This window comes from Toxoplasma gondii, chromosome XII, assembly GCF_000006565.2.
Source record: "Toxoplasma gondii ME49 chromosome XII, whole genome shotgun sequence".
NCBI classification, from domain to species: domain Eukaryota; phylum Apicomplexa; class Conoidasida; order Eucoccidiorida; family Sarcocystidae; genus Toxoplasma; species Toxoplasma gondii.
The window spans coordinates 2,409,604-2,544,297 of record NC_031480.1 but is presented as its reverse complement, the minus strand read 5'-3'; the positions used below and the strand labels follow the sequence as shown (position 1 = coordinate 2,544,297).

Sequence of the window (134,694 nt, the reverse complement as noted above, 5' to 3'; positions counted from 1 at the left end):
CGTTCGTTTCGTCGATCTTTCGACGAATGAGAGTCGCATGTATATACAGCCGAGAAAGAGTTCTTGCATGCAGAGGGAAAGCGAGGAATTCCTTTCTCTGGCGCGCGATGCTTCCGGTGTCTCTCCGGATCCATGGGTACGCAAAACAATGTGTGTTCATGTCTATGTCCTTATGGGCATGTAGGCGTGGATCGGGGGAAGCACAGTGAGTCACCTGTTGCTTGGGTGTTCCCGCAGGCAGTATTCACTCTCTCTTCCTTGTTATCTGCTTCGTCGTCTTCGGCGCACAAGACCTCTTCTCTCTTCCTCTCTCGGCCCCTCCTACTCCTCTTTCTCCCCTTCGTGCTCTCCTTCCTCACCTGCATGCTCGACAGGAAATCAGTGCTCGCACCCGAATCCCAGCGAGGAGCCAGGACTTTCTGCGATCTTGGAGACCAGCCGAGACAGCGACTCTGAGACCGCAGAGAGCAGCGAAGAAGAAGAGGCTGATATCGCTTCGTCAGAGACCTCCTTGTCCCCTCCTAGGTCTAGCGAAGAACCACGCAGAATCGGCGACTCTCCACCGTCGCGTGCTCTGGCTTTCACAGTTACAGCGAGTGTTCTCCTTCCTTCCGTTTCTGTCGCGAAGGCGGCTCAGTTGTCTCTGCGTCGTCCTCTCGGCGAGGAGTCGAGGGATGCCCGCCTGCACTCCGTCCCCGACAGGCGACCCTCGCGCACCAGTGTCTGTACGCCTGCGGAGGAAGACGCGAGGTGGCGGGGGGAGAAGCGAACCGCCAGAGCCTCGAGGGAAGGAGACAAAGAGAAAGGAACAGAGCTCGAGGCCTGTTGTTCCAGACCTTCTGCTTCCGAGAAACCGCGCGCATGCACGAAGCTCTATGTCGCAGGCACGGGAGCACTGTTTGGATTCTTGTGGATGGCGGACCTTCATGAGGACGGTGGCGGCGCCAACGGAGCGGAAGGGGAGACGAAAGAGGCTGCAAAAGATGCTAAAGAAAGCGGAGAGGGCAAACGAGAAGAACTGGGCCGAGAGAGAGACACAGACGAGCCCCGGCGAAGGAGTCTGGAAACCGCAAACACCACGCAAAGCCGAGAGGTAACCGAGACAGAGAAGAGTGCCGGAGGCGAAGCACGGAGACAGCTAGAAGTGAGAAAGCTGTTTCTCACTCCCGCCCAGAATTTGTTGGGTCTTTTCACTAAGGAGGCCCGTGGCACATTTCAAAGAAAACAGGAGAAAGAAGGACGTCGCCGACGAAACAGGGAAATCTCAGGCGGAGTCTCTGAGTCACGATCTGCAGGCGCGACGAGCAAGCCCCCGTCGCCTTCGGGTGTATGTGAAAATGACGGAGACTCTCGCGAGGGTGTGGAGACGCCGGAGCAGGTTGGCAGTGCTTCGGTGAATAACGGTAAGAAGGCGTCCCGGAGAGGAGGTAGGAATTCTGTCCAGGCGCGAACAGAAGAGGAATTTGAAGACGCGCCTGTTGTTTCTGTTCTGGAAAAAGTTCTAGAACAAGACCTGCTTCTCCTTGGCATCAGCGACGGCCGTATTGGCATCGTCCACCTCGCTTTCCACCAGATTTGCTTCGTGGTGAGTCGATTGGAGCTGCAGTTAAAACGGGAGTTTGAACTCCTCAATTCCGAGCTTGCGCGCCGGTTTTCACCTTTGTCCTTGACAACGGTCACTGCTGTTCGTCGTCCCTGTCGAGGCTCTGTCTCCTGACTTTTACTCAGGTTTTTGGCTGCGGCAGATGCTCAAAAGAGCCCGAGTGCCTTCTGCCTTGTGATATCGTTCCCTTGCTTGCGCAGACAAGCCAAAAACGTTTTACCTGTTGCCTGTTCCAGCTCTCGCGTGCCTGTGTAGAAGCGCACGAAAGCTGTTTTCTCACTTGATTCGACACCGCTCTGCTCGAGCTTCCGCTCCACTTCTCCTTCCCTCAGATCCCCGCATTCGACTGTCACTACGGCGCTGTGAAGACGCTCGCGGCTGCTCCCCTCCAGCCCCCGCCGGCCGCGTACGAGGCGGCAGTCGCCCGCGCACGCGCGACAGGTGTACGTACAGCTGAAGCTGGGCAGCTTGCTGCGGTCGCGGCGGAGAAAGCCGCGTTCGCCGCCTCGCGTACAGAGCCGATGAAGCGGCTGGAGTTTCCAGAGGCCGAGATGGCAGCGGTGAATGCCGACGAGGTGCGAGACGAAGCAGGCGAGGCCGCCCGCCGTTCGCAGCGAGCTGTAGATACACTCGACACACGGGTGGCCGTCGTGAAAGCCTTCGAGGCCGAGCTGCTTCTCCTCGCAGGGTCTCGCGGAGGCACGTGGGCGAAGTTTATTGTCAACGCAGAAGCGCTTGCATGTGCAGCGGCGGCGGAGTTCGACAAGCTGAGGGAGAAGGTCAGGGAGAAGAGCGAGGAAAGGCGAAGGCGCAAAGCAGAGAGAGAGGAGAAGGAGAGGACATTCGCGCGGCAAGCAGCTGAAGAATATGGGGAGGATCAGGAAGATCGGCATGCAATCGCAGAACAGAGAGGCATAGAGAAGGACGCAGGCAACAAGGAGAGAGATGCGCTGGCGGAAGACTCGAAGAACAACAGACCAGGAGAGACGCGCAAGTAGGGTGACAGCAGTGAGGCGCAAAACAGGAAGCAGTCCTGGGGGTCCCCCAGATGCTTTGTTTACTGTTTGCTAAGTTTTCCATTCGCTCCTTTATGTTGACGAAACTTGTTCCAGGAATGAGTTTCGAGTGTGTCGCTTACCGTTTTTTCTTCAGCCTCTCAGCAGACCTCTCTGTTAGTTGGTGCGTAGACGCGATCCTCTTTCCCCGGGAGCTTTGCTCGGCGTCGCAGGCCGCCGCATTCCAGCGCGAAGGTGACGAAGAAGATGTGTGTCGCGCCCACAGAGCGCCGACCGCAGAGACCGTGATTCGAGGCGCGGAGACGCTCTCAGAGGGAAGAGCCGAACTGGAGGAACACCGGGGGAAAGGCATCGCCTCAGAGCAGGCTCTGAATTTGGGGGAGCGAGATGCATTTTCCGTTAAGGAGGAAGTTAGACAACCTGCCGCACTGCGCCCAAGTGAAGAGACACCGCACAGGGTCCCGGACGCCCATGCAGGGCCTCGGCGTCCTCCAGGGGGTTCCTTTGCCTCTCCGGCTTCTGCGCTGCTGCCTGAGTCGCCTTCGACAATCGAGGGAGAGGAAAAAGTCTCTTCGTTCCCTGCCGCTGTCTCCTCGGCGGCTGTCGCGTATGTGGCCAAAGCGGAGATCGCAGCTCAGGAGGCTCTCGCGAAAGCAGAAGAAGAAGAGAGGGAGAGGCGACGAAAGGTGCAAGAACAAGCAGAGGCTGCAGATAAATGGAGAGACATAACCGAGGCCAAGGGACTGTCCGTACAGGTGAGGCAGGTAACTCAAGAAATGTCATCGCTCGAGCGAGAGGGAGGAAGAAAGAGAAACAGAGAGATAAAGAGACAAAAAAAAGATGATGCGGATTGAATACGCAGCCACAGAGACTTCGTGACCGTGCACAGATGACAGTGACGGATTCACATGTTAGGGTCGGGCTTCTGTTCTTGGACGACTGAAGGTTTTGAGGGAGAATACGAGTCGCTCTTTCTTTCTTAGTCCTTTCAAAGCCATGCAGTCTGCGTACCGTGCGACTGGTGTATGTACAGGTGCAGGGGGGATCATGCACATGCATGTAAACATCAACATTAGGTCTCAGGTTCAAGCGCATTCACAGTGCCTCGGAGCGTCTGCGTTTTCGGGGACTTGCCTGATCTCCGGTTGCTCGCGGCTAAAGGCCTTCTCCTCCGCGACGCCTATCGTTTTGTATGCTGATGCGAACTCTGACTTCCCATACTTGCATATATATATATATATATATACTATGCACACATATATGTAAATATATACATATACCTACATATACATGTATATAAGTATATATTTAAATGTATTTACGTATATCAGTTTTGGTGCACTGATTGAGTGGGTGGAGCTCTGTGAAAGCGTAGGAAGAAACAATCAGAGTTTCTCAGTGGCATGACAAGAGCGGAGAAATCGCCGCATGACAAGACGATCTTTTCATAACCGTCATATTGTTGGCTGCGTTCCGCTTCGCAGCAACTCGAGGCTCACTTGCGACAGGCGAGACTCCTGCGAGAGGCAGAGCAGAAGAAGGCACAAATGAAGGCGAGGATCGGCGAGCTCCGGAGGCAATACGCTGTACGTACACCCGCCTCAGCTCCTCGCTTGAGCCGAGATTCACCCATCCACTGCCTTTTGTGTTCAAAACGCCCCAGTTTATTTTGTGATGTGGCAAGCAGTGCACGTTTCTTCTAGACCTATATTTGTATTTTGAATTCGGGCAAATTTGCATATGCCTGTACATATACATGTTGATATACACACGTGAATTCGTATGTATACATAGAGGCAGAGAGACGCTGTATTTTTGGAGAGAGGGAGAGACATATTTGCGCGTATATATACATACATATATATATATATATGTAGATGTAGGTAACTCCACGGATAACTCTATTGACGCGTGTGTCTATGTGGAGATGTCTGCCTGGGGGAAATTTAGTTACCTCACCTGTCTGGCGTCGCGATCAAGTGTTGCGTTCCTGCTGACATTACCTGAAGACAGCGAGGATGCCCAGGCACTGTACAGACACCTGAACGACTGTGGAATGCTGATGGCGTGCAAGGCGCTGCGGGAGAGAATGAAAAGCCTTCCATCTTCTGCCGAGGGAGATGAAGAATCAATGCTCGCAGATCCCGCGTTCCTAAAGGCTTACAAGGAGGAACTTTCGAAGGCGATCGAAGCCGAGAGGGAAAAAGGAAATGCGCAGCTCAAGGTCGCAGCAATCGGTCTCAGAAAACTCGTTGTACGCTCCGCACAGAAACAGAAAATGCGAAACATTCCACCACATGCACTTCCCACTAAGCACTGTAACACACCTATATATATATATATATAGAGAGAGAGAGAGAGAGAGAGAGGAGGAGACATATATAGATGACCCATGAGGCTGTGGATGTACACAGTTAAAACGTATACTTGCTTATGATCATATTTATGACATAGAGACACAGGCACGCCAACATGTTCATATACGCATATATATATATATATATATATATATATATATATATATAAACAGACAGATAGAGAGGTGTTGGTATTCGTGTGTAGCTACACCTTTGGAGTGGGAGCGTACAAGGTGGAAACAGTATCTCCAAGCTTTTGCTGTGTGGAGCGTAAGCAGCATGCGTCGCCCTATAGTAGGTCTTCATATGCATGCAGTTCTTTGTCAACCTATATATATATATATATATATATATATATATATATATTTATGTATAACGACTTGTATAGATCTACGCATGCATATTAATGCGAGGGTATGTATAGACACGGCAACTCAAGGTGCACTTCCATATGGCATATATTTATTTGCATGCATGTAGATAGCTTTATGTTCAAGACGAGACTTTTCTTTCTTCAATTCGCGCAGTTCGTTTGGGATTCGCTTTCTCTTTCCGTCTCCTGTTTTACTTAGACGCGATTTACTGCAAACCTCAGTGGGACGAAGGTGGAGTCCTTTCTCAGCCCTACGACTCTTCGGACTCTGCCGTGTCTCCAACAAAGGCCGTTCTCTCTGGTAGCGAAAGCGAAGAAATGGAAAGGAGGATCACTACCGCAGAAATCAGGCAACAAAGCAAACGAGCACGCAATGTACCGAGAGAGTGCAACACAGAGGCACTCAGATCGATCACACTATGCGTCTCTTGGGTATCCAAGCAGTCAGCCGTCGCCTTGGTGTCTTCATTCAGAATTGCTTTGGGCTCTGTGCCTCGCATGTTTGGGGTCTTTCTGCAATTTCGGTTTTTTTAAGATGCAAGACCTCGTCTCGGCCTTTCTCGCTTCTCTCCCTTCCTTCTCCCTGTCATTCCTGCGTTCCCCTTTTCCTCCCGTGAATCATCTGGACGTTTCGCGAGTTCCTCCGTTCTTCTCTGCGTTCGTTCTTCCTGATATCTTTTTTGCTGTTCCTGGTTCTCTTGGACTGATGTTGCGTAGCCTCCAGAACCGCCTGGCGTTTTCCCTTTTCTTACTTTCGTCTTCTCTTGCTTCGTCCTCACTTTTTCGGTGTTTCCTCCTTTTCTTGTCTCTTCTCTCACTTCTGCTTCTCTTCCTCTTGTTTCTTTCCTCTTTCCTCCTCTAGTCGTTTGTGTCTGACTTCTCCTCCATGTTTTCCATTCTTCCTCCCCTCGTTCTCCTGCGTTGTCTTTTCTTCCTTCGGCTCTTCCCCCTTCTTCTCTTCTTCTTGGTATCCTCCTTATCTTAGTCACAGGGAATCCGTTTTCCTTGTTTCTTCCTCTGGTTCCGTCTCTGCCTCCTGTCGCTTTCTCTCCGATTGACTCTGGCTCTCGTTCGCTTCTTCGCCGACGTCTTGTGTTGTTGCTGCCGCAATGAAAGTAGCTTCTGTATCTTTACACCTCGGTCGAGACACGCAGTGAGCTTGGTAGACACAAAGGCTTTTACCAGCGTCTCCAGACCTACGCAAGCGACAAAACGGCCGTCGCCTTCTTCTTGCGACTCTCCACGAATAGGCCGATCGGATTCTTGCCGGCCTGACACCTTGTGACCGTTCGTCGTGCCGCAGCACAATCTAGCTGTACCCTGGGGAACTTCATAATCTGGAGAAACCTGATGTTTAGTCGATTCTCTTTGAGCAGTCACGACCCCGTTCATCGGGACGCCCTGCCAGCGAAATGGCACTTGAATGCGGCAAAAAATGGCGGGCACTCAAGCACCCTTCTAGCAACCATCCGACCGCATGTGGAGACATCTCTCAACATCGTAGGATGTTGACATTCACCGCAGTCGCTGGTTGTACCACGTAGTGCACTGTCCTGTCCGACTCGGATTCTCTCAGGAATATTCAGACGCTCTTCCATCGCCTCACGAAACCGCTCAGGCGTCTCGAAGCTCGCCAAGCCCAAGCGAAGCTCCTCCTGCCTTGGAGGGTGGAGTTACGACCAGAGCAGAAGTCCCCTTTAGAGCGACAAAGCCTGCTGAAACCAACAACTCGAGTCTCCCAGCCATGCGTCCCAACGAAGGAACGCGAAAAAAAGCGCTCAAAGAAACTAGGACAACTGTGTCACACGACCGTGACAACGATGCCGACGGTCAGCTTTTCTCCCATATAGCCCTGCCTCTCTTTCGTCCTAAAATATCCAAGTATAGATGCATACTCGGCTGTATGCTTGCACTGTGTATATCTATCTATCAATCTATATCTATATCTATATATATATATATATATATAACTCTCTCTCTCTCTCTATATATATATATAGGCATGTTAGTAGGATAAGTTGTGTCTTCTGCGTCATGGCCTGGGGTGCAATACTTAACTGTGAACGCGCTTTGGCTTTAGGGCGCTGGGGTTTCCACCACTCCCTGCCTATTTCTGTAAAGTGTATGGCGCTTCACCAGCATTTTCGAGACAGCTGAGGTTTGCGCGTGGAGCCTTATTCGTGTGGGGTCGCGCGAGAAACCTGTTCGACTGAACGCGTCACGTTCAGCAGGTCGGAGGCGACGCTGTCTCCGAGAGACGCCTGTGTCCACACTTGGGCGTTCACTTTCTCCGCAGGGGAGCAGCCGTCTTCCTTCCTGGCCGAGGCGACTTCGGCTGTGCGACGCTCAATGGTTTCCGAAGAAACGCGGATATCGCTGCGAGCACAGGTGCAGCAGCAAACGGTCCTGCTTCTGCAGGCGCGCCTCGCAGGCCGCTTGGGTCCTGGGGACGGAAGAGCCGAGCGCCTGCATGCAAATCCACCCTGCGAGCAGTCCACAGGTGTGCGCATGCCCCTAGGGGGGGTGAAGCTGATGGAGCCTCAGACGCGACCGGAGACCCCCGCTCGGCGCGAAGACGCTTCGGAATTGCCCAATCCGCTGAGCGCCGAGGCCGCCAGTCTCAAGGGACGAACAGTTGAGAACACAGTGCCGGACGAACGCAGAGAGAAGTCAGAAACGCGAACCAGCGAAGAAACAAGAATCGCGGAGCACGCAGCCGAGGAAAGCCACGGTGCGTTTCAGAAGCGCCAGCGAAAAACAATCCCTCTCAGCTCCTCCTAGTAAACCGCGAAATCCTACACAGGCAATCGCACAAACAGTACAGAAAGGAAAAACACACCTCTTCTCTCAACACCTCCATGAACATCCTTATGCATGCATTCATATGCATATTGATTTATACACGAATACACAAATACGTGTATATATATATATATATATATATATAGGTAAATATGCACTTGTGTCATGTGTGACTCTGCGTACAAGTAAGTGAGCGCGTAGGTCCCGATGTAGGTGGAAGAGAGAGTCGCAGGTAACAGATGGAAAACGCACTTGTGGATGTCGGTTTCTCTCCCGTTTATCATTCCGAAGCTCTAGCGGTGTCGCCTGCGATTCATCTCTCGCCTCTGAGTATTGACGAAGTCAGCGTGGGTGTGTGTCTCTTGTCTTGCTCCTTCGCTGTCTCGTAGAAACCGCGCCAGATCGCCTATGCTGTTCCCCGCTCTTCCATATTTCTATCGTATTCCGGTTTATAATCTTTCTAGGACCTTCCTTGACCTCCCATCCAGTTGCGCCTCTGTGGGTCTTGATGTCTGAGGCTTGCTTTCTCTCCTGAGGTCTCTGCTGATCGCCAACCGTTCTCTCTCTCTCCTTCGAGGCTTCTCACGTTCCGGCTACTTCTCACCTTTGGCTGTCTGTCCAGCTGCAGCTCGGGAGGGGCGCAGGGCCGAGCGGCAGAGAGAGCGCGAGCGGCTCTTGGCCGCGAAGCCAGACGCGAGTTACGAGGACCCAACGGATCGACGAAGAATTGCGGAAGCCAGCGCCACCTTGGGAGTCCAGAGATTTAAAACTGACGACACATTCGCTGTTGAAAGCATGTGCGAACTACGAATCAACCTCACGGTCCTTCTGATTTATTCGCAGATTCCATGCAGGAACTCTACACACACACTCCTATCAGCATATGTCAACATCTACTTAATCTCGGCCGATATCCATATCCAATGAAGCTAGGACGCACATTCCCATGAATACACTGATTCTGGCAAGCAGACCTATGCATATATATATATATATATATATATATATATATTAATGTATATATTTATATCTATATATATATATATATATATATAATGTATATATATATATATGTATATCTATATTAATGTATATATATATATATATATATATATATATATATATATATCTATATATATATATATTAATGTATATATGTATATATATTAATGTATACACTTATATATATATATATATATATATATATATTAACGTATATATTTATATATATATATATATATATATATATATATAAATATTAATGTATATATTTATATATATATATATATTAATGTATATACTTATATATATATATATATAAATGTATATATATATATATATATACACTTATACATATATATGCATATATATACATATTCCTGTTACGGGATTCACATCGAGTCCCGAAAGTGTTGGTGTCGCTTTGTCACTTTCGATCTTCAGCATCTGCTTCAGTTACGAACGACCCCCTCCCTCTGGGGTTTCCTTGTCTCCCTCTTATTCTCGTTTGCTTGGTACCTTTCTCGTTTTCTATCCTGCTTCCTAAGTTTTTCACCTGATCTCTCCGTTTCTCCTTCTCCCCTTTTCTCTCTCTATCTCTACCTCCCTTTCCTTCTCTTTTCCTCTTCATTCTCTCCTTTTCTTATTCGCTCTCTCCTTCTCCCCTTCTCTCCACCTATTTCAATTTTTCCCTCTTTACCGTTTGTCTCTCAATTCCTCTCTTCACCCCTACTTCTCTATTTCTCTTTTCACTTCTTCTTCTACATGCCTCCTTTTCGCTGCTTCGCTCTTCCTCTTGTCGTCTCCCTCTTTTCCTCTCTTGTGGCCGTCTTCTCTCTTACTTCCTTTTTCCTTCGATCTTCCTCTCTTCACCTCTTCCTCTCTCTTTCTGTCTCTTTCTCTCTTCTTCTCTTCTTCACTCTTTCTCTCTCCCAGAGCCGCCCCTGGATATTCGCCTTCCTCTACCTCGCGCCCATGCTTCCTCTTCTGCGTTTCACTCCTGTCTTTGTTGCTCTGCCGCTGGCGTTGCAGGGTGACAGCAGGCACGAAGAGAGAGGAAATTCGTCGGCTACTTCGTTTTGTTCAAGAACGCGTGATGAGATTCAACATGCAAGTCTATTCGCTGGCGCGTCTCCGAGACGAGGTGAGGGAGCGCCTGAGCGCTGGGGTGTACGTACTCTGTGCCAGTTTACGGGAACTGCATGCGGCCGAGGCAGAGAAGGCAAAGCTGGGCAGGCGCAGAGAAGGCGGAGGCGAGACTGACGAGTGCAGCCCAGAAACTGCGGAGAAAGAGCCGGAAGAGACTGAGAGTCGATCACGCATCCTCAGAGTTGGAGAGTATGTTCTCGCGACTGTTGAGACGCTCTTGGGGGCGACCAGCGGCGGCGGAGATGAACAGTCGAGGAAGGCTGAGTTGGCTGAGAAACGCCAGAGCGAGAAGGCGGAAGAGCCCAAAGACGACGATCTGAGCCTGGCATTCCCAGAGTGCACGATGACGCGCCTGACCAAAGAGGACCTTCTGTAAGTTCACGGAGAAGCAAAGGGTAAAATACGACGGCGGCCAACGTGCGAAACGCGCAGCAAAGTCCTAGAGTAACGCGCAGCTCTGAGAACAGAGAGACAGAAGCGGGAAGGGTCGACACACGGCATGACGGTTCGGGATATGACGAAAGTTGAAACAACGGAGATTGTAGAGGTAGAAGCAGAGGCGCCACAGAAAAAATATGGTTAGGGACAGGAATGTGGAGACAATGGAAGGAAGTGTGAAACACGAGGAGAACGGTATGAAGCAGAAATAGACAGAGAGATAAGAAGTAGACAGATTGGTAGATCAACATTCATATACACATGAATGTACAAAGAAGTATAGGGTGGTATTGAGTTTCACAGTTGCACGGATCTAATTCATTCACTCATATTTACAAGTATACCGAAATAAATAAGCAAGTATATATATATATATATATAGATAGATATAGATAGATAGATATGGATATGTTGGCTTAGCCATATATACATGCATGCATGTACGGGGAAGGGGTAGACTGAACATCCGGAGAAACGGAGTTGGCGTACGAGGGCGGAACAACAAAAAGGACAAATGATCAGTGTAGGGACGCTCAAGACGCTTCCGCAGGGATGGAAGCGTTTGATGAAACACGAGGGAGAAAAGGCTTTTGTGATGTTTCTACAAGCAACAGGAAAGGGAGAAGGCATAGATTTGGGGAAAGGAAGAAAGGAGCATAACGGAGAAGCACAAGGAGGCAAGGCCATTAGACAGTGAAAGAGAAAAGAGTCAGACGATGAACTGATTGGCAGCTTGACTGGATGCTCAGCAGCTTGTTTCTGTTATTTCAGTGTATCCTTCTCTCTCCTCTCTCCTTCTCTCTCCTCTCGCCTTCTGGTTGCTTCTTTCTGTATTCCGCCTCGTTCTCTCTGGCTTGAGTCCCTGTTTTTGCTGCTATTGTGCGCTCTCTGCCTCATTGTTCATATCCACTTCTCTGCCCCTGCTTCTGCTGCTTCTGCTGCTTCTGCTTCTCCCCACTGTTTCCTCTCTCTCTCTTATTCTCGGCTTTTTGGTCTTCTGTTTCACGCTGTTCTTCTCTGTCTCGCTTGCTCTTTGTTCTCCCCGTTGTCGTTTACTATCTTACGCTTTGTTCGTCGCTTCCTCTCTCACTCACTGCCCTTCTCTTTCTTTCGTATCCTCATACCCTTTGGTCCCCTGTTTCTCTCACGTTCTTGTCTTCCCTGTGTCTCCCGCGCACTCTCCGTTATATCTTCTTTGTCTCCTATTCTTTCTGTTTTCTCTCCCACTGCTTTCTCTTTTCGTTTTCGTTCTCCTTCCCAGACTGTTCCTTCGCAAGCAGCGTCCGTCCAGTCGCTGGGGAGGTTCGTCCGTCGCAGCGTCTGCTTCGCCTCCGGCAGCTGTGCGCGCAGAGTGGAAAGCAGACGACCTCCCCGCCCTCGTGGAAACGCTTCTTTCGGAAGGCGAAACAGTGACATTTCCTGGCCTGAAGGCTCTTCTAAGCGACCTCTACAGTAGCCGTCGATATGGCTTGCCGACCCGAGCAGGAGAGCAGCAATCGTCGGACCCCAGAAGACCTGCAGAGGAAATCCTAATCCCTGAAGTATCATCCGACCTTGCCAACGCAGGCGCGTCGTCTCGTTGGGGGTAAGACGGACAAGGCAAAGTAGAAATAAGTATCCTCTGGGAAACCTTTGAATCACCCGCGTCGTCAGGTTTCTGTGGCTCTGTATATCAAGCAAAGAAACGAGGTGAACCGTCGTTTTCAGCGACTGAAAACCTTTTGAATTGCCTGGATATGTGCTTCTGCTTCATCCGTCGACACGTAGCCGCACGTGCAGCTCCGAGTGAAGCTTCGAGCAGAAACTGAAATGTTTCGTATCACCGTCTGAGGCTTAGGACAGCGTCGAAGTCGCGTTGCATTGAGGACCTGTTCCGTAGAATTCCAGGGCAGAGCACACGAGAGGGAATCGACTGCTCACCTGTAGGGATACAGCCCGTGGAGCGTTTAGCTGGTTTGACTGCCGGAAGTCCTTTGATAACGGGGCTGAAGATTTTCGTGAAAGACAGAAAGTCGGAGTAGTGTCTTCGGCTTGCTCCTCCGCAGAGTCCTTCTCATGCCAGGAAGGCTCTCAGCTCCTTCGTTCACTTCGTCAGTGCAGCAATACACAGAGGGAAGCGAAGGACGGGAGACGAAGAAGAATAGAGGGGAGAAGGAAGAAGTACGCGACACGAGAAAAAAGAAAAAAATGGTCAGAAAAGAGAAGAAAACGAGAGCAGCCAGGGGAGGAAGAGAGAACTGAGAAAGAAAGAAACAAAAAAAGGAAATAGCGACCGACGCGGACATGCGGAGAAAACTCGACTCTGATTGTCCGGCCGCCAGCAGAGTTAACAGGCGCCAGCGCGAGTATGAAAATTCGAAAGGCGGAGGCAAAGAAAAGGTTTCTTCTCCAAGAGCGAAATGCGAACTGTGTTCCACTTTCGACCGACTCCCTTTCGTCTCGGTAGCCTGCTCTTTTCTCGCCTTGTCTTTGTCATGCGGCACCGATGTTGACACCGAGGCGAAAACAAAGCGTTCTTTCTTTCCGCAGGCGGGCAGGAAGGAGGGAGCACCGTGCGAGGCCGCTCACTCAAACGGAGGCCGAAGAGCTGCGTTTGCTGTTGGGCGAAGCGCAGAGAAGGTCAGAATCACACCGAGAAGAGGCGAGCTCGAAGCGCGGAAGAAGCGCGGCCTTCGCACGCGGCATGAGGAATGATCTGACGAAGGAGGAACTCACGGCGGCTTGCTTGCGATTCCAGAGCGCGGCGAGACGCTCCCAACCAACAGAGACTCGGAGCGACGCACTGGCGCTTCAGATTCGGCACCTGCTGGAGAGAGTAAGATAGTCCAAAGAGAAGCGACAGAAGCAGAGACAGACAAGCCACCATGGAGCGGGAGAAGGGAGCGCAGCACGGAGCATGGGGCAGAAACCGAAGAGGCAGAAGAACAGGAAAGCACAGCAAATGCAGAGGAAGAAACAGAAGAGGAGAAAAACTGAAGACGAAGAACCGATGGTGTGGGGCCAGTGTTGTCACAGGCTCCAGCGAAGGCAGGGAGGAAAGTCAGGTGAACCTCAAGGAGGGAAGGCGGAAACCAGAGAACCTAGGAACCGGGAGGAAGCCCAGAGGCTGTCTAAGGATCAGAGAAGCGTGCAAGTTTCAAGAACCGTTCGTGACGCTTTCAAAACTTGGAACGTTTTCCTCCGTTTACTCGCTCACCAAACAAAAACGGAAAACACCGAAGAAGCCACAACACTTGGAGCGACAGAGAAAGCAGAGGAAACAACATGCACAGAACGAAAACGCTCGAGAGACGAACCGACGACCGACAAGGCTCTCCCTTCCGTAACGAGGGAAAACAGACATGAATGCGTGTACATGCTTAGCCCCATCTATACGGCGATAAAGACACAGATCACTGACGTGAGGTAGATAGATACAGAGAGAAACCGCGAAAGAAAATGCAGCGATAGAGAGACGCTAATACGTGTAAGTATATATATATATATATATATATATATATATATATATGCGTATATATGTATATGGGGAGAGAGAGGGTGGCAGAGAGAGGAGGATCGAAAAAAGGGAAACAGAGCGAGAGTGAGAGCTGCAGAGACAGATGGAGCAAGACAGGTGTATACAGATATATTCGTTTCGAGAGAGAGAACGATACACAGTGGTAGGTACATAGATAAGTAGAGAGAGAGATGAGCACCTTCTTCAGCGTGGGTGACCCAGGGCAAGCCACCCCTGGAGAAGGAAGGAATGAAGTTGTCGATCCATCACGAGCGTCAGAAATGCCGTTTTCTTCGCTACGTTTTGCCGACGTTCAGATGTGCACAGAATTGGTGGAGTTCGACGAGAAGCTTTCTCGTTTGCACGCAGAACGAGGCGGCCTCTTGGAGCTCTCGAAGCTCGCAGATTTGCAGCACCTTGTACGCCTCTTTTCTTTTTTCATTCAGTGGAAGAAGAAGGACGAGGCTGTAAATGCCGAGACTCGCTATTCTTTAACGTCCTACTTTTCCCCAAAGTTCCGTCGCGTCGTCTCGTCTCTGCTGTCTTTTTCTTGTCTTGCAAAACGCATCATGACCGCTGGTCTTCGCTGAGGCAGTGGCTTGCAGTTCTTCTTCTTATCTCTTTCGTTTGATCATATGGTTCGATATGTCGCGTTCCTTTTCGCCATTTTCCACGTTTCTTCTCCCGTCCTCTCTCTCCTCTGTATCTTTGCTTTTCTCTCCATTTGATTCCTGTTATCCCTCTGCATCCCTCACGTTTGCCATCTCTTTCCGTTCTTCACATTCTCGGGTGTTCGCGTTCGGCGTTTCTCTCATTTCGTCACTTCCCTGTCCACTCTTTCTCTCTCTGTATCTCCCTTGTTTCTCTTCCTTATTTCTCTCTCTTTCTCTCCTTCCCCCCTCGCGTTCTCTTCGCTACGTCTCCCAGCCTCTTTCCTTCCTTCCTCTCGTTCTCAGTTTCGCTTTCTCCCAGCCTCTTTCCTTCCTTCCTCTCGTTCTCAGTTTCGCTTTCTCCCAGCCCCTTTCCTTCCTTCCTCTCATTCTCAGTTTCTCTTTCTCCCAGCCTCTTTCCTTCCTTCCTCTCGTTCCTCTCGTTCCCTTCGCTCTTTCTCTCAGGCTCTGTCCTTCCTTCCTCTCGTTCTCCACTTATCTTCTCCCAGACTCTCTCTTTTTCATTCTGTGTGCCTCGCCGGCTTTCCGTCTCTCTCTGAGCGCTTCTCGCTGTCCACGCACTGCCTCTTCTGTTTAGGTGTTCCTCGACGAACTCGCTCTGTTGGATCTGATGGAAGAAGAAGACAATCGTCTTCAGGAGAAACTTCGAGACGAAAACCGCGACCTGGAGGCAGTGCGGCGGCGACTCGCCTGGATAGACGAAGAAGTCCTCGAAAAGCAGGGAGCCCTCGCCGAATGCTCTGTGAGTCTGGGATGCGAAAGTGTAGCTTTTGTGTAACTTTTCTTCTCCAGTTTCGTCCCTTGCGATCCGCAGGCGTCTGCGCGTCTGCACGCGAGCCTAAGCATGGAAGCAGCATCCCCAATAAGTCAGAGGATGGCTCACGGTATGCTGTTCCCCTCGTGACCGCGCTCAGCAGCTTCTCCGTCCCTCTTCTCTGCTCAGCTGTGAACGAAGCCAGTGCCAAGAGCTGCAGCCTGAAGAGCCTTGCGGCGCTGCCATGTATGGACATGTATTGAGTGTGAACGCTCACCACTGACGCGTGGACACCCGATGTCCAGGATCTGCGGTGTTCTCTTTTACAAAGTTCGCGTCCTCTGTGGCGGCTTGTGGTCTCTTACGAGACGAAAAGGAATACGCACCGTGTATCGCTACGCTCCCTACAAGACAGAAAAGGAATGCATGCTCTCGTCCGTTTCCGTAGAAAAACCAGGACATGGTCCAAAAAAAGTTCTTCTTCTCGGACAGAGACTGTGAGTGCTCGCCAGCTGGGTCTCTAGGAGGCGACAGGCGAAATGCGAGACCTCGCGTTCCACATCGCTTTGGTGTCTGCAACTTTTGAGGTCTCTCAAATGCACTGGCACAGACCAAGCTCTCTTCTCAAGCGAGCTCTGCGCCAAGAGAGACGCAGCGCTGGTGGGCGAGGAAGCGCTCTGTGCCTCGAACTAGGACGTCCGCATGCGTCTTCATTGAACCTTTTCGAGCAAAGTGTCTCTCCAGCTCCCCGGTACACACTGCTCAACAGGTTACGCAAGCAGCAAAGTCCAGTGGCGTCCCTATACTGGAGCTCGTTTCCCTGCAGCGTGCAGTTCCGACGCCGAACGCAAAATGGACAGACGGGGATGTGCCGGGACTGTTTTGCTTGGACAGGCGACAGACGAAGTGATAAAACAGCAACTCGCGGACCTGCTCGGTCCCAAGAATTCCTTCACCCCCCAACTCCTGCAGCTCTTCAACCGAAAGGTACGCCGAGAAAAGAGACAGAAGAGGCAATCTTTCCGAGGGAACCTGGAGGAAGGCGAAACGGAAGCAGAGAGAGGGAGATTAGAGAAGAAGGAGACAGACACTTCCAGGGGCAAACGAAGCAGAGGGAACTTGCAGACAAAGAGGAGACGGAGAAGAGGGAGGTCCGGAAAGACATGTCCGGCACAGATAGGGGACTTCGAAAAAAGAAAAAGGAATTCGAGAGACAGAGCCACACATTGGAATAGAGAGAGACGTCAGCGGAAGCGGAACAAAGGACGAAAAGGACTCACAGAGAGAGACAAGAGGAGAGACACAGATACGGAAAGAGACACATATAGACAGCGAGGAAAGATGAAGCAGAGCGCACAGAGACGCAGAGGACTCGAGGTCGGAGCTGACATGCAGAATGGAAGGGACTCGACGACAAGCAGACGAGAACTCTAAAGTTGTGCCGGGAGGGCTCCTGCAGGCACAGCGAAGGAAAACGAAGCACTCAGATCCGAAAAGAAGTTCAGAGCAGAGAGAGAAGAAGGAGATACAGTGAGAGACGCTGAGAGAGGAGAACGAAAGGATCCAGGCTGCATCGCAGCTGAGCGATCTCACAGGACTACCCAAGGAGTTCGTGACCAGACAAACACCATCCAAACAGCCTTCATGACGCACACAGGCTTCTCTCTGGGATCCAGTGGCATTCACGAAGCTCCCCACTTTTCGTGTGTCTTCTGAACTGTGTTTCCGTCTCAACGGTTTTCTTTCTTTGTCTCAAACTCGCCTTCTCGAACCCCCAAGCCGCTCCTTTCTTTGCGTGCGTCTCCAAGGTCAAGAAGGCGAGACGTCCGGTGGCAGCCAGCGTTGAGGAGGACGAAGAGGAAGACGAAGACTTTCGACAACTCGGTGAGGAGAGCATGCGAGGAGCCGCTTACTATTGATGTCTCTCTCTCTGGCCGCGAGTGCTCCAACAGCGAACAGAGAACTAAAACCGCGTCTCCAACGTGTGTAACTCTCACCGTTCGACGAAGTCTTATCGCTAGCTGACCTGGGGAAAAATCGAAACAGTTCGATTTCACCAACCGGTGGGGAACCGCATTTCCTCAATATCCCGAACAGTAGATCTTCACTCAGCAATGACACGGAAACCTCCCATCCTACACCGGACCCCTTCAGCCACTCATATATATATATATATAAGTATATATAGATAGAGATATATATGTACAGAGAGAGAAGCAGATATGCATGTGAGAGAATCACATGGGTGTCCGTGGTGATAGAAGCCTCAGGGTTTGGCTCACTTGACGAAAATGGTCCTTTCCTTTTCCCTGGCTTGCACGCAGCCGTGAGATTGCCCATGTTTTCCAGTTTCCGCGGAAAAAATGGTTGTGAGAACTCTTCTACCACACCCGGGACTCGTCGCCATCCGGACAGGAATATTTAGAGGGTGTCTCCACTAGGTCTTGTGTGGCCAGAACTCGATTTCCGCGCTCTTGGTTTTGTTCATTCTCTCTCGCGTGTGTGTCTCTGGTAGCATTTCTGTCTTGAGCGTGGAAGCGAAGTATTGGTAACGGTGAGACGCACTTGAATAGCCTAACAGCCAAGAAGAACAAGTTGCGCCTCGTGACTCTAGGCCCTATGCTTGTTTCCAGATGACGAAGACGAAGACGACGATGACGACGATCTCGAGGAAGACGCAGCCCCTCCCGGATGCGACATGCAACTCTACGAAAATGTGCTTGAGCTGAGGTTCGTGGGCGTCTCTCGGAGATATTTTTCTCTACAGCAAACACTCGCTATGGGTGACACCGAAGACAGCGGGTGTCGACTTAAACTTCGTTATCTTCTGTTTTCATAAGAGTCTATTTCTGTTTCCTTTTTCCGCGCCGCATGCCTCTGCCTCCTTCGTGTATCCTCTGCTTCGTCTGTATCCTCTGCCGTTGCTTTTCGTCGAGGTCTTCCTTTCCGCTTTACTTCTCTTTCCTCTGCTTCCCCCTTTCTTCACTTCTCTCTCTTCCTCCACGTTTCTCCCCTTACTTCGTGGTCCTCCTCTGCTACTTCTTCTTGCTTCTTCTACTTCTCTGGCTTTCATTCAGTTTCGCGACCTTTCTTCTTCCTTGCGCTCCGCTTCCGTTGGCTGGGACCTGCTCAGCGCGTCGAGCGCCACTCTCTCTTTTCCTGCCGGACCTCGAGAGGGTCTGATCTTTCTCTGTGTTGTTGTGTCTCCTTTTGCATTGCAATCGTGTTTTGACAAGTTTCGCTGCTCAATCTCTGGCGCATGCGCATCCTGTTTGTGCTACGCGGTTTTTCGTTTTGGTGCATGCACTCTTCCTAGGGATATAAAACTCGAGACTGAGATGAAGGCGACGGCGCTGAAGAAGGAGTTTGAAGAGCTGAAGAAGGTGAGGCGCGTTCGCGCTCGCGGCACACTCTCCCCGCCTCCCTTATCTCGGTACAATCACATGGGAATGGACTGATGTTGAGAGAGATGGCACTACCAAGGAGACTCGTCGATGAGCGCCGAAAGTTACTCGTTCGCGTTTCAGGTTACTTGTGCCATCTATTTGGAGAACGGAGTCTGGTAGAACTTCCGAAAGTGATTGATACGCAAATTCACCGGCACCGATTAATCTAGAGAGGCACCGACAGTTGTTCGGCGTAAAACGCACTACTCCAGTTATTCAGCAGGGTCCAGGTAGCGGCTACCCCACTGCTGATAGTGCCTCGAAAAGCATAAACAGTTTTCTCGCGCTCTGTTACGAGACTCGACTGATTCGTCGCAACACTGCACAGATAGCAGAGCTCGATTCACACTCCACAATTCTGGACTGCCCCCCTGAATTGCCAGGCCAACCAACAGCCGCTATGTCTTTTTGAGTCACGAGTCCTTCTCTCTTCTCCAGAGAAGACGGGGGCCGATTCTAGCAGCACGGTAATCTCGAGAGGTGAGCCTCTATCGAGGCTCACTCGTTGCAGAGGCAGTGTTGGCGGCAGTGTCGCCCTGTAACGAAACGTAGCCACTGATCAACGCCTCACTCACTCGCTTTTCGTTCTCCCCTTTCCGGCGTCTCTCATCTGTCGCGGGTCTCTTGGACTCTCTCTGTTTCTGTTGCCTCTCGGACTGCTGTTTCCTCTTCCCGTGCGTTCGGCTCTTCGTCTCTTCGCGGACGCAGGAGCAGGTGAAACAGACGGGGCTGGAGAAAGTGCATGCAGAGCGGGTGCAACAAACGCAGAAAGATATCCAAAAATACCAGAGAGAAAAACAACAGCGAGCGAATCAAATTCGACAGATCGTCCCCGTGACTGCCTCTCAGGTACGCACGCACCGGCTCCGAACGTCCGCAGGCGCGCCTTGTTGGGCGCGCGAAATCGGAAATAAAGTGACATCACAGCAAAACAAATAAGGATGGAAGGAAACAAAAGGGCAGTAGTTCAAGGAGGGTCGCAGTGACCTCTTAGTTTCTCCACAGTATTCTCATTCACAAATGCTGTGACACCACATACACTCTTTCCCCCCAACATCGGCATCTCTCTGTACGTCGATAAACATATACGCAGATGTACGCGCAAATGTTCATATACGGATGTACGCACCTGAACATATATATATATATATATATATATCTGTGCGTCAAGGTTAAGAGATGTACAGAGCATTCGACATAGGTATACATGTGTATGGGCATAAATGCATATACAAGTGTGCGCGTAGATGTGCATATGTTAAACAGTGTTTGCACATGAATATAGACCCATATATGTACCGTTGTATCTCGATATACAAATGTACAAGACTGCAAGCATTTGCATACAAGTGGAGATCCTTGCGTGTCTTATCCTCCCTTCGACGTTGGGCATGTCCACTTGCAGTCTCCGAATGCTTACACGCGTCTGCGACCTGGAGGAGATACAGCGACTTTAAAACGCCCACGAGATTCCAGTTGTTCCACGAAGCTGGATCCACACGCATTCATCGTTCTGTGTCTGAGAAACCGAGACGGCGATGACGCGTTCGCTTTTTCGGGACACAAAACTCTTCACTTTCCTGTCCTTTTGCTGCATCCATCCCCCTGCCCCACGGAGGAGCCGGAAAGTTCTCTCTTTCACTTTCTCAACTTTTTTCACCCGCTGTCTCTGCCAGATCCAGTGTCTGTACACCGAAGACTTGCCTGAGCAGGAAGACATGACTCCACCTGCTATCCGGCTTCCGGCTGACTTGAAAAACGAAGTTGTTTTCACTCGGTCTGCATTCGCCAGGCTCCGCCAAAGGTGAGCGCCAAGGCAACATGAAGACGAGCAAAAAAAGGGGAGGCCACAGAAATCGGTTCGGTATTTTCGTCGTTGCAAATCGACGTCGACGTCCTTCGATCTGGTTTATCTATGCACAGCTCAACGGTTAGATGCCTGTCCGTGTGACCTGAACCTTCAAAAGGAGTTTGCGTCCCCTTTGCGTCCCCCGGGAGAGTTGGATCAGGATATATAGACGACTGTCTGTCTATGTGTGCGTGCATGCATCTACATCTCTATAAAACTGTATGTGAAAGTTATTGCAGCCAGCCTTGGAACATTTGTGTGGGTACGTTTCGCACCTACGAGCCGTTCGCGGCGGAGCTTCAGGAGTGGGGTCCTTTTCTACTTCTCTCTTTGTGTCTCCATACGTCCTGCAGGATCAAAGACCTACGCGTTGAAACAGAAGCTGCGCGCGCGGAGTATCGTGACCTCACTCGCAGCTTTGCGGTCTCTCAGCGAGAAAAGAAGCAGGTGACGTCTACGACAGGCTTCCACGTTGGGTTTCCTCCTACAGATTTGCCCTTCACTGGTTTCTCCGTGTAAATGAATCTTCTTTTTCACACCCTTCGCAGAACGCATGCGCATGCATATATCTACGCAAAAGTATACATCTGCACGGACACACGTATACACATGTGGGTACGTTCTTCCAAAGAGATGAAGATCTGCCTTCGTCCTGCCTTCGCGGTCCACGTCTTACGGCGGAACCAGCATATCGTTTCTCACGTTGCAGATCTCGGTTTCGCCTATAAAACGTCTGCATGGAGGGAGGCGCATAGAAGCCTGCTGTACACCTGGCATAGGCCGACTTTCTTTGTCGCCGATGTCTCACTGCAGTGTCGACTCTGTTGATACCTTTGAGTTTATAATATGTCATTTCCTACTTAGTAGTGTGGTGACTCCATTCCGCTGCTTCCATCTGGGTCAGTCCCCAGAGTCGAGAACGTATGCTGTCTAGTCGTTCAACGTAGTGGAGCTTCGTCGTGTATGTTAAGTTCATCACATAGGTTTCATTGTTGCAGGCACTACTTCATCGACATGTTGATGATGTAAATCCTGACAACTCAAAACTGCATGCATGTCCCAAGTTGATTTGCATGCCTTTCTAGTGTGGGCTTTGACCTCTCTCCTGCTTAGTCAAAGCAAGTGATCGTTTCCGTCATGCCTTCCAGTCGCTACTCCACATTCTCTCCTTTCTCTTTCTGCTTTCTCTCGACAGACCATGAAAGTGATTGAACAGCTAAAGCAGAAATTCGAAAATGTGCAACTTCTTCGATTCGGCGCGGGCGTTTCCCTGGAACAACTGGAGAGGGCCGCCGCCGCAGTAGCAGCAGAGAAGGAACAAAAACTGAACAGAGAAAGTATGGAAGACAAAGGCCCCGCCACTCTTGAGGCACAGGTGCGGGTCCCGTCGTAAAAACAAGAAAAAAGAAGAGAAAAAGAGGAAACATAGCCTGACACACCAGTTGCATGCATCGAACGGATTCGAAATACAGGGGGGAAGCGTTTTAGGCTTTACGCCAACGTTCTAACCGCAAGTTATCAGCAAGAGGGGAAACGCACAGCACAGAAGCTAAACCGAGGAGGAGCAGCTCCCTTGTTTTTCCATATGTGAATTTACACGGAGTCTCTAGAGGAGTTGGTTATTTGTAGACTTATTCCTCTGCGGACGCTTCTGTGGAGAGCAAGAAAAAAGTCATGTTACAAAGAAAAAGAACTGTGACTAGTTGGGCGTTTCGTAGAGTGACAAGCTGTGCTGTCCATTTATCGTGAACATCGGTATCGCCTGTTCGAGAGATCCGACGCGGGAGACAGCACCAGAGAACGAACGGTTTTTTGTAGGCGCGATTGGTTCTTGTCAGACTTGTCGACTCTCAGGTTATCGCTGAGAAGCGAAAAACAATCGAAGAACTCTCTTCAACGCGAGCAGCTCTTCTTCAACAGAATACAAAACTGCTGAAAACTGTGGCTAGCCTGAAAGCATCCGACATCCTTCTCCGCCAATCTCTCGACAATGGGGGCGGCACAACAGCCACCGCCGTACGACTCGAATTAACGATGCGCATTCAGACTTCTATGAATATTTATAAATGGACACAGGTTCATCTACTGCCAGAGAGTTAAGTAGTTGCATATATATATATATATATATATATATATATATATATATATATATACGTTTGAAAACGTGCTCTTTCACAGTTAAACATACAACTAGCTATACACGCACAAACGTATACACCCTTACAGATGTACACAGATATACATGTCTGTGTTATGCTTGAACAGTTACCAAGCGTAGTTTTGTAAGCGTCGCTGCACTCACACGATCTTCTGCAGCAACAGGAAACTTTATGCGTGACTTTAGCAGTGCCATATGAAGAGAATTATGCATCACCCAACATGCATCTGCACGCATGCTAATAGAGAGTTCCCGCTTGTGGTGTCCATGGCTCCCTGTTCTCCCTCTCCTCTATGTTTCGTGGCTTCTGCTGGAACGGCTCTTAAACTGCATGAGCGTTTGCAACCTCTCCACATCAGCGTCTTCTCAAGGGCAGTTGTCGTCGCTTTCAAGGTTCCCAGTCCTTTGCTGGCTACTTGGTTTCGAGGTTCCCCGCATGGTCTAGTCAAGATTTATTTTGGGTGCATGCAGCTGAATAAAGACGGCCTCACCGACGTGCACAGAGCCCGAAAAGCGGCGAAGCTGAAGGAGGTTCTGAAGCTGCAGGTTAAGGAAATTGAAACATTGAAAAAGGAAATCGGTCTCTTCAAACTGAAAGGTACAAATAATAGGCAGATGCTGGCCAGCGAGAATTCGCGTGGAAAAACTGGCAGCACAGTCCAACAGTAATTTAACTCACAAGCCTATTTATATACAAACATATGCGTATGTACAAGTAGAGTGAGGCACCTGATCTGGGGCGGGATACCCAGGTATGTATATTGGTGTACGAATGTGAATGTAAAAAATGTATCTAAACGTATATATATATATATATATATATATAATATATATATATGTATATATATATATATGTATATATATATATATATATATATTTGGTGTCTCTGCCATGGCGTGTGTTGTGGCATTCCTCTAGCTGCTTGTTCTGTACTGCTGTGCGTCTATGCTACGTTGTGATGGACAAAGTTTAAATGTCGAGATCTCTTCGAACATGAGAAAAATCAGGTCTCCCTACGGCGCCTCTCAGAACCTTCTGTTTGCGCCTAGGAGCCCACATCGATCCTACGGTGCTGTATGGACAGAGGCAGCCGTATTTCAATCGCGTTCGCTGTGAAGGAGGGGAAGACAACGACGAGGCTAAATCCAAGTAGGAGCATTGTCTCTTGTGGGAGGACCGGGTGTTGCGCGAAAAGGTGCAGCCGAGAACGAACCGATATGGCAAGCGCAGGGCTTGGAAACCACGTACGACATTGAGGGAGCGAATGAACGACAAAACTTGTTAGTTTTCGCGATCCAGAGGAACAGGCAAAGCAGCGAAGATGACCGTCAGTGCTTCAGCCCCCAGAAACTGGCTACCAGAAGCTTCAGTACTCAAGAATATGTCGCGTGCACACTGTCTAGCGCAGCAAGCATCAGCGCGATCCGCTCCGGAGGAAAATATCGATACGATGAAAGGCGAGCATGCAGCTTCTTTTGTCTCGCACACTCAATTGACACGGGCGCCGACAACTCGTTCCCACTCTCCAGCGTTATCCATCCTCTCCGATGTCCTCTACAAGTGTGCGCTTCAGGCGTCTGCTACACAATATAGAATTTCACAGACGAGGCCATTCGCGTGCATGCACCGAACGCCGCTGCATGCAATACGACTCTTGGCTTTTCCAGGAACGAAGCACCGCTGCTGAACCATCTCCAGCCACACACTGCGAACCGATTACTGTGAAAAATCTGTCTGACTTAAACGCCACTTTGCCGTGTCTAGCGACTCAAACTAGAAAGCCTCTACGTTGACTTCTGCTGCTCCGCCGGCCTGTGATGTCCCCTCTACTTAGTGAAGGGGGTAACGTTGTGTTTTGTACATTTGGGCTATCATCTTTACCGCTCGTCCGCTGGCGTTTCCTATGCTGCTCGAAGCATGAATCTCAGAGAGTAATTCTAGGTTAACAACGGATGAGATCTACGTCTCAAACACGCAGAATACGGCAGACGCTGTTGTAGCATGCACCGTGTGCATTTTCCATCCGCCGCCTCCTTCTCTGTTTAGATGATGTGGATGATGAACGCTACAAAATGCACAGGACACTTTGAACGTACGTGTGAACTCTGGACAGTGGTAAGGAAATGCCAGCTAGCGGAAACACCGCATCATATTGATCAGGGTATCGATTCCACAACATACACATGTGTACACATAGACATGCACGCATGTCCATAAGAAACAACGGACTTTCCATCTTCGTGCTTCACTCTTCCTCTGGCGTCTCTTGAGACACTGGCTACCGATATATCACTTATTAGCTGACTATAAACATGTTCGCCGAAGTTGTTCCCCGGAGCCTCGCGTAAGCCACATCCGTGACCAGGATTCCTTTAAGGAAGAGAGCTGGAAAGCGGCTTGTCGCGCACATAGTTAGAAATGCCAAAGGCGCATGCAACAAAACCGTTTCTCAACTGGATTCGGAACGAAGAAATGAGAAGCGGAAGGCGACCAGAGGCCGCAAAGCCAAGCGGGGTTCGCGGTGCACACACGAGGGGCGTACACTTCAAAAAGGAATCGATGGACAGATGCGGATTTGCGCACCGGACATGGAAATGCATTTGACGAAAAATAATGCAGAAAGGTCGTGGTCAAATCTCTGCTCTAGTGAAGCGCCCCCAAACGTATGTTCGTGAGACAAATTTGTAGGCGTTCCACAACGGGGAAGCAGACCAGAGCAGTCACCTTGTCTACACGGAGCTGGCCAGCTACGAAAAGGCCGCACATATGCATGCAGGTGCCCTACCTACACTGCATGATCTCAAATAAAGGCCGACGCCTGCGTACATCTACGACGATCAGGTTAGAACAACAGACACCGAGTGACCGCCTACACACACAACCTTGACGCTTCACACTACAGCGCACCACGCGCGGATGCTTCCGAAAACGAGCCAATGCACCACAGAGGCTTTGCCGAAATGAGGTGTGGAAGCAGCATGGCGACTCAGTTTGTGTGGATCATGGATGCCAAAGTAAGGGACAAACAGTGAGAAGACAATGCGTCTACCGCGTGCATGCAAACAAACCACTCACATTCGTCAAACGCACTTGTAGGCACACAAACATTTGCCTGCGTACGCCTGTGTCAGATGTACAACATGAGATCTAAAGAGCACCACCGATACGTCTGCATATCGTCCTTTTTCTCCAGGTCAGCGAGACAACGCAGGCGATGTCAACAGCGGTCTACAACGGCCATAGCGATCCATATCTACGCATACGAATACTCATTTATATATACATATATACATACTTAGATGTAAGCACGCCTGTGTATCTGCAGTGCATCGAAGCGATGACACAATTGGGAAGTCGAGTTTTTGGACACAGAGAAACAAGCCCCTATACGCTCTAAGCAAACTGACGCTTGCGGCACAAGAAAGAGGTGAAAAAAAGAGGCAAACCGAGCTGCATGCATAAATAGGCCAAACGCATGCGGCGCCACGTGTGGACCACAGTGGCCTCGGCTTCGTAAATATGGCGTCTCCAGACGTTTGCTAGAACATACTGACGCATGCATTTCTGCATGTATGCCGTTTGCACACACACATTCGTCTCACGAAAGTCACAAAGGAGAAAGGTCATTGTGGGCACCGGAACTGACACGGCAGAACGCCCCAATCCGCATGCAACCCTTATGTGGAGCCTGCAACGCTTCAAGAGGCATCCAGTTGTCCGCATGCACCTACGATCAAATTAGCGAAAGGCTTCGAACATGCCTGGCGTCTCAGTCTCACTCAAGGCATGGAACATTCACGAATTCGCGACATGGGAAGGCGGAAACCTGGAGTCGAGAAAATCTCGTGTGGCTTGCCGGCTGAAAAAATCCGCCTCAAGAAAAATGTGGAGGCGTCTAAGGCTGCTCTTAGCAGCAGCCTGGCATGAGTGGCCATGCATGCGCGTCTGCGTCTCCCTGTTTCTCCCTCGTCTGTTTTTTTTCGCAACCACTGGTCGCCTCATCCTCTGGGAATCCTCATTCTACATTTCCTCCTTCCTCACAAAGAGACTCCACACCTCGTCTGCGCTCCCTCTTCTCTCCACCGTGCTTACCCTCTCCGCAACTTTGCATCTTGCCCCTGGCAGCACCCTTACTCTTCATGGATCCCTCTGGCCTCGCCTCACACGGGAGGTCCTCCCTGCTTCCGTCTTCAATCACAAGCTGTATGAAGATCGTTGGATCGACCTGTCGCGAAACCACCTGTCAACTCATGAACTGCGGTAGGCCAGTCTCAGACTCTCCTGTGCATGCTGTGGAAGCACAGGCCTACGTCGCTGACAACTTGGGGATCGCGTCGCTCCAGAGAAAGAAAGAGGAAGCACACGTACCTTCGCACAAGCCTGCGTCCGCGGAATTTGGGTACCTGTTTATCCACGGTCATCTGTGTGCAAGACCCACGGATGTGAGTCGATGAGAAGGAACGGGATACATCTCCCCCTCTGGTGAAACCGAGGCTCCGAGGCCTCTCCAAGGGTCGCGCAGAAAGCGAGCCTTGTTCACACCGCAAAAGGGGAAGGTGCTCGACTGTACCGAATGCGTGCATGCAAGGCAACAAACAAAGCTTTCCAAGAATACACTTGCTGTCCATCTCACAAACAGCACGGGAGCGCGACATCCATTGTCCCGCTCCGTGTAGAGGTCGGGCCGAAGTCGACGCGATTCATCCAAAAAGTTTCTAAATGTACATGGGCGCATGCGTATGCGCATGCATCAGCTCCCGGTCAGCGTGTCTCCGCCGACGTCTCCGGCGAAGCCACTGCGCTTGATCCTGCCAAGAGCAGCGGCGTGGAAACCTGGAAACTGGAGAATACTCCACGCTCACCTCACTGTCTCCACTTCTTCTCGCGTTGGAAGCTCTTTAGATTTCCCTCAACACGGAGGTTTCCGTTGAATCTCGAAACCCAACGAAATTAAGGTCCTTCCTTCCCCTCGTGCGTTACGTTCTCGGCGCACCACACGGACTTGTCTCCCGTCTCGCCTTTCCTTCTTCAGGGCCATCGTCCTCCTGAGGTTTAACAAACTTGTACAAACCATAGAAGGTCGACCGTCTCTGTTCTCGATTTCCAGCAGGTTCCGCGGTTGTCACCTGGACTCCTTCCTCGTGGGGAAGCGCGCTTTGGGTTTGACCGTCCTGTGTTGTGTCCCTGGGCAGGTCCTTCGGTTTCGTCTGTTCGGACGCCTGACTTTCTCCCGTGCAAGCAGCGTCTTTGTTCCGCTTCTCGCGCTTCTTTCTACGCTGTTTCTGCCGACGCTCTTTGCCCTTTTTCCGTGGCGGCGGCCGTGCAGACCAGTCGCTCTCTCGGCCCGCGTCGCAGAGGCCGCCGGCTTCGACGATCCCCACTGCTTCGTCAAGAGCTGCATTTGGCTTTTCAAACGCACTCTTTTCCTTGAATTCTCGCTCGCGAGACTTCAGCAGCCGAATCAGTCTGCGGCGAGGCATGCGCAGATTCATGCTCTCAAGCGCCGTCGGCGCTTCCCCACCGCCGCCGCGATCCACTGCATGCACGACGTGATCTCGAAGAAATGCTTGCTGCCGCCGAGAGTAATACGCCGGAGGCACCGGAGATATCTCTCCAAATTCACACCTGAACAATGAAACAAGAACCAGTCCACGCATAGGTTACACATCATCATTACCCAACGATTCTACGTGCATATATATATATATATATTTACGGGTGTGAACCACTGAAACACTGAGTGATACAAACGACAGAGAACAGGAATATGGAAGAAAAACGATGAAGGATAGCAGAGAATCCCACAAAAGTCCATTATCGATCCTTTTTGTGCACGACAGAGAGGGAAATGGATCTGAGATCGATGTTGGCGTCTGTTTGCATTTGCGGAGTCTTTTTTCCTTGAAAAAAAGACATTTTACACGCACGCCACTGCCCCCACAGTTTCCGGTTGCCGCCTGGATCCTTGAGAAGACATCTTGAATTTCAGTGCTCTCCCTTTCCCCGCTCTCGCAGGCCCCGTGAAGCCACACAGGGCAGAACTTCATACAGACAAAAGGAAAGACATTTCCACGGAAAATTCGCTGCATGCACAGAGAACTTGCGGTCCGCAGACACACACACAGAGGGTAGGATAGATGTGCAAGCACGAGACCCACAGAACGTTATTTACGTTGCATTGTGAACGAAGTTAAACGAAGTTGCTAGTAGGAACTGGAATTCTACCGCTTTGTATTTAGCTGGAGGGGGTGCTTGAGTCCCGAAACTTGCCGGTTCCTTCTTCAACAGGCAACTCGTTTTAGGCTGATGTGGAGAGGCAAACAGGACAGAAAGGTCGAGAAAAGGGCACAACAGACACGCAGAAATGCAGATGCAGAAACCTCACTTGGCGGAGCTCTTGAGGCGCTTATAGACTGTGTGGCCATAGCGTCTCCAGTCATAAGGCGTGAGGAAATCAATGATTCCCAAGTAGTAAATTTCAGTCATGTCCGCATTCATCACCTTGACTCCGAAGCCGCTGTCTGGGGAAGGCGGCGACATGAAGGCTGTTCTGCATGCAAAGGCACCGCAGGCTCCACAAAAAGCAAAGACGGGTGAAGAGCGCGGTCTTCTATTGACGAGAATTTCGCCACAGAAACAGAGGCGAAGAAGCGGAAAAAGCGAAGAGGTGAAACACCAGACGCCGGGCCAGAGACTGAACAATACAAAAGAAGAGAGAGAGAAGACAGAGAAGAATGAGAAGTGAAAGATGGAAGAGAAGGAAAAAAGGAAGACGAGAACAGAGAGAAGATCAAGGAGTAGGAAGAGAAGAAGAAGCACGAGAAAAAAATGATGGAGAAGAAGCAGAAACAGAAGAATCAAGAGAAGATAAAGTCGGAGAAAAAGGAGTTGGAGAAGAAAGAGAAAAAAAAGGGAGAGAAAGAGAAGAGGAAGGAAAATAAGAGTGAGAAGAAGAAACATGACGCGACACCAAGGCGGACAAACGCAGAATCACCAGTCGTCGGGGCATGCGCCAGAAGAGACAGAGTGGAGGGTAAACGACTTGAGGCTAATTCCTCGACAGACATGGGGGCGCAAACAAAACAGTGTTTTGCTTGATTGAAGTACGACATTCCACGCTTATAAAGATAGAGACAAGTCACAGGCAGGGCGTAAACGGGTGCGAAGATACATGACAACGTTTACGCTGAATGTCGTCGCCGAAGAATCTGTTTGCCGTGGAACTCTACAGATGCGTGTGTGTTTCCTGTGGATCGGTGGAATGGCGTGACTCCACAGAGTGGTGCTTCCTGGCTTCTTATCCGAAGTCGCATTCAAACAAACATCTCCGCAAATATATATATATATATATATATATATATATATATGCATTCATGAATGGACTGGGGTACACATATTGATCTCTACACCTTTGTCGATATATACGTTCCTGCAGGTACATGCGTGCTGTGTTTTGGAATGTCGAATCGACGTCTGCACTTTCTCGACATACCCCATCCAGCTTTTTTCGAGGAAGGTGTATGCAGTGCTTGTGTGGGGCAAGCTGGACGTTGCAGGGGATGGCGCGCGATGTCTTTCCCTGTGTTTGCCGTCTGCCTGAGTGGCCAGTCCGAGCTCTTCTTCGGCGTCTCCCTTCTGGGCTCGTCCAGACGAATCCACCTCTGGCCATGACGCTGGCTGCGACAGGGACATAACGGTGTCGATCTCGGTGAGAGTTTCGCCGTCTTTCGCTTTCCTCTCTCGCTCGAACTCTCCGTCGGCGTCGGTCCGGAAAGCGTCTCCACTTTCTCCCGAGGCCAGGCACCTCATCGTCACCCGCCGGGTGCCCCCAGGAGCCGGCGGCGGACAGGGCATCGAGACATGAGCGCAGTAGCACCGCGGAGTCGAACAGGAAGAGCTCGTCGCCTCTGCGGCCTGTCTCTGCTGTAGGGAACGAGCAAGCTCTGCAGACGCGTCCGCGTCTCTGTCGTCCTCGCGTTCAACTCCCCCTTTTTCCGCGAGAGCAGAGGTCGACGTTCCAAGCCGAGACGAATAGAGAGAAGCCGGAGGGTCTGCCCCATGGCTGGCTGCCTCTTGCAGACAACAGGGCCGAGTGTCAAGAAGAGAAGCTGCTGAGCGGAGTCCAGACGAAACGGAAGCAGAGGAAGGGAGAGGAGCCGGGTGCGACTCGCGCGATGTAAGGCAAGAGGCCAGATGCGCGACAGGCTGTGGACGGCCGTCCTTTCCTGCGTCCGAAAAGAGCAGTTCTTCCTCCTCGACCTCGGGATGTCGACTGGTGTCGTCGCCTGCGTCATTGACGAGGTCTTCTTCCTCGGAATCTTCTGACCGCTGTAAGCCGTCCGCAGAGCTAAACGGCGAGGCGAGAGCCATGGACAAATGCACCGCAGAAGGTGCATTCGTTGCGGGATTCTGAGAAACCGCGGAATCTGCGGTCTCACCTCCTGCCAAACGATCTCGAGGAATCGCCGAAGTCAGAGGCGTAATCGACACAGGCTCCGACGCCAGCGGCTGAGAAGAATGTTCACTCAGAATCGACGGAGAGGGTCCCGAGAGACTCACGCTGTGCAGAAACAGATACAAAAATGCTTTCCGGGGAGGTCACAAAACGGAGAAGAGAAGTGTACTTCCGATGGGCGAAGATAGAATCCTTTTGCATCAAGGAAAGGGAAGTACAGGAAACGCAAGAGGCGTGCAAATAGAAAAAAAGGAGCAGTGAAAAGGGCGCTTGGACTTAAGAAAGCCGCATGCAAGACAAGTTGAGGAGACGCACTTGCAAGATGCACGCTCACGTTTCCCAGGAAAAAGAGAAACCAGCGAGAACAGTAACGTTCCTAATGCATGCGCTAGGTGGCAACAAACCATCAAACGATGTTGTCTGAGGATCGCAGACAGCGCTTGTCCTCGAGTATAAAACCACGCATACCCAGAAATTTGACCTCATGCCCACCATCATATAACATAGATAGATACAGATCAACACAGACAGATACATGTACATATATAGACAAATGCATATATATATATATATATATATATATATATGCAGAAGCAGATATGCATGTATATATGGAGCAGTGTATGAAAGAGTCAGGCGAAGGGGGTATCTCTTGGATGCATAGACTTCGGCATGAACAAGGGAAGAAACGACATGCATGCATCTGACTATACATAGAACCACATAAAACGGTACGTATAAACACACGAAGGAAACTGTAAACAGAAATGTATTTGTAAAAACATACAAAAATGTACGTGGAACAGAGTGGGACGTACGAGCGTTGCTGCATTTTGGTGTATTGGCGGAGAGGCCCAAGGGAGGTTCTTGTCGCCGACAGAGGCGTCGTCATTCCCTGGGCATCGATCCCTGAGACAGCTTCCGACCCAGATGGACTGAGAATGCTCTGTTTGCTGAATGAGAACAAACAAGACTTTGAAAACGTCTAAAAATGAACTACTAACATATATATATATATATATATATATATATATATATATATAGATGTATATATAGATGCGTTTGCATAGACATTTCAACGACCAGACATAGGAGAATATGTATAGAAAGACAGAGAGACAGAAAGAAAGACGAATATTGATATAAAGATACAGATAGATAGAGACAGATGGACAGAGAGATCAGTCGATGAAGACAAGGAGATAAAGGTCGACATATAAATATGTACACAGCTACATATACGGAAATTTAAGGATGAAAGAGGTTGGGGAGCAGGACAAAGAACGACAACTTCCACTTGTTTTCCGTTGTGATGAGTTACACTCCAGAACAAGCCACGCAGTTGACGTCCCGTCTGCAGAGTGCGGTTTTCTCTTTGCAGCGCATGCAAAAGGGCAGCATTGTTTCTAGCGAGGACTAGACTCGGCGCCATTCTGTGACTTGTTCGCCTGGTCCTCTCTCTCTTTGTAGCGCGGGAGAACAGAAAAGACTCGACGCTGGGAAACTCCAACTATGAACGCCGAATCGTTTTGGCATTATAGAACAGATATGCGGCACAGCTACAAACAGACCTCTTCGCTTGCCTGTGGGGACGATATGGAATGGAGACAGGACTTTTTTTAGGTTTGTGATGACTATAGCACCCCCTAAATTCATTTGTCCTCATGGTAGTACATATGTGAGGAAGGCAGTGGCTAGAGTAAGTAGATATAAAATGAAACCAGACATCGAAGCGGTAGACAAATAACTATAACTCCAGTTATAAAATCCTCGAGTCATGTGAATTAAAATACACAAGAAGACGAAGGAGGCTGTCGAAGCAGTGTGGATAATGATCCACGTTACAGTCTATCTCTAAATTGTATAACGGCCGTAAGGTACGCCGGAGATAACAGGCCAGACAGCATTGGGAGTTCTGATCCTCGATTTTGTATCAGTACCTCCATGACGGCTCATTACTCCCTTGGTATTGAACAAGATTCAGTTAGGAACGATAGTTCACCTTCAGATGTAATACGCGAGCTGGTTTAAGAACGTTTGGAGACAGTTTGTTACCTATCTTTTTTCTACCATTTAAAGTTGTATAAATGTATACAGCAAAAGTACACTGTTCACGCTCATGGACTCAGTGTCCAGGACTACCTGGCACACACGCCCCCCTTTTCCCCCTACCCACACAGGAGGAGGGCCGCCACCAATGCATGCAGCGGATGCGGCTTCGGAGAGAAGGAGGAAAACTCGGAACGGTTTTTTGGTGGCTCACCATCTGTGGACGCCGACGAGAAGCGAGTAGTCGAAGACTGAAATCGTCTCCAAGAACTCACAGTCTAGGCGGTGGGCGCGGAGAATCGTCTGAGCTTCCTCGTCTCTCATGTTCAGGTGTCTGTTGGCTTCTAGCCAATCTACGGGCAGGAAGAAAGGAAAAAAAGGACTCCAACTCGGGCAAAACACACAAGCGTGGAAAGCCAACGAAGAGGGGACAACAGGAACCCCCCATGTTTGCCCGCGCGATGAAAATCAACGTCAAGCGAGAACGCCAGCTCGCGAAAACAAACCTGTGGACCGGAACAGCCGCCGCCCCAGCACCGCACGACAACAAGTCAACCGCTTCTGGGGAACGCATGCAAACGCGATGTAACACCGTCTCCTTCACATGCGGTAGAAAGGGTATGCTACATCGGTGTTTATGTCTGAATTTGGTACTAGTCATGAGAGAACTCGAGATCATTCCTTCTGAGAGACTCTCGGACACAGTTGGAGCCTTGCGAGGGTCGACAGATTGACGTTCTCTGTGATTCTGCCCCAGTGGAAGAGAAAGGCACTTGACAAAGAACGCATGGTGCGAAACAATCGGAAGGGGAGACAAGACAATCTCAAGGCCGGAGACGGAGCGCCCACCGAAGTTGAAACGTGAGTCGCGAGAAGAGAGCAGCGATGCATGCACAGGATAGACGACTTCTTTGCGTCGAGACCTTACCAACATCTTTCTTTACGCGGTCGTGTGGCTTCGCGCGGCGGCTCACGGTGCTGCCTTTCAAGTCGTAGGCCTCGTGTAGACCCAGGTAGGGATCGAAGGCAGTGCCTGAAGCAGACGAGGGAGAAGGCACAGGGTGCATGCACCATAAAGCGCCGCCGCAAGAAAAGGGAACACAGGCTTCCGCGATGTCTTCACAGACACTGGGTCTGAACGCCGGTGGGTAGCAGCCTCCGAAGAAGCGAGAGAGAAAAAGAGACAGAAAAAAGCGAGGGAGAGACAGAAAACAGCGAGGGAGAGGCAGAAAAAAGCGAGGGAGAGACAGAGAGGGAGAAGAAGACAGAGAAGAAGCGAGGGCAACAAGAAGAAAGAGGGGGCAGAACACGAGGGAAGAGGAGAGAGAAAAGACGAAAGACAGAGCAAATGAAGAGTGGGAAGAAGAAGAAGGAGAAAGAGGGAGAAGCTGAAAGAGGGAAGAAGGGAGAGACACACAAGGGAGGCAGAAAAGGCAACTGGAGACACTGGAAAGAGAGAGCGCAGGAGACAGCAAGGAAGAGTGAGGGGAGATGAACTGTTTCTTGTGGCACGGAGAATGACGACATGCAGGCGGTATCGAGGATCAAACGCGTCTGGGCATAAAACAAGAAGAGAGACAAGCGATTCGCAAACATGCCTGCGGGAAGTATTCACACGGCAGGCAAGGGGCAGGGAGTCGAACGAAAGAAGACCAGCAATGGCCGCCCAAGAGCAACGCAGCCAAAGAGGAGATCCTAACAACAAACGCAGATGGACAGACCCGAATGCCCAGCGTTCTTACCAATCACAGCAAAGTAGGCACACGTCACACTCTGCTTCTTCGCATCGTCGCGGACGGCGTAGGTCCCCGACTTGGCATGCCTGAAGGAAAAACAGAAACGCGGACAGTCCCATGAAACGACAGACCTCGACAGCACCTCATACGCGCCTCCCTCACTGCGACGCGTTCAGGTTGCTTCTCTCTGTTTTGTTCTCTCTTTTTCTTCTTGCCCTTCTTTCTCAATCTTCTCTCTTCCCCCCTCTGTTTGCTCGATCGTTTTTCTCTCTGCGTGTATTCTCTCGTTCTTCGTCTGTTTCTCTCGTCTCCTCTTTCGTTCTTCCCAGCGTCTCCGTGGCATTCACATCAGCAGCCTTCTCCAACCGTCGCTGCGCTCTCCAGCTGCTTCTTCCAAGCCGCCTTGGTCGGGAGCAAGAATTTCCGCTGTTCTACGGGAAGCTCGCGAAGGAGCAGCAAAAAGAGAATTCCGCATGATGCGCGCGACACCCGCCACTGCCCTCGAGGAGTGGACATCTTCAGCTACAGTCCTCTGCAGACTGGCACCCCCCGGTCGCGTTCCACGTCGACTTTCTCCAGCGCAGTTCGACGTCGCGACCTCGGAGAAACGGTTCCCTCTACAAGGGTGCTGCCGATTTTGTTTCTCGCCTCTGGAAAACCTTTCCAGCTGCGAAGCGTCTTTCTCACTTTAAAGCCTTGTGCGAATCAGATTTCTTTTTCGCTCCCTTGCCGAAAGGAAGGCGTCCGCGGAGTCCATCGCTGTCGCTCTTCGCCTTGGTTTTCTCGTCGCCTGGGTCCTCTCCGCCTCCACCTTCAGTCCCGGCTGGGTGCCATCCCCCCTTCTCCTGGTCTGCGGACCTGCCTTTTTTCGGAGGAGATCGCGAGCGCAGGTCCTCCCCCGTCGGCTGCTCCTCTCGCGGCCTGTATCGTACACTTCGAGGAATCGTGAAGGCGTAGCCGGAGGAGGACTGCTCTCCATTCGCCTGTTCAGAGGGCACAGGCCGCAACGACGTCCTCACCGTGTTGCGCAAGTGCCTCAGAGAGCCTTTCTCGACCTTCTTCGCATCTCTCTCCGCCCTGCCGGCAGTTGGCGCTGCCGCCTCCTCTTCGTGAAACTCGGCGCCTCCCGCCGAGGTTCGACGCGACCTCGGCGACGATTCGCAGTGCCCTGCAGACGAGTCGGTCGTCGCCTCTCGACACCCGCGTCCTGCCGTCCGCGCCTCGGATCCGAACGCTTCTCTCGCCTCCCCGCCGACAGGCAGCGTCTCTGCATGCGCCGGCGACTCTTCTCCCGGGCATAGTCGGGAAGGTCCTTCACGCTCTCGCTCCGACAGCTGCACTCCTGACCGCGCCGAGGCCTCGCCCAAGCCGTGCGCGATCCCGCCAAGTCCCCAGTTGGTTTCCGATTGCATGTCTTCGTCTTCGAGGTTGTACCGCTTGTAAATCTCCACGCGATGCAAGCCGAAGAGCCGCGTTAGCAGAGAATTTGGATTGGACAGCAGGTGATCGACGTATGCCGGAAGAATCCTGAGAAAGACGCGAGGAAGACGAAGCGCCGGTGGGAAGCAGAGAACAGCGGCGACCTTTCCCGAAAACATGCAGCGAGAGCGAGCAGCAACGCAACTCGACGTACGCTTCGGCAGAGAGAGACAGACAGAGAGAAAAACCACGAACAAGGCGAACCACGATGCATGCACCCGCATCCAAAAACGCCTGCAGAAACGAATCATCCTACGCACGAAAACCAAAGGTGCCACAACGGCCGTCGTATTCAGCCATATATCCAGTTTTGTCGACAACTCGACTGTCATAATGACATATATATATATATATATACATAGATAGATATATAGGTAGGTAGATAGATAGATAGATATACAGATAGATATAGATATATAGATAGATAGAAGGATACATTTTTTTTATTTATTTGAGAGAGTGTGTTCTGGTGTATGTACGTGAAGAAGTAGATCCATGTGATGATAGGACGATAACGATGTGAACCGACGGTGCGCCACTTAGGGACGGCGCAGAGACAGATTCGCGTAGCGAAACGGAGGAACAGAGAGAACCTCGCTGAAACCGCGGCTGTTCCCGTCGTTTGTATAAATTACGTAGCGCTTGTCCACATGGTTGTGAACTGAGGAGCTGCATCGAAGTGTCGCGTTTTCTGTTTAACATGCAGACGGACTGCCTTCTGCATCTTCAAGAGAACTGACTTGAGCATTTGTTTGACCTCTCTCAAACCGATGGTTTTGATGAGGTATTTTCCGTCGTGCGAAAAGAGAAAAAATTGGCCGCTCTTGCTGTTGCTCTCGAACTCGATGAACGAAAAATCTGTGCGACACATGCTGCTGCGATAATCCTGCAAAAAAACAAAGTTTAACGGGATAAACGTCGCCTCATATTGCTGACCGGCAAGACGCACCCCAAAGCATCTCTCTCTTTGTATGCGTGGGCCTCCGTCGATACAAATTTCTGTATATCCCTCAACTGAAATCTCCAAGCCATATTCACGTACACATGTATGATTTAAACCACTTGTTTACATATATATATATATATATACATATATACATATATATGGAGTGTATTTTTGCATGCAGACACACATGCAAGACCGGCTTTAAGTGTGTAGAAAGACAGGTAGACGCTGTTCTGGAGCGAAGAATATGGTGACGTTTCTGCCGCATGCGTCCTAAATCTACATGGTTTTTTGAGAAAGGCCTGCTTGTGAAAAACGTCATGTATAGAAACGCTCTTTCACGACGGTCTCCACTTTATCCGCACACACAGGCAAACCTCTCTAGGTACAGAAACGAGCAGACGATGACAAATCGACGGAGAAAGAACGCAACTCATGCAGCGTTATATTTTGGTGTCTTCTTCCTCACGAGAGAAGGAAACCTCAAGGACGCGTAAGCGTTTTGCATCAGAATGCGTGCGAGTTTTTGACAGGTCCCTTAGGGCCTTACCAGCCACTGCGTTTCGCGTATTTGAGTGAACGTTTTCCTGTAAACGGCTAGCGAATTCGATACAACAATAAGCGAGAGAGCTCGTCTTCCCTCCTCCCGGAATCTCGCCTCTGAGAAGCGTTCACTTTTTTCTCACCTGTTCAGTGACTCCAGCGAGCTCTCGAGCACACTCGAAGGTATCGGGGGCGAGGTCCTCAAAGACGCAGAAGAAAGGCCGAGGCAGTTGGGGGTAGCAGCAAAAGTGGAACTGTCGGACGGGAAGAAGCAGAGGTTCGTCCAGCAGGAACTCCAGCTGAGAGAAGAAAGAGGAGAAATCCAAGACTGAAGGCGTTTTCTACACCACCCAGCTCGCAGAAAACGCAGGAAAGCACGAACGCGAGCAAAAACGACACCCGAGGCGGCCAATATCGGATCGTAGGAAGCCAACAGTGAGGCATGGCGTCTGAGACGCTGAGCGCGGGGAACCGCCTTGCTGTTGACACGGAGAAAGAGCTTCGGTGAGCGAGGACGAGCCAGTGAGGGAAAAAAGAGAACGTGAAAAGGAAACATTTGTTTTTTCTTCCTCACATCGACTGAACTTCCAAGCTTGTGGCGCAGCATCACCAGGCAAGCACTCAGCTCGCCGCTCATTTGCAGACCCAGCATCATTGCAAAGGTCAACGCATAGAACGGACTGTCCTCTCGGACTGCATTGCCTCCCACCTGCAACAAACAGACAAAAGTACATACACGCATTCATATGTCCAGAGATGTATACAGACTTACACACAATCTTTCATAAACACTCATATATATATATATATATATATAACTATTTCCATATATCTATATCTATCTATATCTATCTACATCTATATCTATCTATATCTATATACACATATATATATATATATATGTACACTTATCTGCAACACCTTCCATGCCTGCACATACACGCATCCACCTTGTCTCCATGTAGATCCACTGGAACGTCTCTGCGGTCAGATCTGTCTGTGAGACTCGTTTTTCCACGATCTATCACGATCTGCTCTTCTTTGTTTCGCTGAGGGAGTCGGCGACTTCTGCACGTTCGCTGCCGTCTCCAAGCTTGTGCTCTTCTCCAACTGAGAAACGCCGTTTGCTTTATTGAAACCACACAACCCCAGACGGCCTTGAACTTACATCGGGGGTGCCTCCTTCGTCTCGGTTGCCTCGGCTGCGAGGAAGGACATTCTGAGTAATGGCGTTTCTTTTCACCAGACGCAATCCTATGGGTATGTTCGCACGAGACGACGCCGCCTTCGAAGATAAATTGATCAGAGCAAAGTCCTCGAGGGCCTCTGCCGCCTGACCCACAGGCGAGAGACGCGTCGGCGAACTGCACAGGTGCGGCAAAGAGGCCCTCGAAGGCGACGGACCTCGGCGTCCCGAAGGCGAGACGCCCGTAGGCGACGAAAAAAATCCCGAAGGGGATATGGCCGTAGGACGGGAGAGATCGCGGCGCGACGCTGAGGCGGAGACTGAGGACGAGGCGGAAGAGGACGAGGCGGAAGAGGACGAGGCGGAGGCTGAGGAGGCGGAGGAGGCGGAGGAGGTCGACAGCATGTTTTTCAAGGTGTCATTTCGGTTGGAGACATTGAAAGAGGTTTGCTCCTGGAACCGGGTCGTGCCTAGGGTGTGGGGTCCAGACAGCGAGGAGCACGACCTTTCGGCGTTGCTTCTCGTTTTGTCTCCAGCGGCTCGGTCGGCTTCATCCGCGCGTTGGAGGGTGGACGTGGTTGAAGCCCTCGAGGCGCTCGAGACGGAAACGGATGAGGACATAGGTCGCACAAGAGAAACGTGCATGCGCTTCCTCGACTCGTTCCGACTGCAGAAAGCCGCTACGTCGCAACCTTCGCTACGCCCGCTAGGGTGGGACGCGGCACCCTTGAGGACAGAGGCGGGCGCTTCACCTTCCCTGGTCTCGCGTTTGTCTCTGCGGTCGTCGCGCGTCCCCTTCCTGCTTTCTTTCTCGTCCCTATCGGTGGTGAAACGTTTGCTGCGGAAGTCCTCTTTTTCTCGCCGGTCTGCGGACGGAGGCAGTGAGGACAGAGAGTCTGCAGAGAGCCTCGAGCACGAAGGCAAAGTCGAGACGTCTCGCACACGGTGGCAAGAGGCCTCGCGCGAATCGACTTCCGAGCGACTGTGCAGAATCACACCATCCGCGTGAGTGCATGCGCGAGAAGAGGAGGCGAAGCCGCAGGGCAACCCCGTCGCCGTCTCCAATTCTCCTCGCAAACGCCACAGCTTGTCCATCACCACGTTCTGAACAATAACGTTGGGGTCGTGGATGTCCCGAAGAATGTCCGGCTGAAGGGCAACGAGGAACATCGCATGACGACTTGCTCGAAAAAACGACCGGGGACGACAGGAGCAGCCACACAGACACACGCTGAATGCATGCAGAGGACATGCAGACGACATGGAGAGACGCCCACAACGGCAACTAAGAAGCGTTTCTTCAGGACGCGGCTCTGTCAAACAGGTTCCTCAATTCGGCAACTCAGAGTCGGATGTGATGTGGAAATGGGAGGCGAGCGTGCAGCGGATCGAGCACAGAAGAGACGAAGCGGAGTAAAGCTGGGGTTGTGCACACAAAACGTGAGGTCGAACAGTGCGAGAAGAAGGTCGACAATGAAGGTCGTGGACTTGGTCAGCGACTCCGAGAGGAACGCGTTGGATCGTTGTATGTCATCCTTCAAGATCCTTTCTAGCATGTTCTCCGAAAGAGCTTAATCACTTTTAGCTCACAAGGATGCGTGCGACGAAGTCCGTCCAGGGGGGGAGCAGCTGCTGGACGAGAAGGCCCATGCATGTTCTGAGGAAGACAATTCTCGCAGCTTCCATTTCACGGCCGTCCGAGCCGGTAAGAAGAACTTTGATACTCGCAGAGCACTTCGCCACCTCGTCGACTTGCCTGCGAGTTGCCCCGTCTCGCCTGTGGCAGACGAGTCCCGACGGTCTCTCCTCCTCGCGTCCTCTCTCGCGCCTCCCTGCTGCGCCGCCTGCCAGGCTCTGCCCGTCACTCTTCATGTCGCCTTCTGGTCGGCCTGTCTGCTCCCTGTCTCTCGCGCTCTTCTCCAGCGCTTTCCGCGCCGGGGACGCCTCACAGTTCTCATCGATCACCGAGAGACCCGCAGTGCCCTTGTCTCCGGCGTCTCCTGCGGGGTCTCTGTCCAGCAGGCCAGGCTCAGAGGACAGGTTGGAGCTCTCGAAATTGTGCAGGTAGCGGTGGTAGGACGAGAGGAACAGATGCTTGTTGGTGTCTCCGGCTGCGCTTGCGCCAGACAGAGACAAGTTCGGCGGAAGAAGCGCAGGCGAGATCAACCCCGCCGGTTGCAAAACCAACAGGCAAGGATCCACCAGGCGATGCGTGAACTCGAGACGCCGAGGCTGCACAGAAAAAGTATTTGCGTATAGTTGTATATATGCAGATATGAGGAAGGAAATGAACGTGTGATTTGACGTTCTGACTACGGCGATCCTCAATGGCCGCAGGCAGCATAGGGCGAGTCGACATGCAGGTCGAGGAAGAGGGGAAGGATGCGAGTGACTCTCTTGCAGAAGACGGAGGAGGCGAAGAATGCGGCGAAAGACAGGGACGCGTGAGGAGAACCGACGGGTCGTAGAAGAAACATGAGAGCGAAAGAGGCACTTGCACGAAGCAGATCCAGGAGTGCGAGTCAAGGGAAGCCGAAGAAGACGAGCAAGATGAGCACCGCGGGATGAACGGAACGCAGCAAGGGGACTGACCTTGGGAATGAACTTCCACGAGTAAAACAGGCTGTGAAGGACGTCGAGCAGAAGCAGCTGGTCGCCAGAAACAAACCCAAAGGGGCTGGCTTTCAGGACCGTTCTGAAGCAGGAAGAAAATCGGCGCGATTCGAATAAAACTTTACGGTGGAACTCTCTCAGCGAGCCATCAAAAAACAAACAGCGCCACACAGACACGCACGCATGCACTCCACAGCAAACAAGAAGAAACTCGCACGACCTCTGCACGAACAGACACCGGAGTATCGCAGGAAACGAGCCAGCGAAGCAAATCAAGAAAAAAAGCTGCCGAAAAAAACATACGAAACAATTCAACCTGAAGGCATAACAACTCGTATGCAACCCAGATGGATCTGTATAGAAATATACGTAGTTTGCTCTGTGTCGGTCAGATTGACGTCTTGAGTAAAGGAAGAACAGACTCGACGGGCAATTACTGAGACCGGCGGAACTAGGTTGGACGAGAAAAAATGCGAGTGGCGTGCTGGGCTGTTTGTCATCAGCCACAGCCGCTCCCCGTAGTCGATTACAAAACAAATTCATTCTCTTCCAACAGAATCAAATGACGAACTCCACCCTACTCACTCGCTGGGAGACTTGTACCCCAGCGCGGTCAGAATGCGCCCGATGCGAATCTCCTCCAAGTGTCTGAAAATCCCAAGAAAATCCAGAGGAAAAAATAAAGGAAACGGCGACAGAAGAGAAGCAGAAGTCGTTAACGCATACGTGTATGCACGTATCCATATATATATATACATACATATATATATATATATATACATATGTGTAAGTAACGCGGTACAGCAAGGCACTTGCATATGAAGCAAAGAAGAATTTTGGAGGAGAACGCAAGAGATGTACAAATGCAGATAGCCGAAGGCATGTCTACGTCGTGGCACCAAGAAAGTCCAGAACACAGCGACTGTCCCAGCCTCTTCTGAAGCATGAAATAAGACCCCCAGGCTCACAGAGAATGTATATGAGTATATCTCCATTTCCATAGAGATGTGAAGATTCTGTTTCATGAGGGGCGCCGCTGTCTCTTTACAGATACTCTAGAGTGCAAAAGAGAGGAGAGCGTTGCGTACAGGTAAAACGAGAGAAGAACAAGAGGATCCGAGAGAGCCCAAAGCAGCGTCTTCTGTGGCGGTTCCCTCAACAGGAAAGTCGGTTCACCTGAAACAGGGGCGCACAGACAGATAGCAGGCTACTACGCATATGCTTCCAGAAAGGAAGTTTTGAAATGGCAAGATACAACGATACACATTTCGAACAAACAGGATGCAATGTTGGATCTAAATCTGTTGTGCGCAAGCTCGACCGCGTCACAGGTTCTGAGAAAAATCTCGACGTTTCTATCAATCGCGACGCTCACGAAATCGACTTTTCCGTATTCCGTGCGACAAAGCATGGCAGAGAAAACTCTAGAAATACGCCTCCTAATCACGGGAGGAGGAGCAACAACGCTCCAGACACCCACACGCAGGCAAAATGGCGAACGAGGCAAGCCGTGCCATCTACCAAAACTGTTCTTCATAACTAATAAATAAATATATATACATGCATAACATGTGCATTCGATTGTCAAAAACAGCTGCATGGCTTTGTTGCGAAACTGTTCTCAAAGGCCCTGTGTCGCCCTCGCGGCAGCCGCCCACCTGCATGTCAGCTAAAAATGCAAAAAGAAGATCTTCGGCTTACCGAGAGTCTTACCACTCTCAGTCACCCCGAAGCACTTACTGGCCTTTCCTTGAAGGAATTTTAGAACTTCCCCGACGTCTTTAACGTAGAATCCTGCGACTTTCTCGCCCGCAGCGCCTGGCGCAGATGCGCGAGATCTCGGGAGACAAAACGACAAGAGAGACTCCCTCCCACCCGAGCCTCGACGTTTCCCGCAGCAGGGCACCTTGCCTCTGGCGTGACTGCTGGGTGGGGAGTTCCCTGACTCTGAGGCATTGGCTCGGCTGTCGGTCCTTCTACCGTTCCCCAAGGCCGAGCAGACTTTGTTCCGAGTCTGCCGGTGATCTGACGAGATGCGGATCACTCTCCGGACCGAGCGATTCCCTTTGGATTCTTCACCGTTCACGTCTGCGCAACTGTCGCCAATGTTTGGAGTTACATCCTGGCAAACGCACCCGTTCTGGTCGTCACCTTTCGGATCCTCGCCTGTGTTAGGTTTGTCCCCATGTTCGCTAGGTTTTTGATCTTGTTCGCTTGCGTCCTCTTTCCGTTCGTCGGGGGAAGGCTTCGGAGTCTGCGTATCGTGCCCTTCGAGGAAAGTTCCGTCTGTTTTCCTCGAGGCCGTCCGGTTTCCCCCAGAGAGGTGCTTTGTCACGGACGAGGCACCGGGGCTGTCGTAGTCTGCCTCATGCCCCCGGTGAAAATCGTCGCTCGCCTCTTGAAAATACCCGGCGTCAACAGCCACTCCATTTCTGTCCATGGAGAGCCGGATCGACGGCTGAGGCTGGCGAGAGGCGGACTCGACGGCAGCCATGCCAAAAACCGACTGAGGCTGAGCGGGGAGAAGCTGAAAGTGGAGTCGGACGTTTGCCGAAGATTACCCTGAGTATCGCTGTAGCATTAACGCATGGTGTTCATTTGTTTCTGCTTCGAGGCGCCGCCGGAATCGTCTGGGGTGTGCTTCAAGAAGCAGCAAGAACGGCAGGCCGATTCCGGGATCACCAGCCACACGGCCGCGGAGGCGTCGCATCTGAAAGAAAAACGGGGAGCCGTCGAGCGGAAGGCAAGGTCGAATGGGAAGGGGAAACTAGGCGCTTCGAGTAAGCGCAAAGTAACGGGGGAAAAAACGAAGAAAAACGATTCGTGGATGGAAACGTCTGGCTTGGCTTACATACGCCTGTCTGCAGCGGTTCACCTGCCGGACACCATAACCCTCGAGTGACAGTCGTCAGGAAAAAAAGAAAAAGGCGGGTGACACGCAAGAAAAAGTTGGGAACGACAAAAACAATCTGGAACGAACGACGTTCTGTACTCAGACAGATACACAGCCGTTTCTTGCACGTTTCTTGCAGCGCAAGTGCCTCGCGCCGAGCTGAGCTGCGACGGAATCACATTTAGATAAACAAGCCGGAAGGGAAAGGCAAAGATCCTCTATCGTCTTCCGAAAATGAGAAGTACAGTAAAGTAGCAGTTGCGGCCGTAGACGTACAAGAACTTGCCTCAAATAAAACACGTAAACAGCAGCAGCCGAGTCACGACGCGATGAGGTTAGATGGCAAGCTGCGGACCCTCGGACCTGCCAACACGAGTGCTAACTGAACAGCGAAAAGCACTCGAAGACGGAGAAAAATGAGGGATAAAAGAGGGCACGTCGCACTACACAAAATGTACTCATTTGGATAGTTAACGAACAGTTGGCTACTACGAAATTCTCCCTCTGCCCTCTTAAAATCTTGAAAAACGTACACACTTGGGACATTTACGCGCTCAACGCATGCGGAAAAACGACGGCGAGCGACGGCTTGGCGGGGCACCATTTTTTACAATGCAAGAACTTGCAAGAGTCCGGCAGAATTCTTTCGCCACGTAAACGAACAACTGCAGAGAAAAACAAGCAGCGAATGCGGGAACGTGGTAGGAGAAAACGGATGAGGTCAAGCAACCGAAACACGCTACACGGAAAACTGTCGCGTAGACGGCCAGCTCATCTGCAAATCCGGCTGGCGCGAGCTGAGAAAAATGCCTGCGCTGATTTACGTCGGGTTTCACGAGAAAGGCAGGGAACTGAGAGCAATAATCGAAGTCGGAGTGTGAAATCGCGCAGCTGCCGAACCGAAAACCCAGGGTCAAAAAAACGATCATGCGCACAAAGTGTCTGCAGAGACCACTGACGACTACCAAGGCGCGTTCACGAAACAGGGAAAGCTGTAGTCAATCCCCGCCACCATAAAAGTGCATGAAACAGATAACTGAAAAGGGTTTTGTTTCGTTCAAAATCGTCGTTGCCCGTTTGCCTGGCGGAACTGTCCTTCATGATGGACTCGTGCGTTAACGGCAGTCCTAAGAGAGAGAGAGTGTCCGCTAGAAAAACGAAAGGTCTGAGAACCTGGCTCCTTGTGGGAGGGACGAATGGAGGAAACCGACTAACTGGAAATGCGACGGCGGTACAGCAGTAAAGAAGTGTGCACACAAGACTCGGCAGGCTATCTAAATCAGCGAGCAGACTTGCCTACAAGCAGCGAGGTGTAAAAAAAAACAGCAACGGGCAATGTGGGTGTAGCCGTGACCCGTCGTCTGTCTAGTACATGAGTGTGGCAAGTGGTGAGGTATCCGCTCATCGTGAGGCAAAGAAATGGTACCACGACTTATAGCGCAAGCAAGCAAGTCTGAGAATATATCAAATGGGACACTAAATCGCTCCGGTTCTTCTTGGTTGAATACAGAGTGTTACCGGGAAAAACACAGAATATTCATCAACACAGGGAAGAAATAGACAACAATTCTATGACAACCATGTTTGCATGTACCACCTTTTGATGAAATACGAATGTCATTTTCTCTGATGTGAAGGCTGAAAGGGCGGGTTCCGAACAGACTGCAAATCGTGGCCAAGTATGTTCGCTGTCCAACAGAATTAGTGAAGCGCCCTTATGCATAGCTGATAAACAATTTAAGCACAAGGCCTGTGGGCACTCGTAGTTCAGTAACCTGACAATGCATGGATCCACTGAGCTAAAAGCCGTAATGATGCCTAGTTGCTGGACACTCAGTTGGATTTCTTGTTCCCCTAGTTTCGCGTGTTTTCCATGCTGCCAGCGAAAAACGTTAGTGTGTGCCAGCTTTGAAAAGGAGCCTGTGGAACGATAAATATCTGTGAAAAAAGCAGGATGTGAATTGAAAAATAAATCATCCATCAGTGCAATATGGCAACCTCAAACCTCTCACGCGACTTCCTCCGCTTTCAACTCTCCAGTTGTGTAGACTGTCTGCCCGCAGTTCTAGTAAAAAACTGGAACACATTCGCATGCGTGACCACCGGGACGGCCAAATCCTGTACGTGTCCGCATCCCGTATGGAAGATGACGAAAAATAAACAACTACGATGACTACAGAAAAACCTAAGTATAGAATAGTTATCGGCCAACGACCGGCTTCACATCTAAGTACTTGCCAGCAACAGACAAGCCCACCGCCTCGGACTGAGCAGTCACGTGTGTTCACCTTCCCCGTTGTTTTATCAAAACGCTCTTTTGCCTACTGGTTCTATACTACGATGTTCACTTCGAGCTTGTCCCAAAAGCCGGGAACCGCGGAAGTCCCCATATCCCATGTGGCTGAATAGTTGCTTGTACTTTAGACACCGGTAAGTTTCGACGTTTGGCTTGGACTTCACCGGACGCGTAGCTCTTTCGAAATCCGATTTCTGGTGAGACAGTCGTGTAGAGGGTTTTGACACTATTTTCTTTCGTATTCTTGATCGGTTGCAACTGGTAACCAGAAATAGATCTTCTCTGGAATGCTGACACTCTTCCGAGCCCGGGGCTCCGCGGAATTCTGCCTCGGCCAATGTCTTTCGGTGATCGCCAAAAACTGGTGGCATCTAACCACACGAGAACATTCGCTGTTTGGCACGTGCCGGCTCGCACATCAACGCTAAGCTGTATGAATTTACTGAGAATGTTCTTCTGTATTCGCTCCTTCAGATCTCCAGTGTTGTTCAGCGTTGTGTCTCGCATACAAGCGGGACCGGTGGTGATTATGTCTCTAACGTGGAACCACAGAAAAAATCCGTATAAGAGTTCAGTCAAACCTGAGGCACTGGGTCTATGTATTGCACTGGAAAAGCATTACTGAACCCGTCGATTCTTTCACGTAGAACTGGTCACTCTACTCAGCGCAAGCTGGTCTGCGAATGGTACGGAGCGTTCTAAGCAAATACTCTGTTTGTTTTTGGAGACCTTCTCCCAAACCGACAGCCTCATCGTGAATCTCCCGCCAGTTTGGCTGGGCACGCATTGAGCCACCAACTCTGCTGCTGCCAGCAACGCGTTCTGACCCCCATGAAACGGGAGAGGGTGATTGGGATCCTGAGACCACAAACGCACCAAGCGACCTAGACACACCGATGAAAAGACTTAATTTCCAAAGAGCGGTTGAGGGCCAGTCCATCACATTTCGTCTGTGTAGGCATACGCATAAAGATATGTTTTACTTTTATCGATTCAGGCCCAGTGCTACCCGCAACTAGAAGTTATGGGAGGCTGTGCTAACTCATGGCAGCCTGGCGCCACGAGTCTATTCTCTTCTCGACATGCATGTGCGACCGTACAGCTATCTACATCTACGTACATAGACAGACCTCAACATTCGCCTACTCTCATTATAACCGAGAGAAGACTGCGAGCAACTCACGATATGTGTGGACACCCGAACGGACACAAAACCACTTTTGATTACCATCTCTGCTCGTGTTTAAGGAAGTTTCGTCTTCAGAGGCAGGAGCAGCTCCCACACCCGCGACTCCACGCCTGTCGGTTGTACAGGCATCTCCTTGAAAGCTGGCTTTCTGTCCACGTTTCCGTAAGTGCGTATGCGTGCCCTCTGGCCCGCATGTCCGCGGGGATTTGCCCTTTTTTCCACTCAGACGCCTCCCGTCTGTCTCTCCAACAAATTCCGCGGTGGGAGACATGTGCTCCTCAGCGTCTGTCCGTTCAGTTGCAAAGGCCGCCTGTCGGTCGCGCCTCGCCTCTCGAGGAAATCGCGTGCCAAACACAAACGACTGTTTGTTGTACGGACATCCCGATGTATCCTGCAAACACCCATAACACGAACCCCGTCGGACGAAAACACAGAAGGTTTGAAATATGATGGTCTTCTCCACGGGCGCTTGAACACTGACATGTCTATAAACTTTGCCACAGAGATATGTATGTACATTGCCGAATCCGAGTGTGACAGCCTGGATGTACAAGCTACAGGACTACCTCTCCGCGAGTGAACAAGGCCCTTGTCAAATGTGAAAGGCTAACATTCCTGCAACCGCGGGCGTGGACACCCGTTTTTGCACGCATCTCCGCTGAGACAGAGATGAATAGCATACAACGTCTACGCGACGCATGCTTGCGACTTTGAGGATTCTCCAGACGAAGACAACCACGGTCTTCGCACGAGGTTCGTATCGTACCTTGTATGCCTTGCCGTCTGGGCCTGCGTCTGAAGGTGGGGAGGCTGTCCACACTCCGCGGCGCTGAAGAATCGTTTCCTCGACTGTATCTTTGAGAATAAAAATTTCCACGTGGACGTCACGCAGTGCGCCCATTCGGTGCGCCCTCGATATCACCTGTAGATGCAAGAACAGCAGGCGATATACATCACGCGAGACCTGCGAATCGAGTCTCCCCTTTGATTTGCACATCCCCAAATGGTCTTTTCTCCTCTTGCGCGGTCACAAGAAAACCACTTTGTGGTGACGTTGCACGAGACGAAACTGACACCTCTTGTCAACTGCACAATCAGCGCCTGCGCTTTTCCAGGGCGTGCTGTGGAGGTTGGCCTTTAGCCTTTCATGTATGTCCATACATGCGGAGACACACGGCCACTGAGGCTCTCGTGTGCCGTCCCTCTTGACTCGGATCACGAATCCCGGAAAAGGTCAGCGAATCCAAGGCCAAGAGCAAAGTGAAACTACGCTCCCTTTGAGTCGTGAATTGATGACGGATGAACACACTGTAAGCAAAGTTCGACTTTCACTATTCCTAAAGATTCAAAGAACAGCAAAAGACTCACAAGCTGCTGATTTGGAGTGGAACAACTTGTAACACCGTCTGCCATGCTGAAGGCAACATGATTTCTCCTTTTACCTGCTGCTCCACATTTGGATCTGTTGGAGGATCTGGCAGAAGGACATGGGATGCACAACTCAGGTCAAGGCCATGAGCGCCAAGCTGTGTGGAGAGGAGAAGGACCATCGTTTCGGTGTCTTGTTGAAAGCTCTTGAGGGCCTCTACTCGATTTGTTTTGTCCTGCATCTGGAGAAGGGAACGGAGCAGCAGCACACGAAATGACGCCGAGGCCCCCGTACCGCGTTTCATCGCCGCATTTTCGTTTTGGGCAAGTGCACGTCGATCCCCCGAAACTCGTGATACGATGGCATTTAATTCATCAAGGAGGCCACTGTGACGCAGTATCAAAGGGGGGCGCAGTAGAAACAAGATGTAGCGCCTTTTGTGTTGACAAGCCGCAGCCTCAACGCTTCTTCCGTGGTTCTCTTCCCCATCCGCCGCCCACCCGCCAGTGAAAGCGTCTTTGATTTCCGTGAAGACCGAGGTACACATTAGATGGTCTCCGCGTCTCATCGGGCTGTAGTAATGCTAACAGGGAAAAGCGTCCAGGGTAATGTTTGAATCTCGTGCAGTTGAAGTACCGTTTATGTCGCTACGTCTACTGAGCACGTTTCCTTGCTGCAGATAGTTTTCCACTGACATGCGAAAGACACAGAGGGCAGCGACAACCGGCATGAAGGGAAAGAGAGACGAACTGAGCCGACTGCAGTACTGGAAGAAGAGGAGACGACAGCAGGGAGAGGAAGACAGCGAGTATCGACGAGGTGTCAACTGGGAACAGATCTTGCGTGCGCCGGAGTTTCCACGCGAGAACTGAGAAAACCGACAACTACGGAGCACAGACAAAGGAAATTCACCTTCTCGTAAAAGTGACAGCATTTCACGCTGTGTTTCTCCAGGAAGCAGCCGAGGAGGAAAAGGTTCTCCCACAGAGACGACGCGACAATGATCTTTGGACAGCGCTTGATTAGGCGATCTGTGCCTCGCAGTGATGCAGCTGTCTCATCTCGCCCTCGTTTCTTCAGAATGCCTCTGTTGCCGAAGCCAGCCTCCGATTGTTCTCCTTGTCCGTTTCGCGTCCCCGCGACAGACGGCGAAGAAGAAACAGGAAGCGATCCGCACATCGCCTTCACCTGAGTCGCGCAAGAAGCTTCCGAGGAGAGCAGCGAGTTCGGATTTGTATGAACCTCGACACCTCTAGGCTCGCTCGCCGCAGCTGCTTCAGGCTTTCCTCGACCGCACGTCTTTCTCTCTTTTGCCGCCTTTTTTCCTGTCCACGTATCGATCGCTGCCCCTCCTCCAAGCTCTGCCTTCGGAGATGCAAACCGAGCACGACCATCTGAAGAAGAGGACGAAGATAACGACGAAGAGGAAGGAGATAAGGAAGAAGAGGAAGATGAGGAAGAATACAGAGATGCATCGGCGAAGCAGACCTTCTTCTTGGGGGTCGCGAGAGGACCCCCGTCGCTTTCGTCGCAGGTGTCATTGTTTGGAAACCTATATTTCTCGCTCAGCTGTTCCTGGCTGTTCATGTCCAGAGACGACAATCCCGGAAAGGCGCCAGCAGCCTGGGAAGCCCCATCGATTGCCGGTCTCTGTCGCGGCTCCAAGAGGCTCTCTGGAATGTTATTTTGAGCAAAGTCTCCCGAGTAGATGATGTGGAGGATGCGCCGAACCACGAGGGCGTTCTTGCTCGAGCTGAAGAATATCGCGTCTTCTTCGTCAATTTCTGCGTCGTCAAACTCCTCTAAAATCTCCCGAGTTGAAATGCCTCCTGAAAGCAGAAGGCTCAGCAACGTCGCTTCTCGCCGAGCAGCCAAGGCTGCGCCCCGAGGCCCGCATGCCGTTCGCCAGGTGCCTTCGTTTCCTGAAGACGATGGAAACGTAGACGAGGCGAAGCTCTCAGACCTCGACCTCTGACTCGAGACGCACTCTCCCAAAGCACGGAACGAAGAAGGATGTGCAAAGGCGCTGGTGATGGGAGAGAAGGTGGAGGAAAAGGAAAGCGACGAAAGGCTAGCAGGCGTCCGCCAGGACAAGTGACCTTTTCTCGGAGAGGAGTGTGGAGCACGAGAGGCCGAAGGCGAAGTCCCAGGCCGCCGATTCGAGAACGGAGACAGAACGTTCTTTGTCTCGCCTCCATCGTCCTTCTCATTGAAATCGTAGGCAAACGCATCCTCCACGTCGACATATCGAGGATAGGTAAGTCTTCCACCTTGGTCTCCCTTGTCTCCTTGTCTCACACCCGCCTCACTCCTCCCTTCGCTGCCTCCCGCGCTCGCGATCACCCCCAGCCCCCCAAGAGCCCCACGCGTAAAGCGCGCGCTGTTCATCCTCGGATCGTGCGTCAGCGTCGGCGCCGCTGCCGAGGAGACACCGGGAGTGGCGACGTCCGATTTGCATGAGCAAGACAAAGGAGATACTTTTGGAGTCGCGATGGCCGCCAAAGAGCCGCCAAACACGACCGCATGCCCCCCGCGACCTGAGTTCGTTTTCTCACTGCCCCCCACGATCTCTGGGGTTGGCCTCAGTCTTGGAGTCCCCTGGGGACTCCCAGCCTCGGCGCAGCTGGCCGTCGACGCGCTCGGAGAGAAGTCATCTTTCCCGAGAAAGGCAAACGCGTCGTCTCTCAACTGTCGCGAATGCTCATCCTGAGGGAACCACCGGCGGACGATTCGCAGTGTTTCTGCTGACGCTCGAAACGTACGTTTTTCCTTGACTTTCTCGACTAACCGCGGAGCCAGAGTCGATCCAGGCAAATGCGCAGGAAGAAGGTTGGGGAGGCCTCCTTCGTCTCTCGGCCCGCTCGCCACCTCACTCAAACGCGTCTGTCCTCTCTGGTCCGCCCGGCGCCTCGCTGCGGTGTCCAGAGCGTTCTTGCTCGGTCGCTCTTCAGATGTATCCTCCGGACAAACCCCCGCCGACCTCGCATGCGAAGCAGCAAAGACAGCCTCAGCTCCCTGAGGGGACAGAGGCCCCCCGACAGCGCCGACGCACGCCCGGTAGGTTTCCACTTCCATCACGAGTGTCTCTCCGTCGTCTCGTCGACTCGCGTTTAGCTCGTCAGACTGCATGCATCCAGAGAACAACCCCCCAGCTCCCCTCGGACTCCCGCGGCTGCCGCCCAAACCACGGTCGGGAACGTCCTCTCGGTTCCCACCCTCCTGTCGATCTCGCCGAGCCGACTGCTGATTCCGGAAGATGAGCGATCGCCTGTCTAACTCCGCGTTTGCTCGCGCGCCTCGCGTCACCTTGAAGGGCCAGTCGAACGTGGTGTTGTGCTCCACTGGAGGCTGCAGCCGGTCAAAGAAATCTGCATTAATCGGTGCATGCGGCCAGCAAAGCGGGCAGTGGCGCAACGGCGGTCGACGGCACAGCTGAGAAAAACAGGGAATGACACAGGTGACATAGAACCACGTAGAACCACAGTTTCGCGACCAAGGTACTTTGCAGGAGCTGCTGGATGTTTGGGGCCGCAGAGGAGCTCGGTGGCTTCTGGCATGGACTTTGTCTACTCAGCAAAAGCGAGACACAGAGGAATGAACTCGAATCCAGAAAGTGACTCTGAAAAGGGACTCTGAGCAGAAAATGCGAGAGAAACAGAATGACAGCTCAGGCGTCGGTGGACTCTGCGAGGAATCGAAGGAAATGCGAAGCGGGGAAGAACGGCAGCACCGCGGGAGACACGAAGAAACAGCAGACTCCGTCAACTCATAAGAACGTCAATCAGGTTGTTTCTATGAGTTCAAGCAAACGTAGAGCGATTAATTTAAAAATGTATAAGAAATGGACATGTGTAAAACGCAAGGCATCTGATCAGGGTGTGATCTCTTGTTCGAGTCCAGGGTGGCCAGGAAAAAGGACCTTGTTCATAGAGAGGGTCTTGACTGGGAAACTCGAGGCCGATGCTACCTGACCAGGCGAGATTGCATGCGGAGGCGTGTGGAGACAAAGCAAGCGAGGAAACCGAGTCGGCGACTCCAGCAAAGAAATTGGAACAGTGAGAAACAAGGAAGTCGACTGCACCTGGCAAGGGTGGCAGGCCGGTAAACGCAAGCGAAGAAAGGCACTCATTCGCGGGAGGGGAGAAGGGCATTTCAGTATGTCTTTTCAGAGGCGTGAGAGGGAAGGGAGTTTGACCTGAGAAATGGAGAAGGTAGAGACGCTTCGAGATCCAAACCACTTACGTTGTCTGAGAAAATCTGCGGGAACAAGCACTCTGTGCAAAGCAAGTGGAGAGAAGGACAAGGAACGAGAAGTGGAAAGCGAATCGCCTGACGGCACATGTCGCATGTTGCGTACGTTCTCTCCACTTTGTTCAGACGAAGATAAACCTGTGAAAGAAACACAGAAACAACACAGCGTCTTGGAAGCTCCCTTGCGTACAAATGTACACAGAAAGACAATGGTGCATATGTACGTGTACTCGTTATTTCACATTCTACCGATTTACGTATCTGTGTATGTAGTCATATATGTGTGTCTCTCAATACATGGAAGCGACCAAAAGGAGAGGTGAGTGCTGCTGGCTCTAAAGGTCTGGTTGCCGACGACAATAACGGCTGCGGAAATGAGAAGAACATGCGAAAGAGACAGGTGGTTTCCCAGTCTGCCTTGATTGTCAATTCCAGCGTTTAGACCTCTGGAACGTTTCTGCTTGCGGACACAAACGCATCTCACCTCGACTACATAGGCGATCCTCTCGAACTGGAACTTGTACGGGAACTCGTTGTGGTAGACTGCATGCTTGTTGGCGAGCATCTCAACGGCCTCGTCGACCCACTTGGTCAGAATGTGGAGGTGAGACTCCGACTGAATTGTGCAGCTGAACCGCAGATTCCAAAGAGAAGTTGACGCCTGGGCTCGCTGGCTTGGATGGAGAAGAGAATCCTAAAGACAAGCACAACAAACTATGCAGGGGGAAGAAGAGAATTCCAGACGAAAACGAGACAAACGGTCCACAGAGGAAGAAGAGGCTTTCAGGCACAGGAAGACAAAGGACATATAGAGGAAGAAGCGAGTTCTGGGTATAGACACAACACAGACGGCTCATGGATCGGTAGAGCAACAGGACCCGTGTAGACGTGGAGTGTGTCACTGGTCGCACATGCATGCGCAGGCGCGGAATTACGCATGCACGCGAAACTGTCTGCATGGCGCGAACGAGGAGAAGGAAGCATGCGCGCGCGCGAAGTTGCGGGAAAATCCATGCATCGGAACTGTTACGAGTAAGGATCTATGAGAAAGAGATCTACACTTGTTTCTGTCCAGATAATGAGGCATCTCCCAAACAAAGGCGCAACTGTTCCGAAGCCATCTGCGTTACACACAGACCAACAGACAGGGCGATTTGAAACACAGACCGCTACATATATATATATATATGCATATATCTAGAGGCACATATACTACCATGAGAATATACATATACACACATGCGTATAGATGTATGATGTTTTGAAACACAAGGTGAGCTGATCGTTTTACTCCGCTTTTGGAAGCGGCAGATTATACCCAGAGACCTGCATGTGCAAGTGCCGCCGTCGCCAAGTCATTCTGCGATATTTCATTCTGCGTGGTTACCTTGTTTTTCCTTGAGTAGTAGGTGCAGAAGAGATTTCTTTGCATGAGCTGGACAAGGTCGTTGTACGTCGTTCTCTCTTTCGCGGATGGCTCGATTCGATATATGGTTGGGCCTCGCAACGCGGGCAGACGCTGGCACTGTTCTTTGCTATGCCGGACGAGGCAAGTATTGAGAAGCAGCGCAAGTTGAAACAGTGCAGAGGCTTCTCCTCTCTCCAACAAAGGCCGGCAAATCGCAGCTTTCAGCGGGCTGGTTTTAGTCGCCGATACACCTTCACATAAAAACAGAGACGTCACACGGACAACAACATGCACATGTAAAAATAATTCAGATTCCTCAATACCAGTCAACCGGTTCGTAGCACCTCTTCATATCTTACCTGAATGGTATTTTCCAGCATATGCGGTGTTAAACGTGATTGCATCCAAAACCGGTTTCGATGTACATACACATTATATATATATATATATATATTATATTATATATGAACTATGTATGTATATACACAAGGTCACAAAAACAGCCAAAGTCACATGATAGAGTGTGCTCGTATGTACAGATATTCCTGAAGGAGCTTCGTAGTCATTACAATCAAAGCGTGTGTGCCTGCATGTGTACAAATGTATTTGTAGGACCTTGGATGGGATCAGGCGCTGTACATGGTGGCATGTGCATCGACTGCCTCTGTTGCGGCGCATCTCAAGACGCCCTGTTCTGCATGGAAAGAGAGGTATACGGATCTATAGCTGTTCAAACGAGGGGGGCAAGCATCGAAGACAAACGCACTGTCAACTAAGTCTGTTCACTTTGCGTACCACAATGACGATATGGCAGAGCAAAGGGATGTCGCAAGAATTCCAACAGAGCCGTTAGTCCTGTCAAGCTGTGACGCAGCGACTGGCGACTCGTCGGTGTGCCTGTGAGCACCCATCTGAGAAAAGCGCAGCGCGCGAGGCAAAAGGTACAACGGCGTCGCAAATGCGAGTTGAAGACGCGCGAACTCACACAGCAAAGACCAACACTCCGCACATGCAAAAACGGAGTTTCTTTCTCGTCCGTCTGCGAGAGGAGAAGCTAAACTCGTCATCCTCATCCGGCGCCAAAAATGGATAAAGAAGCGCATGCACACGTTTCTACATATATATATATATATATATATTTGATAATTACGTGGTCATCCACTTACACGATTACCACATGCATACAGATGAATACAGACGGAGATAGATACATGGATTTCATCATCACCTGTCTGCAAGAGACGAATATATGAATACCTACATATGCACGGATATATATAAATATATATATATATATATATATGTATATATTTCATCGCCACGAGTTTGCCCGAGGAGACGTCAAAGGTGTAAAGTTTTTTCACGGACAGGACGCACACCCGTCGAGGAGGTGAAATCTCAGCTCTTGGTACCGCCCACCATCCCGCGCGTGCAGTTCCGAAACTCACCTTTTGTCGGCGACAATCATCCGGCAAAGCTGGACGTACTGAGCTGTGCACCTGGAGAGGCTGTGGCCTTCGTCGACGACGAGTCGCTGCCAGTGAATCGACAGAAGGGGGCTTCTGGATCTGCAGAATCTTTCGCCGACATGCCCTTTGCTGAGTCCGGCGCCAGCACCTACTTCGTGTAAAAGCCGCGCAAGGAGCGCCCCCGAGGCGGCCGGAGCGTCGTCGCCAAACGCCTCCGTTTCGCCTCTCCTGTCCTGCGAAAGAAACGGACTCCCGGACGATCGGCTGTCTGCGTGAACCGAGAAACGAGGCGTTCCCGCCACGTCTCTCCCCCACATCGCCTCCTCGACTTCCTGCGGGGTCGCCAGTCGTCTGGACTGCTTCGGCAGTTGGAGGACTTTTCCGCTGGTCTGAGCGAGCCGGGGATCGGTGTCAGTTCTTCGCTTCTTCGACCCCGAGAGCGACCTCTCTGGCGCCTGGCCTTGCGCCCAGACAGACGCAAGACAGCGCTGAAACTCGGCCGTCAAAAAATGTTGAGAGCAAATCACGAGGTGACAGGAAGCGAGCTCTGCACGCGTCGGCAGCGGGACTGCATGCGCGCGGTCACGACGCTCTAGCACGAGGACCTGCGAAAACATGCAGCAGGCAGATTGTCGAAACGGACTCTTCGCGGATGCACCTCGCTCTACACTGATGTCGCACGCTGAATCCACGCAAGTCGTCGCGAATCCGATCAACAGCCATGTCCGAACCCAGGCGAATCATGCTCGGAACTGCCGGGGAGTCAAACCACTTTCCCAGACGTCGCGAGACTCAGCTTCCAGAGATGCCCAAACGTTTACAGTGGCCAAGCTGACAGTGGAGAAGTTCTAGACTGTCCTACGAGGCACCAACGTTGTTTCACATCGGTTCTGCTCGAGGCGTAACGTAAAAGGGGTCATGCGCCCACTCGTACAGACACCGAGAGAGCAGTTTCAACAAAGGCACAAGTGATGAGGAGAGGGTGAAAACAGTTCATCTCGCGCTCTCTTGAAGAAGCCCTCCACAGAGTGAATGGGGAGACAGGCGCCTGCATTCGCGACGAGTTTCAGCTAAGGAAACCCAACAGGCGCCTGAGGTCTCCAGCGATGGGAGAAACAAACAACAAGCGCCGAAGAACACACACGAGAAGAAAAAACGGGAACGCAAGAAAGAGACAAAAACGCCTCAACGGAAATGTTCGAGAGAACTCGGTAAAGCAGGCGCAAGAACTTTGGGAGGAACGGCTTCGCGCGACCGATATTAAGCAGACGTCTCAGGGATCGAGCTATGAACTGCAACGGATTCTGGTTCTCGTCGTTTCAGCGTTTCAACGCTTTCCTTTCAGCAGCCGCTTGTGGAGAAGACGCAAGAGGGGAAGTGACGCGGCCGGGTGAATGAGGCTGAAAGTGGTGGACTTCACAGTGTCCTACGACTTGAAGGAGCTTCCACACTAGCTACGTTCTAGGCGTTTGCAGGCACCTATATTGGAGCCGCCTACCTTCAGCCTGTCCACGTCGTTGCAGTGCGACCAGGAAAACCATTTCTTCACTTCCGAACTCCAGTGGTTGACGAGGGGAGTTGGACAGACAAGGAGAGTCCCGTGAGAAAGAAGAAACTCTGGTGGCTTCTGGGAAGGGATATCTTGAGGTCGTGTGACAGGGAGAAGCCTGAACAGTTCGATGTCTTGCTTCGAGAAGAAGTCTTTCGTATCGCAAGCCAGGTCTTCCCTCCTCTTCTGTTTCTTGCCTCCCCCCCGTCCGTCCAGTAATCTTTCGCCTTCTGTCGCTCTCCTGACGTATTGGGAGTCTTTGCACTTTCCTTCCTCGTGTCTGCTCCCTTCGGCCTCGGCCGCCCTCTCTTCTCCATGCTCGGCGCATGGGGAACATGTCGTCGGATCCGCGGAAGACTGAGACGTCCCCGAGGCATGCGTTTCGATCCCGCCTGCGTCTCGAGTGTCTTCTCCCTCGAGGTTAAGCGCCATCACAGTTCCGCCGCCCTGCTGTCTCCTCAGAGTTTCGCCTTCGTCAGCGCCTCTCACAGTCGTTCTGCCGGAGGGCTCCTCGACCTGTTCTTGTCTTTCAACAACATGCGCTTCTTCTTCGGTGCCCTCCTCGTCGATCCTCCTCTCACGAGAGGGTGGGGAAGCCAGATTCGCATGCAGACGCCTCGCGCGCTCATCGGTCGCGATCTGGTCGCTCACCTCTCTGTTGACCAGAGACCTGAGAAGCGCGTTGGGGTCCCCGTGTCGAGTTGACAGTGTCTGAACAGCGTGGACGTTTGACAGAAGAAACCCAGGTAGACAGAGATAGCACGGAGGAATGAGGAAGAACAGAGGGAACAAGCAGAAGCAAATCGAGTGACGAAACAGAGCGGAAACAAGGATAAGTAATCGCATGCAGGAGCAAAGAGAAGATGCGGAGATCAGGCACGTGCGACAGTTACAAAGTGGTAGTTGTCCAGAGCATCTGAAATGAACGTTTTTCGAAGACCCAAGACAAGCGTAACCTTCTCACAAGAGGAGTCCAGCGGCAGTATGTCCCTCTACTCCAGCACCGCACAAGCCCCTTACACGTGACTGTGAATTTCCTAGAGCAGGAAGGCACGGGCAGAAACATAAATGTTCATGAACTAGACATGCAGCTTCGAGGGTGATAAGGGTGCGGTTACACGTTTTTTATAGTCTCTCCTTGTACAACCACTATCCACTGATGTACATATATATATATATATATATATATATATATTCGTGTAGATGTACGCAAATATATATGATTGTGGAGAGGCATGCGTCAACGTCTGCATCCTTGTTCATGGAGCTTTTTATGTCATATCCTATAGAGCCAGCGAAACACGAAAAAGTGAAGTGTGTAGAAATAAGAGGGTAAGCCGCTTCGAGAGGGATCTCACAGCGGGGGTTCTCCCCAGCCTCCCTGATAGTTTTCTTACACTCGACAGCTGGTGATAGATCCTCTTCATTTTCTGCATCAATTTCTCTGCCTGCTGTGAGGACTCATGAAGATCTGCTTCGGAAAGCAGTTGTCGAGACGCGAGCTGTGTAGCCACATCCCGGATGCATGCAGTCTGTCGAAATGTCTCTGCGCCGGGATCAGTCCCGTCCAGAGTTAACTCGCGAAGCTCGCTGGGAAGCGACTCTGCCGGAGGCTGAAAAAACACGACGCAACTCTCGATCCCACAAGCACAGTTCGTTCTACCGTACCTACAAACACCCCAACATATGCATATACTTAGATACATATATATTTACATATATATTTACATATATATATATATATATATATTTACATATATATATATATATTTACATATATATATATATATATATTTACATATATATATATATATATTTGTATATATTTACATATATATATATATATGTATATATGCCTATGCCCTTTGATATACGTGTTGATGCACAGGGAGGAATCAGGTTCCTGCACGTGACTGTGGCGCCTGGGAGATACCGCAGACGCAAGGAGAAGTCCAAGCAGATATGGCTGGGTTGAGATCTTTCCAGAAAGACCAGCGCTCCTTGTTTCCACGCGAGGCGGATCGGGGACGATGAAACGCACAAGGACACTCGCAGTTTCTTTTTGGATTCCAAGCCTGCGGCTCGTTCCTTTCGCGGTTTTCAGTTGCCGCAGTCTTGAGCCTCGAAGTATGTCAAGCAACGCGGTGTATACAGAGTCTCCTCGAAGACCATACACTTGCACACAAGCTGAACTCTGACCTCTCAAACGCACCAGTGAATAGCCGACCAAGAACTTGGTCCGACCGAACCGGCTGAGCGGCTTTTCCTCGCCGAGGGAGCCAGACGAATGTCGAGATAATGAAGGACAAGAGCCTCCACTCCCCTTCGGGAGGTCGAGGAAAGCGACAGATCCGTCGGCGGGAGACACTCCGGCTTCGGCCTCGGAAAGAAGCGGATTCAGCTGTGGGTAGGAAAAAGCGCTCCTGACGCCTGAGACAGCATGCGAGAAGCACAAAGCGAAACGAATCTTGAAATTCCTCTGTAGAGGATCTTGGCTTTGTGGTTGAAAACAAACAGATTGTTATTCACTATCCCAGGCACTTCAAAATCAAAGACGCATGACAAACGTCTTACATGTTTTCGAAGGTCATGGGGATCCCGGCGAAAGATGCAAAACCTTTCTCTTACCTTGTTCTCTGAAATACGAGTTGATTTCGTTGGCCGCAAACTTCCACACGTAGCACTGGCTGTCCGTCTCTGCATCGTCGAGCCCCTGCGTCTTCTCTCTCTTTTGTCCTCTCTTGTCCCTTTTCTCTGTCGGCCAATTCGAATTTCTATCCTTCTCCTTATCTTCGTCATTACTATCTCCTCCACTCCTGTCTCCTTCCTTTCCGTCCAATTCATTTTCGTCTCCTCCGCCGTTGTCTCCTTTACCGCTGTCTCTTTCATCTCTGTCTTCTGCAGCGTCGTCTGCTTCCGGTCTCTCGCGGGGTCTCTGCGAAGGCTGTCGCCGGCCTGCATGCAGTCGAGCTAGATAGCCAGCCATCCACTCCTTGACAGGGCGCGCGACTGTCGGCAGGCGCCCCATGCTCTTGACCATGACGGAGAGCATCGCGAGCGTCTTTCCCAATCCCGGATCGTCGCAGAACAAACCTCCACCACCTCTCGTTCCTTGCGTCCATCCCCGAATGGAAACGAGAGACTGTGTGTCTCCGCCCAGGGAAGGAGACAACGGAGACACCTCGGACGAAGACGAGAAAGAAGAGCCAGAAGCGGAAGACGGCACCGAAACAGAGTAGGCAGATGACGATGACAACGAAAAAGAGGAAGAGGTGGATGAGGCAAAGGAAGAAGGAACAGATGCTCTGTGAGTTTTTGCATTCCTGTGCTTGCGGCTGAATCCGATTGCACAGAGGCGGGTGTCCGAGTTGAAGTAGAGAGAGAAAGCTCCAGTGTCTGTCTGCGGAAGTGCGAAATGAGGCGGGAGAAAATAGAATCCCTCCGATCCTCGGTCCGCTTCTTCTTCCCTCTCGGCCAGCCTTGACGCTGGAAACGCCGCAGAGAAATCTGCTTTTTCTGACGCGTAATGCGTCGTCTTTTCGCCCGTGCATGCATCTGAAGCGTGCGAGGGGAACGACGAGAACTCTGCAGAAGACGAGGCCTCAGGGGCACCAAGGTGTGGTTTCCAGTCTTGAAATTCCGATGGATGAGGAGCGGCTAAGCACGCCAACGACGCGGTTTCACTCAGAAGAAGTCGATACGAATAGCCAGCCAGAGCGCCGGGTGTCTCTTTGTCCGCCTTCTCCTCCAAACAGAGCTCGACTGGTTCGCCAGTCTCAGCGGGTGTTCTCTCTCGTGCGTCGTCGCTTTTCACCCGTCCACTTTTCTCGTCTTTGTCATACGCGTCCTTCCCCTTTAACGCCTCATCTGCTCCTGCCGACCTTCGACGCTCAACGCCTTTCTCACCGGTCCTGCTCTCGCCCCGCAACTCTACATGTCCTGCATTGACGCTGTGCCTCGAGGCACTTGTGGTCGTTTCTGTTCTTGCAGACTCGCATCGCTCTTCCACGCTGTCTTGGCCTGCATGCATGTAGCCTGCAGCGCCGCGGGACGTATCGCTGTCCTGTGAGTTCGCTGCATCCGCGCGCCGAGAGACGTCTCCCCATGCAGCCGCTTGCCGGGGTCCCGCAGAGCCAGTTAACCACGCATGGTGAGGCAGCTGAAGCTCTGTCCACTTGGCCAAGAATTTGAGAGCGTCATCTGCTAGCCGGCACTCGCCGGAGAGGACATCTCTCTGTTCGATGCTCTCTCTCTCTTCATCTCGTCGATCGCGATCTTCTCCCGCCTCGAAATCTGCCTGACTTCCGGGGGGGCTCTCTGCCGCTGGCACGCTGGCTACACACGCCGGAGACGCGGCGGAACGGTCCGCATGCAGGTGTCTCGGGCGTTTTGCGGGATGCATGCAGAAACAGAACGGCGGCGCCTGCGCGGCGACCCGCCGCTCCCGGTGTCGCAGCCAGAGAAGGCCGTGGGTCTGGTGCGTGAACAGACCTCCGAGAAAAAGATTTCTGCTTTCTTCTCGCGCGAGCGTCGCCTCGGGATCTGGGGCCTTTGAGGGGGGCAAATCCAGCAAATGCGGGGGGGCAGAGGCTGCAGCCATGCTCTCTCGCGGAGGTTGCGCGTAAGGATGCAGAAAGCAGTCGCCCACCATCAGCTGGAGACCGGGAACAACTGGCTCCGCCAGCAGGAAATGGCTGCGGTTCGTCGTCCCGAACGCGGCGAGAGAAGCTGGATCCAGAAACGCCAGCAGCATGTGCAACGCCTCATGCGTCAGCCTGCAAATGCCACACTTACAGCGAAACAGAGAGGCGGACGAAGCCCCAGAGGTTTTCTCTTGCTGTCGCGTATCTCTTGTGGGGAAGGTCGAGTTCGCATTTTTCGTGAGGGAGGACGCGAGGAAGTGCAGCAGCGAATGCGGCGGAGGTTCGTCGACCTGTAGCCGCCAAGCGCTTTCAGAGACAAGGTCGTACGCGGACTGAAGCGACAGAGAAGCTGGAGGACTGGGGAAGTGCCTGCTGCACATCAGACCCCCACACGACGCGACCAGACGCGCTCCCTTCTCTCCCCCCTCGCGCCCAGCGGCAAAGACGGTTCTCACAAATCCAGCATACACTTCCCATTCGTCTCCGCGAGTCGCCCCGAGAACAGCAAGAGGCGAAGAAGCAGACGACAAAGACGAAGCAGACGAAGAAGACGAAGAAGACGACAAAGACGAAGAAGGTGGCATTGTCTGCGCTGAAGAGGAAGCAAAGACAGGTTTGAGAGGAAGGCGAAGGCGACTTAAGGTCCGGAGAGGGAGAAGGTGTTGAAGAAGAAAGATTTCGGAGGCGGAGGCGAGGAACTCGTTCGGAGCGAACTGCGACGCCGCGTTTGTTCTCTTCATGAGAAAGGGACTGCATCCATCGACACAAATCAGAAACACAAACGGGATAGTTCCCAGACTCTCCCCTCTGCGCGACCTCTTGACACACACACACACTGTTTCGCGGACCTACATGCAGCGGTGCACAGACGAGGAAACACACAGTCGCGAAGTATGTTTCTGGTTTCTGCACGGCGAAAGACAGAGTCTCACTGACCCCCTTCTTTCTCGTCCAACAAGCGCAGGAGCACTGCCTGCGAAGAACCAAATTCAAGACCGTAATAGCCGGGAACGGCCCGAGATCACGCGAGGAATACGGATGGCAAGCCTGAGCGTGGACTACTGAATACGAAGAACGAAGAGCTTCACAAGCAAGCACCCGCGAGGATAACGCAAAAGCATGCTGCGACGTTTTGCACGGAAGGCAGAGTTGGGGGGGCAAATACCAGGACAGGACAAATCTCCTTCAGGAGCGGCAAAATGAAACGGCCTCCCACATGCAAGCAATTATGTGTGGTTTTCAAAGTAGGGAAACCGAGGCTGGCATAGCCTTTTTTCCACATGCACTCGTGCAAACATAGGCGCCGACAGAACCACCGCCCACCCCAGGAATGGATGCCCATGTTCGAACTCCACAAGAATCTCACACACACACACGTATGTCTACATACAGACAGAGGCAGCGAGCGCTAGACAAATATTTCTGGAGTCAGGGCGGAGTCCAGGAGCGGGTGCAGGTGGTTTCAAAACGAACCTGATATTGATCCATACGGAGAAAATCAGTTGAACTGTCTCTGTGCGTTTCGCTGTCGTCTGCGATGCCGTCCCTGTCGCGTCCTCTCTTTGTCCTTGCGACGAGCTGCGTTTTTCTTCCTCATCCCTGCTCCACCACGCGGCCTCGAGTCTCGCCTCCCAGGCCGCATTCGTCGCGCCACAGAGAGACAGGAGAACGTCGAAGCACGTCCGGTCTCCAGGTGTCTCTTCTTCTTCGCTGTCTCTCGCTCCCGGCGACGAGGACCGTGAAACAGAACGAGGAGGCTGGGGAGAGTGAGAACGCCCACCTGACGAGACAGCTGTTCCGTTGGCTTGGGAGGAGCTGCTCTGCTCTCCTTCGCGTTTCAGCCGATACCCCAGCCAAATGCAACCTTCTGTGCGGTCTTCTGAGGATGTGGGTGGAGCAACAAAGTCAATCTTTGCGTTTTTTAGGTGGCTTCGCGACACCGCGAGAGGTAGACATCCCACAGGAAGCCAGAGACTCGCTGGGAGGCGCCAAACGCGAGACACAGAAGAGACCGAGTGCTCACTTAGGTCCACCGACGCCCTGGCGCGTCTGCGGAGCCGCTCTGATCCCCGTAGCATCTTCACAAGCACACACGTCTAGGGGAAAACGAAAAGGAGAGATTTTAGGAGACCCAAATGCACAGAGAAGTTTGCACGCGTGTGTATGTATACGCTTCCCCTTGGCGAGTTTGGGGAAGGAACTGCTCAGCGCTGCGGCCGCATACACATTTTCTCTAAAGTCAACGGTTTCGGATTATACGAGAAAGGGGAATCCATCACTGAAAGTTCTCTGGACTTCCACGAACTGAGATGCATACGGTCTCAAGGCATCAACGGGGTCTCCTGTGTCCCGGTATTATCAGCGAGTTCGGCGGCCTGATGCAGAGTACGCAGTTGGCGAAGCCTTCAACGGGATTACGGAAAGGCGTCGCGAGCGAGAAGGTTGACTTGTCAGTGGCTGTTTAAGAGAGGGAACAAGAAGAAGGACGGGGAAAGAAGACGAAAGTAGGGTACGCAAAAAGGAAATCGCGGAAACGGGCGCCGAGAAGCAGCAACCAGCAATGCACGCTATTCAGCGTCCCAAGTAGCGGACGAGTGGACTTTGAACAGTCAGAGAAAACACGACGGATCCCTTCGCTGAAGTTCTCGAAACCTGAAAGAACGGCAGAAACGCACATCCGCGTTTGCCTTCAACTTTGTTTTCAGTTACAGTGTCGTCCAGAACGACTCATGGCTGTTCCGGTGGGTGGTCACAGCATAAGGCGATGTCTAAAATGAGATAATTCCTCAGGAGAATGAAGAGCGCTGTTACCACAGAAAGAACTTTCAGGATGAACGGCTCTCTAACCTCCTTCCTACTGGCGAAGATCCAGAGAAAAAGGAAAGGAGATCAGAAAGACTGAACACGAGCATGTCACGCAGAGCAGCACATCCTTGCGTCCAGCCGACTGTGCAAATATCGAGGGAACATGCGAAAGAAACGAGCCTCTATGGACAGGGAAACGTCGCGAGAAAGAGAGGGGTTGCTTTGTGAAAAAGAAAAGGAGGCGAAATGGATTCTTCTGCCGGGAAAATCGGGAGAAGTTGCCCTCAAAGAGAAGAAAGGAGCGAGACACACACGAACCGCGAATTGAGAGACTGCCGCCTGACCGCGGGGATGTCTCCTTAGGAAAACATAGGAAAGCACCGGAGTGAGGATATGTGCCCTCTTTCGAGAAGGAAGAAAGCGATCTCTCGAAGGAAACACATAACAAGTGGCAGAATCGCGTGAGCAAGAAAGAGAAACTTCAGTCGGGAAACTCCGGCTCACTGACCGCTTTGCTCACAGACAGTCCCGCAAGTCGATGGCTTGCAGGTTTCGCGAGAGCGGTCGCCGTGAAACGCGAATCTCGGTGTTGAGACCCAATTCCTCAAACGCACAAAGTGACGGCAGAAATTCAGAACGGAACCTGCGTGGAAGAACGCTGCAGATCTACACAGCTGAACTCATCCGTTGTCTTTCCAGAGGCCCGCGTCCACCTAGCGCTACAGGACGAAAAACGCCGATATGTGAGATCTGTGATACCATGAAAAGGCAAAGCAAGCAACGGGGTCCCACTTTCTGATTTGTGTGTAAAAGGAAAGCTGTATGGTCAGAAGATGGTATCGGGAGACGAGAGAGCAGCAGACAAACGAGGGGACGAAGAGATGGATGCAATCCCTCGTTTTCAAACGCGATCGGGACACACATCGGTCGAAAAAAGGCAAGAGTTTCCCCCATTGTACAAGGGGGTTTCCGAGGTTTATAAGGACCTGGCATCCACGTTCGTGCGGTGCACCTCTATACAAATGCTTGCAGAAAGATGCAAAGCTCGTAGAGAGTCGACCGTTTCATTGAGATGTTTCCAATAGAGCTGCTGAAGAGGCAAAGGCGAGTTGGCGTGTTTTGCTAGGATCGACACTCTGTGGGAAAGACACCCGTGAAGGTTGGCGTTTTTGATCTAGCCATGGGGATCTCTCCCTTGTAACCAACACACAAATGTTGGAACCTCAGTCCCTAAAACCTGTCGGTCGGATGCGACAAAGTTACCTCCCGTGTTTGTTGAATATGATCACTTACTTCAAATTGGCAAAAACTACCTTCTTGGATGTACACAGAGGGTTTTAGCCAATGTGAATGGTTACCATCACCACAGATACATCCAAAGGCTTTCCGGTTCAACTCCGGGGATTCTAGAAAACGAGAACATTCATTTCAGCCCAATTATGTCAAAGTACCTGTGTCTTGTTAAGCAGTGGAGCACTGAGGTCTAGTGTGTTTGTGACGATTCAAGTGTTTCTCGCGGATGAGTTAAGGGTGGTGCTCCAGAGGATCGGATAAAAAGGAGAACAACACTCTGTCAGAGGGAGGGGCAATGTCTGCTGTTGTGATTCGCACCGAAAGAAAGTCGAAAATTGCGTAGCTAAAATCGCTTCCTAAATGACTTGTATCATGCACCTGCGAAAGTGACCCTTACGTGTTTAAACCGAGACAGAGTGCAACAGGCGGCGAGATTTATTTCTGCAGAAGCTTTCTCTTCAATCTACAGCCGACAAGCAAAGCTGGTGCGTCTACGTGATATCGTTATGGAAGGTGCGATCCATGACCGGGTTTAGATTGTGCAAGAAGCAGTTTGGTCTGGTGTGGTGGTGGATACATCAATGAGGATATGGGCGGTACAGCAGTCAAGAGAAAGGATATGAAGCTCCGGAGTGCTGGAGCAACTCTTCAAAAAACTTTCTCAGGGTAGGCGTCGGTGTATGGCGGCGTACACAGCAGATCCGGGTGCCGCTATTTTCGTATGCGAAGTCATCCGCGAAAAATAACGGGTAAAACTGCGAATAGTGACCTGAGATGCTTCCCACGTTGAGCCACTTGGCAGGAACCGACGTCTGAGATCTCAAAGATCTGCTTCATTGGCCTACTAGTCCATATCCATGTACGTAAGAAGATCCCTCCTTATCCGACAGTGCGCGGCGACGCCGCAAGTCAGCCGTTTTCCTTGAGGCCCCCCAGTAATTCACAAAGGTCGCAGAGCAATACTCGTTTTTGCGTCTGCACTCAATAGACCTACCTAAGCCAGAGCGCGCCATTACTCATGTAACCAAAGTGGTATCTACATACACGTAGATACACACTCGTGTGTGATTTCCGCTCTGTTCCCATCTTCGATCTTTGGGTTGCTCCGTGGCGGTTAGTTTCGTTGTGTGGAACGTTGAGGCAAGGTATGGGATCCGTGAGTCTGTGTTATGAGTATCGCGAGCGAAAACTCAGTAACGTCCAGCACTGTTTTTCCGTAAACAAAATATTTTCTGTGTTGCCACAGAATTTTAGCGCGCCAAAGACAAGTGAAGCCCAGCTGGTGCTCCGCTCCAGATATAAGCCGTAGATGTCTCTATCCTTGGATCTTCAGTCATGCATGTGCATTCTAGTGGACTGCTTCTGGCGCTTGCCGTGCTGGCTGTATCTGCCCCTCATAGATTTCGCGGAAAACTCGAGAAAATGCCCATTTCTTCTGGTACAGCGTCCTCGGTCCCAGTGTGCAGCGGCGAAAGGAGAGTGTGCGTGACCCGGCCTGCACTGCATCCTCTTTTTCCAGTCAGTTCAGAAGAGACGGCAACTTCCCCGACATCGCCGCGTCCGGAGTTTCTCGGTGGTCTGCTGTGTCCGTTCCCGTTTTCGTCCACAATTTCACGCCCGTGAACGTGCGTCACTCTGTGTGTGCTGGGTGTACGCGGCGAGGTGGTAGGGTACGTGAGTCGCGTTTCGGCTGTGTGAGTGTCCCAGACTCCACTCGCGTTTTTGCTCTACTGACACGCGTTTTCCGGATTCGCCGTGAACAGGGAGCAGCTGTGGCGTTGCCTCAGTCAGAATGGGCGTTTTGTTTTCAACTGGGCGGTTCTAATTCGAGGCTCAGAATCCGCACCGCCCTTGTTTTTCCGCGTTCCTTTTTCCCCTGAGGCAGCGTGCCGCGCTGAACCCCCGGCCTGTCGTTTCCGGAAGGTGGTGTGGAAAAAAAAGCTGACCAAAAGACCGCAAAAAACGCGCAACTCGAGTTCTGCTTCACCCTTATTTGTTGGATTTCCCTCGCTGAATGATAACGAGGCGTCAGACGGACCGGCAGCAGCCGCTCTCGGTCTTAAAATGCAGGGTGCCAGTGTGGCGGTGCGATCCCCGTGTTTTCCGTTGTTTCTCTTTTTCGGGCAAGCTTCCACGCAAACTGCCCAGTGAAAATCCCCAGCATAATTCACTCTTGAGAGTTAGTTGGGCGTTCCGCCGCTCTTTGTAGACAGACCGGCTGTAGGCATCTGTCACTCGCGACCCGCGAGGTCCTGGGCACGCTGAGAAGTCTGTGGTGGTTTCTCTACGGGAAAAACGCCGAGTCCTTTTCTTTTGTTGTCTTTCTTGTCTTTCTCGCGAGCCACGTTCCAAGCGAATGTGTGTAGTTCGCTGGCTTTTCCCGATCTGTTGGTTTCGTCTCAACAGTGCCGGGAGTCCTCGCCCTGTCTGCGCCCAGGCTGCTGTCTCGTCGTCAGGATAAAGACCTTCTCTGGTGCACTGTCTTCTCCGCAGTTCCTCTCGCGTTCTTCTCAGTTTCCTTTGCTTCCTCTGTTGACTTCTGTGTCCACGCACCCTGTCTCGGAAGAAGAACTGGACTCCTCACCTGCTCTCTCGGGGCAGTCCTCTTTGTGCGTTCGTCTCGGCTCTCGCCAGTCCAGTTCGGCGTTACTTCGCTCCCTCTGTGGCAGTGCGTTCGCCGCGGAGAGCTGAAGAAACCCATCTGTGGTTTCGCTTTCCCGACTGCGGGGGCTAGTGGAGAGTGGCACTGTCGCTCTTCCTCTCGTTTCTGGACCTCTTTTCAATGTAAAAAAGTGCGATTCGTTGTCGTATCTCCGGTACTTGCCCTCTGCCCTCTGCTTCTCGCCGCCGCTCCTCGTGCTCTCTCTCTGCAGTGCATCTCGGGATCTGCAGACGGCCGCCAAGAGAAGCCGTTCCGCCCCTTCGGTTTCTTTGCTCTGGTGGGTGTTGAAACAACGCGAAAATGGGGAACTGCGCATGCCCGCGAAGCCTCATAGGCGACACCAGCGACGAGGTCATCTTTGGCCAGGTGAGCAGACCTCCCATTCTCAGAGAAAAAAGGTTGCATGCAGAGGACGCTGCTGTGGAACGCGGGGGAGGGGGGGGGGAAACTGGAGGAGAATCTGCGCGAGAGAGGTCTGCCGCTCTCTGCGCAAGAGGCGAGGGAACGCCCTGTCGAGCCGAGTCAAGCACGGCGAACCAGGTCTCTGTAAAGGCTATAAAAGAGCAAGACTTGGTTCGTAAATTCCTGAAACCTCACATGTCTTCGGCAAAACAATTCCGTAGTCGAGGTCTTTGAAGAGACGCACCGATGCGCTCGCTATTTCCCGTCTTCTTCTCTGTCAAGGGGTCTCCCTATCTCAACGACCCACATGCACAAACGTTAATGTATATATGTATTTGTGTCATGTATTCTCGTGACCCGTTTGTTCGGTTTGTCCACTGCTTTCCGGAGACACACGAACGCGTAGGGGAATTGTTTTGTGAGAGGCCAGCAAAATGTCTTCGTCAGTTCGTGGACGAGATTCGATACGCACCAACCTGCACGGCTTCCTCATGAACAGTTTCCGTGCAAGTGTGGGGCTAAAGTGTCAGAGGAACGTCTGCAGGTAACCGACACAGGGTCACCTGTGTACTTCTGTCCGCATATGTTGAAACTGCAAGCTGGCAATGCACAAATCTTCACGTCTGTTGTCCGTGCATGCATGCAGACATGCAGATACACCTACGTGTACGTGTACACATAAATATATATATATATATATATATAAATATATACGCCTATGTATACATACATATGGATTCAAGCGTGTGTGGACTCCTGGTTTGTGGGTCTGGGTGCGAATTTCCCCGAGATTGATCACACACATGTTTACTATTTGCTTGCTATTCGAAGCTTGTCCGTTTAGAAAGTGGAGAAAAGGATACTTCTCGTCTCGGTGCAAGTATTGTTGTCAGGATGGAAAACGCCAAGGCTTTGGAGGCAAGATAGGAAGTCGCGAGAAACGCGAAGTGACTTTCGAGAACGGCGCTGTCTACAACGGAGAGTGGACGGTAGGGTGCCTGCCAACAGCCAAGTTTCTCTTTTGTGAATCCCGTTCCCCTCTTCGTGAAGATCCACTCCCGCACATGTCCTTCAAGAAACAACACAACAGAAAGGGAATACGTGTGATCACACGCGAGCGGTGCCCAACTCAGTAAAGGTATATATACAAATAGATATATGTATATATGTATATTTGTTTATGTAGATATGTGTATGTGTGCATGCGGAAGTGTATGGTGTGCTTGTTCCTTCTTGTTTAGATACGTGCGAAGGTTAAAGGCGAGACCTGTAGTTGTCTCAGATTTTTTAGGGGAGGCGTCTAGACGCTGATTAATAGAGAGGGTTTACAAACGATGAGAGGTTTTTTCTTCACTTGTCATTTTTCCTCCGTTTTTCCTTGTCAGGGAGATGTGAGAGACGGATACGGTGTACAGATATGGGATGACGGTGCCCGGTATGAGGGTCAGTGGGTGAATGACAAGGCTCAAGGAAAGGGGAAGTTTGTCCATGGTAAGTTCGCGGAGTAAGCAACTACGCGCAGGTGTATGTACACCTGGAGAAAAATTACAATCACGAAGATCGCCAAACGCTCAGGTGTACAAGCGTCACTCTGGATATGCGCGTGCAAATACCTGTTGAGATTAATGACGGCTGTGACACCGCTGCTGATTGTAGAGGTGTGCAGGAGTCGACTGAACTGTAGAGATTGACGGATTGCGTTTTCTGCATAGAGAACCAAACGTTCCCAGTGTGGTGTGTCGTCAAAAAGTAAGCGCAGACACGGGGAGTGCCGTCGTGTTGTCATTTTTCTGCGTCGAAGACTGTGGCCTATCGCTGGACTGTGATGCAGTTTGCCGTTTGCTCTTTGAATTCTCGTTGATACACAGACGAATGCTTCCGAGTGTCTCTGCATGCAGTGGATGGCGATGTGTACTTCGGCGACTGGTACGAAGACAAAGCCCACGGCTACGGAGTGTACAACCACGCTGACGGCTCGAAGTAAGTGTGTTGTTGTTGAAGCAAGGAAGGAAACTGGATGCCAAAGTGTCTCGGAACCGACGTAGTCGGGGGTTTGTCCATGTCCGAAAACGCTCCACCTAACTCCTGAGCGTGCGTGAATGGGTCCTTTCTTTACAGCTGGCTTCGTAACATTTTGGCTTCTCAAAAGCACGCGGGATGCCACTGTAGTTGTTGCACTTAGCGTAACGGTCGTGAAACGCACACGAACGCACAATGGAACTCCGCACCGGCGTAGGCAAAAAAGTATTCTGATCCCTTTGTTTGCGGGAAAACGGGCCGACAGCCATTGTTTTCTTCCCTGTCCTGACCAGATGTCGAGTCTCCGTTTCCGTCGCGGGTGAAAGAAGTGAAAAGCCATTTTTCGTCTCGGCTCATCTTCCACTTTTCTGTTGTTTATATCTTTCACCCGTCGAGGCGCTCTGCTTGCGTCGGCGTCCTTTGTCTTGAGCCAGCTCCGCGAGTCTGTTGTCTGTTTTTTGTTTAGCGGAAAGGGCTGTTTGGGTTTACGGTTTCCCGGAAGTGAGGAAGTACGAACTCGTGGGGTGTCTGTACACCGCGTGGCGAGACTGTATCTCCCCAGCGGTGCTTTTGACCAGGAACCTCCACTCTCTCGTCCATTCCCGACGGAACGTCTCGACTAAAACAATGCAGAGTTCCTTGAAAGGACGTTCTTGACATTTGGATGGATCGGCGGAGCAAGAGCGCGGGGTTTCTTGTTTCACCTCGCGCACAAATCTGTGTGTTTTGGCTGCGCTGTCAGGTACGAAGGTCAGTGGTACGAGGACAAGCAGCACGGCAAGGGAGCTGAACAGTGGCCTGACGGCGCCAAATACGAGGGCCAATACAGCAACGGAAAGAAACATGGAAAAGGCACTTTTTCTTGGGCAGACGTAAGTTGTTTCGCGAAGGAACGCTGTGTGACTACTTGCGTGGAGTGGGTGTAAAAGTACATTTTAGGACAAGCAGGCCCGGAAACGATGTACGCCATCTCAGGGGCAGATGCGAAGAATCTTGACCTCGCGAGTGCGGGCTTCTGCATGCGCAGCTTCACTCTCTTGTGGTGCCTGTGTTTTTTGCGGGATGTATTTTTCAATTTTTTCCGTGATCACTTGACCCGCCTCCTGGTTCGAGAATCATTAAAAACTCACGCGCTGAGAAGAACTTAAGTCACAAGCCATTCGTGTTCATGCGAGAACTAGGTGGGGTAGAGAGACAAGGAAGAAGCATTTGAAATTCTTTGTTTTTTCTGTTCTAGCTTGAACATTCACTGACACGGCTGTTGTAGAGGTGGATGTCGCCTTGTAGGCCTCACTTTGTATAGGGTTCTTCCCAAGCAGTTGATTCTTTTCTGTCAAGCAATAAAGCTCTCCTCAACCTCTGTGCCATAAGTGCTGCTCGCAGGACACTGCAGGGAGAACAGGGTTGTTGCTCGTCTTTTTTCTGTCGTCTTGTTCTGTGCATCTCTTCAAGCGAGAATCCTGGCCGTTGAGGCGAGCGCCCTGCAATGTCTCAACCGATGATTTCCAGCATTTTATTCATCGTCATCGGATTCCATCGTTTCTTTCAGGGCAGTGTCTACGAAGGCGACTTCGTGAACAACGACATCCACGGCTTCGGGGTGTACTGCTGGGCTGACGGTCGGCGATACGAAGGCGAGTGGGAGAAGAACCGCATGCACGGACAAGGGAAATTTCAGTGGGCTGATGGCCGCATCTACCAGGGCGACTACCGACACGACCAGAAAGACGGGAAGGTAAATTCCTGCTTGAAAGTTCCATGAGAAAGAAAGAGGGGTTAAAAGTATTTTTTCCTCGCGTGTCATGCCGCGTATCTCTTCGGTTTCGTGTGAGTTCTGTGTCGCCATCACGTGCTGTGCGAGCTGCGTGAGGGAAAATGGAAAAACGAAACGGATGGTAATTCTATCGAAGGCGAGGGCCTCTCTGCTTCGGGGTGTCTCCAGCCGAGGTGTCCAGACACCTGAAAGCAAGAGGCACGCCTGGACAGCTGACCTCTGCCGGGACACCCGCCGCCGTCCCAGTGGAAAAGAGGGGATCGCGAAGAGTCGCGAAAAGAGAGGAGAGGAATTTTTCGGACAGCGACAAGCACTGGTTTTTTTTGACGCTGCATGCGGCGCAGTTGGTTTCGATCCACGCGCGGTTTTAAGGGTTCCAACTCTGTACGTTCAGGGCACATTTTCGTGGCCGGACGGCCGGAAATATATTGGAAACTGGCGAAATGGAAAGCAACATGGTCGCGGAACCTACATCACCTGTAAGTCGTTACCGGGATACTCCCACCGTTTCTGCCGCACACGCTCTGTGCGACTGACTTTCTCTTGCAGGCTGTATAGATCAGTAGAACGGCGCATGCGCTGAAGATAGACTTACATCCAAGTGCTGCTTGCGCGCTGTCCGCTTCCACCCCACTGGACGACTTAAGACAACAAAGTGTTGCACGGCTGTGTGTACACGCATCTTGGCAGATGAAATGGACTGCTTTTTTGTGTCTCTGCGTCCACTTTTTCCCAGCGAAGAATGAACAGCGAAACGGAGAATGGGAAGATGGTCGCCGGATCAAGTGGCTCAAGGAGGGCGAGTGAACCCCAGAAACTGATTCCCACTCTCGGCAGTAGCCGGGAGAAAATGCTTGCTTGTTTTCGTACCCTTGGGCTGCCCACTCAGAGTGGAGGGTTTCGAGGTGCATGCAGGCCGATACTGCATGCGTGCGTTTTTTTTCTGAGCGGGCGAGTGGGTCTTCGCCGGTGGGCGGGACCCGTGAATCAGCTGTATAGTGGAGGATAGCGGAGTAGTGTGTTGGAACGAGAAACGCGAGACCGATAAACGGTAAGAGGTGTGCATCAGTGACAAGCGTTCGCTTCTGTGTGAAAGTGCATGCGTGCGATGGTGGCAGACTGTCTGTGGTTTGTGAATTTCCGCGGTTGAAGCGCTCAAGGGCGCACGTTTGAGACGTAGCGAGGATAGGGGAACCTGGAATCTGTACAGTTCTTGTGGTAAAGACGCGCAAGCCTCCGAACAAACGGAGTCGAGTTTGTCGCAAGAAGCTGCGTATTCGCGTCCATTTGAAGATATTTTCTCGGGGGAAAACCGAGCGCTCTTCAGAGTTGTGTCTCATTCTGCACGTTCGCCGGCCGTCTGGCCGGTAGAGGAGTAGTGTTTCGCGCTCGTTTCGCTCCGCAAAACCGACAGTGAAGCGTGCATTTCGGTGTGCTCTCTTCTTTTTTCCGGTGATCTTCTGCGTCGGTGACTCGAGTCCCACAAACCGAGTCAACCCAATCATGGTCAAATGTGCCTTTGCTTAACCATCGGACGGCAGCTTCGGACTCTCTCCATTTCTCCGTCATTATCTCGATGAGACACTCCTCACAATTTTTTTCAACTCCCCAGTGCCTCTCCTGCGTCGAACGGGTCTTTAAGTGATGGGAAGCAGGCGGTCAAAGAACCCTGGAAAAGCGCACAAGCACATACTTAAAAAGTCGGTTGTTTCCGCACTCTCTCGCGCGCAGATACGCTCCGCGCGTCCAAGTGGAAAGCACAGAAAACGCATTCTTGGAAACCGTGTAGTTCGTATCGGGAACTGACTGCGTGCAATCGAAAGAAAACGAGAAAGGAGTCCACCCTGTCAGAAACAGTGTGTGACCGACGACATGGCACTGCATTCTACGCAGAAAGCAGACACTCTGGGCTAACAACTGTGCTGCCCCTGCACACGCTTCCCCAAAAAATGATTGCTCGTGAAACGCAGGAGATCTACAGAGCGGGCGTGTAGCTGTCTCGGATCGAAGGCAAATCGGTACATTCGGCCAGTTCATGCGTAAGCTGACGGTAGCCAGGTCTGCAACACACACGTATAGCACATGCAAACCCTAAATGGCGCCACTTGTGTGTATGTGTGTGTCGAGGGGCTGCTCAGGGACTAGGGGAAACCGTCAGATCAGGGGAATTTCAACAGGTGTAGAGCACAGCAGTTTGGGTCAGCCTCACAGGTGACGCCTATCGTGTAGGAAGTCCGTGCATGGTCTACCACGCTCAGTTACCTTCCCTAGTCCCATTTAGGTACTAGTAAGGCTGTTCAAGCCATTACAGATAGGCAGTCTAACACTTGATTCGCCGCTGGATAGTTGAGCGGGAGACATCCAGATTTGGACCGTAGACTGTGATGAAAGCTTAGCCAGAAACGCAGTTGAGGAACCTTGAACAAGCGTCATCCCTGATTTGATAGAGGCAAAACATCCACATCGCATACCATGCTTGGTAGATCGATTGTGTAAGGAATGAATGTCAAGTCACATGTATGAAAGGAAAATCGCTACGCAACTCGAAGCAGAGCCTCAAAAATCTCCTGTCTCTGCCGATGTAGCTCAGTCGGTAGAGCGCGAGGCTCTTAACCTCGTGGTCGCGGGTTCGAGCCCCGTCGTCGGCTTCTTTTCAAAGAACAAATTCATGAGTTTCCCAGCGTCGAAGCCACGAGATCTCAGAGCCTCAAAAATCTCCTGTCTTTGCCGATGTAGCTCAGTCGGTAGAGCGCGAGGCTCTTAACCTCGTGGTCGCGGGTTCGAGCCCCGTCGTCGGCTGCTTTTCTTTGAATGTTTTTCCTGTCATGTTAAGCGCAACGAGGTAAGGCTTTCGGAGAGAGAAGCTTGTTCTTTCAACGGATTCAATGCGATCCATGGGCGTATGCAAATCCGCCTCGCTACTGCATTGTTTCTTCCGCAAACCTATGCAGTTACCTGAGCGTGATATATGTAGTCTATTCAGATGTAACCAATGGATGGAAGGGACTACGAACGCGTGTTTCCGTTCTGAACTGACTCAATAGGCATGAACGAGTGATCTGACTTTCTGTTCAACTCCATGCTTGCTAGAGGTGTTTCCCACTTTGCGCGGTTCGTATTCTGCAAGACTCAGCAACACTCCTTTCCTACTTTCGTAACTCAAGAACAGAAACAGTGGTTCCTACATATATGAAGAAAACTCAGCATGAGGCCCGTTTGGAGGTGTTGTTAAGAAAAGGCTAATGCCGCAGAGTGCATACTTCACGACGTGAGAGAAGCTACGCGAAGGGTCCTGCCGAAGATAGTTGAGAATCACTACCCAAGAACAGGAACAGTGTGAAGGTTTTAATTGAGCATCATCTGAGAACAGAAACGATAAGGTGATCACCATCTGCTACGATGGTCTGGAAGTTCCGCGTGCCTCAAGGGTCGTTGCCACTTTCTAACAGCAAGGAATTCCTCGCCAAATCCACAACGCAGCGCCTAGGCACGCTGAGCAACGGGTACGCACAATGCTCCGTTTAAAAACGGAGACGAGCAGGACGGAGCATTACGCTGTTGACCATGCAAGTCGAGAGCGCTGAAGCTGAGACAACGTTGGGGGAAAGTCGACCGACTTCCCGATGCCGACGCGAATGGCGTCCCGTGGACTTTCGGTGAACAGTTTGTAACAACGCGGGAGACCGCCAATCTGTTGAGAATCGTAGCACACGTCTGGTTTTCCACACTTGGAAGCAGATTCACCAGTTCTATCCCCGAGGCCGTCCGCTCCTTGGCCTCCAGCACTTCCCTGGTCCCTACTGAAACCCTCCTCCTCGTGAAAGTCCCGCCATTTTCCGCGTCCCACCACAACTACAGCAGGTCAACATGCATCCCAGCATGACTGAAATCTCCGCCACATTTTTAGCGGGACGTCCGTTCGCAGCGGGACACTCTCTCGTTCTCTACAGAAGGCGGATCGCCACAGCATGCCGGTCCTTGCAGTTGGAACGACCAGTAAAACCTCCAGTTATTCGGTTTTTAGTAGGACTCAACGAAGGGTGCAGGCTCGAGGACCTCCATTGTGCCGGAGACGAAGCAGCCAGGCTTCGGTCCCGGGATCTGTCGCTTTGTCTTAATGCTCTCTCCCTTCAGGTGAGCTTCGTGGTGGGCAGCGTCGTTCTCCTTCACGCGTCTGAGGAAGAGTTCGTTGCAGCGAGACTTTCTCACGTGCTCGAGACGAACGTGGATGCGCTTCTTGATGACGCGGTTGCCAACAACCTTGTTCACTTCCACGCCGACGGCCCGCTGAGTGACGTTGAAGACAATGCCGGTGCGGCCGTGGTAGTACGAGTACGGCATACCCTTCTGCACAGAGGGATCGCAAACGATGTCGACGTAGTCGCCCTTCTTGTGAATAACCAGCAAACGAGACACAGCGGGCATTCCGTGGCGACGGAACCCCTTGGAGAACTTCTGGCGCGTACGCGCGCGCTTTCCAAACGACGTCGGCATTGTGCACAGAAAAGAAAAAACAGCCACGGAAACGGCACGCTCTGCCGGACGTCGGAAATACCACGCGGCCGCAAAACTCCACGGATCCTACAATGAAAGTGGCGAAGACGCCCCCACTCGACAGGAAATCGACGACGTGACAAAAAAGGCGAATTTCTCTAACGCCCATCGACATTTCGCGAAAGGAGCCTCTGCCCCCACGCACCGCCACGCCATGCGCCTTCCGCTTGTGGGGCTGGTGCCCGACTATAAGCCGATTTCCCTTTTTGGATGCAACACATGCAAATTTTAGCGCGTGGCAGCTTCTCTCGAAAACCGACCTCTTGAGCAGGTTTCGATCAAAACACATTCGCGGACGCTTCGGTTCTAGTCAGTCCAAACGCAGGCTGGTGTGGTGTCCGAAGAAGCCCAAGAAAACCGTTCCCAGTGGAGCCCTCTAAGCCAGTTTGTTCTTGGCCTCAAAGCTTGCTTCGATGCACGAGTTTCGCGAAAAGAGCCACTGAGTTACTGGTACCGTGTTTCTGAGCTGGACACGCAGGTACCCGGTAAAGGTAGTGCGTTGACTAGAACAGTGCATGCGTGTCGTTTCCAGGGACATTTGACAGGATTTTAATTCCTTACACACTCTGACGGTAATATTTGCCATCTTCGTTCATCATGGGTGCATTCTGTCGAAGAATGCATTCAGACGCGTTGACTAAAGTGTTTCAATTGTTTTTAGTGGGCGTGGAAGTCCGAGGGTCACGCAGACACGGGCCAGCTCTCCCATCGTTAGAAATTGGCGCTACCAAGCGTAAAGCTTCTGTCCAAGAAGCAGGTCTTCTGCAGTGTTTTTATTGTCTTTCCCACGATAGAGCAACTGAAAGGCTGCAAGCATTCGACTTCTCAGAACGCTGGTTACTGAACGACTTTCTTACACGGGCAAAAGGGTACAAGAAACTGGTGACCACGGTGGTGAACTGCATGTTCCTCTCTCACCAGTCGTCACTCTCCCTTGAAAGGAGTGACGAGTATGGGTCTCTTTGATGCAGCTAGTCTGAATCCTTACTCCACAGGATAATACCATATATTCGGTACATTTCCCATTTGGAGGGTACTGCGTATCTGACCTCACATTAGAACCACTGTATTACATTCGATATTGCAGCTTGCTACATGTTGCATTTGGATAGTCGTAGAGAGGTGTACATGCACATAGCTTCTACTCCATACCGCCCACTGACAAAAACATTGGGACCTACTCTATTTCCTCAGTCCAGTAGCGGAGACCGATCAGGCCGCTGCGTTCGCTGAGTTCGAAAAACAAACGTGTGTATCGCGGTCTATTCATGCTGGACGAAGGTATGGGCGTAAGCCGGCAAGGACATGCAACAAGCCTCACCGTTGCTCGTTGGTCTATCGATTCATATTCGTTATTATAATTTTGGCGGGAAAACCGCTTATTACTGACTGGCGCGCAAATTCTTGAATCAGGTTTAGGTACAGCGGGGCTACTGTAGGGGCAGGAATCAGTAACGGCAGAAGACACTGTTCAGCATCCATTTTCAAGACGCAGTTGGGAATGAAAATGCCGTGCTATCAGGGCCAGACTATCACGTGCGGCATTGTCTCACGAAGCAAACGGGGCACTACACAAACTGAAATGGAATCCTCGAGAATAGCGAGGTCAGAAATTCGTGCATCTCTTCCCGAAGCTGAAGCGAAGGCTCAGACTCAGGAATGCAGAAACAGTGCATGCGTCCTTTTTGGCGACTCCTAGGCAAACGCAAGCAAAACCACTGGTAAAAAGCATTGTTCACGGCCTCCGCTACAGACGGGGAAACATCCGGTCCATAAGGGTCTGAGGGGAGTCCCTCGTTTTTTACGCACGGACCCCGTTGAAGTTTCGAGGGGACTGTTGTGAATGCCAACAGTTTATTTTGTTAGTATTCCTCACCCTGCTTTACAGCGAAAAAGATATTCGAGTTGGAGACCATCCTGTACAAATTAGGGTCAGACTTACTGCTAATTGCATTTTTTATTCCACTCTGATAGAATGCATGTTTTTGCCTTCATATGCGTTTCTATGCCACGGTGACAACGGTAATCCACGTATTACGCCTAGAACATAACCGATGTGGAATAAACTAAATATCGGGGTATGGATATCCTAGAGAGGCAAAGGTACATGACGGCCACCAGTCCGGAACTTGTGTCGCATTCAGCCGCCTAATGTATAAATTCCCTCTGGAGTAGAAACAGAAATAGGTTCTTAGTCAATCACAATCGGTGGATTAGCGCTCTGCAGCACAGAGGGCTGGGGTGTCTTATCCCCTGCTTTCGCACGTGCTTTCGCGTCAAGTTCTTGCTTGAGAGCCACAGCATATTGATGGAGTTGTTCGTTCGTCAGCGGCTCTGGCTTTCCTGCCTCCGTGTAGGGTGGCGCGAAAATAAATTGTCCACATTCCTGCACATCTGGTTCTGGACTGGTTTCTGCAAACTTGACGGCGTCATCGACCACAGCTTTCACCTGAGACAAACAACCACACTCCAATCCTTAAGGTTGGGTCTGGAAATACACGGACGTTTGGACGCTCACCATTCACACGCTGCATGCAGTCTGAATCGTCATCCCGAATTGCCCTACCGTCTACCTCTCTGCGAAACGTTCCTCATACACAGCCCACTTCTTTTGTTTCCTCGTGAGGTCCTTTCTTTCACCAACTGTCCACTATTATCTCCCCGCACAAGACCTTAAACGAAAGCTGCCCTGAACAACAGGCGCGAAGGCGGCAAGAAGCAAAGCTAGTTTCAAACAAAAGGATGTTCACCTGGGAAGCTGGTGTCTGATAGTTATACCCGAGTCTCGCCCTCGATGCACAGGTGGACAGATATGTTCTATATTCGAAAAAACTCATCTTACTTTCGCCCTCGTCGCAGCAATCGTCTCATCGCTTGCATAGCCGAGACGCTTGAGTTCTTCTTCAAAAGATTTGATAGGATCCCGAACAACCCATGCTTCCTTTTGCTTGACTGCCCTCATCTCGTCTGGATCTGCTACGGAATGGCCTCTGATCAGACGAAAAGAGAATCGCATATATGACAAAGATGCACCTGTCCGCTCTCAGAATGCTCTGAACTGTATACTCCTCGACTGCGTTCACAAGAACCGGTGTGTGGCGACGTTATGGAACCACTGATCACAACAGGGAAACGGGCGAAGTTGTAGGTTTGACGAGGTATACGTCAACTGGACAGTCTCTGCCATATTCATATGAAGAATTTCGGTTAATCTAGGAAGACGCAACGAGACAAACCTGGCCGTCTCAGTGCATGCTGTCTATGCAGCTGTCTTTAAGTGTATCCGCGCGTTTCGCTTGTCTGCACCCTTCTTTCCCCCGAGCTTTCTTGCCATGCAAACGAAAGTCCTCTGTCTTCAAACCATGTTCTTGTCAGTCAAGCGGCACCCATTCTCCTTTGTTTGACTCGCTCCCTAGCCGCGCCAATAGCCACTGACATGAGAGTCTTCATAGCGGTCCCCCACTCGGTTTGATTCGGTGTGAGTTCTACGGCGCTGGATCGCGGATCACCTGTTCAGATGCAGTATCTCGTTTTACTGTGGCATGGACGAGATACGGTCTCTATGTTGTTAATGCTCACAAAACGATCGTGGCTAAACCATTTGACTTGTTCCAAACCTCTCTCACCTGAAGCGATACGTGAGTGCCTCGATAAGTGTGGGGCCCTCTCCACGGCGCGCACGATCGATGGCTCGGCGAGCAGCACCTCTCACAGCCAAGACATCCATGCCATCCACTTCGACTCCGGCAACTCCGAAAGATTCTGCGCGTTGCCAGACAGCTGGGGTAGCCGTGCTTCTCTGTGCTGCCATGCCAATAGCCCTGAACGGTCCCGGTAAACACGGCGAAGAAACAGAAGAAACAGACGATAGAACGGGCTGTAAAACCTCAACCGGTAATACATAGACGACACTACCGCAGACGCACTTGGCTCGATCCTGAGACACACTCAAAACGAGCCCAAAACCGTAGCTTCGCATCCCGGTGGTTTTCCACATGTTGGTTTCTCAAATTGACGCTGGAAAAACGAGCTCAGAATCGAAAGAAAGGTACGAAACCAAGTACCCGACTAAAACGAACTTAAGATCGTTAAAGCGAGAGTGGAACTTCCTTTTCCTTCTCTTGAACGTCGACAGAGACTCGGTGCGACTCCTCACTTGTTCGGTGAATGTCTAGACTGAAACGTCTCTTGATGAGCACAAAACGCAAATCTAAGTCGTCTTGTAAATCCCCAAATGTCTAGAGTTTTTAGAGGAGGGTAAGTCGGTCGCACCGGTTTGCACCGGCAAATCAAGTGAGGGGACGCCGTAAGCTACCTCTACGTAGCAAACCGACTACAGGTGATACACCTGAGAAAACATAAAACATAACTGTCTGCGCACTGAGGCGTCCGCGTGTTGCCAGACGGTTCTCGTTTCTGCTGTTAGAATCCTGGGCTTTCTGTGGATGATACTGAAGCGGGTGCTCTTTCACACAAAATCGGTGGAGACAACGGTGTGATCCTGAAGGTAGCGCTGCAAGCTGAACACAAAGAACTATACGTAATCCTTTGGTCCATCGACCTATATATGACGACTGAAGTATTTTAAAATAATGTGCCACCAGTCTTATTATCTTGACCTGCAGGCCACCATACCAACAGTCGCTTAACCAGAAGGAGCTGACGTCGTTCATTCAACTGCTGGCCTACCAGTTGTTGTTCTCAACGACAAAGACGATCGGGAGTTTAGACAGAGCCGCGATATTCAGGGCCTCGTAGAGCTGACCCATATTCGTCGTGCCGTCTCCCAGGAAGCAGACAGCGACCTGCGGAGAATGGCAATGGAAGGAACGAAGCCCCGCATAGGCGTGAAAGTCAGATCTTAAAGAGAGAGACCACGCATCTGACATGGCTCACGAACAACAGGTAATACAGAAAATCAAGCCCCTCTCAAGGAAAATGCGTCAAAGGGTCTTCACCCACTGCCTCTGACACCAGACATTTAACGGACAGACATGGCCGTCACCGGTGGTCGATCAGACCCCTCCTTTTTCGAAGCTTGCGGAATCCGGTCAGAACCGCACAATGTTGTGTTCTAAATCTGAATTTGGTCCATAGATGTGATTTCTCAGATGACCTTTTTCCTCCCATCGAACCAGACAAAAGCTAGCATGATCCCGAAGCAGCTGGGACAAGGCTAATCTGTAGACCGCGCCACGCGACCTCCGACAAGAACGGACGTCACAAGATACACGAAGAAACACAGGAGTAGAATAAGAGAATGCGAGGAAGACATCCACGGAGAGAACAAAAACGGTCACAAAACTTGTTCACACCTGGTCTGCGTTTGAGTCGCTTTTGTCACCCATAGCGAAGCGTCTATAGGCTGCACTGAAGGCGTATCCAAGAGCCACTGGAATCTGTTCTCCAATGAAGGCAAACCCGCCAATCATGTTGTGTTTCTTCGAGAACATGTGCATGCTGCCGCCTCGGCCTCGGCTGCACCCAGTGGCTTTGCCAAACAGCTCGGCCATGACCTCTCGGACCGGTACGCCCTTGCTCGTTGCATGGACGTGATCCCGGTAGGTGGAGACGACGGCATCGTCGGGTCGAAGGAGTTTGATCACTCCCGCACTCACGGCTTCCTGCCCTGTGTACAGATGCACAAACCCGGCGGTCTTTCCCATGTAGTAGAGACGCGCGCATGCGTCCTCGACCATGCGCCCCGTCAGCATGTCCTCCAGCAGCATTTGACCCACATAGGGCGAGACCAGCTCTCGGTGTTGTTGCTGCGGCGAGAGACAGCTGCGGTCGGGAGAGCTGAAATCTCCTGTCTGGTTTCCCGACCTCGCAGCCGCTGCAGACAGCGTACGTCGCTCTGAGCCGAGCATCGAAGGGCACTCGTGAGAGCGTGAGGCTGAAGAAGCCGTTCCGCCGCGAGACAGCGGCGAAATGGCGGGAGGGTGGACTCCAGAAAGGTGGGCGCTGGAAGGCCGAGCGACAGCAGCTAGTTCGGAACTGGGAACAGAGTGTCGTGCTGTCTCTCGAGTTCGAGGGGAGGTCTTGGCCCCGTCCGGTTCAGGAAACGACGTGGACAAGGAGAAAGACGGCGCAGGGGAGGTGGAACCTGCGAGAGTTGCGGGTGCCACGAAGGCGGCGGAAATGCCGTTCGAGGGAGAAGAGAGCGTTTGTAGAGGAACTGGGATCCGAGGAGACAGACGGACCCTCGCAACATGCGGCCCAACAGGCGTTTGAGGCAGAGAGTTTGTAGGTGCAGACGAAAAAACCGTTGGGAGCGAGGAGGGCGCTGAGGAAGGATTCAGAGCAGAAGCGAGAGTGATGCCCACGAAACGCGAGTCTCGAAGGACAGGCGACGCTACGACGGCCAGAAGAAGAACGATGAGTTTAAAACGACATGCGGAAGGTAAGAGTCGACAGGATGCAACACGGCAGAGAGAAGAAAGCTCACTCGTGGTGGAGACACCTGTCTCCCTCGAGAGGAACGGGGAGACACGAGAGGCCCCCATTCTGCCCGGTAATACACCGTAGGCAGGCCTGGTGCGGAAAAAGTGAAGAGTCCGAAAGCGTAAATGGGACAGAATAAGAGAAAAATAAAGTATGCAGGTGGTTGTCGTCTCTTCGATGTCCTCGCTTTTTCCGGCCGAGAAAGAGGCGTGGAACACACACGCGTCAGGAATACCAACAGTAAATGGTTAATCGAGCAAATGCGGCCTTCGGTGCACTCAGACAAACACGAAATTTCGGGATTTCCGTCTCCATTCGAGAGCGAAATGTCTCCTCCAATCTGTATGAGTAATAAACAACAACCGACAGTGGAGAAAAAGTCCAAGCGCCGGGACAGAGTGAGGTTTCCTTTTGAACTAAATGGTTTAACGAATTTGAGGGCGGGACGGTGAACGTCGAAACGACTGATGTGCACGCGAAACACACTTTCTCCGTGTCAAAGTGACACACTCACATATACTTCAAAGGACATTGTCTCGCTTCGCTGTAACGGGAGACAGGTCTAGGAAGACACATGACGGAGACGACGTGGGGGCAACAGCGAAAGCGAAAAGTCGACTAGAAATTGGAGAGATGAGGCGGTGAAAAAGTCACCGGGGAAAAGGGTGAAGAACTGCTGGCAGACTAGAGAATGAAAACCCGAGAGAAGGCACAAACATCCTCCAGAAAAGATAGTGAAACCAGTGTTCAACGCGAAGAAGTGCTGTGTGTGCGCCTGCACACTGAGGGTTGCTTGGCCGTGAAGACACTGCCAGAGACAGGTCGCCGGAGAGATGCGAGCTGAGCGATTCTCGTGCCGTTCCCCAGAGAAATAAATTATCGAAATCACTTGAAAGGAAAGAACAAAAGGAGACATTCACAGATGAACTCCTCAAAACGCGTGCCTGTGGAACGAGTTCGCCGTCTCGCCTTTCCCAAAGGCGAGACACGACACGGGTGCACCCGACCTTGTGTCAGCAGCTGAGAGGCTCGGGTACACACCCCGGCACTTTGGTTTCCGTCTTCAACGATTTAAATAAAAACCTATTCGGCCACTGGTGTTAAAAGTAAGTTATGGATTTCTGTGGCATCTGCCTGTAAATTCTACGGTCGCAAAACTTCTCCGTATTTCGCTGCAGGGGCTTTTCTAGTCTCCCGAGAGTCTTGGAGGGAGCGCTGTCGATGCCGTTTCGGAATATAGGCCGAATCGACGCCCCTTGTGAAAATGTAGAGCTATGAGGTTGTTTCTGTAGAGTCGCGGCGCTCGTGTTGTCTTTTCGCACAACGCTCATCGGGATTCTCTGAAAACAGGAGCAGTAGCGGCTTTACTTCGAAGGACCAAGTCGTTCCGTCTCACACTCCCATGGTTTTACGTAAGAGAACGGGAAAAAAAACTAGAGAGCATTTGTTCGGGCAGCCGAATCCTTTTCCAAAGCTCAGAGGCGCAGGATGGCATTGTTGGATTATCTGTGATGCCGGGTTCTGTGAGTTTCCTGTTCGCGTCTGTAGTTTTTTTCCCGTTGTCCACGTCAACTCGAGTTTCGTGGAATTCTTCGCATCCGTGGGAAGTGCGAGTTGGGGCCCTTTCTCCAAGAATCGCTGAGTTTGGTCACAGGGTTGTTTTTTATTCCCATCGCTCTCTTACCGTTGTCACTGAAAAAGGAAGTCTAAGGTGTCCTCTGCCTGGTGTTTGCGGTTGTGGTGCGGAAACTGCAGGATTTCCCTGCCGCAGTGCCGTTCCCTTATGTGAGCGGCACCTTTTTGACGGCGCCCTGTCTCCTCGAATCCTAACTTTTTCCTCGAAACGTCCAATGGTGTCTACTGGTTTTTCTTCTTCGCTGCGTTTCGTGCAATGGCGTTTCAAAGGCAGCAACACGCCGTATGCGCCGGTGTCTTTGCCGCTGCCGGTTTTTTGCGGTGAGATTCGCGCGTTTCTGAAGAAACAGACGGGCTTGGAAGCGACTCCCCAGCTGGACGCGCTTCTTTTCCTCGAGTCCGATCCGTCGAGTCCGCTTTCAGATCTCTTCCCTTTGCGGCATCCGTGCTCACTGCTTCTCCAGCGCACGAGTGCGGCGGAGGCACAGGCTGCCCTTGACATTGCTGACAGAGCTTTTCATCGGCAGAAAGACAGCACACCTGCAGTCACTGACATCGTGCGTTCTGCGTCCGTAGGAGACTTCCACGATGTCTCTGCCGAAAAAGAATCAGGGAGCAAACAATTGGCACCTTCCCTCAACGGCTCGAGAGCTACCCCGAATGTTGTTACCCCCGCCCGTACCGACCAAGTAGATCCTTCGTCGAGTTCCGGCGGCCTTTCTCTGTCGACGCGCGAAGTTCCTTTCGCCTCCGGAGGCTCGGCTCTCGAAGGTGAAACTGGGGAATCTGCAAATAACGACGAGGAAGATGAAGCTGCCCTACTGCAAGCCGTCATTGAACAGCATGCAGAGCACCGTGGACCGCAGACCAGCTCCTCGCAGGCCGTCGCCGGTGGTGGCTTTGCTTCTTCGGAGGGACGCTTCTCTGCCGGCTATTCATCGGGATTCGGACGCGGACGGGGCTGGGGATTCAGCGCGGGTCGCGGGTACCAGGCGCCTTCTCTGGGGGCTTCAGCTGCAGGCGCGGCACAGACTGCCTTTGGTGTCGGCCGAGGCGCTGTGGGCTCCAACCTCCCGACTGCGGCTGGCTACGTCCCCGTAGGTGAAGACTACATTTGCCACATGTGCGGTGAGAGAGGCCACCACATCCGCAACTGTACGCGGTCAAACGACCCGCGGCACCAAAAAAAAATCCGCCCCGCCACGGGCATCCCCAGCAGCTTTCTTCGTGACATCAGCGTGGACGACATTCCACGTTACGCGGAGGTCTACATCAGAAAAGGTAAGTCTGAGTCGATATCGGGGATCACACGAAAGCGTAGGCGTGAAGGGCGGGGGGAGAAGGAAAATGTGGTCCGTATGTGGGAAGCCGTGAATATGTCGCGGCACTGTGGGTCGTCGAACACGCGTGAGGGCGGTATTCCAGCGTATATTGGACATACAAGCGCGTTTGCTTGTGAACTGTGCACTTAACATGGTGGTCATGGAAAGCATAGTGGAACTTTGGTCCGGTCAGTGGATCTCGTGAACAGCCAGGCGGGAAGTGGATTCATGCGGTAGACGATAGGATTTGAGCACGTCCGTTTTGAGTTTGGAACGGGCAGGAAACCACCAGGGATTCGTCTTCAAAGACAATTGGGGAAAGGGAGCCGTTGTGCAACGACCAGTGGAGATGGAATGGCTGCGTTAACCATAGACGATTGTGACGTTTCGCTGTTTAGAACGGCTGGACACTCGGTCCCGGCAAGTTCCGTGACACCCGAACGCGCTGTCTTCAGCGGCAAACTCGAAGTGTGCTCCGAACACCAGAGTGGTGGTTCTACGGGACGCGTGTCCGGCCGCTTGGGATACTTTCCTCTGTGGTTGCTTCTCTTGTTAATTTCCTTTTTTGCGTGACTGGAGAAACGCGTGCCAACGATCCGAACGGCAGCGATCAGATCTTGTTCGCAACACCTTTGGTGGTTCAGGTCCCGTCAATGATTCTGTCGCCGTTTTTGGAGAGTAATTCATGACACAAAAGTAGATTCAAATTCGTTGTTTCAGTGAAGGATAAGCATTTGCACATGAAGTTGGATGTAAAGGCTGCCGGCGGGAGACTTAGTGAGCTTTCTCATTTGCGATAAGACTTCCGGGAAAGTGTCTGTGTTTGCTCAGACTGGCACGGTGTACTGGCCAGATCGATTTGTAGGTTTCTAGACACGATCCTTTTCTTGCAAGTGACACGGGTGGTGTTCAAGTGGTGCGGCAGCCTCGACGGAGAGAGCATGCTGTGGTACTGTTCAAAGCCATGCGGGAGAGAATGGTACAGAAGAAGTGCAGGGTGACAACAAAAGCAGAGTGTCAAGGAGGGCTTGTGAAACAGTTTTCGATGCCCGTTCTGTCTTGCCATTTCGAAGGAGAGCAGAGCATTGCCAGAGCCTTCAGTTTCTAAGCCAATGCACGCTGGTACTGCAAAGTACGAAGAAACCTAAAACTTAATTCGTGAGGCAGAAACCAAGGTATGTGGCCCTGTGAAACGGAAGCGTGTATGTGTGTGGAGTCTGTGAATCGAGGTTTTTCATTGGAGGAACCGTGGTCTTTTCTGTTTTCTTACGCAAGAAGGTGTGTATCGCACGTTGTCGGAAGTCAGTCATTGCGTCATTTGCTTCTTCCGGTGGACTCTGCCTCGTTTCCGCAGATGGATCTTTCGCTGTGATGAAGAACGCGAAGCAGATGTCGTCTCTGTCGTACTTCTCGTCGGACCTGGACACAAAGATTGAACGTCACGTCGGCAGTAGCGACGTAGCAGCGCATCTGAAGTGTCCTCTTTGTGGCCTTCTCTTCTCGCAGCCTGTGGCAACGCCGTGCTGTGGAGAGAGTTTTTGTCGGGGATGTCTGTTGCGGGTGTTGCACCCGAGTCGCGGCGGCACGGGAGGATTTTTTCCAGGTGGCTCTGGGTTTGCCGGCGACAGCGAAAAGAACTCGGCAAAGAAATCCGGGGGCTGTCCGTCCTGCGGCCGGTCCATCGATCTGCGCGACGTTCTGTGCAACACGGCTCTTCAGAAGAGTGTAGATGCCATTGTGCGTTCCACGTCTTCCTTCAAGGAACCGGATGCGACAGAGTCCGCTCGTCCACCGTTCCCTCCCCTGTCTACTGTGCCGAGTGTCTCAGGACGAGTCGCGCCGAGTGCGAGTTCTTCGCAGCGAACAGCGAATGGCGGGGGTGTGGCGCGCGATGTGTCCAGCAGCGCTGTCAGCTCGTGTGCGGCACCACATGCATCGAATAGTCCGGTCGCGTCCAGTGGTGCTAGCGGTGGAGAACCTTGCGCCATGGCTGAGGAAAGGGAAGAAAAAAGGGAAAAGAAGGAAGGTTCGAATGACGTGGTAGCCGCCGGGACAGTTGGGGTGTGGTGCGCGTCGGGAGAAGCATCCAGTGTGAAGACAGAGCACGTAGAGAGAGAGGTTTCCTGTCCCCGCGATGCTGTTGCGCTGAAGGATGTTGTGGGGACGCAGACGCCTTCTGAGCCTGATCCGTCGAAACGTGCACCAGGAGCGGCACTGGTAGAACCTGCAGCCGCTTCCGCACCGAGCAATGACTCCTTGGATCGGAACAGTGCGCCTGGGGACCACGGCAATGACACACAGGGTGGAAACACCGTGGGTAGTAGCGCGACCAAAGGGAGACTTCCAGAGGAGGCACAGTCGGGGCTGCCACCGGGCGTAGACTTGCAGGAACTCGAAGAGTGAGCAATACACGTGGTAGAGAGGAGCTTGACTGCACTGTAGAGACACTGCGCGGATGCTACTGAGCAACACTGGAAACGACACACAAGAAACCCCAGCAGATGGTTCGTGTGCGGAGTTCAACCTATGGGCCACACTTAGCATGGTGAAAAGAAAACGGCGGTTTCAGCGCTCTCTGTGGAGGCTGTCGCTGCCCACGGACGGCGTGGTCAGCATAGCGGCCAGCTTCCCCTGTTACCGCGTGAAGCGATGCCGCCTGGGACTGCTGAGTAGGGAAAGCAGCCAGGAGTGTGATTGCCACACGGACAAAACGCCTCGCGGGACGTTGGTGGAGTCTATGTTATGTGAAAACCCTGGTGATTTCGTGAACTGTAACTGCTTGAGTTGGTAGTACGGTCAAGCAGCTGCCGTAGAGAGAGAACCACAGACATGTTGTGTAGAAAACAGAAAACCGGTTAATTTCGTGTAGTCCATGTCACGGTAGGGTGTTGGATGACACACTCCTTTCATGCTTTCTATGTTGCGTAAGAAGCGGTGAAATCACGCAGAAACGGCCTGTGGGTATATGTATCCAGGAGAAAAGGATGGTGCGGTCGCAAAACCGGGGTGGATGGTGTCGCGTGTGAGTTGTGAATGGCTGTGCTGCGGTACAGAAGAGTTGGAGAAGCCGGCTGATGTATAACGGGAAGGAACGTGTGTAGTTTCTTAGGAAGGGACGGTGGACGTTTCAATTCTAGGCAACCAGTCTTCCGTTAGAAGCATGACATGGAGTCTTCATATTATGAGTGTTGTGTTTCCACGTCGATACCGGGTCCTGCCTTGAGCACCGAAGGTGTTACATTCGATTAGGGAGAGTGTCGTGCGAATCTAGTATCGGAGGGAACACGTAATGCCGTCGTGTCTGCTCATGGATACGTTGCGTCCTGGGAAAAGCGAATATTGGTCTCTTAACTTTTTTCCGAAACCCTTAGCTAGTAGTTAGTCGTATGTTTGTATCTTTGGAGTGCAGTACAGCATTAAGGATGTTGCGGTGTTTTGTGCTCGGCTTTGCGCTTGTAGAAGTGTGGATTGTGTCTAGTGTTGTGCCTCTCCAGAGTGTTCAAAGTGATATAAAGACTATTGGAATCTTGATGGATTTGAGCGTGGAAAGGTGTTTCATTTGTGGGATGCGCGCTTGGCAGAGGGGGAATTCGAATGTCTTAAAGCGACGTAGATTTTCATCATGGGATGCGTGCGGCGCCGGTGCTTCGTGGAGCCGCTTGCAAAACGCAGTTTTTTTATAGGCGCTGTGCGAAATTTGTTTTGGGACAGTTTCTTAAATTTAGTTGTTTCATCATCAATCGGGTAAGATGGGTAGGTGACAGTCTGGCCGCACGCTAAGATGGTCACCCTCATGTGTGTCAAAGGCAGCGTATTCCATGGTTATCAGTCATTTCGTGGGGCGTGTCCATTTTGTGTGTGTGTGTTGGCTCCAACCAGCCGGTCAGGCTCCTGTGTAGATAAACGTGGTATTTTTAGTTTGTGATGATGAACACTACACTACTGAATTGTCCTAGGGGTAGACCTGAGCCAGCCGCCTGCGTTTTTTATTTCGGTATTCATGTTGAGAAGCACAAAACTCGTACAAGATCGTGGACTACTGGGGCACATTCAACTCAGACGCGCAGTAGTTTGGTGTCTCCGTATTGTGGATTCTCAGGCAACACATATTTGCGGCTGCATACATCGCTCAATACCTTCAGCGAAGACGAGAGAAGAGGAAACGGCGGCGGATACTCAAAATTTGTGATGGACGCCCAGAGGGAATGGAGAAAGCAAATCAAAGGTGACCTTCTGTATGGTGACAGGAAATCGGATGCTAATCGGTGCAGGGCAAGGATATAGGAGTGGCGTAACAGCTCTGTCAACTCGTCTCTTCGAGTTCCAATTCCTCTTTATCCGTCTGCCGTGGCATCGGTGTTTGGTGGTACCATTCCGTTATGCTTCTTGTGTCTGTTTTTCGCGTCCTGGACAGTCCTCCTTGTTTTTCACAGGGCATGGACTGTCGCTGTATTGTTGGCACCCGCGGTGATAGCTTTCTCGGACTTGTACAATTTTGCTGGGACACAATGACTGTTTAACTCTTTGGAGATCTGCCTTTGGAATGCTGCGCGCTCAAGTAGTCGAAGGACATCTGTCGCCACAGCAGCGGAAGCCATTAAAGGCTCACAGACTCACACCGCAAAACTGATACCGCGAGGCGCTGCAATAGAAGTGCGTGTGAAGACTTTTGTTTGCTACTCTTGGTCCCCTCAGCATCTTGCGTCACGAAATCATTCACCGCTTTCGATGGCACACACGTTTGTTTTTTGAGCCACTGGATGTTTTGCGGCCGCGAAATTCTGTGTGGGAATGCGTATTTCCGCATACACAGTCTGGAGTGTATCAAAGGCGCGAGATTTTGAAACAGAAAAACCCATCAACTTGTAGCGTAGAATCTTGTCAAAGAATGGTGTTGTGAGAGGTGGCATATCCTGGTCCAGCACAATCCACCACATGGGAGCATAGAAGGGTGTCGGTGTATAGAGCTATAGGAGGCGAGATATCCTTGTCCAACAAAACCGACGAAATTGAAGCGTATAGAGTTTTAAGTTGTGGAAAATATTGTCACGGTATAGGGTAATGGACGTCGGAACATCCTGATACGGCACAACCCATCAGATGATAACATCAAATGTTGTCAGCGTATAGAGAGAATGAGAGAAAATGTCACGAATCTGCCCAATCATATGCGTCTACAGGACAGTGCTGAGCAAAAGACTGCGCTGCTTCTTAAAAACGTCTTTCCAAAGCCCCATATTTGATTTCCGATGAATTCCTCATGACAAGCGCTATTCTCTTCCACAGCTACAGTGCCACTTTGCTGTGGATTTGTCAAACAGGAAAGGTACCGCCGACCCTCGATAAGCTTTCGGTGCAATCCGAATCATTAGATCTTCCACTTCAAGCAGACTGGAAGGGGCATGGCTTTGCCGGCATTCCGGTCATGTGCGCTGTGGAGCAGGAAACAAGGAACGTATTTTTTGTTTCCTTTTGTTAGAAGGTTGCATCCACCTGCACGATAGGTTTTCACATTCCTTAACATGGTCTACTACTGAATATTTTACAACACAAACTTGAGGGGCAGTAATCCCATACACTCTGTGGGAGTCTAGTCCATATCAAAGATGTACCCTCACCAGCCTTTCGTTGTGACGATACGGGCACTTCTTAAGGCAAAGTCCGTCTTCACACATCTTGGCACGAGTTAAGATGGACCTCTGTAGGTGACGCATCTAAATCCGGAAATATTTCTGCTACTGAGGTTGAAAAACACGTGATTGACACCAGGACGACCACACGCTCTAATCTAACAAAAAACGAGGAAAGATACCAACCACCGGGCGTCCTGGCATCCACCGCGTCGTGCAAGCAACTGAAACGAATGTCAGTTGTGACTGCCTCCTCCAGAACGCATTCCTCACGTGACTGAACAGCCTCAGAACACCGTCGAGTTTTCGAGTGGTGGGCAGTTCAACAAAGTAACCGACTAAAGCGCTACCCCTAAACCCAGGGAACGGAGTCGCCTCTCCGTTTCAAGAAGACTCGTGTGGGGCGAGAGGACAAATGAAAGAGCTGAGCGCTTAGCTAGAACTCTTACCTTGCTCGGGGCCGAAATCGAGACAGAGCTTTTGTCAGAGGTCAGAGGTCACCTTCAAGACACAGAATGGAACACCGGGAAACGCCAGGAGCTTCCCTCTCCAAGAATGCGGCTTTCGCTAAGCCTTTTTCATTCGCGACACTAGTGAGAAAGATTTTCAGTTGCGTAGTTGTTGATAATTTGTGTTCTGTCGCGAGCATGTTGGCGTTGCATGCAGACTCGTCAACTTTGCACACTTTGCACACTCGCGGTCTTCAGAAGAGACTGCCGACTGACTGTTCGTTGCTTTCCGAATCAACATTTTTCTGATTTTCCCGGCACTACACATATGACGAGTTGCTCTATAGAGATGAATGTAGCGATCCTCGCGACAAGCCACTCTTAAATGTAACATCGCCACGGCGTAGCTCTGCGAAACAAAAAAAAGATCCCGACTACGCCTTCGAGGTTCGAAATCTGGTTCCACAAATGATTCTCACAAGAACTATCGCGAAAACATCTTTGCTTGATATCTTGCAGAAGTCATTCGTTGATTTGCTGCTTCTTACGTCGCGCGGTTGTTTCAATCGAGGACGTTTTTCCCGCATGGGATGTGCCTTGTTAGCCAGAAATCGTGCTTCACTATTCGCCTCCATCTTTTTTACGCTGCCAAGTGAGCAGCTTTTGCGTGCTCCTAAAAACACGGTCTAGAAGTCTCACTTGCCGATATTGACATCTTCCAGGTCATTTCGCTGCTTTTTTCCGAGACAGATCCTTGAGTGGCCGTTCTGGGAGCGTCGGCGGTGGCGTCGTACGCTTCTATTGGGGGGCCTGTCTAGCGCCTCCGCTAAAATTCGGAGAAATTCCTTGCCAATAAAGTTGATATTTTCCCCTTCCTGAGAGCCGGTGCCCACAGACGGAGTCACACCCTACCTAATCAAGCAGCTGGAGGAAAAACGTGGAAAAGTCAGAGGCGCAAGAGTCTCGCGAGCACGTCAGCGAACGTCCGGCACGTACTTCACATTTTCACCAGACAGCAGGCTCGACTACTACACGAAATGTCTCGACTGAATATCGAATTGGGGGAGGGAGGCGGGAAAGCGGGAGCGACAGCGTCGTGCGCTCTTGAGTCAGACAACGCTCTGCAGACCGAGAATCTGAATGGACTGCCAAAGTTTACGCCGAGTGCCGACGGCGTGATTGGGACGTTGGCCTTGGTGGCCAAGTGTGGACCCTTCTCGATTTATCGTCTTCGATGCGTGTACATGCGCGCTCTTGTTATTCGATTCCTCTTTATTCTCATGGACAATGCGCTGTGGATTTGGGTAGGCGACCAAAAAGAGGTTCTCGAAGACTTGGAGGCGGCCTTCCTCACCAATATAAAGGTGCGTTCTACGGCCCTGGGGGAAGAGCCACCAACTAGAGAAGACACTTTGAAGAAGCGAGTTGGACCATGGAGAAAAAGGGAAGTGAACGCACTAGTTTCTCTGTATTGTGCACGCTAATTTTTTTAGTTCCACAGATGCAAGTCACCAACTCGAAAGTGCCCTTCTCCATTTCTGGCACTCTCGGCGCTGGACCAGTGGTGTAGGAGAACTGTCGAGTGAAGCACTGACGGTCTTAACCTTTTTTTTAACACACCGCCTGGATAATCACTGTGGAGTCAGTGAAGCGTGGAGACAATGGGCATAGGCAAATGCGTCATCTGGTTTTTGAGTGTCTTTCTGTCACGCAGGGAGACTCGGGCAAAATGGCAGTGTGTACAAGCCTTTTTTCGTCGGACGTGGAAGGTTCAAGTTCTGGCCTCGCGTCGAAATTGGGTAAGCCTGCAAAATGTACACTTTACTACGTGTGAGAGCCTCCACGGCTGCTGCACAGAAATCGCCTCGCTCGGAGCACTGGGGGTTCCGCTTACACCCGCCTTGTACCTGCACGGGTTCTCTGTCTTGGCATTTGCATTCCAAGAGACTCAGAAACGTTCAAGACGAACGCACCAGGATGGGTAGCGTCTCTGCAAATTTCTACGGAATTGTGCTGAATGCAAATGTGTGTCCTTTCTGTCGTTCGACCTCTCAGAAATACGGTTTCTTCTTGCAACCGCCTCTCTCACAGCGTACTGAAGAAGCATGACTCTTGGAGGTGTCACAAATGCTAGAGAGAAGCAATGTGTATGGAAACAACAGTGTACGAACTGGGAAACCGCGTTGACGGTGACCCAGATCTTGCTGGTCCTGATGGCTCTATAGAGTCCCGCATACTTAACTGCATTGTGCGTGGCTGAGTTTTTTTTGACAAGGGTCCGCCCTGATCATTTCCCGGTATTTCCTGTTGTCATCTATGCTACTTCGATATCTTGCTACTTCCCGGGTAAAATTGCAGTCGTCTTTCTGTTTTGTGTTTGCACGCAGCCATTCGATTCAAAACGCCCGTTTTCCTTTCCGTCAATGTTGCAAAGGCCGACGGCAAACTTGTCATGTTTATCCAACACGTCCTACAGGAGCAAACGCAGCTGCTGCTCGCTTCATATATAGAACAGAAGAAGTCAGCAGCGTAGGACACGAGCGAGGCGCGATTGCAGTTTGCGCAGCTGTGACGCTTTAGAAGAAGCTTTACCATATATTGTATTTATCAAGCGACGTATCAATCACTGCCAGGCTGTCGCTTCTTCGGCATGCAGCCTTTTAGCTTGGGGTTACCCTACGCTCCCACCGGGAACGAGCGGCTCGCAATGCTCGCCTCCGAACGAGCACCACGGGGTGTAGTGTGAACGAACCCCTTCGCTTGTCTTTTTTTGCCGATACGTGGATCATGTGTTTTCAACAACGAAGATGTTGCCGCGTGGAGGGCGACGACGGCCCAGAATGTTTTTTTTAGTAAAAACAGACGTGGTAATTAATTAGTCACAGGGTGTCATGCACACATCCCAAGAAAAGTCTGATTGCACCGGATTCATGCCACATATTGTCTCGCACAACTCAATGTATACAACAGGCTTCCAGCGCACTGAGTTGTCCGGTTTGGACAAAGCTTTTCCACACTTTTGCAACAGTCGTGTTGTCCGCTGACAGCAAACTGGGGAAGCAACAACGACAATCATACCAGCCACACAGGACTATGCGAAGAACTGACTAAAATGACAGCGGTTGGCCTTCCTTGTGCCTCCTAGATTCGGAGGTAGTGTCAACCAGAAAAGGCATTCCATCATAACGCTGCGCTCAGAGAATGTGGACTAGTTTCATGACATTGTTGCTTGTGATGTGCCACACGCGAGCAACACCGCTGACACACCTTTTTGTCCTGGCATTGACCAGACAGATTCAAAACTACTTCTTGCAGTTATAGATAGCTTAGACTCATAGTGATCCTGTCTTCAGCGCCGTGCACGCGAAATATTCGCTTCCCGTGTTACGTGAGAGCGGCAACAATCTGTTGAAACTGGCTCACGCAAAAAGTCAGCAGCATGTGGAAGAGTTGTTCTCTCGCAAGCAGTGTACCAGAAGCAAAAGCAGTAAATGGTGGGATTAATACCACTCTGTCAGACGAAATCTCCCAAAAGTTTTGTTTTTCCTTGTCGGTTCTGAAGTAACAGTCACCTTTGGGTCATTGAAGGACAGCCTCTCTGACAGATGTTCCCCGTTGACACAACAGGATCCACAGGGATGTGCCGATCCGTCCCGCAGAGACCCGGTGCGATTCTCGCAAGCACAGTGCACACAGCAAGTGCAGGTGACACTGGCAACGGTTCGTTTACAGTACGTCGACTCTAGCGCACGTTTGCATCATCTTTACAACGATTCGCCTGAGGGCCCCTGTGTACCCCTCTAGCTCAAGAGCTGCTACCTTTGATGAGCTTTCAGTTGAGAACGAATTCACAACGCTGACTCCAGAGCTGAAGGACAGCGGGGACGCGCTGAGTTTACTTTACTGAAGAAGCGCCACAGAAGCCTTTGTTCGCAGGTTTGGAACCCAGACACAAGTGCGGCGTCGACGCTTCAAGTTCTTGAGGAAAAACTGTCATCGCTGCAGTGACCAAGAAACTTCCTAGTAACAGGACGTTTTCGCTTGTGTTACAGCTCCATCTACTTCCAGTGGTTCTGCATTTCGTGGTATGGGACGTCTGTTGCCCTGAACAATACATACGGCCACTACGGGGCGGAGGGCCTACTCAAGTTCGTATACTTGCATTTGAAACGGTGACAGAAGGTCGCCCCACTCTGCGCACCTCGACCTGCAGGAGTTCCCCCGTGAAGAAAATCAACGCACTGAATGTTTTTTTCAGTTACTCGCGGTAGAACCATCTAGTGCGGAACACGAGTGAGGACCTGCGGGACCTTGCACGCGTCAGCCACGCGGAATGGCTGCCACTGAACACTCCCGGGTTTGGCCAGCCAAGCAGGGCACGGAGAACGAATGAATCTTTCCCTGGAAAGCACGTCTCCCACTTCATCTGTGTGAGAGCAACTGTTATAGTTTTTTCTTCCTGTATGTTCAAGAACTGCCCTCAACCTGTCGGCCCGAATATTTTCTAGAGCTTCGCCATTGCCTTTTCCCCGTCGCACCGCCGTCCAGCGTCGACTTGGCAAGCTAACGCGCGTCGAGCGACTATGTCTTTTCGATGAGAGGCTTGAGGTCAGCGGCCAGTATGTGTGTCTTACTTTAGGCTGTTGCCGGCTTATTTTTTCGGAGAACTGGGCTTCCAGACCACCCTGGATACCTTTTTGAAAGAGAAACACTTCTTCAAGGGATTTTGTGAGGAAGCTTCTGGACAGTTGGATGAACAGTGGTTCCGCGGTAGCCTGGCGGTCTTCGCATATGCCTGATATTTGCCAGCTGGCGAGGCTCTTGGAAGCCGCGGAAAGAAACGAATTTGAGAATGGGGATTTTCCCACCCATTATTTCTCGGTAATTGTTCTTTTCCAACCCGCGGTCTGAGAGAAGTTCGTGCGTGTCCCCGTCCTCCAAGCGGGACTGGCGCAAGCGTCTTCTCCGTTGACTTCTGTGCAAAGCAACCTCAGAACGCAGCGTGGACTGCCTCTGCCCAAACACTATCCCGAGGCAGCTGCTTCAGCCTCAGAAGAACTTGTTGACGCCGTCAAGCCCTTTCTTCAGCTTTTTTGACGCACAACTGCGGTCAAGAGCTTGGTGGGAAACCTGTGTAATCTGCGACGGAATTAGGGTCTCCTGCCAGTCCCGTCGGCTCATTCTGCCTGGCACACGACCAGGAAGTTCATCATCTGGGAATTGAGCTTTCCTTCCAAACAGGGCAATTCTCGGTGAGGTTGTCAGTTTTTCACCTGGTCGACTGCGCCGTCGGTTACCCTGGACCCGGGATCAACACTGTGGTATTGAGCAACACAGTCCGTATAATCAGGACGCTGAACTAGGGGAGTACGCCGGAGGCATTTCAGTTCCCACACTTTCCATCATGAATCAGAGCACCATTGTTGCGACGTCTGTGGTCGCTCCGCAGAGCGCAGTCTCACTTTCGAGGGCCCCTAGCCGACCAGGGCCTAGCGAGAGTTTCGGTAAACAGCAAGAAAGTCGTCCAGGTGTTTCGGGTGCTGGCCTCGCTGAAAGCAAACGCGTGCCCAGCCTTACTCAGCCGTCTCTGGAACGGTCCGTAACCATATCACGACGCAAAATTGATGCGGTGGGCATGTCACTCGTGCCGAAGTTAGACAGGACAACGACTTCTCTTGCAGCGAAGGAGGAGAAATTCAGTTCTATCGACAAGATAGTCTCAAAGCCAACCCATTCTTTTGGGGAGAGTTCCAAATTACCAGCGGGTATAATGAAAACGAAATCAATGTTTCCGTCACAAACCCTTTCCGCACCGTGGAACGCTCCTGCTCGTTGCGCTCGGAAAGACGACTTCGGGACGAAGGCCTGGATCGAAAAACTGCAAAGAGAAACCACAGACACCTCGCAGCCTCCACTTGAGCGTCAAAAGTCGCAGCGCCTCGCGCAAACCGAGCCTGTGCAGAAACTCAAGACATCCTGGTTGGAGCCTCCTCAAGAGGTCGAAAGTGGACATGGAGTCGCTGAAGGCGACGATCTCAGCGTTGCAGCAGCCGAGTATCACGTCCCAGAAACGGAAGATGGAAAACTCAGCTTCAAACCTAGCGACCCCCGCGTGTGGAATCGCGAGTGGATCCACCGAAGGATACATAACCCCGTCCTCAGTCGCTCGAACCGGGTAGGTCTCACGCTTAACCCTTGACCAATCGCGCATTGCCAGGCTCTGCCCCCAGTCGAAATAGTAGGGTGGACAGTCGGTATTTCATTTCGCTTGCTGGAGCGCGTGCAGTCGACGGCGGTCGCCTCGGTTCTCTTTCTGCAGGTTGCTCTGCACAGAGGCTGTAACGATGGGTCTCTGTTCCAACCCGCGCGGGCGTCGTCAATAATTTTCACGACCAGCATGGAATATTCTGTGGTCCTTTTGTGATGTTCCAGGAGCGATGCGCCTTCACACAATCCAACGACTGGCTCGTCTTCGCACTGCACCACCAATACGTTCGACCGCTGCGGTCAACAGACTGGTTGCCAGGTGAAGCATGCATTAGTCAACGAGACTCTTTCCAGCTACCGCCTGGAGCAGGTAAGACACGTTCTCTGCAGAGTGTGATGGTTGTTCCGCAGGAAATTGTGCTGTGTCAGAAACCACCAATCGGAAGCGGGTGACGCACTTTTTCCAGTAACCGCTGAGTCTTGCGCGTCTTAGTTTGTTTGCATATACTTGTTTGTTCCTTCGTGTCTCGCCGCTCAACCTCTGCGTGAAATCATGCCTTATTGACTGTCGTGCCTCACTGACCCTGAGTATTTGAGCGAAGACATCCAACAGTGGCCTCCGACGTGTTTCAAAAGGAATGCATCCACAGTTGTGGAAACTGAATCAGAGTGGCACCGGTGCGGGAGCAAATCTGATGCAAACGAGCGTGGTGGAGCGATGCAAGGTCGAATGGTTGTCGCAAGAAAGTCTTCGTGCAACTCAAAATAACAACATGTGTCATTTTTCGCTGCAGCCAAGTATACGTCGAGTTCGTTGGCGATCCCGCAAACTTCATGGGAACCCTTCATCTTCCCCAACCCTCCTCGTCCATTTCTGCTCCGGAACAAGACTTTTAACTCCTCGGCTAGGACCTGGATCCCGTCAAGAAAGGTGAAGGCAGGGTTGGTGGGGGGAGGCACCGAACACGCCTGCAACCTTACCCAGCACGAATGGCTTGATCTGGAAAGGTACGTTGTGCTAGATTTGCGGGCCGAGACGGATTGAGCGTTTCCTGTATGTCTGAGGACAACTTTCGTGTCGTTCTCAGGATAAATACCGGTCCTTTCAAATACGTGGACGTGTACACGCCCCCATAAACGCACACACGGGTATTTCCAGTTAAGGGACGCGGCAGGAGAAATGTAGGTAGTGCGCCTGGTGACGATATGTTGAACTTCAGGCGAAGAACTTTTTACCGGAGCCTTCACAGAGTACATGCACTAGGCATATAGATTCGCAAACACACTGTGTCTTCTGCTGTGCCGCCACAGAATGCTCTGGTTCGATTCCGAGCCTCGTCTGGAACAGCCCTATCGCCTCTACGCCGACTCTAAAACGTGCATTAAGGTTAGTGGCTTCCACACTATGTGAAGACAACGAATTAGATGTTTCTTTTCTTTTTTCGTGGCACGATTTGGACCGCCCGCCTCTATTGATTCTCAGCTATGGTACGCTGCAGCCAGCATCGCTACATGTGTAACAGTCGCTATAGGCTTCTGCTAACGCAGAAAACGCGATTTGTGCAAACGCAGCAGCCGATTAATTTGGATAAATCAAAAAATATGTTCCGAGGTATGATGTACGCGCGATGCATGCACGTCCATGCCACAAGCAGCCCACCACTCTGTAACGGTGTTCCACTGCAGTTATTTAAGATTTTCCACTCATCTCTCTCAGGTTCGTCCACGGTGATGGTCTACTTGACGAGGATTAAACTGGAACTACATGTCTGTCCATTGTCTCTTTCAGGGTTCCGTGCTGGACATTGGCCACATGATGCGGATCGGCTGGTAACAGGAACAAAGTTTTCTAATCGATTTTTTGCCATGCTTTAGTCTACTTGAGCTCCACATCTCAGTGAACCACTACACTAGGTGCCGTCTGTGGCTGGCGCTTCTGGCAACGAAGGATTGTCTTAGTCTTCGAGAATCTCTAACCTTCAATTGTTTCATATGTTGTTAAAACCCATTCCTTTTGTGTTTCGGATTCGCGTTTTTCCGACTGTTCAACGGAGTGCAACCTCCCGCGTAACTTGGCATGCAGTGTGCAGACATTCGGCCTGTGCACGTTTTTGTCGCAATCTTGATTCACTTGTTTTCGAACTGCAAACGTTCATCATGAGCTACGTAACGAAATGAGTGGCATGTGGCGGCCTAACGATTTGATTCCGTCTGCAAACTACGGCTGTTCAAATGAGCGAAAAAACTGATGGCGTGACTGGCGCGTCAAAAAAGCTGTTCCCTGTCCAGACTTGAAACTCGGTTGCCAAGAACTCAGCCACCTGCGATCGAGGTCCAATCGAAAAAAACCAGCTGCTGTCCTGGTTCACACAGGAACAACCGGTTTTTTAGTGTCGATCAGTGAGAATCAAGAGATGCACGAGATTCACATCGGCGCAAACTCTTCTTGAGCACGTAGTGTCCGGTTCAGGCAAATCTGCCACCAGTCCCCCGCCCTTTCAAAAGGAAACTTACGCGGTAGCATTGTACTTGACGGAGTCTCCACCCTTTTTCACGCGGCAAAAATTTACCGCACACAGATGCGTTTCAGGGCAGTTCCTCGATGTCAGCCCCAAAACTGGTGTCTGCAAACTCGAAGTCACCCCCAGTTTGACTTGCTCCTCCACGTCCCCGAATCGGGCATCCTTGAACTGAAGCTAAAGCGCGAAGGACCGAATGACTAGCACAAGTTTACCATTTCAACAGGTAAAAATCCCCGGTGTAGACTTTACCTCCTTAAGGTACCTCACTCACGCTCGCAGTGCTAGATCCAGTCTTCAGCTGTCGTTCCCAGCGTAGAAACGAAAGACCGGAAAACGCGATTAAAGAAAAGCCATCGATCGGTGACGCCGTCACTTCTCCTCCGGGGCCGACTTATCCGTTTGAGCCAGAGCTGGTTCCCTTCACTTTAGTATTGCGGAGAGGTTTTTTCCAGCCAGTTGCTGCAGACAGGCCAACAACGGCAGCGCATATTCCTTAGCACACATCTCAAAGCAGATACCGCCTTCGCGTCTCAGGCGTATACACACTGGACAAGGCTTTCCAAAGGTGTGAGCGCCGCCACATGAGCGACCAGCTTTTTCCTCTCCGGAGGAATCTAGAGATTACGACGTCCACAACAGCACCATTCTGCGGCTTAGACCTAATTGCAACGGGCTCCCCTCCGACCAGACAACTGGCGCCTACTCAACATTCGACACACACAGAAGCATGCTCCCTCCGCCAATGGCCTCATACAGATCGCGTGAACGGAGTCAGAGGGCCTTGTTAGAGTCAGCGACACAGAACTCCCGCTGTTCTCATCTCAACGACACCTCTCTATTTACAGGAACCGAGGCCGTCCCCTTTCGAATTCAACACAGCAAAAATAGAAGGTGGAACCACGCCTCTCTGTCCTGTCTACTCGCGAATTTCGTGGGTACCCGACAACAGGAGCGACGGCTTCGAATGCACGCCACACTTCCCCCTTACTTATAAAACGGATCGTAGAGGAAGTCACCCTCGTTAAAGAAGACGCAGTCCGTGAAGACGATGACGCCAAAAATGACAGCAAGGAAGATCCTAAAAATCCACACGGAGTCGACAACCACAGATCGCCTCAGCGCCACCTCTCACGGACACGATTTCTCCCGTCTTGGTCCGCTCTTCACGTTCACAATCAAACCACCCTCGAGAAGGTGTATGTACAAAACCCTGTCGAGTTCTCGAGTTCCACCACTCTTCTACAGTAGAACCACGACTTCTCGGACTATCTATTGTGTACTGAAAGAGCTACGATCAAGCCTCTTCTTCCAAATCGAGGTCACGGAAAACCTGAAGTTCGCATGTCTCCGTAGCCCTTCGCCGCGAATACACAGTCGTCCCAGATATATTTCTCTATCACATGCTGAGTCTTTTTGCCAGAAAAAGCCTCTCGAGTCCGAGGCTGTCCAAAATGTCGCTTCTTCGCTTTTGTCTGCGGACCCAAACCTCCAGAGAACCCGTTTCCTTCCCCACAAAAAAATATGCATGCACCACGACCTGTTCTGAGGACATACCACATGTATCTGTAGGCGTCCAGCGTCACGAAGGCGCCCAAGAAGACGAAGAGGAAAATCGTAACGAAGATACCTGGCGCGCAGCAGTGACATCCAGAAAACTGTATTGCTGACTCTTCACAGAAGTGTAGACGAACCTGCATGTACAGGAATGAAAAACAGCTACGGCGTACACACAAAACCGGAACTCTGGAACGCTTCTGTGGCAAGTGTGTCGTCCACATGTAAGCGTCTCCGTAAAAAAAGTCCTGAAGGCACTTCTCGTCTGTCAAAGCGAGACTTCTGAAAACGCAAGCACTTCAGATATCGCACAAAGTTGCTGCGCCTACAAACGTCCAAGCTGCAGGTCATGCCGTGGACATTCTCTGGACGCCTACAAGTATAGATTCTTATTTTACCTGGCAAACATACCTCCTCCAGTACCTCGATGTCGTCACACATCTCACAGCATATATATATATATATATATATGGAGAGAGACATATATATATATATATGGAGAGAGAGAGATGTATTAACAGACGAACATGTATAGGCATGCATCGAATGTTTGTGGATGTTGGCATATTGAAGGGGCTGGGGGAATCCAGCGCAGGTGGCTGTCTCCTTTTCTCGTTTTCTTGACTGTATGAAGCCTGCTGGGCACCACTGGGACCGACGAAGGCGCGTCTATCAGGATCAACGAAAAGTCAGTTCGTGGGCGCTCCTGTCGGACTTGGTCACTACTCTTTGCCTAGAAAAAGGCGAAAGATCCAGGCAAACTCTGCATTCTCCGTCCTTCTTGAATTTACCTGGTGCTGGAACTTACCCCGGCGAAGCGTCGTGTCGTGCATTTTGGCGACAGGATGGGGAGCGAGCAGACGGAAGGGAACAGAACTGAAGACGACGGAAGGTGTCTATAGACCCCAACAAACAGTTTAGCAGTCCGAGACTTTGACCAGGAACGTGAAGGTTCGCAAATCCTCAGCGGGGGCTCCAGAAAGAGTAATGCTGAGAGTGGCTTGTCGCAGTGAAGCGCGACACCTGAACGCACCCTGGAGTTCTCGCCCGGTGAGACTCGGACTGGGGTAGTAACAGATACGAAGCTCTCGATGGAAACGGTTTGGGAACAAAGCAAAGTTTGTCGACGCGCGCCGACTGCGGCGACAATGTGTAAAAAAGATAGAGAAGTCAAGACTGCCGAGGGGTTCTGCGAAAACGGAAAAGAAAGTGAGGCTCTCAGAACTCCGTGGACGTCCTCGTCGCGGCGGACTTTGTTGAAGGAGCGACGCTAAACCAGGAAGTTTTCTCAGAGGCGATCAACAGTTGAGACTCGAAAAACGCAAATTCCTCATGTGCAAACGAAATACTGAGCAGATGTGAAAGGCCTGTTCTGTCTGCGGCTAGGGAAAGACGAGGGCACGGGTGAGCAGTTGTATTGACACAAATCCGTCTTCTGCTCAGCAAACCAACAAGCAAAAGAAGACGACGCACACAGAGAAAAGTGCTATTTTGTACGCGGGAAAGATAGTCAGCTGAAACAGGCAAGCGGAGCTTGCAAGCGCGGGTGGACAGAAAGGCTTTTTTCACTGCGAAAACAGAAGGTTCGCGTGCGGAAAAACACAGAGGGCAACGAAGAAAGTGACCAGCCAAATGCAACTCCAAACCACAGAACTTCCAGTTTTAGCTCCTAGGCAGAAAGACGAGAGACAAGCGAAAGCCTTGGGGTTCGAAAATCAATTAATAAAACACGCTAGTCCTCGCGCTGTTCGACCCTCTCTTCAGAAAGCAAGGAACAGGATCTCGTCCGCCAAGAAGCCGCTTTTTCTCCACGTCGCTACGAAACGCTGTACACATAAATGTGCGGCATGCATGTGGCATGTGCTTTTCTTTTTGGCTTTCTACCGCGACAACCGCCTTCCTTCGCTCACGACTCTGTGAGCGGCCGTGGACTTTTTTAACCTCAGCTCGCCTAAAGAAAACACAAGTTCGGCATATATTCGGAGTCTTCGCGTCGCAGCACACAACAAAAGACCCTCGGCATTGTGTCTCGGGGCTGTGTAGCCGTCCGGCTAATATGGTGAAGCTTTAGGGCCGGCTGCGAGAAGTTAAGATCGTCGTCTGGTTTCTGGTGCCCGTGTATTTGTGGGGCAGCGCCTCGCCGTGCATGTTTTGCTGTGCTTTCTTTCTTTCTCACTTTTTTCTCCAAAAAGTCTGAAAAAGAAAGATAAAAATGCAAATCTTTGTCCTCTCTGTCGGCGGCGACACCCTCGCCCTCGAGGTCGCTCCGACCTCGACCATCCGTGATGTGAAGGAGCAGCTTCAGGCCCGCCAAGGTAGGCGACGAAGGTCAAATCCGGGAGGTTCTCTGAGTTCTTTTTCCCTCTTTTTCTTCCTGCTCTCTCTCTCTGTGCTCTGCAAACGAACCGGAACCAGCGGGCGTGTCGGCGACAACAAATTTGTTTGAATTCTTCCTTTTTCGCCTCTTCATTCGAAAACACACCAACCCCTGGGTCGCACCTGGGCGCTCTCCCCCCACAAACTTCGTTGAACAGCAGAAACGTCGCGGTACTGTCCGTCTTTGTTTTATAGAAACCTGTCCCGGACGCTGTAGGTTGCGGGACTCGCTGTTGAGTTCCCTCGCAAAGGACGGACTTTTCTCCAGTTCTTTTTTTGCGTGTGGGCCTCGCGGCCGCGATCCTGCGGGAGGGCATGCACGCAGCTGGCTGCGGTGCTCAAACGCACGGACGAAACGTCGAAAACATGTGTGTTTCCAGTCGAAATGAATCCAATGTCTTCTCTCTCTTATGCGCAACCACGTGGAGTCTCTTCTTCGCGCAACACCACTTCAGCAGCGCCAGAGCCTTGTTTGGAGCTCATGCTCGGTGCCGACCTGGTGGAGAGGGGAGTTTCATTGAAGTCTCAAGGAATTTATTGTTCATTTATGCGGATGCATTCATCAGTGTAGCTCCTATGCAATCAAGTGTCTGTAACAAGACATGACTCGTCGTCGTCTGCCTCGGGTCTGGCGCCGACGGTGTGGCGTTGTGTCGACCCCAAGATGTCCAATGCATGAGTGCCTGAGCGCGTCAAAAACAAATCTAACCGAGTTCGACTTCGACGCACAGAGACACACTTACTCTCTTCCTTGAATGGTTCCTATCTGTGCCATACGTCGAGTGTAAAGACAAACGCGATATCTACATCTGTTCCGGTTTCGCTCACGTCTATGCAGGCATTGAGGCGGATGACCAGCGCCTGTGCTTCGGTCTCCATGCTTTGGAGGACGACGAGACTCTCGGCGAGCTCGGCGTCGAGGAGGTAAGTTTAATCATCTCCAATCGAAAAACTACCGAACTGAATGGCCCTTCCTCTCGTATCACGTGCTCGCATATGTATATATATAAATAGAGAGAGTGTGTGTGTGTATCTATCTATCTATCTATATATATATATATATATATATATGCGTGTATGTGTGTATATTTGTGCGACGTGAATGCGTTGTAGTGTGTTTGTTTGAATGCGTACGTTTGTTGATTTCATGCGGTGTGTAGAGGTCTGCGTTTTTTCGAGACTTTCTTCGGCTGTCTGTCGTGCACCGCTTTTTAGTGGGGGGCGAACAGGTAGAAGGGAGTGCGTTGTGATGACAACAGATAGGGACATCCGACTCCGTGTGAGGAGACTTTCTTTTTCGCTAAAGTGGATGCTGATTCGCCTCCCTTCGACTTGTCGCGTTTCGACTGTTGCTTTTTCGTGGAACTGAGTCTATCGGTTGGCCTCTCTGTCCGAGGCCCATACGTTTTTTCTGGTGTGTTGGGCAGCTCCCTGTTTGCCATTTCTGCTCCTGCTGCATGTTTCGACTGTGTGTGACCGTTGGACATGCGTGGAGAGAAGCCTTCTTTTGGCGTAAAAATCAGCGTTGTGTCACGTTCCTGTGTTTCTTTGCCGACTTCTCTCGTGCGTTTTTGTGTGCCTTTCGTCGCTCGTCGTGCCTGACTCCACGTGATCGCTGTGTCTCCGTTTGTGTCGTGCGCCGCAGGAGTGCACCCTGTACCAGTCTCTCGAGTTGCTGGGTGCTGGCAAGAAGCGCAAGAAGAAGACGTACACCAAACCCAAGAAGCAAAAGCACAAGAAGAAGAAGGTCAAGCTCGCGGTGTTGAAGTTCTACAAAGTCGACGGCAACGACAAGGTGACTCGTCTGCGCAAGGAGTGCCCCCGTGAGACCTGCGGCGCAGGTGTCTTCATGGCTGCGCACAAGAACCGCACATACTGCGGGCGCTGCGGTCTCACCTACATCCTCAATGCTGAGGAGTGAAGAAGCAAACGTGTGAGGGTTTCACGGGTGGTCGCGGTAAACGCAATGGAGAGGACGCGGACGCCCCCTGGCTGTTCAGTCCACCCTGAGAACACGGTGTGATGCGGACGGCCGGACGTCGCTGTTTCTCTGGTAATCTCTTTCTACCGTTTTCCTCGCTCTTCGCCTTCTTTTGCTGACCACGGTCTAGTGTTAGGACTCAAACCCTTCAGTCTCAATCGTTCAAAAAAAAACTCCACGGGGTGTCGAACCGCACTCGCACGGTCAATGACAAGATTGAGAACGGATAAAACCGGCGAAAGACCCGCAACTGGAGACAAAAGATACACGGCGCTGTTTAGTTTACCTATTGTCAGCTTTTGGGTTCCTGCATTGCGTGCTTTCTTTGACGAAGCGCGTGTGCAGGCATCCGCCTATGCAGGCGCACCACGGTTGTCACCAGGTCGCTTGTGCTTTTCGCGTACTGCATGGGCAGACACGTTATGCACTTTTGGTGGTACGAAATGCAGAGGATAGAGTTTAATGGTGAAAGAGGAACTGATATCATTTGATTTTTCTTCATGTTTGAACGGCACTGGAGAAATGGCTAAGCCAAAGTGAACGTCGGCTCGAAGAATACAACAGTGCCGCATCACGGTGACATTCTCCATCGGCATACTTAGTGTAACGAAACACAGTTTATGTGGGTTCTTCCGGCAATGTGCTTCTCACTTAAGAGGAAAACAGAAGGCAATGACAAGATCACTGATTTGCGTCACGTGTGTACCCAGTCCTACTCGCAGTGACACCAGAGGGAAGTACGCACACGACTAAGCGATGTAAAACGGGGGACTCGTAGAAGCGATCCCACCCTGTTCCAGAAGGACCACCTATAGCCGAAAAAAGCTGCGTCAGAAATGATTTGCCACAGAGCAAATTTTCTTCGGTCTTCGAGAGGTTCGAGAAATGCGGCTCGTGCGACGGGGTTCTCCCTAACTCGGGGAAGGCGGCTGGGACCTGCAGAAGCACAACGTCACGGTGTTTGTCGCTGTGTGTTGGGCATGATGCGTTCGCATTGGTATAAGTTAACTTGAACAGAGACACGGTAATTCCTAGGTACGAAATGTGACTCCAGTTGTGAGATACAGACAGCAAACTTCCGTGTGCTGTACGCCGAACCCCCACTGGACTGCTATGGACGGCTGAGAGTTTATGTCTGCTTAGAAGGCGTAGTCATGCGCAGTATTCGTAATACTTCGATCCGGTAATCAAAGACCTTCCAGGCTTCCACCAGTAGTCCAGCTCGCAGGATACACTCTCCAGAAAAAGACAGTTAATATAAGTATAGGAACTCTAATTTATCTTGTGTAACAGGGACGCTACCATCAGTTGTTATCTGAGAAAAAGGGAGTTGATAGAAACTCAGGAATCCCACTACTTCAGTAGCTCTATGTTTGGTTTTGCATCCCCTGAGACGGAAAGGAAAGACAGAGTTGGAGCTGACCCTGCCACTTGCGCCAACAAAAAATAAAGACCATACAACCTTGCTGTTTCAAGCGTACCGCCGTCGTTTCACCTCCAGCAAGAGTATCTTCTTCTCAGACCGTAAGCGGTATCTCATCTAGAAAATGTTACCGGTATTGACCTTTTGAGGAAAGCGGCACACCCTGTTTTCTCGTGTCTTCCGAAACAGGAACTGCGCGAACGTTCCCCCAGACCACCTTCCATGGCAGAGTCTTCATGAGAGAACTTTTCGTTGACAGCGACATCTCGATGGTGCTATGGCGCCAAATGGTCGTCATACAAAGACACAACGATAGCGACGTCTCGCTCTTGAATTCTTCCTCCAAATAGAAATCAACGACTCCTTTTCAAGAATTCTCGCCGCTTGACGGGCCATCGGAAACGGAGAGATTCTTATGAGTTCTTGGGTCAATTCACCGGGTGTGGTAGTCGCACCAGAACGGGAAGTCTTTCATTTTGCCACATATAAAGTTGTGTGGTTACGGTGTGCCACTGTGGAATAGAGCCGCCATTTCTTCGGTAAAATACACCTAATTGAATGCCCAGGGTCACATCAAATGACCGCACTGTCGAGATCCATGAATAACGAAAGCAACAGAGCTATGCTTGCATGTTTACATCAACGGTCAGCGATTGCAGCGTAACAGGTAACAAATAATGCATCACGAGAAAGAAGAGTCTCTGTTTGAATGACTGTTTTTACATTGATGTTGAAAAGGCGAAATTTAGGTTGACACACAAAAATCACAGTGCACTCATCCTTCGCTTTCCCTTCGTGGCAGCCGATGTAGGACGATGCGATACACAACTTACGGCGACCATGAAGATTCATGGACCCGAATTCTGTACATGATTCCTCATTTCACTGGCGATCGACTGCCACGTTACCTCCGAGATTCAACGACACTTTTGTCCCCTAAAACCTTCAACAGTCGAACGACTGGGAACAACGGGTGTGAATCCATCTGAGACTCTCGTGAGCCTTGTCCGAATGCAGTGCATGCGTGGTTTTTGTCCAAGCTGTCTAGCCCTGGTGTGCTGCGGTAGATTTGATTCACTGTTCACTTCAGCCGTAGGGTCGTCTGGATTCCAGTTAATGTGGAGCAACGCGAGTTTGCGCTTCAGCACAAGTGTCCAAATCAACAGCAACAGTCACCGTGGTCAAGGACTCGAGCGTTTCCTGAGTTGGACTTCGAATGGCAAGCGTTCCACAAACTCTTTACAGCCATTTTTTCGTCTACCCTCATTAACGGTAAAAAAACATAGTACCGCATGCAATCGTCGTACGGTGGAAACAACGGTGTGACTCTAGAAAGACACACCCGTGACTTGTTTTCAAACAACCACCGGGTGGGTACGCGTGGCTCACGAAGTCCTTACTGCACACACATCTGTTTCTCTCGCTGTGAGAGGAACTAAAAAACGTACAGATTGCCGCTTCAAAGCAATTCAGAAAAGGGGAAGTTGCTCCCCTTGACGAAAACCTGCCATCCGACGGAGACCGCTACCAAGTGCTCCTGGCGCTGAGTACCAATCGCAATAGCTCAAGCGAAGAGCACGCCCTTTAGCACACATAAATCACGCCCCGGTTTTTGTGTGCTTTCTAAAGCGTTCGCTGAGACAGAAGACTAGCTGCCAGGCCGCGTTCTGCCCGTCTAACTGCATGAGAAAATAAAACACAACAGAAAGCCTATCGGGTGCGACACCCGCCTCTCTACCTCAGAACCCCCGAAGGACTTTGCCAGGAACACTACATAAAAGCATTGCTTGCCATAGTGCTCTCTAAAAAAACCTCTCGTTCGTTCAGTAAAAAGGCGGCTCCGTTCGCGTTTACGGCAAATACTGAAGAAGTGCAAGAATTGCTTCGCTTCTAGAAATCAAAACAGTTAAATCAGTATTTGAAGTTCGGAGGCAACACAAACGCATGCACCCGCTGGTCCGTCGCCATGCACCGAGGGTCTTGCCAGGCTTTCACCTTGTCCGCAACTGAAAAACAACAACAGAAAACAAAACCGGAATTTGTTACTCACATCTTATACATAAGCACACACATGGCATCATCAACACACACGAGGGTTCATCTTATTTCCAGCGAAGCCGGCCTGAAACGATATGTATGAGTGCATGCATGCATGCTCCTATCTAGATCTATCTAAAAGGAGCTCGGTCTGTCTATATTTAGGTATTCGAGCAATCCATGTGTATATCGTTATCTCTATTCAGCTCTATCTATATCGATTTGCAGCTTCTGCTACGCACATGTTGATCTTTATCTGTGTACACGATCTATAGATGCCACGACGATGCCAGCACACGGAAACCGAATTTGTCTTCGGAAACTGGGTTTCGTTTCTTGAGCTCGAGCTTGACGTGAACACTCAAGTATCTGTCGCGGACGCGAATCCCCGAAGGCACCGAAAGGGCACCTCATTCCAGAGTTCAAGTTTTAGAACTGCGGGCGGTTCTCACGACCCACCTGTGACAAGCAATCTGCCGGCGAACGCAATGCCTTCGATGTTGCAGTAGATGATGTTGCACTGTTCATCTCGAGGAAAGTTCAGCACTTGGCCGCCTGAGGAAATACAGGGTGGAAAGAAGCTTTGTGTCCCCGAACTTTTCTCCGCCTCCCTATACCAGCAACGCTGACTCACAAATTTCCTCAGAGTCAACGAGTCTTCGTCTCTCCTTTTCTTGACTCTCCACCGCAGGCGAACCCACTGGACAGTCCCGCGCGTCAAGGGTGCCTTTCACTGCACACGCATGTGAGGCTGTGCATGTACATCCTCTTGCACACAGAGAGAGAGAGGACGAAGGTACGAAACTCTTTTCACGTACGTCTTCACAGTTCCATGACAGAACTCGGCTACCATCCCTTGTGGCAGTCCGGACGAACGCTGTGGAGGAACCCCCCTCTTTCTCAGCTACGTACAAGGTCCCCCGCATTATGCGCTCCTTTCTCCTGGTGCATGCACCCGTAGAAATACCCGAAATTCACTGTTCCCCGAGTGTCGCGTAAGAGCCAGAACTGGACGAACACTGCAGAGCCTTCACACATCGTAAAAACTGCGCCATCCTCGCCTCCTCCATCTACACATGCATGCAAACGGAGAAACAAAAGACCCGGAACTCTACTTGGACGGCCCGGCAAAAGCGCCACCCCCGCTAAACTCGGAAGCATCCAGAGGATGGAGTAGACCTCGAAATCGGCTCGAAAGGCGAAGAGGCGCAACTGGATACACCGAGGACGCGCGAAGGTTTGGACGCGAACAAGATTACCTGGAACGACTTCGAGAGCTGCTGGATCTGTCAGGAGCATCTTGGGCGCGTCGACCGAGGCTTCAACCCCCGTGCCCCCGTCTGAGTGATTCGGCTTATCTTCGGGCATGTTGAACTTCCCTAGCCACACGACCGAGTCTTCTTGAGAGGTGATGGCCACGTGGCTTCCTCGAACGGCGATGGACGAGTAGTCCGTGAAGGCGACTTCTCGCGGCAGGTGGAGAACCTGCAAGGAAGTCGGCAACCCAAGCCTGCGCCGTCGGGATAAGGACGCCTCGCTACACACTTTGTTTTGACGCTCTTCCCACCACAACAGGAGAAGATAATGGGCAAATTTACACCGACATGGACGCATGCACAATTGAATTCCGACTTCTAAGGAACATATGAACCACCGCTTCGAGGCCTGGCTGCGGTTTTTCTCCAAGAAATTTGCATTCGGGCAACAAATCCCTTCGCAATCGAAACCAGAAATCCACCTCGAGTGACACACTCTCCACACAACTGCCGTTGACGGAAGCCTAGGAATCCCAGTATATTCTGCGGAACATGGGATCTCGCTTCGGCCGTTCTCTGCTTGGTCCTTTGCCAGCCCCTCCGTAAAACCTACAGCCTTCCCACTCAAGAGACAGCTATGCCTTCTCTGAACGCCCTATATCTGGATTGCTCACGAGTCTGAGAGTCCAAAAAAAAGAAACTTTGCCTTGGCTCTCGAGTACACGCTTGATACCACCGTTACAGAACACAGGGGAGAAGGAATGCCACTGTGAACGGATGAGACCGTCGACTGTATAACGGGATGCTCCCGCAATGACACCAGACGTAAACCAAGCACTACGAAAACACAGAATCGCCCAAGGAAACGTTTGCTGCTAAATGCCACGGTATCAGGTGTAAACAAAGGATTCCTATTCTGGCTCTGAGACGAGGACAAGTCTCAGAACAAAGAAAACAGTTCCTTTGGCCTGGATAGAAATGGATGACTCCAGTTACTCCATCATCGACTCAGGTGAATTAGAACAGACAAGAGAATCCAAAGATGTACACGTTGTCCATTCCTGACACCGTGCGCGCATGGTCTTAGAGACAATCCCGACCCACACAGGAAGGAAAACAGGTCTGTCAGAGAGTTAGACGAGCTCTGGAGTGCACTCTTTGTGCGGAAGTTCACACTCGAGCTTATCAGAATACCATGACGTTTATGATCTTATCCTGGTGGTGTAACTCGGAGGCCACCGGCGAACATCTCTAACCGAGAATGCTACATTAGATGGCCAGACGGACGTCACGCCTTCTTTTTCCTATCGTGGGCCGCACACCGTAGTGAGCTAGACGCAGTGCAGCCAGAGTTGAACACAAATCCTCCGAGAGAAAGACGCTTGGCGAGAAAAACGACTGCGCCAGATAAAAGCGAAAAACTCACTCTAACCGTTGTCCAGATGCATTGCTCGCCCGTGCCGGCCGCTTCGACTTTCTCCATCAGCACAAGACGCCCATTGCCTGACCAAGTCGAGAAGAGAGAGAAGGAAATTCGCAAAACAGAGCTACATATCGCTGGTTCGTTCTCTGCATTTCAACAAGCTCCGCGACATCGTTCACTCGCTCAGCTCTTCAACGGTTTTTTTGGTCGGATCCACCTTCTCTTCTGATATTTTGCTGAAGAGCAGTCGGTTTATCTACGAGCCTATACACACCTGGTATCTTGCCGGCTCGCTAAAATCTGAATTCATCTTGCCGTTTTGCGTTCTTCGCTGCAACGCCCTCCGGCCTCCAGTGACTGCAGCTGCCCCTCCACCGTTTGCATTGATTCGCTGTGAGTGACACCCGCGTGCAGACGAAAACCAACAGACTTGAACTCTCCTCTCTCGCCAGCGCACCAGAAGCTCGAGGAGGCCTCCACGTGAGACCTTTGACCTTCATCATCATCGCGAGAAGTTGACGGAGAATCGAAGAAAACAGACAAATCGAAGCCACGGTTGCGTGTACATGCTTTCTCACCTCGCTTTCTGCCCTTGGCGCCTCCCTTGCAGTAGTTGCCTTCGCATAGACCTGCGTCAGAGGCGGAGACATGCTGCAGAGAAGCCAATTGCAATTTTATTTCCTGTAAATTAACTCGAAGGCACTGCGATTCCCTGTGCACCTCGCGCAAGCAGTCGAGGCCCACAACATACCCCGCAGTGAAAACGTTCTCTCATCCTGAGGCCAGGACAACACGGTTGGACATACACCGTAGACCGGCGCTGACAGGTGACTGCTTGTGTCTTCGTCGACATGTATGGAGAGAGAGAGAGACAGACGGTGAACCAGATCGAGGTCTTACCGAGGAGAAAAAACTTCCCGTTGGTGTCGCGAAGGCTGATAACGCCCTGTGGAGAAGCAGAACGAATCTCGCACGCAAGGCAATTTCAGAACGGTGTCTTCGCCTGAGTGGCGTCCTAAGTCCAGATTGCCCGAGAGTACGGAGAGAACAGAAAGGAGAAAGCAGCCCTCCAGTGGCAGAACTATACATACACTGTTGCCATGTGGAAGACTTTCAAGAGATCTCCCCGCCGAAAATGTGAATCGTCAGCAAGGTAGCACGAAAGGCAGAACCAGCGACGAAACTGCGGCGTGCTCTGTGGTCCTCGAATCCCTCGAGTCTCCTTTGAAGCTCTGGATTTCCGCAACGCAAATTACAGCGTACCTCGAACCCTTTGTTTTGCGCGGAGAAGCTGAATTCTGCAGACACACACACACGGTGTCTCACCAAAAAGAATCCAAACGACGAAATATGCATGCGCAGTAGAGACATCAAATCACTCTGTGTATTTGGGCGACGCCCTAGACAGACAGCTCTGATGCGAGCATTTACTTCACCAAAAACTTGCGTACGCATGCGTGGCGCACCCCGTGAGACTGTGTACAACCGTTTTCTGGGGATGTTCTCCGATTTGAAACTCCTGAATGAGATCTTGAAAGTCTACCTGGACAGAAGCAGACATTCAGTCTCTCTCTTTACCTTGCTTTGCCTTACTGCTGCACCTTTTTCTTCCTGTCTTCATTCCATATTTCGTCCTCTCCGGCTTTCATACTTCATCCTGTCTGTTTTTCATGTTGGCTTCTATCTCAAGTTCATCTGCGTCCAGTCTGCTCCCGACTCTCCTTTTTTCGGTGTCCCTCGTCCGGTTCCTGTCCCAGGAGAGTTCTTTGAGACTCAAGGATCTTCTTGTCTCTGCAGGATTTTCATCTCGTCATACCCGTTCGGCAGGCTTGGACGACCTTGTAGGACTTTTCACTAATTTCAACTTCCTCGATCACGGCGTGGTAATGTTCCAGTTTTCCAGCATTCTTTGTCGCTCCCCTTGTTTCAACTTCTGCACTTCGCGCCGCTTCTGCCTCGTCTTTCCCTCCGTGATTTGCTGTCTTTGACTTGTGCACTTTGCCTGCTTTCTTGGACGGAGAAGGCGCTGCTGCAGCTTCTTTCTGCTCATTTGGGGCAGCGCTGGAAGTGGTTGTCGGCGTCCAGGGGGTGTGCTCCTCCATCACGATCGCTTCTCGAACGATGAAAAAGCGTTTTGTCTGGACATGTCCACAGAAAAGGAAGTTCTAGGAAGTGAATGTGCGAAGAGACTTTCGTCAGTTGCACTGGACCCACATGGAACTGTCTTTTGAAGAGCGTTCTGACCCAGCTCACGAGAACGGTGTGACGGGGGAAAACCGAGCGGTGTGATCCTCAAAGATGCAGACACAAATGCTATTTGTGAGAAGGGAACGAAGCCTGTCGAAGGATGGAAAACAGAACTAGAAGACAAACTGCCACCAATCCAGCCGGGTACAAACACGAAGTTCCGATATCCTCCGTCCAATCGTAGGATACTGAACGTGAGAGTCCAGTTATGGGGGACAACCGATCAGGAGACTCGGGGCTGCAGGGTCGCTATGTGTTTATTCTCCCGCGAAGGCGCGGAGAAGTTCGAGCGAGCAGTCACGGAACCAAGTGGACGGAGTACGGGACTTGAAAACGGAGTTCCACGTTGCAGACGCGCGGAACGACGCGTCAGAGAACACCACCCGATATGGAGTCTCTCCACTGAGTCACCAACGTCTTGCGGCATTGCACGCACGAGAAAACGTCGATTTCGAGAGAAGAAAAGACTCCGACGCGCGTTTGAATCAACAGTGAAAAACGGCGAACCGTCCGACGTGGTGGGTACACACAGAGTCGAGATAAGCGATTTGGCAACCCTATGCAAACTGCATGCGCCATGAAGACCTGAGAGAAATCAGTGCAGAAGCGAGACGCGAAGAAATCTCACGGCGCCTTTCTCCACATTGGTCCAGAGGTAGCGAAGTCTTTACGCAGGCATGGAGGAGCGAGTAGGCGTACAAATTTCTTTCTTGACTGAGGAAAGAAGGCGCGAGAACGGCGAAGCAGCCACAGAACAAACACATTCGGTTCTCACCACTTCGTCGTAGGTGATCGCTTCCCATTGCGAGTCTTCATCTCCAGTTCGCTTCTGCAAGGAAAAAAGGAAAAGAGCACACACATTCCGTCTGCTCTTCTCAGACCTCAAAAATTTCAACGCAAGGAGTTGACGCGGTGAAACAACCTGCTGCGTTGTGTTGTGCAACGAACGCGATACGCAAAAAACGGTTCACACGCGAGCGGACAGGCGAGCCCGTCTGCGTGCATGCGAGAAAACAGCTCGTGATTTACTCTTCAGCCTCGACGCTCAAGACGAGGTCGGAAATCCAGTTTGCAAAAGACTCACTGGATTGCCGATGAGGTAGTTCGTATCATCGAAGGGACGTAGCGTGTAACTCGTGTGACCGATCGCATATGAAGAGTCAAACACCTGCAGAAACGAAAGACACAAAATAATTGAGGGAACAAGTTCGAACAAGTTCGGCGCTTTCTCTCTGAAGCGGAACACGAGAAGCAAGGGTGGAGAGGGTACCTGTAATTCTGAAAAAAAAAAGCAAGGCTACATGAGGTACCATTCTCTTTCTGCACACCCTAGGAAACACGGCCATGCGGTTCCCCCTACATCCTGAATCTCCTCTCTATATTCCGCGGGTCGAAGCAGTTCTGTCGGCCAGGTTCGACGTTCACACGGATTGGAAAGCTCCAGCTGAGAAGAGACTGCAGATCATTATGAGTATCTGAAACAATCGCTTTAAAGCTCTTAAACACACACTCTTTCGCTGGCATGCGCCTCTGGAGAAATCTCTACGATTCCGGCCCACTACTTGCATGCGGTTGTGCCTCGAGAAGAAGCCTTTCCGCGTACCGAACCATACAGCACGATGATCCTTCACATCTAACAACGGTAATCACTCGGCGCCTACGAAGAGCTCTCCACAGACTAAGAAAAGGGATTTTCCGACGCGAATTTGGAAGCTGGCCGTCTGAAACGTTTCACCTTTCGCCTCTCCACTTCCCCTTTCTCTCTCCGCTTGGCTTCTCGAAATAAACACCAGGTGTGTTGTCTCTGTGAACTCGAAGAGATAGATATGCAGTCGAAGCAAACCCGTTTACAAACCTACGGATGCACGCACACCCTGATACATGCATACCTTTATACTCGAAAATATAGTAAATCTACCTAAAATGTGATACTTACATATATATAGGTACATGTATAAATATATATATATAGATATATATACTGTGTATACTGTGGTCATGGATGACAGCAGGCTTACTGTATATAAGCTGCCATCTACGCCGATCACGTCGCTGGCTTCGTATTTGGCCATGCCCTGAGTGTTGGCGAAGAGCGAGAAGAAAGACTGCTCGTGCGCCAGGCGGAGAGTGTGAGAAAGGTAGTTCCCTGGAGAAGAAATACGCCACAGAAACTTGAATCAAAGGGGTCCTGCGACCATCTTTTTGCAGAAAAAAAAGTCAACAGGACCGATATACAGACAAAGCCATTCATCGTCGGCGGTTTAAATATATATACATACATATGCAAATATATATATATATATATATATATTTATATATACAAATATGTATATATATATATATACAGATCTATCTATCTATACAAGGCAGGGGTTTGGAGATGCACGCAGAGCCCAGAGGAATAAAGACGAAACGCCAGGAGCGAGACATCGAGGAAGCGCCTGCGACCACAAGCAGCAGCAGAGACGGCGTGTTGACACCGGCAGTTGTTCTTCGTGGGCGCTGCATCCCATCAACAGGCGGTTAGTGCATGCACGTCGTCGACGAACGTTCTGAAGATTTCCAGTTGGAAGGCGCGAAAAAGATGATCTGCCTGGAAATCAACGTTTTGTCTGTCTGGTCTCTGCCTTTTCCACGTCCAGCGGCGTTTTGAATCGGGGACCTCTGCGCGTGGGGAACATGCCTCCAGTCCCCTTGCGCTGTTCATACACACCGTACGGAAGGATTTACCTCCTTCTGCCTCTCTGAAGAAGAGGCCTCGCGACCTAGCACGGTTTACCCGTTTACACGAACAGCATGTGACCCAACGCTCCGTATTCAGGAGCTCAGGGAATCTTCGCTTCTCACTTACTTCCTCTGCACGCGCCCTTGCCTTGCACTCCGACGCCGGGATGAACGAGTTGGGTCGCACCTCCCATGAAGAAGCTCTCTTCTGCGTCTCTCTCGTCTGTCTCACTTGCTTCTTCTGTGTCATGGTCTTCGAGCCATGTGAAGTCTGAGTCTGAGGGTTTCGCGCCTCCGCGTCGCTCGGAGTCACTCTGAGAGGCGAAGTGAGGGAGACCTGCCGCGTCCCAGATGGAAGAGTCCTTCTCGCGGTTAACAGGCTGAGGGATTTCCGCCTCTGTAGGTGCTCTGCTGCGGTCTCCGCCGTGCGTTGCATGCACGAAGAAGAGGAGCACGGCCAGGGCGACCAGCACCGCGAGGCCGACTCGAAGAAGCACAGCCACTCTGGAGGTGTAGCATTGCCGGGGTCCGAGGCTCAGAGACCGGCTGCATGCGGAGACACCTCGTCCGAGCAGGTCAAAAAAAGCGACAGCGAGAGATACCCCCCGCGCCCAAGGCGCTCCGCCCGCGTCGCCTGCATGAAGGGGACAGGCGCGTGCCATGAACGCCGGCGAGGCGTCCTCACACCCCAAAATGGAAGAAGCACGGCCTTCCCAGAAAGAAGAAGAGCTTTCTCGGCATCGGGGACAGTGTGAGGCGAGAGGCTCTTGAGCGCCAGCGAGAGCGATTCCCTCTGGGTGCCGTTTCTCAGGCCCGCCGATGCTGAACGGAGAGAAAAGGAGAGAAGGCGGAGTTACATGGTACGGAGACGAAGTTGGGGGTCCCGTTAACTCGGCATGCTTCCTTGCCTGCTCTTGAGAGGTCTTCGTCTCTGTTTCCGGAAGTCCAAGAGCAGTCATCGAAATCTCCCCAGGAGAAGGCAGCGAAGGCGGAGCCGGAGGAACGCCCACGAAGGTTGGGGGAACGACTGTGCCTTGCGGGGACAGAATGGGTGGTCTGTACATGCTGTTGATATACGCGCTGCTGCAGGTGGACTGCGGCTGCGGTTTCGCCTCCACAGAGAGCAATGACGGGGAGGCCAGACAAGGCTCTCGATTGCTGCCCCCGGGGTGCTCTGAAGTTGAACACTGCTGACTGGTTTGCAGAGGATACAATTCTGTGGAGTTTGCATGTAACGAATCGCCGCAGACAGCTGAGGAAGGAGCGCGCGGCGCGGACGCAGGCCGCAGCCGATGAGGCTGAGGCGCCTGCTTTCTAGATAATTCCTGGTAGTACAGAGCAGTTTCAGCCATCGTAGGTCACGAAGGAGGGAGAAAGGAAAGAAAGAAGGGAAGAAGGAAAACGGGTGGTGTCTCGCGAGCACGAAAAAAACGAAAAACGACGGGGAGAGGGGGGGGGCTGGACAACGTGGCGCGCCAGTACTTTCCGTCCACGTTTTGGGAAGGGGGAAAAGAGGCTGGAGAAAAAGGTACAGGATTTACCTGAAAGCAAGTTCTGTTTCCTGGGCGGTGTCAAGTGTGTAGGCCGGATGGTGGAATGCAGAGCAGTCGACAAGGGAGTAACTGAAATGCTCGTCTCGAGGGAGAGAAAAGAGTCGAGCCCCTCGAGGCAAGGCTTAAAGAAAAGAATCAAGGAAAGAAGAAATCTCAACTCGATACGAACAACAGGGCGACTCAGACCCCGCTTGCTCCGCGGCAGAGGCGGGCAGCCAAGCGTGAGGACCCGCGGTAAGGACTCATCTAAAAAAAGAGGGACTGCGGAAGCCTTCAAGTTCCCAGAACTCCCCCGCTCTACATGCGTTCTCCCAGGCCATAACCTGCTGACACGACGAAAACGAAGGGAAGGAAGGGGAGGGCATTTCTGCGGGGCACCGTAGCAGCGGAGTCGCCTTCGCAGTTGCGCATGCCGTGCGCCGACCGGGAATGCTGCTCGGAATGACGGAGTCGCTCTCCACTGACTGGTTGAGAGAAGGACAAATGAGACAACCAGATAAAAGCGGTAGTCGGTCTGTTAACGCGATGGAGAGCGAGGCGCAAGAACAGCCGAATCTCGCCTGGCATGCGACGTTGAGGAGACGAGGGTGTGCGGCGATTCGAGAGCTGGACGTGCGCCTGTCTGAAGAAGCCAGAATCGACGAACTTACCAAGAACAAGACTTAATAAAGCCTTTGTCTCGCACTTCCCTCATCGCCGTCTGCCATTTGGGTTCTGAATGCTTCAAGCTCTTTTCGTACCTGAGATGACCGTAAGTGGGCACGGACCACATAAGACTGCTGCCAGCGGGTGACTGCTGAAACTTCTGCGAAAAATCGTAGAGGAAGGAGACGTGGGACGTTCCCTTCCCATTAAGCATCTGGCAGACGTCCCGCCATGTATAAAAGTTTAAAGATTCCCTGCAAAAAATCTATGTTCTGCCTCTGCCGAATTGACTCAACGTTTTACTGCTGAGCAGCGAGTGCGGTCAGCTGTACCTAAGGTTTGCTCACGTTCCATCAACCTGGTGAGACGGTAAGACAACAGAGATCGCGTTTTCTCACGGAGCGTGGTAACCAGGCGTACCTCATTGCAGGCATGCAGTTTTTCTGAATAACCATCAGCACTGTGTTTACCGCACGTGGCAGATCCATGTGCTTGGCTGTTCGCCTCGATGGGGGACCAGAGGTTCTCGTCGCAGTGGAGAAAACCCTTGCTCAGATGCTAGTATGATACCAGAACCGTCTCTCTGACACTAATAATCTCCGAGACAGGATTAAATGTATGCTTTTGACGGGGAGGATATTACTACGAATTTGACTTCTGGTTTTTCCGAAGAGCGTGCCAACCACTGTATCTCCTCCCGTCTTAAATGATGGAGGGGATGCAGTCACCCCCAGCGTCATCGGCATATTCCTGAGCAACGCTGCGGGCTCTCTACACTCAAAAACGGAGTGGAAAGTGTTCATCCAAACACTAAACAGGTGCCGTACCACCAAGAAGCTCATCCGTGCATTCCGTACAGACCAACATCACGAGGGAGACCACCAGAGTGAGGATTATCGTATCTGTTCAGCTTGTACGCAAAGCTGGTTGTTCAAATCTACGCCAGAAATGCTAGAGAACACTGCAGTTCAAATGCGGAGCACCGAGGGTGATCTGCAGCAGAATGACCCGATCAACCCATCATTCAGCACTCGTGCGGGTCTTCTGGGTGTCGGGGGGGAAACGCTCCTCTGTGTCATGCAAGGCAGGTTTTTCCACAACTCTCTAGTGGTGTTACCGTTCCATGTGCCACGACAGTGTTTGATATGAGACAACTGTGTAGAGCTGAGGGATGGTGCAGCCGCATCCAGAGGAATAACGACGCCGGACACACAAAATGTTCAGAAATATATCCCATTTTGGCACCTCTGGGGTCACCTGCTGGATAGTCTTTTGTACTATAGAGTAAACTGAACCACGTAGACACTGGTTTTGTTGTACAAACGCTGCTGTGCAAACGGCAAGCGACTTTGTCGTTTTGAGCAGGAGCGAAACGGGTATTCTCCTAGTGGCAGGCGACTAGAGAAATGTTCTTCACAGCAACGGGGCCGCTATTCTGTTGTTCGGAGAGATATAGTGTCTGGAAGCGCGTCTGGCGCTCATCATTCGAATTCTTGCCTGGGGACGAGAATCTTGCTTACAGAAGTGCATGCACCTTCAACGCCTGACCAGAGGGACTTGGAAGACAGCGACGAAATGCACAGTTTGGACACGCGCGTATTGCAGGACGATGTTCCTGTATGCAGTGAAACGTGAAAGCAATTTTACACTCCATAGTGGAAATGTAAACCAGATATCCGGTGTCAGTAACCGAGTGACATTGCTTTGGAGAACGTATTAGTGGAAAAGGCTATTTTGGCGTTCACGAGCTAAAAACGCCGTGGTGCCCGAAGAGGAGACGCTGACGGTCGTTGCCGTCTACGTACGGGGGTAGTGTGTCGACCACCTCAAAAAAACCTGAAATGTGGATGTCAGTAACCATGAAATGGTGGTTTCGTACACCCCACCGACGCGGCTCTGGTTTGAATGAGATGAAGGTTGCTCGCACCCCGCTTGCAGTTTTTTTTTGTTAAAGCAAGCCTGCTGGCCAGTGCTGAGTTCACATATTGCTGATCCATCAGTTGATTGACACTGACATCGGGAATCGAGGAAGAACTTAGTTGTCGTTTGTCAAAATTCCGCGAAGCGTGTTTGTGTACGTGCTGTCGTGTTTGTGCGGAAAAGGTTTCGTCCTAGCGTTGAAACGGAAGCCAGAACAAAATTGAGTTGAACACTCACGCTTTCGTACATCCATTACACGTCTGCAGTATGAGGCTCCTTCTCGCCACATTGACCCTGCTTACGGCCCTTTTGCCCGCAGCAGTTTTTGCTGCCCCTGCGATTGCCAGTCCGGCATCACAAAGTCATGGAGTCGAGGCAGAAAAAGTTGACATTTCCTCAGAGGAGGCGGAGGGAATCGAGGCTTTCTCGGAGGAGGCCTCAGAAGAGTCGCCCACGGCAGCTGCGGACTCACTCAAGCCGAAGGATGAGGAGACCTTGAAATCTTCCGCTGCAACACGACAGGCGGGACGGAAAAGACGCGTGTATAGCCGCCTGGTAACATCACCGTCCTATGACATGACCGCGACCTCGTACTCAAAGTTGAACTCCTACTCGGTGCCATGGTACACTCCCACGACATACTCGCAATACGATTACGAGACGTCGTACTATTACCCATCGACGAAAACGCACTACACATCTGACACCTACGCTGCTCCTTTATCTACCAAAACAGAGAGCATTCCTGACTTCAGCTACAGAACGACGTACCGTCCAGCTACGGCATACTACAGCCGACCGATCACTACATACTACACCCGGAGCACCGATTACGCACCATACGCGAAGGACGCTGGAGAATACTCAACCCGTCAGTATTACTACCGGCCCCGGACAACGCTTTACAGGCCAATGACCACATATTATGCGCCAGCCACGACGGAGACCACATACTCTAAGGACTCAGACTTCGAGAGCTACTCCCTTGATTATGCACCCAGCAAGAGCTACAGCCGCACAACGTATCGTCCAGCAGCATTTTCCACGTATGAATATGCACCTTCAAAGAGTTATTCTCTCGCGGACTCAAAGGGGTCGGATATAGAGGAATATGACGCAACATATTCCTCAAAACCGTACTACAGCCGGTCCGGTTTCTACTCGCAACGCGCGATACCTGCAGCGTACCGAACCGCTTATGGTCGGCCGACGACTACCTACACATACCCGGTGGTGACCCGGACGACTCGATTCCTTCAGAACCGCCAAAACCCTCTCAAGAAGATTCCGGGTGGAACAAATGCTCGCACTGCGGCAGAAACAACCGCCCACGCACCCAGCAGTTCTCCCGAGGACGGGGCGTACGAACAACTCGAAGCTTCTGACAAACATAGTGCCGGAACAACAAGCAGCAGAGGTGAATCAAAGGAGTCTGCGGGGCGGCCAGCGGCCGAGCCAGCTCTGCCAGAGACAGAAAAACTCGGGAAGAAATTGGGCGCGGAAAGAGAGGAATCGAACCCAATTGGTGAAGAGGCGAGTGAATCGCAGCGATAGATCGAGCAAAGCGTCTTTTGTCTTCATTTCATACAGGTGTGGTCGTTATGTGCAAGCCCTGAGCGTATGCGTGCTCAGCCATTTGTTCAATGTTGGCGACTTGGCGAAACAATGACTCCTTGCCATCAGAAGCACCAAACATTTTGGTTTTTACCCACGTTTTTTTGTTTTAATTCGCGTTTACCCTTTATCGGCAAGCGCGTATTTCCTTATCCGAGGCCGTTTTCGAAAGACGATCGTGGCCCTCGACTAGAAAAAAGACTGGCTGCGTCACAGAATTCCTTCCACACCCGAAGGTAAGGTCTTCACGAGCGCTTTTGGCAACCGGCAGACTTTTCACATTGGGGTCGCTGTTCAGAATTCGCACCCGAGTTTACAATTTCTTTACTGTAGTGACAGAAATGTACCAATACATCAACACACAACGTTGTCGGCACTAGTAGTACTTCGGAATCCGACTAAGCTTAGGCCGAACTACACGCGGTACATCTCCCGCGTATAAGGACGGAGACAGCCCATTCTCTCTGCCGTTGACATACAGACTGGCAGCTTTTCTTCTCATTACAACTGTGGAATAAATCGAGCCGAAACGTTTGACGGCAGTTCTTTTGTAGCCGGTGACTCTTCACGGTGAAGGATTCACCACACCCAGGGAAGGAGCATCCTGCCTAAAGCGAGCCATCCCATGGCGTGTATCTTGTTTATCGCGCAGAGCTCGCGTCCCTGTACGGGGCAAGCACCACCTGGATGACGAGCCTTTCGTCTCCCACACATCAGAACAAATACCGCCTGTGGCAACATGACATCCCTTGGTTGATCGCTCGAAGTACCTCCCGGCGTAGGTAGTCCGCTTACAGGTCAGAGTTCATAGCGCCTGTTGAGGACGAGACGCGCCTTGTCAGCTTTTCAGCCACGAATCCTACAGAATGAGTTTTTGAAGATCTCAATCAAGCACTTTCGCGTCTAGCGATTTCTTCACTGCTTAAAAAATTAAAACCTGTCAATCGACTCCCGGGCGTTGATGTGGCAGTGGGACACTTAGGTACTCTGCGTCAGGATTTTTCCGGAACTCGCCCACCTCCCGCTTCTAGTTATACTATTATTTGTACAGAGAGAGGCTGTTTGACTGGAGGAAATTGTGCGTCGCTGCCTCAAGCCGACACATTTTTTGGAGTGTGCTGCAGAACGACGCCGTAACAGCTGCGCATGCTCTACAGCTCACTAGCTGTTTGCATGTGCCAGCGTCCTAGACACACGGGAAAATCGATTCGTTTTTTTCTGCCAAAAATTTAGATACACGCGGGCACATCGTTGAAATTTAAACTGTAGACAACATCCCTTCCCATTTCCGCTGCACGACTTTTTGCATCACGCTCCGACCTTAAGCTGGCGCGACTTTTGCTACTGTTGATGCACCACGCTGTGTGTCAACGGTGTCTTTCAAACTGTTAACATTGTCGCAGAGATTTTTCAGTGTTGCTTTTAGTACCCATGGGACTTCTCGAGTGTGTCGTGTTCCCGCTATTTTGCGCTGTTACCTCCGTCTCAGCTAGACTCATGCGCGTTTCGTTCACGTCGCTATTCGTGTACTTCGTTTTCCTTTCGACTCTTCCCTGCCCTCTGGGGTTCTTTTTGTCACTATTCCGGTCTATCTGACTCTGACCAGGAGTATCTAAGCACGCTGTGAAGAGCCGCTTCTAACACACGGATGCGCTTGTATCGACGCCCATGAAACTGCAGAGAGATTTACCTGGTACAGTGTCTTTCGTTCCTCCCAGAAACTCCAGCTTGCCTTCATCGTTTGGTGTAGCAGCCTTGCCCCATGTGCTTCTCCAGTTGGCCATTCAGGCGCTCTTTGCTTCCCGACACATTTCCACCGCGTTGGACTGACAGCCCGTGTTGTCCAGCAGAGCAATGAAACTTTCATCGTTTCCGGCGACGACCACACGGGCCGCTCCCCGACAAACTAACCTTTTTTCTGTTGCCACGTTTTTCCGGTTTCAGGCATGAAGAAATCAGCTGGACCTTTCATCGCGTCTTGGCGGCCTTTTGTAGGTCTGCCGGTCTCCCTAGAGCGAGGGAAGACGTTTTCACGTGTGCTCGGCATCTGTACGTACACCCCAGGAATACGGCGCCAGATGCTTCTGTCGGGAGTTTCAGTCATTCCACCGCCTTTGTCCAAGAATTTTTTCAGGCACGCGCATCTGACAGGTTTTTCGCCATTTAGCTCTTCGTGTCGTCGTCTCTTTGCACAGAATGAAAGTGATGTTGCGCCCTTTGTCTGCCGTATCCCAAATCAATCCGTCGCACCGGGCGACACGCAGTGGTCTGTGTCGCCGGTGGGAGTTCACTGTGAGCACTGGCTCAAAACGAGGTGTTTTCCTGGTTTACCGGCGGCGGTTTTTGGCTCACATCAACAGGTCGAAGCCGCCTTGCTGCAGAGAGGCCTTTCCCCTGCAAAGGATGCGTCAGAACGAGTCCGCAGCGCGACTGGCGAAGATCTGGTCCGTCGGGAGAGGCCGACTTCAGAGGCTGGCTCTCATCCCCCGCTTCCGTCTCGATCGTCCGTATCTGCTTTTCAGCTGAGATCTCGTTGCGATCCTGCGGTGTCAGGTCCGAGTGATTCGGCCCCCTGTGGCTTGTCGCAGACTTCTTTCTCTCTTCGCTCTTCGTCGTCTTCGGGCGCCACAACTCCCTTTTCTGTGCCAGCGGTTTGCCCCGTCTTTCTGTGTCGGTCTCTGCCTCGCCTGTCCGGTCGTTTCTCGAGAACGCGATTTGGAAAACAGAGGAAGCGAACCGAGGAACAAGAAGACTCGAAGGACTTTGACACCGGCCCTCTCTCGTCTGGTTCCATCTTTACAGTCCTTGTAGGCTCTCTGCTCTTCTTCGACGTTCTGCGGAGTGGTCTGTACGAACATCGGAAGCTTCTCGGAGCGTTCTTGATGACCAACGCCGCTGTCTTCACCGGCTGGCGGCTCGCCGCTACGGCAGGGAATGGAACGTGGTGGACTTTCTTGATGCGCCACTTTGTGCTCTGTCGCGAGAACCTCGCAAGCGCGCGCATTTATACTTTCGTCACGTCCTGTAGGTCTCAAAGCCAGCGGATGGGGAGAAACGATTGAAGAGAAAGGGATAGAGGCAAAGGATGTGCACCGGACGTAGGACGATTCTGTTTTTGATCGGCGAGATTGTCATACTCAAGTTTTCGTCTTTTAAGGTGGACCCCTCCACGTGTGGCGTCTGGCTCTTGGATATTGTAGCCGCCTTCTCCATAATTGCGTGTTGTTACTGGTTCTCTCCTCCCGTCTATCTCTCGCTGCCTTCCCTCTTGCACATCGACACACAATGACGACCGAATGCAAATTCTCGTTTTGGGCCGAAGAATTCCGTAGTTCAGAGACATGGAAAATACTTTGCGCGGGCGCTTTTCTGGACCTTCGCGTTACGTCCAGAAACGTACTGATGTTCACTGGGAGAGCCAAAATTTGTCTACGGTTCAATATGGCAGACATCTAGCATCTGTCAACACCATGTAAGGAGAGCAGGCAACTGTAGGACTCATGTCATGACATTGGAGTCGGCAGTCTCCTTCTGCTGTTCGTCTCCCATATGTGCGAACAAGAAGACCTGATCTGTGTCTTCCGTACAGACCGAACACGGGAGAACAGTAAGGCATCGTTCGCGATCTTGTTCTTTTTGTGTTTTCTCTCTTTTCTCCAGCGTTGAGCCACAAGAGCACAGGCCACTTGATTTTCAACTTGTTCGTGATCAACCAGCTGTTTCGTCTCCTCTCCTTCGACCTCTCCGACCGGGACTTTGCGTCTCTCTTCGGCCTGGCGGCTCTCTGTGGGGGCTTGGGCCATCTTTTGGTCTCCCGGCAGCCCGTCCTCGGCGCCTCGGCCTTCGCCTATGCCCTTTTGTGGACTGAAGCGACTCGCCACTCAAGGGAAATGTTTCGAATTCTTCCGATTCCCTGTCAGTCAAAAAACGACAGACTCGCTCATGCAAAAGACCCGCTGGTCGTGTCTCCTTGCATTGTTTCGCCATGTGCATGTACACCCGGCGACGAGCACTCTGTCGTGGAAGGTGACATATATATTTCTACAATGCATTTGAGCATTAATCGGAGTAAAACAGAGGAACCTCTACGCATGTATATAATTAACTGACACTCTACTCAAAAAAATACGTACACACACGTGTATACATGTATATTTATGTTTGTGCGAATACATTTACATTTTGCGCAAAAGTGACTTTTTAGTGATGAATCCACGTTACTGATTTCTCGTAGTATTCTGTTCAGGGGCCTATCTCCATTTGTCGTTTGTCTGAGCACGGGCGTTCATTTTCTCTTTGAGCGACTTGTCCCTTGTCTGATACGGTGGCTGCTGTTCCTCTGTGAAAACTCCGGATGTGGGCACCCTCTGTTTGGTTGTGCGTTTTCTCTCTCGGTTTGTCGCTCTTCCTGCCTTCGTGTGTCTGCGGATCCCGACCCTCAACTGGGCAGACTTTTTCGCGCTCTTTCCCGAGCTGTCTGCAGTGTCGCCGGTGTCTCTGCTTACGGTGGGTGAGGCCCGAGGCGCCGGTTCTGGACCTTTCGAGTTCTTTTCTTTGGCGCCTTTCTGGTGTGTCTTCAGTTTTTCCGCTCACGGCGCTGCAGCTCGTGCAGGTGGCGATGTGCCTCGAGGCGGCGATGGCCTTTCTCGCGAGACCGGCTTTTCTCGCGCGTTTCCCAGCCTCGCGGCTTCTGCGCTTTGCCCAAGGCATCTCCTGGTCTGGGCACCTGGGCGGCCTTGCCGCCGGCTGTCTCTACAGTTGGTACAAGCGGCGCGTGGAGGGCGACCGATCGTGGCAGAGCTTCTGGGAGCTGTGCAGAACTTACGGAACGTCGGACTGGTGAGTTGTGTTATGGACTGCAAAGAGGCGGCCCCCCAGCGTCTCTTTCGTTGCTGGCTTCTGTCTCTTTCTTTCGTTGTCTTTGTTCAGTCCTTGTGTCGCTGACATGTCAGTTTCCGGCTTCTGGGTCCCCGACAGGAAGAGACAAGAAGCATTCTGGTCTTCTGAATCCGCCAGGGGAGCTGGAGCCGTCATGCGGGACTTTCTCTCTGTGTTCCGGCCGCGTGTCTGCAGTCGTGGAGAGTGTTGCTCTAAGCCTTTCTTTCAATTTCGATCGAGAATCAAATTGCTTGCGAATCTCAGTGGCAGTGTTGACCCAGTAAAGCGGTTGCGCTGTTGACTTCGTTTTTGGACCTTCGCATTCCACTGCTCAAATAAACCTCCTTCGCCTCTTCCAGAACGATAGCAGCAACTTGGGGAGTCGTCCGCGCGCGCGTCGACTGACATGCCTTTTTGGGAGACAGTGTGCTGTAAGTGTCACTCGACGCGAAGCGCGTCACGTAGCCATCACCAGCAGAACCGTCGGCTTGGAAATCCCCCTTGTCCTTCTCCTGTGTGCGTTGTCTCAGGCGTTTCACCTGGCAAGGTACGGCTTAGATTGAGGGTGACCCGCATTGAGGGATTGGGCCCTGGGGGTCTATCCGGTCTCTGCCTCAAAGTGTAAGTTTCCTGAATCGCTGTGTCGGTGTGTTGTGCCTGGAAGCGCCGGTTCGGCGCCTCGCCTAGACCTGAGAAGAACGCGCACTGTACACCTGGCGATGCCGGCTGTTCAGCAGAGGTTTTCGAGACCGAAGCGCTACCTGCCAACGCGCAAATCTGGCCCAGAGAATGCATGTCGCATGCAGATCACGTCTCGCGACTGACGTGGCGTTAGGCTGAGGGGCGACAGCCGGAAAAAGAGGATGATCGCTGCATGCACACGCCTGGAACTTTGCCTCGACTTTTCGATCTTTGTACACATACATCATGCGCTCTTTACATGTATGTTAGTACACATACATCATGCGCTCTTTACATGTATATTAGTATCTGTATGCATACCAACCTACACCTCGAGTGGCTCTACAAGCCTCTGCGTGAATCTCTGCCTAGGCGGTGCAGAATCGAAGAAGCGAACGGCTGTTTTCTTGTCTCTCAGATCTGAAGGCGTCCACAACGATTTTCCTCCTCGAGTGCAAAGTTATGGTGAGAATTGGTTCAGCAAAAACGGAAAAGCTGTGGGGTAACAAATGATAAAGGCAAGACTCGAGTGTGCCGCGCGTTGGGAGATCTCAACTTTCTTTACTCATCTAGGAGATGCAGACAACCAAGGTCTTTATGAATGCTGTACACCATCACCCCACTGGACCTGTTAAGACAGATAAAAGCGAGAGATGTCTTTCAGTCTCTCTGTGGTCGTTTCCCCTCGAAAGGCAGCTGCGAGTCTTCGCCTTGGTCAAACCATTACTTCACCAACCAGCTAATTCGATAAGAGCTTTTTGTAGACAGTAATTTTCTCTTTAAAACATCATTGCGTTTCTTGTAACTTATGAACTTTTTATTGTAGTCTAAAAATAAAGTATCATACATAACTCTCTAGGCCACGCTGGAATCGAATCAGACACTACGCCCCTGTCGACAGCATGCTCTACCCTTGAGCGACTAGCCTTTGTTTTATTTACTAGGGCCTATCTTTTAGTAAGTTTTCTTCTTCAGCGATGCTATCAGACTATCAAGTTTCTGCTACTGGAACTCCCCCATGCTGAAACAGAAGGCGAAAACGGATACCTCACCAGCCACGCTGGGGCGGCTGCTTCTTTCAGAGCTTCCTCGTTTTTCAGATTCTTCTTTTACAGCTTCTTCGTATCTATCTTGGTCTTAGCCGGTGACACCAGAGAGAGTCTGTTTTTCTTGTGTGTTCGTTCTTCGCCGTTCCTTGTGCTCAGTTGGCGTCGACGGACAAGGAACGCAGAGTCCTCATCATGCGCCTCGACAAGTTGAGACGAGAGAAGCAGCTGAGGCGCCAGGCAGTTTCCCTAGGCGGGATTTTCCATTAATTGTTTTTTCAATTTTCCCCCCAGGATCTGAGCGAGAGACTCAAATGCATGCACCTGTCGAAACTCATGCTGGATCACCGCGCACTTGGTGATGTATTTATATATATATATATATTTATATATATGTATATGTAGAGTTTGTCTTTCAACTCTGGTGCGTACGATTCCAAGCATGGTGTATATATGCATACTTACATGCATGCGTTTATGGGTGTGTGCTTTGGTGGGGTTCCAAGAAAATGGGGATGGCAGTGCGAATGAAGAAAAGAAAGAAGATGAGGGAGAGGAGCGGGGGCACGATCCGCACAGGGAAGAGAAAGCGCGGAGGCAAGGCAACAGTGGGCGCCGAGGACCGGAGAACGGAGGAGTGCAGGAAGAGAAACGGAGCAAGGGAAGAGGAAAGTAGAGGATGCTTCTGGCGACAAGAGAAGACGAGGAGTGATCGATCAGCTGCCTTCAGCAATCCATGCGGCGTTGGAGAGTGGGCGTCCTCATCTCTGACCGGGGATGAGTCAAAAGCTTCTTCTGGCGAGGTGGAAAGCTGGTTGAGATCTTGAAGGTCAGAACGCGGGAGACGATGGGAAGGCCGAAGTCGAAGGAGAGTCGGAAGCAGTGCTAATGAAGAACGAGTCGGATACCCGAGGACATGTGGAGGAACAGGACAGCCAGCGGCGCGTCAAACTCTCTCGTGAAGGAGTCTTGTAGTGCCCTTCGACAGTGACCTGTCTATCGCCTGCGCAGACACGAAAGGAGTAGTTAACGATATATTTATACACTTATATATACATATGTACCTATATATATCATCATATATAGATCTACATACCTCTGTGTCTACATGTCCTTGTGTATAAATACATAATTGGATTCATATGTCTCCTTAGCTGCAAGTGTATATAGCCATGTAATGGCGTCACTCGCAGCCGGTGACCCGCCCGTTCTTCGAATCTGTGTATTCTTGACTGCGAGGTCAGAGTAGAGAGCTTTTCGATCGTCTTTCTCGCTTGGGCAATTCTGAGTCTTTTAAAGTGCACCACTGAGGCTGCATGCATGCTGTTGTTGACTCACAGCTGCGTGGACGTGAGAGAGAGAGAGCGCGTAAACGACAGACGACGTACTCTCGAGGGCCGGGTCGACGCCCGTTTCGCCTTTCCAGGAGATTAAATTTTACGTCGTGCCTGCCTGGAAGTGACTTCTGTGGTTCACATGGAACGGAGCGTTTAAAAAAACCAAGTGCGCCTGGAGAACCAGTGCATGCGCTGTGCTTTTCTCCTCGCCAGAACAGCCGCGCACAGGAAATTCATTCAGTGTCGCCACGGCCTCGGACCCGGTGTACCCCCTAGCGTGAAGAACAAGGCAACCGCAGCGTGATGATCTTTGGTCCATGTACTGTTACGAGTATCCATTTATTTGGTACCTAATCAATTGAAGATCTTCATAGCTGTAGGAATGCCTGCCTAAACAACTGAAGACCGTCATAGCTGTAGGAACACCCATCTCAGTGGCGACAGAAAAGAAGGCGGTCGTTTAGCCGCTTTTTAGAGAGCCGCCCCTGTGGGCTAGTGCTCCTCGGCTCCGGCGTCAAAGACGCTTGTGACGAGTGCCGACAGACAAGTCGAGGAACTTTGTTTTCTTGGATATATGGAAGAGTTACGCCCGAGCGAAGTTGGCTAGAGAGGGGGGGAGTGGTGGACGGCCACAAAAAACTTGGGTGCCTGGTTCTCCAACCGGGGGTCGCATTCAGAATAGCCTAGGCACGATGATGTCTCTTTTCTTCGAGTTTTTTTCCAATACAGTGTGACAACGTTTCAAGACTCGCTTTTCTGCTCTTCGTGTGCTCGAGTTCCTGCTGCGTAGCTAATTCAAGCTGCGTCCCAAAACTCCAAGAGAGAAGACGAACGCATAGAAGCCACCCTGTGACCGCCAGTCCAGTGACAGCCGCCAGAGGCCGACGTACGGCACATCAGACTTTTGCGCGCGAAGAATTCTTCAAAAGCACAAAGTGCCTTTACTGTAGATTTGCCGTTTTCCTCCTGAATGGGTTCGTTCACAACCACCTCCTATGTGTTGACGCTGAGAGTTTCTCCTGTTGTACGATTTGCAGTCTCCTCGGTTGAAACTGGAGAACACAGCTCATCCGAGCTGCGCGCGTTCACGGCGCC

General features: G+C 51.3%; 17 protein-coding genes and 2 non-coding genes across 19 annotated transcripts in view; 12 read left to right on the top strand and 7 right to left on the bottom strand.

Annotated features, from left to right (window-relative positions):
* TGME49_245752 (WD domain, G-beta repeat-containing protein) overlaps positions 1–1,717 on the top strand; it is a gene marked incomplete at both ends in the record, with an annotated part of 11,631 nt that extends 9,914 nt beyond the window's left edge. The window contains one exon of the mRNA XM_018780761.1: positions 292–1,717. Within this exon, the coding sequence (XP_018634899.1) occupies positions 292–1,717 (1,426 nt within the window). The remainder of the gene's footprint in view (positions 1–291) is intronic.
* Positions 1,718–1,749: 32 nt separating this feature from the next.
* On the bottom strand, positions 1,750–7,274 carry TGME49_245748 (hypothetical protein; the record flags this gene model as incomplete). The annotated part of the gene is made up of 7 exons (XM_018780760.1): positions 4,784–7,274; positions 4,579–4,622; positions 4,119–4,255; positions 3,754–3,799; positions 3,049–3,324; positions 2,742–2,987; positions 1,750–2,221 (listed from the first exon to the last, which is right to left on the bottom strand). Exons 1-7 carry the CDS (start codon positions 4,916–4,918, stop codon positions 1,750–1,752), a joined length of 1,356 nt encoding a protein of 451 aa, XP_018634898.1. The 5' UTR covers positions 4,919–7,274.
* Positions 7,275–7,698: 424 nt separating this feature from the next.
* Positions 7,699–24,265, top strand: TGME49_245746 (hypothetical protein; the record flags this gene model as incomplete). The annotated part of the gene is made up of 17 exons (XM_018780759.1): positions 7,699–8,080; positions 8,774–8,948; positions 10,339–10,671; positions 13,267–13,552; positions 14,551–14,652; positions 15,482–15,646; positions 16,553–16,645; positions 17,467–17,542; positions 18,292–18,388; positions 18,975–19,041; positions 19,813–19,953; positions 20,781–20,908; positions 21,307–21,400; positions 22,149–22,328; positions 22,808–22,969; positions 23,583–23,709; positions 24,162–24,265. The coding sequence occupies 17 exons, from the start codon at positions 7,699–7,701 to the stop codon at positions 24,263–24,265; spliced, it is 2,712 nt and encodes a 903-aa protein (XP_018634897.1).
* Positions 24,266–25,165: 900 nt separating this feature from the next.
* TGME49_245740 (hypothetical protein) lies at positions 25,166–27,566 on the top strand (the record flags this gene model as incomplete). Its single annotated transcript, XM_002366961.2, has 1 exon — positions 25,166–27,566. The coding sequence occupies exon 1, from the start codon at positions 27,036–27,038 to the stop codon at positions 27,564–27,566; it is 531 nt and encodes a 176-aa protein (XP_002367002.1). The 5' UTR covers positions 25,166–27,035.
* Positions 25,166–45,493, bottom strand: TGME49_245730 (phosphatidylinositol-4-phosphate 5-Kinase). The gene is made up of 17 exons (XM_018780758.1): positions 43,860–45,493; positions 43,208–43,295; positions 42,705–42,767; positions 42,099–42,201; positions 41,097–41,738; positions 39,489–40,655; positions 38,895–39,029; positions 38,464–38,619; positions 37,572–37,717; positions 36,040–36,879; positions 35,359–35,438; positions 34,545–34,649; positions 33,831–33,969; positions 32,386–32,520; positions 30,605–31,672; positions 29,498–29,662; positions 25,166–28,737 (listed from the first exon to the last, which is right to left on the bottom strand). The coding sequence occupies exons 1-17, from the start codon at positions 44,611–44,613 to the stop codon at positions 28,089–28,091; spliced, it is 6,435 nt and encodes a 2,144-aa protein (XP_018634896.1). The 5' UTR covers positions 44,614–45,493; the 3' UTR covers positions 25,166–28,088.
* Positions 45,494–47,771: 2,278 nt separating this feature from the next.
* On the bottom strand, positions 47,772–66,382 carry TGME49_245720 (SWI2/SNF2-containing protein). The gene is made up of 15 exons (XM_018780757.1): positions 64,660–66,382; positions 61,172–63,936; positions 60,756–60,973; positions 59,941–60,156; positions 58,493–59,254; positions 56,974–57,599; positions 56,321–56,436; positions 55,505–55,776; positions 54,602–54,811; positions 54,109–54,255; positions 50,779–53,298; positions 49,940–50,107; positions 49,264–49,419; positions 48,537–48,888; positions 47,772–48,166 (listed from the first exon to the last, which is right to left on the bottom strand). The coding sequence occupies exons 1-15, from the start codon at positions 65,262–65,264 to the stop codon at positions 47,967–47,969; spliced, it is 9,333 nt and encodes a 3,110-aa protein (XP_018634895.1). The 5' UTR covers positions 65,265–66,382; the 3' UTR covers positions 47,772–47,966.
* Positions 66,383–68,671: 2,289 nt separating this feature from the next.
* TGME49_245710 (phosphatidylinositol-4-phosphate 5-kinase, putative) lies at positions 68,672–75,799 on the top strand. Its single transcript, XM_002366958.2, has 8 exons — positions 68,672–70,312; positions 71,242–71,337; positions 71,734–71,839; positions 72,247–72,328; positions 73,110–73,239; positions 73,917–74,102; positions 74,536–74,620; positions 74,878–75,799. The coding sequence occupies exons 1-8, from the start codon at positions 70,247–70,249 to the stop codon at positions 74,946–74,948; spliced, it is 822 nt and encodes a 273-aa protein (XP_002366999.1). The 5' UTR covers positions 68,672–70,246; the 3' UTR covers positions 74,949–75,799.
* Positions 75,800–76,716: 917 nt separating this feature from the next.
* TGME49_245700 lies at positions 76,717–76,789 on the top strand. Its single transcript has one exon. It is a non-coding gene; the product is annotated as a tRNA-Lys (tRNA).
* Positions 76,790–76,867: 78 nt separating this feature from the next.
* TGME49_245690 lies at positions 76,868–76,940 on the top strand. The gene has a single exon. It is a non-coding gene; the product is annotated as a tRNA-Lys (tRNA).
* A 539-nt stretch (positions 76,941–77,479) lies between these two features.
* RPL21 (ribosomal protein RPL21) lies at positions 77,480–78,792 on the bottom strand. Its single transcript, XM_002366957.2, has one exon. It carries the CDS (start codon positions 78,633–78,635, stop codon positions 78,162–78,164), a length of 474 nt encoding a protein of 157 aa, XP_002366998.1. The 5' UTR covers positions 78,636–78,792; the 3' UTR covers positions 77,480–78,161.
* A 1,139-nt stretch (positions 78,793–79,931) lies between these two features.
* On the bottom strand, positions 79,932–86,048 carry PDHE1A (pyruvate dehydrogenase complex subunit PDH-E1Alpha). Its single transcript, XM_002366956.2, has 5 exons — positions 84,011–86,048; positions 83,385–83,500; positions 82,322–82,516; positions 81,538–81,685; positions 79,932–81,144 (listed from the first exon to the last, which is right to left on the bottom strand). Exons 1-5 carry the CDS (start codon positions 85,199–85,201, stop codon positions 80,887–80,889), a joined length of 1,908 nt encoding a protein of 635 aa, XP_002366997.1. The 5' UTR covers positions 85,202–86,048; the 3' UTR covers positions 79,932–80,886.
* A 432-nt stretch (positions 86,049–86,480) lies between these two features.
* TGME49_245660 (hypothetical protein) lies at positions 86,481–92,831 on the top strand. Its single transcript, XM_018780756.1, has 3 exons — positions 86,481–88,055; positions 89,451–90,495; positions 92,196–92,831. Exons 1-3 carry the CDS (start codon positions 86,651–86,653, stop codon positions 92,323–92,325), a joined length of 2,580 nt encoding a protein of 859 aa, XP_018634894.1. The 5' UTR covers positions 86,481–86,650; the 3' UTR covers positions 92,326–92,831.
* A 1,659-nt stretch (positions 92,832–94,490) lies between these two features.
* TGME49_245650 (hypothetical protein) lies at positions 94,491–97,061 on the top strand. Its single transcript, XM_018780755.1, has 3 exons — positions 94,491–95,539; positions 95,890–95,974; positions 96,563–97,061. The coding sequence occupies exons 1-3, from the start codon at positions 95,213–95,215 to the stop codon at positions 96,706–96,708; spliced, it is 558 nt and encodes a 185-aa protein (XP_018634893.1). The 5' UTR covers positions 94,491–95,212; the 3' UTR covers positions 96,709–97,061.
* A 320-nt stretch (positions 97,062–97,381) lies between these two features.
* Positions 97,382–102,737, top strand: TGME49_245640 (hypothetical protein). Its single transcript, XM_002366953.2, has 5 exons — positions 97,382–100,350; positions 100,608–100,752; positions 101,177–101,390; positions 101,694–101,769; positions 102,172–102,737. Exons 1-5 carry the CDS (start codon positions 99,580–99,582, stop codon positions 102,214–102,216), a joined length of 1,251 nt encoding a protein of 416 aa, XP_002366994.1. The 5' UTR covers positions 97,382–99,579; the 3' UTR covers positions 102,217–102,737.
* Positions 102,518–106,295, bottom strand: TGME49_245630 (hypothetical protein). The gene is made up of 4 exons (XM_002366952.2): positions 105,267–106,295; positions 104,459–104,531; positions 103,893–103,982; positions 102,518–103,363 (listed from the first exon to the last, which is right to left on the bottom strand). The coding sequence occupies exons 1-4, from the start codon at positions 105,289–105,291 to the stop codon at positions 103,330–103,332; spliced, it is 222 nt and encodes a 73-aa protein (XP_002366993.1). The 5' UTR covers positions 105,292–106,295; the 3' UTR covers positions 102,518–103,329.
* A 244-nt stretch (positions 106,296–106,539) lies between these two features.
* RPS27A (ribosomal-ubiquitin protein RPS27A) lies at positions 106,540–110,514 on the top strand. The gene is made up of 3 exons (XM_002366951.2): positions 106,540–106,773; positions 107,673–107,758; positions 108,480–110,514. The coding sequence occupies exons 1-3, from the start codon at positions 106,671–106,673 to the stop codon at positions 108,753–108,755; spliced, it is 465 nt and encodes a 154-aa protein (XP_002366992.1). The 5' UTR covers positions 106,540–106,670; the 3' UTR covers positions 108,756–110,514.
* Positions 110,515–110,585: 71 nt separating this feature from the next.
* TGME49_245610 (hypothetical protein) lies at positions 110,586–122,540 on the bottom strand. The gene is made up of 12 exons (XM_002366950.2): positions 120,053–122,540; positions 119,220–119,347; positions 118,286–118,369; positions 117,977–118,030; positions 116,771–117,092; positions 116,218–116,252; positions 115,855–115,900; positions 115,533–115,583; positions 114,958–115,034; positions 113,535–113,760; positions 112,735–112,830; positions 110,586–112,244 (listed from the first exon to the last, which is right to left on the bottom strand). Exons 1-12 carry the CDS (start codon positions 121,275–121,277, stop codon positions 112,150–112,152), a joined length of 2,439 nt encoding a protein of 812 aa, XP_002366991.1. The 5' UTR covers positions 121,278–122,540; the 3' UTR covers positions 110,586–112,149.
* A 1,770-nt stretch (positions 122,541–124,310) lies between these two features.
* TGME49_245600 (hypothetical protein) lies at positions 124,311–125,597 on the top strand (the record flags this gene model as incomplete). The annotated part of the gene is made up of 1 exon (XM_002366949.1): positions 124,311–125,597. One exon carries the CDS (start codon positions 124,311–124,313, stop codon positions 125,595–125,597), a length of 1,287 nt encoding a protein of 428 aa, XP_002366990.1.
* A 1,047-nt stretch (positions 125,598–126,644) lies between these two features.
* On the top strand, positions 126,645–133,846 carry ROM6 (rhomboid protease ROM6). Its single transcript, XM_018780754.1, has 6 exons — positions 126,645–128,681; positions 129,318–129,572; positions 130,238–130,496; positions 131,066–131,082; positions 131,635–131,681; positions 132,422–133,846. The coding sequence occupies exons 1-6, from the start codon at positions 127,604–127,606 to the stop codon at positions 132,530–132,532; spliced, it is 1,767 nt and encodes a 588-aa protein (XP_018634892.1). The 5' UTR covers positions 126,645–127,603; the 3' UTR covers positions 132,533–133,846.
* The last annotated feature ends 848 nt before the right edge of the window (positions 133,847–134,694 follow it).

What these genes read in the sequence shown, in the direction of transcription:
- TGME49_245720 (XM_018780757.1), bottom strand. Translation starts at nt 65,264, where the DNA reads ATGCTACGGGGATCAGAGCGGCTCCGCAGACGCGCCAGGGCGTCGGTG. An exon ending in TCTTGGTCGGCTATTCACTG is followed by an intron (nt 60,157 to 60,755) that starts GTGCGTTTGAGA and finishes GTGTTTTTTCAG; the next exon opens with CCTCCGGCAGAGTCGCTTCC. An exon ending in GCTGTCACTTTTACGAGAAG is followed by an intron (nt 50,108 to 50,778) that starts GTGAATTTCCTT and finishes TCCCTTCTCCAG; the next exon opens with ATGCAGGACAAAACAAATCG.
- PDHE1A (XM_002366956.2), bottom strand. Translation starts at nt 85,201, where the DNA reads ATGGGGGCCTCTCGTGTCTCCCCGTTCCTCTCGAGGGAGACAGGTGTC. An exon ending in GCGACTCAAACGCAGACCAG is followed by an intron (nt 83,501 to 84,010) that starts GTGTGAACAAGT and finishes CATTCTCCGCAG; the next exon opens with GTCGCTGTCTGCTTCCTGGG. An exon ending in GCACTCACGTATCGCTTCAG is followed by an intron (nt 81,686 to 82,321) that starts GTGAGAGAGGTT and finishes TCGTCTGATCAG; the next exon opens with AGGCCATTCCGTAGCAGATC.
- TGME49_245660 (XM_018780756.1), top strand. Translation starts at nt 86,651, where the DNA reads ATGCCGGGTTCTGTGAGTTTCCTGTTCGCGTCTGTAGTTTTTTTCCCG. An exon ending in GGAGGTCTACATCAGAAAAG is followed by an intron (nt 88,056 to 89,450) that starts GTAAGTCTGAGT and finishes TCGTTTCCGCAG; the next exon opens with ATGGATCTTTCGCTGTGATG. An exon ending in GACTTGCAGGAACTCGAAGA is followed by an intron (nt 90,496 to 92,195) that starts GTGAGCAATACA and finishes GTGGATTCTCAG; the next exon opens with GCAACACATATTTGCGGCTG.
- RPS27A (XM_002366951.2), top strand. Translation starts at nt 106,671, where the DNA reads ATGCAAATCTTTGTCCTCTCTGTCGGCGGCGACACCCTCGCCCTCGAG. An exon ending in GCAGCTTCAGGCCCGCCAAG is followed by an intron (nt 106,774 to 107,672) that starts GTAGGCGACGAA and finishes ACGTCTATGCAG; the next exon opens with GCATTGAGGCGGATGACCAG. An exon ending in GCGAGCTCGGCGTCGAGGAG is followed by an intron (nt 107,759 to 108,479) that starts GTAAGTTTAATC and finishes CGTGCGCCGCAG; the next exon opens with GAGTGCACCCTGTACCAGTC.
- TGME49_245640 (XM_002366953.2), top strand. Translation starts at nt 99,580, where the DNA reads ATGAATCAGAGCACCATTGTTGCGACGTCTGTGGTCGCTCCGCAGAGC. An exon ending in CCAGCTACCGCCTGGAGCAG is followed by an intron (nt 100,753 to 101,176) that starts GTAAGACACGTT and finishes TTTTCGCTGCAG; the next exon opens with CCAAGTATACGTCGAGTTCG. An exon ending in GAATGGCTTGATCTGGAAAG is followed by an intron (nt 101,391 to 101,693) that starts GTACGTTGTGCT and finishes GTGCCGCCACAG; the next exon opens with AATGCTCTGGTTCGATTCCG.
- ROM6 (XM_018780754.1), top strand. Translation starts at nt 127,604, where the DNA reads ATGAAGAAATCAGCTGGACCTTTCATCGCGTCTTGGCGGCCTTTTGTA. An exon ending in TTATACTTTCGTCACGTCCT is followed by an intron (nt 128,682 to 129,317) that starts GTAGGTCTCAAA and finishes TCTTTTCTCCAG; the next exon opens with CGTTGAGCCACAAGAGCACA. An exon ending in TCGAATTCTTCCGATTCCCT is followed by an intron (nt 129,573 to 130,237) that starts GTCAGTCAAAAA and finishes GTGTGTCTTCAG; the next exon opens with TTTTTCCGCTCACGGCGCTG.
- RPL21 (XM_002366957.2), bottom strand. Translation starts at nt 78,635, where the DNA reads ATGCCGACGTCGTTTGGAAAGCGCGCGCGTACGCGCCAGAAGTTCTCC.
- TGME49_245730 (XM_018780758.1), bottom strand. Translation starts at nt 44,613, where the DNA reads ATGGCTGCCGTCGAGTCCGCCTCTCGCCAGCCTCAGCCGTCGATCCGG. An exon ending in ACTTCGTCGCACGCATCCTT is followed by an intron (nt 40,656 to 41,096) that starts GTGAGCTAAAAG and finishes GTTGCCCTTCAG; the next exon opens with CCGGACATTCTTCGGGACAT. An exon ending in GAGGTCAAACAAATGCTCAA is followed by an intron (nt 36,880 to 37,571) that starts GTCAGTTCTCTT and finishes CGTCTTTCTCAG; the next exon opens with GATTCTTCCGGCATACGTCG.
- TGME49_245710 (XM_002366958.2), top strand. Translation starts at nt 70,247, where the DNA reads ATGGGGAACTGCGCATGCCCGCGAAGCCTCATAGGCGACACCAGCGAC. An exon ending in TCTACAACGGAGAGTGGACG is followed by an intron (nt 71,338 to 71,733) that starts GTAGGGTGCCTG and finishes TTTCCTTGTCAG; the next exon opens with GGAGATGTGAGAGACGGATA. An exon ending in TCGCGGAACCTACATCACCT is followed by an intron (nt 74,621 to 74,877) that starts GTAAGTCGTTAC and finishes ACTTTTTCCCAG; the next exon opens with CGAAGAATGAACAGCGAAAC.
- TGME49_245630 (XM_002366952.2), bottom strand. Translation starts at nt 105,291, where the DNA reads ATGCACGACACGACGCTTCGCCGGG. An exon ending in CGACACGACGCTTCGCCGGG is followed by an intron (nt 104,532 to 105,266) that starts GTAAGTTCCAGC and finishes GCTGCGCGCCAG; the next exon opens with GTATCTTCGTTACGATTTTC. An exon ending in CTCTACGATCCGTTTTATAA is followed by an intron (nt 103,364 to 103,892) that starts GTAAGGGGGAAG and finishes GCCTGTCTGCAG; the next exon opens with CAACTGGCTGGAAAAAACCT.
- TGME49_245610 (XM_002366950.2), bottom strand. Translation starts at nt 121,277, where the DNA reads ATGGCTGAAACTGCTCTGTACTACCAGGAATTATCTAGAAAGCAGGCG. An exon ending in CGCCAAGGGCAGAAAGCGAG is followed by an intron (nt 115,035 to 115,532) that starts GTGAGAAAGCAT and finishes CGACTTGGTCAG; the next exon opens with GCAATGGGCGTCTTGTGCTG. An exon ending in AGCTCTCGAAGTCGTTCCAG is followed by an intron (nt 112,831 to 113,534) that starts GTAATCTTGTTC and finishes GTATTTCCTCAG; the next exon opens with GCGGCCAAGTGCTGAACTTT.
- TGME49_245650 (XM_018780755.1), top strand. Translation starts at nt 95,213, where the DNA reads ATGTCTCGACTGAATATCGAATTGGGGGAGGGAGGCGGGAAAGCGGGA. An exon ending in CCTTCCTCACCAATATAAAG is followed by an intron (nt 95,540 to 95,889) that starts GTGCGTTCTACG and finishes TCTGTCACGCAG; the next exon opens with GGAGACTCGGGCAAAATGGC. An exon ending in TGGCCTCGCGTCGAAATTGG is followed by an intron (nt 95,975 to 96,562) that starts GTAAGCCTGCAA and finishes GTTTGCACGCAG; the next exon opens with CCATTCGATTCAAAACGCCC.